Consider the following 121,820-nt stretch of genomic DNA (forward strand, 5'->3'; position numbering starts at 1 on the left):
GTTTGGGGACTGATGGATCCACAGTATATCTCCAGAGGGGCCGACCAGGAGAACCCGAGGGAAGGAAGGAGAAGCAGCTTGTTATTAATGATGAGGGCTGTTGGTGCCATCCTCCCTCGCCCTTCCATCCTGCAAAGTAATTTGTGTTGTGCACGCCGACACAACCCTCATCGCGTCAAGGATGCGTTTGATTAATACAGGGATTTCGGCTGAATGGTTCGTGTCTTCTGCTCTATTGCAGAGCCTCTTATTTATATGACGAGTTTGAGATATTTATGTCTGAAAACCTTTTCCTCTCCGGCTGCCTTTCTTTTGCAGAGCTCTTGCTTGAACAGATCTCTGACATCTGGCCCACAATACATTGGATCTGTAGTGGATACCTTGCCTTCAACACCTACTTCTATTTAAGCTCGCTGCCTGCCTTAAGGGGAGAGGTTTGAAGCCAGGGTGGTTTTTGACTGAAGCTGGCAGGCAATGAAATTCGCTGCAGCCCTAAGTGGTTTCATCAGGATATCAAGGGGCCGAGCTCTTTTTAAAATCCAGATTCCCCGGGCTTAATGATTCAGGCACTTAAAGTCCTACTGGGCTGAAACTAGACACACACGCACAAAGCCCACGGCGAGGGCAAACACATGTATTTTTAAATGTAACATCCATGCCTGTGTCTGAAGCACTGGGATTGATGCAACTGAAAAGGAGAGTCGATGCATGTGGCCGAGCTTCATAAACCAGGATAAACCGAGATAATTCCAATTGAGGTGAACCCACCCGATGGAACAAGGGTGCAGGGGAACCATCAGACTAGGAAGAGTGGGTGCCCTGAATGGCACTGACATCCCTCGTGGCTGGGGCTGAGGACTATGAAAGACGGAGTTAGCCCATGTGCCCCACAGTGGGGCAAACCCCAGGCATCTCCCAGGAGGAAGCATAGCAGCTGTGAGACCCTGGACATGGCGATTTTTGAGAGATTCATTAGAGGAGAAAGAAAAAGCACATGGATACTCCCACCCACAGGAAGGGGACCTGTGCAATGCAATGTGCTTGGCATAGAGACATCCTCTTCCAGGAGCATGGTGGCTCGTGTGCTGCTTTTAAAGGGTTTTGCAAAGCTTTCTCCATCCTCCAAACCCCTGCCCAGCCTTATGGCAGTGGCCCTTCTGACCACTGTCAAGGCAGGAGGATGCAGCCAGTGAGGATGCCCAGTGTGACAACTAAAATTTTGGCTACACCAATCCAGGAACAACGATGGGAGTAGGCTGGGGATCATTGTAAGGACAGAGGCAGCGTGCTGGTGTCATGCATGCGTCTGGGAAAAGATCCTCTCCTTACCGCAGTGAGTTGCGGGCGGTGCAGAGGTGCAGCGGGGCCAGCCCCTCGTCGCTCCGGAGGTTGGGGTCAGCCTGGTGCTCCAGCAGTAGGTCGACACATGCAGCGTGCCCCCTGCAGCAGGCCTCATGCAGGGGGGCCCAGCCCCCCGGCGCCAGGTTGGGGTCAGCCTGGCGGTGCAGGAGGTGCCGCAGGCAGGCCAAGTGGCCCCGGCTGGCAACGATGCACAGTGGTGTGCTCAGCTCCTGCTTGTACTCCAGCGACCACAGCCCTGCAGGGATGAGGGAGATGAATGAGAATGGCCCAGGGAAGTGGAGGAGCCCCCAGCCTTGGGGGGTATTTAGGAGACATGTGGTTGTGGCACTAAGGGGCATAGCTTAATGGTGGGACTCAGTAAATCAAGTTTAATGGTTGGGTTTGGTTATCCTGAAGTTTTTATTCCAACCCAGATAATGCTATGATTTTGTGATAGGACAGGACCTCGCTGCAGGCTCTGCTCCTTTCCCTCTCCTGTGGACAGCTGCTGAAAGGCAGCCCACGGGTTCCTGCTTGCAGCAGGGAAGGAGGAGCTGTTCTTGCTGGTACAAAGCCAGCCCAGCATCTCATTCCTGCCAGACAGGAACGAGGTGACCTCTCCGAGCATCCACCATGGAATTTGGGCTGCAAGCCCTCTTGCAAGAATGCCTAAACCACAGGGTGCCCCATCCCAGCCTGGAAAATGATGTGAGCACAAACTTTTTGCACTTTCCTGCCCCTCTGTGTTAGTGTGTGCAGAACAGAAGAAAGCAACCAAAATTGCCAAGTGTTTCTGGCTAAGGCAGCAGGTTTCAATCCTTTAGCCAGAAAGGAGGCATCTCAGGAACAGGTTACAATGAAGGTAGTGCCAGGCAGTTCAGTGCACTGTGCGTCTCCCATTTGGTTAGGTTAGTAAGTCTCTGGTGTTGATCTGGGCTGGTTTTTAAAGAAGAAGTACCTGAGAGTCCATAAGATGCTTGGCTTTTCACCTGCCACTCCATCTCATTTTTACTGATCTCAAAAACCAGGTTGACATCTTCATAGTATCTGTCCGTCAGCACCTGCAGGCTCCGCAGGTTCCCTGTGACCAGGGCTCGGTAGTACTTCTCTGCAGGAGATGTCGGTGGATGCTCTGAATCCAGTTTGGGAGAAATCTGCAGCCTCTCTGTCGCAGGTCCTGGTAACTTGTCCATGCCAGTGCTTCCCCTGCAGCCGGGAGGGCAGAGGGGCTTTTATAGGTCATTGTTTCCATTGTCCTGTCCTCATTGTCTAATTATAATCCAGTTAAGGCTCTATTGTTGTTGTATTTATAACTCCAGAGGGGTCAGACGATAATGGATACCTGATACAAAGAGAGTCAGGTGGTCTCTGGGCTGTGTGTGTTAGCACCTCTTTGATTCAATGGCTGTTCTAATTGCAGGTGGCAGATTGATTGGAACACGCTTGTTTGAGACTGGGAAATGTAACCAGCTCCCATCTGTCCAACCCCACATAAACATTCGTGAGCTCTGTCTAAGAGTACCCAAATGAGAAAGTGTTTTTCTCTATGACACTTTTCCATACCTGGTGGCAATCTCACCGTCTCTACACAGAAAGATCTGTGCATTGCATCAGGGGACAACACTGTGCAGCTGGCATGCCGGCAAGTCTTCTCAAGGATGCAAAGCACTTGGCAAAGCCCACTGAGGTAAAACCCTCCAGGCCCTTTGGCAGGGGGGGCCGCTTCTCCTGCAATGCCTTGTATAGGAGAGAAAGGGCCCAGCCTGCTGCCATTTAAGCAAGCTCCAAGGAGGGGGCTCGTGGCCACCCGCTCCCCCAAGGTCATGGGATAAGTCTGTGGTGGGGCCGAGAATAGAGCCTGAGTGTCTCGTGACTCATGTTGCATGGCTCTCAGTTACACAAAGCCCTGCGTCTTCGCCTGCCAGCCCTCCCTCCCTCTGTGGGAATGCTGATGGCAAGCAGCGTGCTCAGGGTGCGGAGAGGCTGCTGGTATTCTCCATGTCAAGAAATGCTGGGATGTGGTTGGGGCCTTCCTGCACCCCTCTGGGGCTGCTGCTTAGAGACCCTGTGCGTGCCCTGGCTCAGCACACCCACACTGTTAGCTTTGCTCAGCGAGGCTGAGGTAACACCTGGCTGTTTGGCCCTGGAGACTGCAAGGGAAGAGCAGGGTGCTGAGGAGGCCCTGGCTGTGCGTGCCCTATTGTCACCACCTGCCTGACAGCAGAGCATCACCTTCCCCAGACCATGTCTGGTTTCCATGCCCTCTGTGTGTGGTGGGAAGCCCAGATTTTCTTGGTCAGACTTGGGCTAATTTTGCAAGGGGTGTGTGTGTTTGCATCTCAGGCATTAAACTGTCACTACGAACACGCTGAAATGCTCCATGACCCCTTCTTGGAAGCCTTGTAAGCAGCATCTATTTGCATGTAGCACTCACTTCTTGGGTCATGCTAATGACAGGTTCAACAGCAGCCCTTGCAGGGAGTTAAAAATAGTCAGGAGTGGTGAGAGCAAAAGAAAAAATCCTTTTGTATCTGAGTGGCATGAGCACACGAGCCTTTCTCAGTTACCTCATGCACAAGCCAGCTAAGCCAGGCTCTTTTTCCACTGATGTAGGTAGAGAGTGCAGTCAGGACGAAACTGTATTTGCATGTTTTTAAGGGTAATGTTACCATACATACAAGAATAATTTACTGGAGAGAGGATTCAGCAGGCAGAACACCTGCGGTGCGCCTTGAGACTGACTTGGAAGTGGGAAAGTCATCCCTGGTTGGATGTCTAAGGTAAATAATAAAACCACAACATGGCTTGGGCTGGCAGGAGCCCCAGAGTCAACCAGCCCCAACCCCTGCCATGGGCAGGGACAACTCCTACAGACCAGGCTGCCCAGAGCCCCATCCAGCCTGGCCTTGAGCACTGGGATGGGACAGCTAAAGCTTCTCTGGGCAGCCTGTGTCAGGACCTCGCCACCCTTAGGGTGAGGAATTTCTTCCTAATGTCTAATAAAAATCTAGCACCTGTGACCCACACTGTGCCCTGATGTGTCATGGGCAAGCCTCTGTTTTTCCACTGGGCAAGCCTCCATTTTGGGTGGTGGAGGGCTCGGACCCCAGGGTCTGCATGGTGTGCCATGCAGCTTTGGCTTGTGCCATCCGTCCTTCCTGCTATCAAGGCCTTTGTGCATCATGGCACCAAGGGCCTGTCCCTGCCCCAAATTTAACCCAGGATTACTTTATGTGTATGGGGTGGCTTACAGGGATATCCATAGCTATTCCAAAAGCTGGTGAGAAAAGGGTGATCACTCCATTAGTAATAGCCTTGCAAGCATTAATCTCTAATGTGGGGTAGCATCTTAACCGTCTCCTCAAATAGGAGTGTTTGCAGAGTACACCTCATTTAACAAAACATTAAGCATTTTACTTCCTCAGATCAAGTATATCTATTAATAATGACTTAAATTGTCTGCGCCAGCTTCGCATTACAAGGAAAACTCATCGCTGTCACATGAAAAAGCACAATATGCAAAATCAAAATGACTAAAGCAAGAGCTTGTTCCCTAAGCCATTGCTGCAAGCTGCCGCATAGCAACCTAGCCGTAGCACTGCCAAGGCTTCAGACCGCTGTCGCTTCTTCTGCCAGCCCCAAAGGTTCAACACACAGGCGCTGGTCGGTGTAAAAACCATCAGGGTCCAGATGTGCACATGTGATTTAAAGCTGCCCTCCGGGAGTGGAAAATCGCATTATTATACCTTTTTTCCAATGAAATTTCAACTGTATGTGCACGCAGGAGCCCCTGACGTGAGGGCAGGTGGCCAGCTGCTCCCGGCTTCAGACAGAACCCATGACGGATTTAAGGTTTGCACCCTCCCAACCCCCATGAAACTGAGAAAATTAAGCCAGGTGGAGGTGTCCCACTGTGCTGTGTGGCAACCCGCCCGCCGTCCCACCTACCTCAGGGGGCTGGTGGTGCAAGGCTGGCTCTGCCAGGCTGGGCTCTACTGGTCCCTGCAAGGCTGCCCTGGGCATGGGCATCCCCTGCTCCTCCCACTTCCAAGTCAGGGCTGTGTGCTCCTGGAGATGGGACAGTCTGCCAGGCACATGTCACCACATTTATATTGCCTGTGCTGCTCAGCCCCATGTGACAGCACCGGCTCGTGCCCCCAGCTGAGCCTCTGTGGCTGAGCCACTGGGCAGGAGGACAAAGCACAGCAGGGATGCAGCAGGGAGGTGGGCATCATGCCAGCAGCCCCCATAAAAGTCCCGTGGGTGGGAGGCCAGGTCTGGCCTCCTGCTGAAATACGCACCCGTCAGGAGGCTGCATTGATTTTCTCTGGGTTTTATCTGGAATTAAATAATATTTAAAGAGTGCTGAAACATTTCCCTTTAACAGCTCTATATGATATGTGAAGATATTCTGTGTGACTCCGTGCTATTGTAGTCCTTCTTTCTCAAAGGTAAATAATTTGATTCCATTAAAAAAATCCCTTTCCAGTTCTCCTAACCACACAGTGCTTTCCACTGCAGCTTTTTTTCCTTTAAAAGATTGTCAATTAACACGTAGACAGGAATAAAAACCCTAGAGCTATTAGCTGCACTAAAAATACAAAGTGCAGGCTTCCCCTGCCCCCTCCCTGCTGAAGCAGCGCACGGTGTTAATTACCGTGTGTGAATTCAGCCTGGGTGTGCATCCTGTTTTAGGGGGAATCACATTTCCAAAGGCTGGGGGCTGCCTGGCGCAGCACTACCGATTATTTAACCTCTCAGCAATGTTGTCGTGAAATGTCATGTGCAGCGATAACAGGGAAAGCTGTCTCCAACTGACCTTGTGTCACGTGGCCACGGATCAGTGCGGCACTGCTAATGGCATTTGCTAATTAGCAGTCACGCAGCGGTCCCATTTCTCTCCCCAGCAGTGCTGTCTCCTGCTACTGAGGCTCGCTTCATGTTAGATATCACCCTTGGGGTTGCTGGCCTGACCATGGGAAAGGCAGTGGATTTTCCTGTTACCCACCTAAGTAGAATCAGTCACAGAATGTCTTGGGTTGGAAGGGACCTCAAAGGTCACCTAGTTCCAAACTTCCTGCTGTGAGGATTTTCCTCCTTTCCTCTCCCAAATAAAATCATAGATTCATGGCATGGCTTGGGTTGGAAAGGACCTTAAAGCCCACCCATTTCCAATCCCCTGCAATGGACAGGGCTGTCACCCAGCAGATCAGGCTGCCCAGGGCTCCATCCGAAGTGGCCTTAAACACCTCCAGGGATGGAGCATCTGCAGCTTCTGGGCAGCAGTGCCAGGGCCTCACCACCCTCTGGGTAAAAAAATTCCTCCTAGTATCTAACCTAAATCTCCCTTCTTTTTGTTTAAAGCCATTCCCCCTTGTCCTATCACTATCTGCCTGTGTGAAAAGTCAGCCCATCTCCAGTTTATAACCTCTCTTCAAGTACTGGACTGCAATGAGGTCTCCCTAGAGCCTTCTCTTCTCCAGGCTGAATAAGCTCAGCTCCCTCAGGCTCTATTTGTAGCAGAGATGCTCCAGCCCTCTGAACATCTTCATGACCTTCCTCTGGACTCAATCCCAACAGCTCCACATCCCTCCTGTACTGGGGGCCATGAATGACAGTCCCCACCCTTGCCCTGCTGCCACCCCTCTGCTGATGAAGCCCAGAATGCTGTTGGCCTTTCAGGTTGCAAGCACATGATGGCTTGCTTGTGCCCACCAGGACCCCTGAGTCCTTCTCTGCAGAGCTGTTCTCAGTGAGCCCTTCTCTCTCTGTACTTGTATCTGGGATTGCCTCAACCCAAGTGCAACACCTTGCACCTGACCTTGTTGAACCCCATTAGGTTCATATGGGCCCACTTTTCAAGCCTGTCCAGGTCCCTCTGGATGGCATCTCATCCTTCTATTGTATCAAAACATGAGGCCAGATGGAAGGCATTGAGGGTCGGCACTAGATGAATTTCTGGGTGGTGCTGTTTTGAGGGCTGCCTGGTGTCACATGGGACCTGCCATGGCATCACTGGGGAGCAGGAGAAGTGCTGGTTTTACTCCAGGGCTAGGTTAGCTTTCAGCACCTGGAAGCATCATGAATTTGGGAAGGACAGGTATTTACAGGTTGGAAAGAGTTTTCCAAGTGCTTCCTAATGAGAAAGTTAAGGGGATAATTACTTGCCCTCTGGGACTCAGAGGAACAAACTCAACTATCCCTTTCTGGATGTATGCAGTACTGAAGGATTGATTTATTCCTTAGCAGTGGACACCTCTGAACTTCACCTGACAGCATTAATTAGTGAGAACCAGGCCCAGTTCATTACCGGTATGACCTCTCCTTAGCACAGCTGTGGCTTGCCAAGGTGGCCATCTGGTTTGCATGCTAGTTCACTTTCATCAGGCTGTGCTCCTGCAATGGGTGAGGAGCTCCCTTCCATTCCTTGCTCACTTGGGAAATTACAGGTTGGGGAAGCGTTGCAATGGAGAGGCTTATCCTTGGGGATGGCTGGCACCTGGCCCATCTGTCATACTGGGTGAGCTGTCAGCAGGTACCTGTGCAGAGGTACGTGAGTCCATTGGAGTGCTTCTGGCCTCAGTCAGGAGCTGATTTGGGTTAAAAGTAGCAGTTTTACTTGCAGGAACGCGTTAGTCTGGGTAAAGGAGATAAGGGGCTGGCTATTCCTCTACTCAGGCAACGACAAGGTTAGTTTGGGGGACCAGCGTGCCATGCAGAAGTGCACTGATATGCTGGCACACCTGTGTGTGGAGTGGAAAAAAGAGAAGCTACTGGTTGCAGTAGGGCTGAGCCCGAGGCTGTGGGAACCCACAGGATGGCTGCCCTGGGGTGGCAGGGAGGGTCTGTTCTGTTGATGACTGATAAGAGTGTGCTCAGCATCCTGCCCACCTGATTGAGGGGCAGGAGGAATTCCCCCTGGGCAAGGTGCTGTCAGAACAGGAGGCACATTGCTCTTGCTTCCCCTCCAGAGTTAATTATACCCAATTAAGCCCTTGCTGCTTCCCCAGTACATCAGCCCCCAGCACCATGGCATGGTTTCAGACAGGCTGGGCAGCGGAAGAGGATGGCAGCTCCTTGCCTCATGCCTTTGGGACACTCTGGGGCCAGCTGTGGTCTTGTGGGCTTGGATCGGTCTTTCTGCCAATTAGATGGTGACTTTCAGTCCATGTGGTATTTTGGCTTTCTGATAGGTGAATGAACAGTGGTACTTTCGATGGAGAGGACAGGATTGTACCCAGACCTTCCTTTTACTTAGGAAGCAATTGTCCCGCTCCACTATATAGACCCTAGGTGGCTTCTCCTCTCTTCCCAGTGTGAATCAGGACACCGGGAGCTGGGATAAATGATGATGTACCTGGGACTGAAAAAACAGTCCCGATTACTCCTGGGGCCTGGTTCTCTTGCTAATGATGCTTTTATGCAATTTAAAGGATCAGTATTTTTAGGGAGAAATGTCTCACCTATGGGAAATCACACAGGGCTGGTGTTGCAGGGAGCTGTGCAGATATCAGGAATGCTTTGACCTCTTTCGAGACAAGGAAGGGGAAGGTGTAATAAGGCAGATGTGGGCACCTCTGAGGTGAGAGGGTGTCTGCAGGAGGAGAATGTGGGTGCCCCATCCCTGGAGGCACTCAAGGCCAGGTTGGATGGGGCCCTGGGCAGTGCGATCTGGTGGGGGGCAACCAGCCCATGTTTAGTTGGAGCTGTATGATCTTCAAGGTTCCTTTAGACCCAAGTCATTCTGTGTTCTGTGCTTCCTCCCCATCCTATCACTATCCATGTATAAGGTCAGTAGATGCAATGGGTCATCCAGCCAGAGTAAGCAGCTCCTCTGCTTGGAGGAGCATGGATGCTGAGAGCGTGCAAAGCTCAACAAGAGTCCTAAATGATGTGGGGATCTTGTGCAGCTTGTTATCTTTGGTGTTTTATTACTTTTTTTTTTTTTCAAATCCCAGCAAGAAGTAATACTCTTTTTCTGATCAGAATAGAAATTGCTTGATGCCATGAGGAAAAATAAAAGGAAGCTCTACCTGGTGGTGTGATGATTTGCAAGGCTAGTGAGAGACTACATAAGGCGTTTTCAAATAGACTCTGATATTTTCAGTGCTTAAAGAGGACCAACTATGTGACACCCTTTTTGAAGTCCTGATTTACAATGGGCCCAGGCTGAGTGCATTATAATTTGCTGCAAGAAGTTCCAAAGTCGCAGTACTTTCAATAATGAGGAGAGAAACCCTAATATGATGAGACTTTTTGTATTGTGTTTAATGAAAAGCTAAAAATGTGCTAATTTGTAAGTCCTGTTGTGGTAGTGGCATCAGAAGCTTTTGAAATGCATTACTGACTTAGGAAGTATTAAGAAAAAATGACATTTTGCTACTAGCAGAAAAGTCAATTATAACATTTCCACTCTTTAGAAAATTGCTGATGCAGGATGGGAGTTAATAGAACAGTCAGATTCACTTTGTATTACAGGATTTGGGGGGTTTTGCTGAGAAATGTCTTTTTTTTTTATTTTTTAAAAAAAGAAACCTAACAGCAACTTAAACAATAAATTCCCACCATGTTGGTAGGTCGCTGGTGGATGCATTCCCTTGTGATGAGCACCAAAATGTGGTGCTGCTCCCCTTGGGGTGAGTTGGGTAAATCACCACCAATATGGCCCTGAGCAGTGCTTTGTGCTTGGGCTTATTTCTCCCCCAGTGGTGGAGGAGCATGTGCCAAAGCACCAAGCCCTCTGCAACCTATTCTTTGCAAAAGAGTTTATTTACAAGCAATTAAAGGCTAGCAAGGAAAAACAGCGATGTGAAAATGGCAGGGATCACCAACAAGTGTTGGCACAGCTTTTAACGTGCCCTGTAGTGCCTGATTAAAGGGCTTTGGCCGCAGCCGCATAACTTGAGCTCTTGACATGAGCCAGGGGGCTAATAATACCCGAGCACATTGTGAAAGCATGACCTTACGGGCGCTGGCTGCCTCTGCTCCCAGCAAGGGCCGTCTGGGAGATTTATGGGGCAGGGACGGTACCTAGGGTCTGCACCCTGCACCTGTGTGCTCCAGGCTGCTTAGGGTTTGCCCAGGGTGTTGATGGGTTTCCATCCCTAGAGGTGTTCAAGGGACATGGCACTGGTGTACATGGCTTGGTGCTGGTGCCCACTGGGCCAGTTTGGTGGTCTGTTCCAGCTTAGATGATGTTGTGATTCTGTGACCGTTTACAGTTTATTTCTTTAACTACACTTTGGCTTTCATGAGGTTTTTGATGAGAACAAGGATTTCTTAGGAACATTCCTCCTTTAGGATCAGTGTTTCAGAGGGGGAGGGTCCTACTTGCTGCAGTTACAGCAGAAAGGCAGGGAGTGAGCATGAACACTTTTTAAAAGTCACGTCATATGTAGTTCTCCTGGGTTTGGAGGAAGCAATTAAGCCAATTAATTTATTGGTAAATTATCTGATGATGAAGTACAAAATAACTGCAATGAAATGCTGACATTCACATTAATACCAAATTAGTTACTGTATTATGACTATTCTTACAATGAATGCCCAGTAATTTAATAGTAATGGGATATTTAAATAATTCAGTTGATAATTCTCTAGATCACTTACATATATAAATGGGCATGACAGATTCTTTGCTCAACTTTGCTGTGGATTGCCTCCCACAAAGCAGCCTGATGCTCTTTCTGCTTGAGGTGCCGGCCCCAGCAAATCCCAGGCTCTTGCTGGGGGCTGTGCAGAGGATGGGGTGTGCTTCACCACCCAGGGAGCGGTGGGGTCACTGTCTCTGGAGATGTTCAAGAGCTGTGGAGATGTGGCGCTGAGGGACATGGTCAGTGGGCATGGTGGTGTGGACTGGGGTTGGAGTTGGGGATCTTAGTGGTCTTTTCCAATTGGAAATATTCTATGAAAGGGCATTTTTCTTTCTCACCAGGTGTTAGGGCTGCTGAGCATGGAGGCTGCACCTGCAACGTGCTGTCCAGTGCCTGCAGTGGGCTTTGTGTAGTTGCGATGCTTTTCTCTGCAGCACCTTGTCAGCACTACGAGCGGGAGCATGGTTAAGCCTCACAGTGGGCTGGGTGCTGCAGATCCAGCCAGGGCCACTTAATTGAACAGTTCAGCCATTGACACTGAAATTACTGTGGGTTGGCTCTGCTTGATGCGATGGCTTCATTTTCAAGTAGCTGCACTTTCTGTAATAATAATTATAAACAGAATTACAATTGCTCCTCAGCCCCCCGAGAGGACTAAAGGAGAGTTTGAGCTCGACTAAAGGCAGCGAAATGTGGCATTTTCCTGCTCTCTGCTGGCTTTGCCCTGGGAGCCAACCTGCTGCCTGCTTTGTCCCCTCCTCATCACACCCTGCACACATCAGCGTGCTGTGAGCTACCAGGAAGAAGGTTGCAAAGAGAGAGCCTGCAAAGAAGGAGTAAAGAAAGGAAAGCCAAATGTTGCAGCTGCTCTGTCGGACATAATTAAATACAGAGCCTGGCAGCTCGTACTTGAGGGTCCCTCATGTGGGTCAAGATGAGGCTTCAGCAGCTGGATTGCTGCTGGATGACTGGAGGCTGCTGGAAGTCTCACACAGCCCCACAAAACCCTTGGGTTTTGGACAGGGATCTGGCAAACATTTCCTCTCTTGTAATGTGGGTCGCCCAGGCAGGTCTGAGGATGCAGCCTTGAGGCTGGAGGGCTGAAGTCCAGGGGAGCCCTGCACCAGTTAGCTGAAGGGGCTGGCCAATGAGGAGCACAAGAAAATGGAGTTGGGTCAGCTCTGTCCCACATGCTGTGTTAGCACAGCAGCCTGCTCCTCCCTTGGGGAGAAAACTCACTTTATTAACCAGAGCCAGCCAGCCTCCTCTGCTGTGCTCAATGATATGATTACCTGAATTGTTTTCTGTACAGTTAGTGCCTACGGGAATCTTTCCAGGCTTTTGTTCTGCCCACCTTTTCCAGGAGCATCTTTTTCCATTTGATTTCTCACTATGAGCAGGAAAGGCTCAGTTCCACCCCCCTTCCCGGCATGCAGTGTGAGAGCAGGTTTCTGGGTGGACTTTTGCCTTTCGGCAGAATTTGTCCCCAAACACCCTGGGTGCTGACCGTCCAGGTAAGCACATTCTCTGCAAGACACTTGCCAGTGTATTTTTAATGAAATAACGGTTCCAGCAGGGAACTGAGGGGGCGAGAGGTTGGGGTGCACACTACAAAGATACAGAAAGCTTTGCCAAAGCAATGCAGCCCACATTGCATCTCCCAGCTTGGATAGAACAAAGGCATAGAGAGGTTCTCTGCAGTGCCTCAAAGCTTTAGGGCTCTTCCAGCTGCTGGTTAGGAATACCTACCCAAAGGCTGTTATGGATTACTTGGTTTCTGAGCAGGCCTAGCTTCCCAGCCTTACTATTTATTATATTTGGATATCATCACCAGGAAATCTGTCCCTCCAAGCATTTTGGGTCCTCCTGTGAAGATGACATTCCTGTCCCAAAGCTTCATATTTGGTTGCTCAAGCACACAGAACTAGTTGGCAGGATCCCCTGTGGCTTCATGTGCAAGGTCTAAAAGTGATGGACTGGGCTTTACCGATGGATCTCTTCCACAGACAGAGCTTGCAGGACTGGGGTTAGAAGAAGATGCTGAAGCAGGTTGAGGAGGATTGGGTGAAACACAGCATGAAACAACCTTTCAGAAAGCGGAGACCCCATGAGCACATTCCAGAACTCCCCTGCTCTGATCCTCATTGTTTTTTTAAAGCAAAAAATATATTGCAGTTTGTGCAAACAAGACCATTGGACAGTGTTTTATATTGCAAAATAGATTCTCAGGGCATCCACCAAACTGAACATCGCCCTTTGCTTTTGCTCTGCTCTTTCATGTTGTTTTCTGTGAACACATACGTTAATCCATCCACAATGATGCATCAAAATGTGAAGAAGTGCTGGTCCTCATGTGGCTATGTAAATATATGGCATTAAGTGTCTTATAATCCATCCCAATTAAAAAGCAGTCTTTACGGCCGTAATAGTTTTATTGAGAACTGTAACACATTAGACTTACAGATATAGAAAGCAGTTAGTTTTATAAAGCATATAGGATATTAAAGTAATGAAAGACATTAACGTGACATCAATTTTTAAGGAGAGTTACTTGCTGAAATAAATGAGGGTAGCCTAAAAGTTGATGGCATGTTACAGTTCTGAGTAATGAACCCCTCTGCCCCCTAAAACCTCTTAGAATAAATAATGCTTGAGCAAGTTGATGGTCATTAACTCTTTATCCTCTGAGAGCTACTTGTCACATTGACGTCTCATCCTATTCTTTAACATTTAAAGATACATTCAGAAATGAGCTCTCTATCCCGGGATAGCTGTAACTTGTGATGCTTTATTCCAAAGTGTCTGCTTTCCTAACATCTCCCCTCTGGTCAGGGATTGGCATTGCTGTACACAAAATTAATGGAGGAAGTTGGTGTTTCTCTTTTCCTTCAATTTCTTATTTCTTTTTCCCTTTTCCTTTTCCTGCTTTCTCACTCATTGCCAGTGCTTTGCTTCGCGCTCGACCCAGTGGTGTCTTGGCATACCAAGCCTGCAGAACCAGAAAGCATAGGTATGTTTTAATAATATTAAAAAAATCATGATTGAACAGTTGAGAGACCTTTTACTGCTACAATGGAGTGTTCCTTACAAAAATCTTAAAATCCTGGCCGGATTGTGGAGCAGCAGAAAGAAAAACCTTAGATCTCTCAAGAACATTATTATAACAAGAAGTATGGCAATTGCCTGCCTGAAGTGTGTCTCATTAACAGGAATACTTAGCTGGGCCATTTGTGTTGCTATAGTTATGGAAATGTTAGAACTTCTCCGATCAACCCTATTTCCAAGGCATATAGCTCTTGTCAAAACCTTTTCTGGTCTGAAACTTGGCAACAGAAAAAGCATATGCTTCTCATGGTTCTGCAAATCAACCCAGACAGTTTTTAATTCAATGAGAGAGCTTAAGAAACAAAACAAACCCCAAACATTAAAAACCTGTTTATTGCTTTCAGATGCCTGTTCACAGTCCTGTGACTTGTAAATGATTTGGTATAGTCACTCTGCACACTTGCCAAGCTCCTGGTCTGTAATGTCAACAAGGCCATGTTGATATAATGTAAAATGAAAGAGAGGGTAGTGCTTTAAAATTAGTACTGTGTGGGAATTAGTCAATCCCCATATGTACACACAGAACCTTTATCAGCAAGTCCTGCCCACACCGGAGATTAACATGCCACTAGGTGTTGACATGATTGATAAAAAACATTCGTTCCCATTTGGCCACACTCATCCATACGATGCTGCAGAAATGGAAGCCTTTCCACTGGCCACAAGCCACTATTTAATGCCACCACTCTGTCTCCTCTGTTGCATGCTGGATATTAGGAACAGTTCATTCTCAGAAAGAGTGGTGATGCACTGGCACAGGCAGTGGTGGGGTCACCATCCCTGGAGGTGTTCATGAACCATGGAGATGTGGCACTGAGGGATGTGGTCAGTGGGCATGGTGGGGTGGGTTGGGGTTGGACTTGGGGATCTTAGGGGTCTTTTCCAACCTAAACGATTCTGTGATTCTATGAATCTGTGTTTTTGAATGCAGTAAACTACCTGCTAATTGGCATGCAAGCTATCTGCTTTTGACTCTTTGGTTAGCAGGACAGCTACCTGGGCTTAATGAAGCCAGCTCCTCACGTATGGCTAAAGTAAAAGGTTTATCACTAACCCACCAGCACCTGAGCTGGGGATGTAAGTGACGGACAGAATGTGACAGATCAGAGTTTAAAAAAATGACATCCACAGCTCTTTGGTATGGGTTTTCCTATGTATTTCATATCAGCCACTGACAGACAGAACTGGAGTGCTGGCTGAGCACCCGTTGCCCTGTAGGACTCCCGTTATTTCTGTGTGAGGATTAGTATCACACTGGTGCAATAATTTTTAATTTCAAAAATGTGGCGGATGGATAATTGGGTCAGAAATTTGAGTAAATTGGACAAAGAAATCACATTATCACAAAATTTTGCATTATTTATATTCATTTTGGAACGCTGGCAGAATATAAATGTCAAACAGGGAGATTCATGTTTCCAGTGAATAGAAATCAAAGATTCATCACAGCGCTAATCTTCACTTTGAATGCCGCTTTAAGTTTTAGCCACCCCACTTCAAAAAGGACAAAGCAAAGCAACAGAAGAGGTCCAGCAATGGCAATGATTAGAGGCTCAGGAAAAGGTCCTTCTGTGTGTGGAGAGATGAAGATACTGAGTTAATTGATGCACGAAGCCATTTTGACAGTCCTCTTCCCCTGTGCCATATTGCAGGCGCTGAGGCCAGGTTCCGTGACATTTCAAGGGAAACAAATTTAACACAGATAAAAGGAAACACTTTCTTAAGGGCTGTAATTAACGCAAGGAAACGATGGCCATGGGATGCTGAGGATGATAGTAGCAGCGTTCAAAATGAAGTGCTGCCTGAATGCTCCTTGCTGTACAAAACAGGCACGTTTGTGGGGAGTGGAACAGCATTTGTGAGTTAAACTTGTGCTAAATGCTAGCTCTCATCTCAGGGCACAAATGGATTACGACTCGGAGCTGGGAATGATATGAGGTTTTTTCTGTGCTGCAACACTGAACCATTAGCCTCTCCCCGAGGAAAGATATTGGTTTAGATAGGAAGCACGAGGAAAAAAAGAGTAATTTGCCAAATATCACAAATGCTGCCTATGCTGAGTGAGCCAAATGGCTCGAAGTGGAAATTGGAGAGTGTTCAGCAGGGCTGGGAGAAATATCTGCTATCATTAGGTTAGTGGTGGAAGATGGTTTGGACCAGGCTGCTGGGAACTGCATCCTGTTTGTTTGCAAGGTGCTGCGGGGATGCAGAGCCAAGGGATGTACACAGAGCAGAATGGAAAGGAAACCTTTTGGTGGGAGACTTCAATGGTCTGTAAGTATGTCTGGGGAATCATTGAGTCATGGAGTCATTAAGGTTGGAAAAGACCTTTTGGATCATCTGCAGTCCCACCCCAGCCCATTCCTGCCATGCCCACTGACCACCTCTTTGCAGGATGATCCTTGTGTATTCGAGATGCACGCAGCGCACTGGTGTTTGCCTTAAATATTTTACAGCCCGTGGTGGAATTTGGGGTGGAAACTCATTTTTTGAATCCCCCAGACAAAAACTTGTGTGAGAAAATTCTCATTTGAGAACACTTAAAGAAAAGGACTTAGAACTTGATCCCTATGTGAAACACCCTTAGGATCCCAGATGTCCAAGCTCTCTGACTCCTGAAGAAAATACAGTTGGGCTTGCCAAACGTGGCAGCTCCCAGCAAGAAAAGGATGGATGCACTGCACTAATGGCACACGCCTCATTTATCCATGCATGCGAGGGCATCAGCAAAATTAGCAGGTCTGTAGGTCAAATGTGCCCAGACAAGGACACAGTGGGGGATAAGAAGAGACAGCCACTTAGAACAGCTCCTAACATCACCTTAAACATTTCCTCCTCCTCATTGTACACCGGGTCCTGGCTGGCCAGCAGGGTGAGGAACTCGGCAGTATGCAGGGGCTTCCTGGACATCTGCAGGAGGCGCAGCTCGCTCAGCACTGCCTGCACAGTCTGCACAATGCGGCCCTGGGTGAAGCCATCCGACAGCTTGGCCAGGCAGCTGATGCTCAGCAGCTTGGTGATCTCTCCACCGTGCTGTGTGATGGTGTGTTTCCATAACACTGCTCAGCAGAGTCCAAAAAAAAAAAAAAGAGACAGAGAGAATGCCAAAGACACGCGTTAAGGAAAGCAGGAGAAATAGTTCTGCATTTTGAAAATGAAACAGGAAACTAAGGGGTATCAGTCAGCAGGGCCAAGATGTGATTTTTTTCTCATTTGCTGTTTCTTTCATCTGCAGGTTTGCAGCATAGAGGCCTTTAGGCACAGCTGTTCTTAAAACATTAATGGTCCACTGCTAGCTACCAGTCAATACTTTCAGAAAGTCATCATGGGCACGTAACATGCAACAGACATGTGCGTAAAAATGGAAAGAACTACTTCAATAAGCCTGCGCACATACGTGGAAGGAAACTTGTCCAATATTTTCCCATTTGGGTGTGCGGAGTTAAGCACCTCCATTAACAGCCTGGCTTTATTTGGGTGACCTGATGGGTCACCCTAAGGTTAGGGTTAGCATTGGGGTTGGGGTTCCTCCCTGAGCAGAGGGCTGCCATGCGGACTTGGAGTCTGGTTTTGAAGCCCAATGCCTCCAGCTATGCAAATGCCAGGTGTAAACATCTCTGTGGTTGGCATTTTGCTTCTTGAATAATGGTGAACCGGCTTGTTTCCTGTAGCTGCAAACTGCTCAGACAAGAAGCTTTTTGTATCTGAAGTGCCTGAGATTTTTCTTACAAAAATAAAGTAATCAGAGCAATAATTTGTTGTCGTTGCTGTTGATATACAATTTATAATCAAATGGACTATCTCAGAGCGTATGAAAAGACTGGGTGGAAAGTCAGTGTTACCGGCCTAATGGTTTCCACTGCATGTTTGCCATTTCCACCATGCACAGATTGGAGTTTTCTGGTTTGTAGCAAAAGGAGGGTTGTAGTGAATGGGTAAAATCTGTGCACTGTGGCAATGCATGGCTGTTATGTCAGCTTTTCCACCAAAAAGGGTTTCTTTAGTTCTCAAATTGGCCGTCAGGCACTGGAAATTACCATGATGGGAAGATGAGTGCTCTGTGCTGTCACAACCTTGTTTCCATTGAACATTAGGGAAGCTGCGAGCTAAAGAACAAGCCAGGCACCACCTTAAAAGGGACAATGTCGAAGAATTAAAACTAGAAATTTAATCTCCTTTAAAATGTCAATAGTTAACTTTTTTGGGCATTCTGAGGTTTGTAAGCTGAAATCCCTTTGGCTGGCCCTTCTGACTCCAAATTAGTGGTGAGAATCCCAGAATGTGACAGGTTCAATCCCCAGGAGTGAACATAGCTAAATTCAACTGCTATCACCTCTTTCTCTAAGTCTTACTCAAGTCCCTTATCTGTTAGCAATTAATCAGAGCTGTAACCTAACATGAAACACATGTTAGCTTGCTTAAGGACCATTTCCCATCCACAATGAAAATTACTGAATGTGGGAGAGATTTACAACGCGCTAGGCAGTCGAAATCTGTCTTGAGCTTGCCCAAACATGCATCATCTCAGTACCTTGGCTGCCCCCTTGAAAGGCAGCACAGAAATGGACTTCAAAATACAGTTGCATCATTTTGTAACAAGATGAAGATGTGGAGCGATATTGTCTGGTTTACTCGGAGCACAATTGTGTAGCGAAACTGAATGTGGTTTCTTTTCTTTCTGTATTCTGTCGGGATATGATCCACCAGAGATCAGTGGCATGAAAGGATTCTGTTCTCCTTGATGTGGTGATCAATAGGGATATTCATGCTAGGAGCTTCTGGTAGGAGAAATGCACCATTGAGAGTGCTGGCTTAGAAGTGTTTAGTATCACTGTGAATAGTCCTAAATCTTTCTTCCACATCATCTTTAGACTGAACCTCAACAGCCCTTCTGCTTATGAGTCACCACATCCAGACTACATAGTACCCAGAAAAGTGTATTAAACCACATGATACAATCAGGAGAAAATGATACCCCTGGGAACAAAGCCTGTCTACGAGCCACTTCAGAAGGATGTGAACAAACTATCATTTATCTTGCAGTAATTCACATTATTAAGCTCAGTATGGAACCAGGCATGGTTCTGTTCACAGAGGGGCCCAAAACTGTATTGTTTAGAATGTGGAAATGAGATACAAGTGACAGAAGTTCATATTCCCCATGTAAAATAAAAGCTTAACATAGAAAATGTGCCTTGAAACGGAATCTTATCATTCACACAGTGAAATAACAGCTTGGGTTGTGTTCAGTGTGCTCCTAAGAAACTTGTGAAGAAATGTGAGCCATTGGAGAAGACTATTTCAAACTATTCCCCCAGCTTCCTCTCTCATTATCTGATCTTTCAGGTGGTGTCTTTCGGTATGACATAAATTTTCAGGAATTGAGGCAGATTTGGGATACAAATAGAGTTTAAAAACAGAGGACGACCAGAAAATAAGCACGGATGCTGAGCAGTAGCAGTTGTCAGAATGGCTTGAGATACTTGCCAAATCGTGAAGCATAGTCAGGCCGAGGGATCAGGATGATTTTTTGGTAAACTTTGCAGAAAGGTTTAATCTTAGCATCAAAGGGCCGGTTGGAGGTCCCCACTAGCAGCACTCTGTCCTCTGCTTTCAAAGCCTTCAGGAATTTGGGGAGAATCTTTTCCAGACGTTTCGGATTCATCTTCAGAGCGCACATGTAAATGCAAGAGGAAAGAGCTGTTATCGATACTGACAATTCAGAGTTAATGAGGTGCAGTAACAGCTGTAGATATGTCATGTCGGCATGTGTGTTGTACATAGACATGCTATATGCAATGGGATTTGGGGCTTTTTTCACTATTTCCTTTGCATTTAGTATAAACAAACTAGATGCTCAACCTAACTAGAAAGCCTTTGTCTTCTGCAATCTGATTTCTGCCCAGGGATTTGTGGATTTGAGTGCTAGGGTCTTTTATTAGTGCATTTGCTGGCTCTCTCCTGGAAAGCAGGAAGGAAGCAACAACTCGTTTAGGAGTTGGAGAAGGAAATCCTCATTTTTTAGTTCAAGAAACATTGCTTGGACCTGTGCACTTGGTGATCCCTAGTGGATAGAAAGAACGCCTGGGTATGTAACCTTGCCTGGAGTCCTGGAGTTCGTGGAGGTTCTGATCTACCAACCCCTACTGGTGTTTTAAATACGAAAAACACACTCACTGATTTCTTCTTTGATTTTACCTTGTTGAGAATCTAACCTCTCAGCTCTTTGAACTCAGGACTCAGATCTTTGTGACAATTGCTATTTGACCTTATTATAAATATTCAATTATCATCTACAGAACAGATGATAGTTGAGCAAAACTTTTCACTGGGTATTTAAGTTTGATAAGGATCAAATGAAAATTGGTTGGAAGAAACTTCAAATTGCTGCTTTGTTACTCTATTGTTAATAAAGCTACAAATGAATAACTGGGTTAGGGTGCTGCATTTTATTCAGAAGTCTGATGGCTTAGAAGCCTCTCCAAAAATAACTGAGACTTAACACCCCAGTCAATCACTGGTGTGTTTCACTCAATGAAAAAAACCTTACTCTCGGTCAACTTGTGTTTTTTACTATACAGTCGGCAGCTACCTTACTTCAATTTCGGAGCAGCCTCCCTTATATTAATAAAGTGTCTTCTGCTGGGAAAACACACTCTGTCAGAAGATGCAGAGAATTTTTAAAACAATTATTTGACTCACCCCTTACTGGCAAAAATAAGTCCCAATTTATCCCCCATGTTTAGAGCACCAATTTTTTGGGTGATGTGGTATTTGTGGATTCCCACTAATCCTTAGTTTGCTATGGGTGCTCATTGCTTAGCCTTTAGGAATCTTAATTTTCAAATTATAGATCCCTGTACTGGTGCTAGAGACAAGGGAAAGATTGCACTCTTGTGTTAAGCCTACCAAGATTGACTGGCATTTGTGTGCCAGCAGCTCCTGCTACACTTCTGAAGGTAATGTGTGTCCAGAGTGCACGCATTTAATGGATATGTACTGAGAGCTAATATTATCTCCTCCACCTTGAAAGAAATATATCAGTAGCAAGAGAACCTGTCAAAGAGGCAAGCTAGGATCTCAGCCATCATGTGCACCTGAGCTGGAGAAAAGTGGGGTCAATGGTGAAGGTGACCCCTATGTGTTTAAATATGAGTGGCTTAACTGCTTGCACGTCATCCGTGGCAACTGGGTTACCGTAACTTATTTGATATCTGACTGCTTTGCACCCTTTACAGAGGATTGGACATTTGAATACTTTGAATCCTCTTTTTACCAGGTTCTCAGCCACAGTACCAGAGATGTCACGCTTAGTGAGTGACTTGCATTTGCCCTGGCTTCCTCTGAGTGCTGGGTTTAGCTCACCTGTTCCAAAACCCACCTCTCCTGAAGTACTCCTAAGGAGGGCTTCCCGGTCCGCCCTCACCACAGCCTGTCCCTCCTCCTTCATGCTCTCTGGCTCTGAATATTGGTTCAGTATTGTGAGCTACATGGGACACGAGTGATCTCAAGCCTGGAGCCACACTCTCCCACCAAGGACACAAGAGGTATCTCATTAAAGACCTGAAGCTCTAGTGGTGCAATAGCAGGGAGAGGCGATACCCTTGACTCTGAGGAGGGCACAGGAAGAAATTTTTCCTTTCAAAACAGATAAAGGTCATGAGTACTCCAGGCAACCTTTGGCCGCTAGTCTTAATTTTAATCTCCATCTGCGCTTCGTATCCAAGAGAATGTTCGCTCTCAATGTAACAACCACTAGAGGGCATCAATCCCTGCACACCAATGAGCACACGCAGCCCTCGCAGCAGTCAATGGCCTCATCCAAGGTGATACCATCTTCCAAATCACCAGGCTTGTGTCCATCACATAGCCTAAACACCGGAGAAAAGGTTAATTTTTCACACGGAGCTCTGGATGCAAAATATTTGGCAAACAGCATGAATCTAATCAGGACTTCAGGTGAATCGCTCTCTGCTGCGGTGGCTGAGTTGCTGCGCCTATTGGGCAGTGTTTTAATTTTCTTTCTGCTGGGAAAGCTACACAAGACAGGAAGGAATGGAAGCAGTGGAAACAGGACTCTGGGGAGCCCAAAGAAAATAATCTGTAAACATAACTACTTAATATATGCTCTTTGCTTTCACAGTGGAAATTTATCCTTGTTACTTTATTGTTCACTTTGGCTCCATCCAATTTCTCAAATTAATAGACCTGAACAATTTAAGCTCATCTGAACTTTTAGTTTCTTGCCTTGAGTTTTGAAATTCTCCATTATTCTCTCCTGATTCTCAGTGCACTGATGAGCAGTGACTGGAGTATTTTTAAATAAAGCAAGTAGGGCTGGGTAGGAGAGAAATGTGACTTCTTAAGAGCCCCTGAGAGGTCACAAGACTCTCTTAAAAGCAAAAATGTTAGTGAGACAAGCGATGATCAAGCAACCTTTGGCAGGTCTGGTCATACTGGTATGTGGTGAGCTGAGAAATACACCTGCTCCTTTGTGTCGGCCAAAACGCAACAGGAGAAATTATCAGCACCGAAATAAGAAAGGAGCACCACACCTGTTCTTCAGCCTTTGGCACTGTTTTATAGAATGTTTTCTCCGTGTCTCCAATCCACACGACTGAAGGCTGCAGCTGCTTGGCCACCTAAGAGAAAATGGGAGAGGGAATGTGAGAAGTTGATTAAAATGGCTACAATTTCATACCTGGGTGCCTATAATTATGCTTCTGAACCCATATTTCAGCAGTTACAATTAGATGAGTTTATTTTTTTTTCCCCAGAAATGAGCAGCACTCGTGAACAGTGTTGGCTCTGCTCAGTAGTCTTGGCACATCAAACGTACTCTGTTTAGGAAGCTAACAGTGAGAACTCATCCCAAATTGGATCATTCTGACTGCTATGCGTATGCTGCATTTCCCAGTCCAAACCCGGCTGTGGTTCTGCAAAAGGAAGCCTGGACGTGGTGGACAGCAGCAGACATCAGACCACCAGCAGCTTCACTCTGGCTGCCCATAGGATCCCTCCCCAGTTTTCTGAGGGCAAAACACAAGGGAGATGGGCAACATGTGGCTATTGAATGAGCAATGACAGTACTAACCCTTAAGCAAAACAGGCTGATAGACAATCTTCTGGCTTACAACATTTAATCTGCAGTCAGCCCAAGAATTAAAATGGAGCCTGTTAAATTGGAAGGGGAGTCTATAGAAATGGGCTTTCCAGCTCCAAAGTCAGAGCACTATACCTCTGGTTCACAGCAGGATGGCAGCAATGCTACAGGCTTCTTCACATCTTGCGCTCTCCCTATTGCTATAGAAACGCCAGTGGTTTAGACATTCTGCTGCCAAATTTTAATCAGTTTCCAGTGGCTCTCAGAGCTGAGCTAGTTTGCTCAGCAACAAAAGTGATGGCTTGAGGAGTCAATGGGTAACGAGAAAGCATTCTTCTGTCCTGCTTTTTTTTTTTTCCTTCCTTCCAGGAAGGAAGCTTACAAAATCTCTAAGTTGTACACATCATAAGCTCAGTGCCTGACTGACAGCCAGCGTGGGAAGAACTAAGGCATGAACATCTTCCTTCAAAGCACCACAGTTCATTTTTATAGTCAAGAGCGTGGCTGCATCCGTGCAGTAAAAATGCATTGAAGAGAGGGGGAAAGAATGGCAGATGAAAGCTGTGAGACTAGTTTGCTCTGCTGTGCTGCTGATGGGTGAAGTGGAAGCAATGCCATCTTTGGCACGTGACACGTTATTAGAAGTAATATTTTAGCCCTAGAGTATGACAAGTGCTACCTCCAAGTTCATTGAGGAAAACAGAGCTTTCTCCTTTGTTGGAAGACAGAACTATTCAGCATTAATAATGAGGATTAAAGAAACCAATAGATCACATCATGACAATATGAAAATCCTGCAGAAATGGATACATGGGCCTTGGCAGCTATGCAAATGTTTATATGTACAAATAAGGGGCAACTTCTCAGCCCAGCAGCGTAGTGAGCAAGCAAGCTGGAGCAAAATGACAGATTGAAATAGCACAGCAATAATAGCCTCCCATCTAAGGTCAGACACTTCTTATCTATCTTCTATTTATCTATTTTCAGAGCTGTGTTTTTCATATTCCTACACCTGCACACACTCTGCAAGGCACATTGGAAGGGACAGGCTTGTTGTTTCACTGAGCAGAGCTGTGCTGCAGCACTCCTAGGCTCAGGGCTTTCTGCTGAGCATCCTGTTAGTCCAGAGCTCACACATCTGCAGGAAATGCAAGCAGCCCTGCTGATTTGCACTTGCAGGTGAATTCAATTAGCTCCTAGCTGCTTATAGGCAGTCTCAAAGGCAGGTGGAAGAGTGCTATGGCAGTGATCCTGTGCTGGAGATGGTGAAATAGGAAGATTCTCTGTGTGATTCAGATTTGCAAAGAGCAGAAAGTTGGGTTTTGGTGTTGTTATTAAAAGTAATGCATGCCTTCTTGGAGGACAATATTTGCATTTTATGTGCTATGGAGTCTGTTTTGACACGTGAAAGCTCTGAGTCAGAGATCTTCCCCAAATAGTACTGCTAAGGGGAGCTTTCTAACAGTGGCTGACCCACAAGGTGGTGTGGGCTGCTTCTCTGCTAAAGCTGATGCAAAGTGGTGCTGCATGTTTCCTTCCTCTAGAGAACAGTCCTGTCCTGGTGTTTTTGCACTGCGTGGTGCTGCAGCTGCGTGAAACAAGGGAACAATGCAGCTCTCCTGTAGTATTTCTTCTATACCTGCATGTCTGATGCTGCAGCATGATCTGACATAGGGAATGAGGCTGGGGGAGGTTGTGGAGACTATTGAGCTGTTGGCAATGGCTGAGCTCTGCTTATGTGCTTCAAAGAGAGCTGTGATATATCCTCAGCAGGGCTGCTGCAGCCTGGAGGTATCTTCCCCATTTGGCTCAGAGGTGGTTCTGTGGTTAGCAGCTCTCTCAAACAGCCTGAAGGCTTTAACCACCCGAGAGTTTCATCTTAACTCATAAGGAAGAACGCTTACCATTTTCACACTTGTGCTCTTATTTTTTGTCTCCAGTTAAATGGAGATACCACAAATGTACTTAATGCTAGCTGTCTCTTAAATAGGTGCTTCCCTGTGTGTTCTGTTTTGAGGCAATGACTTGGATGAAGGTTGCTTCATACCTTTTATCTTTCTAGTGTTGGTAGGCACTGATCTAGCAGCCCAAATGCAGTGCATTGAATTCTGTTGTCTTCTCCAGATGACAGATCAGACTGCCAGGAGCAGCTCATTTACATTGTTGGCAGATATGCATCAGGCTGTGTGTCCCCGTGAAAGCGCTTCATCTGAATTATCCACGGACAGTTTGAATCCATGGATAATTAAATGCGCTGTACATAATTAATTTGTAATTGAAATGTTATTAGCTTTGCTGCATTCCCTGGTTTGGAGGAGCTGCCAGCAGATGGCTCCTTCACCCTTCTAATCCTGGCCAGTGTCAGCAGCTGGGAGCTGCTCTGATGCTCTTGGAGGCTTCCTCTGCTGCTCCGCAAAATCATTACGAACAAAAGCCCCCTTTTTCTGCTGCCTATCAACATTCATCAAAGATCAGTTTGTGTTTTCGCAAGCTTTTCCAACCTGAGGGTCAGTTTCACAGCTAAACCAATGTACACTGAAACACAGAAACCTGCCTCACTGAAGGGATGTGTGCGTGTGACTCCTCCCAAGCTGGAGGTTTTGATGGGATTTCATTAAAAATTGCAAGACTGAAGGTCAATTTATTGCTGAAAACTGCTTGATCTGTAGTTTATACTCATGGAAATGCTCTGTAACAGCTGCTGGTCAGACTGAGTGAATTTTCTCTGATTAGAGCAAACATCTCAGTGCTACAGTGATGATTCCAAGGTACTCTGGCTTGCCAGAAAGAAAATAACTATAAATACTGCTCTCCAACAGGATGTATTTCATTTGTCAGTGTTAGAGAGTGACATGGTGTGAAGCTGCTGTGTCACAGAAATAGTGCTGTCTGAGCACTGGTGGGATTCATCACCTTAAGGTTTGGATTTCTAGCAGGCTGTGCTGCAGCAAGATAAGAATTGCTCCTGGACAACCAGAGGAAAGGCTGATAGTGCTGTTCCCACATCACCGTTGTAAAGGAAGTCCCTCTTGACAATGAAATGCTCAGTGTGCTAAGGTAAACTGTACCTGGTTCTTCAGATTGTCCCAAAAATGAACCGGCCAGAGGGACAGTGCTGCAGTGGTTACAAACGAATGAACCTGATTCAGTGCAAAAAATACCGACAAAATGATGTTGCCTCTAAATGTGAGGATTATACCATTTAATCTTGAGTAAACTCAATCATCTCACTTTTTTTTTGTATAAGATATTTGCCTCTGATGTGTTAAATAGCATAACCAAAGAGCCTGATAATGCAGTCTCCTGATAGTGATGGTGATGAAATACCTGCAGCCTGCTTGCACTGCAGAACCGGTCAGTGGGACATCTGCACAGAGCTGCTAATTCCCTCAAGTGCCTTCTGTGCTGGTATTTTCTCCTGACCACCTTTCCCAACATTTACACCTGATCAGTGCTAATTCTGGTAGTGATTAATCTGATGGCTGCTAATGGGAGACCAGTGCTGGCTGCATGTATTGCCTTGGAGTTGAGCTATGAATGATCTGCATTTTACACCATGTCCCAGTTGTGTTTTCTGCCTCTTTTTTTCCTCCACAAACCTTTGTGGATTTGCTTTTGTTTCTGTGCTTCCTTCCATATTTTTCTTCACATCTTATATACGAGCTATAGCACTGCTGCAGCGCTTTGTGCCTTGATGGGAGAGCTGACCCTTGGTTGGTACAAGCTGGCAGAGAGCTCCATTTGAGTTCAAGTTGGCTCAATGCATGAAAAATGTGGCTTAGCTGAAATGTTCCAGAACGCTCTGGTTTGCACTTGAAGGCCATTGAGAACTGCTGGGAAGCATTGTATGCTACAGAGCTGACCAGGTAGGTTTTGTGTCTTTATGGAGAATGCAATTGCTGGGGCTTGGTGTTCCCAGCTTCTTTCAATGGCTTTCCCATTTGATATTATTCATCCTTACGTTTCTTTTGAATAGGCAGATTGAAATGTTGGTGTTTTCCTGCTCTGGCATGAGAAGTCATTTCCCTCATGTGACATTTAAAATGCATGCTTTGAGCAACACACACGCTTCTCTTTTGAATCAGGGCTGGTATGTCTCTTATAGTCTCCTCCCAGAAATAACGGAGGCAAAAAGAAATAGATTTGGCTCTTGCATCTGAAATGAATGAGATCTTCATTTTTTCCAGTGCTATTCACTTGCTTAGGGCGTCTCTGTGAAATAGCTGCCAGCAACCAATGCTTGGTTACAGATAGAAAGGTTCTTAATGGTCATTTTGTGCTTCTCAGAGTTTCCTTTCATTACAGAAACTCTGTTTGCACACGTGGTAGGTAAGAGAAGACGTGAAGTTACTTCACCTTTATCGCAGAGCACCATCAACTCATTTAGTAAATCTGGTGTTTAACAATGTTTACATGGCTTGTATGATAACAGAAAGGTTGCCACCATGTTTCCTGCCATTTACAAGTGGAAGGTCTATGTTATGTTTGACTGAGTCCCTGTAAGGCCCCTCTGAAAGGCTGGAGCAGAAAGCTTGCTTGTCAGTATTCTACAGTTCCTGTTTGCAAAACCAAAAACAGGACCACAAGTGTCTGGTTATAGAGATCTGGTGAATCTTTCAGTGATCATCTGCTTGCAGAGCACTTCAACACAGTGCACTACAGTGGGCCAGACAGTGGCATTTCCTATTTACAGCTCTGTCTGCATGTCAGCTGCATTTGCTTTCATGGCTTGTATGCTATGCACACCAACCTGTATTGTAGTCTTGCTCAAATACGTACCTGTCATTTTCACTGCAGTGAAAATAAACTTTTTTTGGCAGGAAAAATATGTTCACGTTTCTAATGTCAAGGAACTTGTTTGCAATGTGTATTTCCTTTAGCTTGGGTAACAGTGGACTCGTGCAGATCAGAATAAGAAAGATTCCTTATCTTTTACATTCTTGCTTGATACTCTGTTAATCAAAACCAGTTTAAGAAATGTCTAAGAATATGGTATAACCTAATGTAAGAGTGCAGGCTGGAGTGCAGGACTTGATTGTGCTAGCTGCTGTGCTAGGTGGATTCTGAGCGCTAACAGAAAGAGAATCTATGTCTACGGACCAGTAGAATAGGGATTGTTATGACAGTGCTCTGAGCGATGGCAGACTGCTGCTTTGTCAGTGCTCTAACTGTTGCCAGATAACTTTTAGCCATCACTGCAAAGACAAAACTTGAAGGAAAGGTTAGGGTTCCAAGTTGTCAAGGACAACCTACTCAGCCCCCAGTGATGGCAGCTGGTATCGTAGATCAGATCAAATGTGGGAGCTGACCTGGTAGTACTGACCAAGCTGGCTTCCAGCCAGGCTCTGAGAACCTATGCAATGTAAATCAAAATAATGAGTGGATTAGATAAATTAGAGACCCAGCCATGGAGATAGAAGGTGGCGGGGAGAGGTCAAGCAACCAAAGGAATTAGATATGGAAATTAAATGTAGTGACTTGAACGATGCTAAGACAGTTGTTATGTCAGTATGAATTGGTAGAGGAATTAACACGCAGATAAAGTATCCTTTGGGAAGAGAGAGTGTGCTGTACTACATTCTGTTATTAGAGGAGTGGAATTCGGAACAGTGCTGGAACAAGATATCTTTTGGTAAGCAAGTGCCTGGGCACTTATTCCATGTGACTGATTGTGAGCAACTTGTATGCTGGTGCTCCATGGAGGTGCACCAAAGTATCATCCCTACTTCTGTAGGGGCTGCAGTAGAGAAGTGAATTTGGATTGCTTCTCCCTCATTTTAGAGAAGGTGTTGGATAATGCTACCATTTGATTTTGTATAATCTGAAAAAACTAAGTTTTTTATAGAAAAACATGGATGCATACTTATATATGCCCACATATACACATGTATGCATATTGTTCCAACTAGTATATACATACATATTAAAAAACTCACCTTATACATTCAGCTGGAACATTCTATAGGAGCAAGAACGCTGCCCTCCTTTCTCCTGTGTTTAAAGGCCCTGTGCTCTAGCGGGAACTGGATGATGGAAAGGATGGTGTGTGTGCTGTGCCTGCAGTCAGACATATGCTTTGCTATTGATGAGGGCACAGAAAGTCAGCAGAGAAGGGTGAAATGTGCAGAGGAGAGACAGTACTAGCTCTGTCTGGGGGCACTAACTTGTGACAGGGAATGCTAGACCCAGTGTTAGTGTTACAGCATCAAACGGCTGTGATTGCAGCTCTTCTTAGGCACTGCTCTGACCAGCAAGAAAAGGAGTCCTTGGGGATTGCAGTACTTTTAATTGTGAAACCTGTCTCTTCTGGGGATGGAGACACCTGCTGTAATACTGGCTTTCATAAAATACATCTGATTGAGTCCCGGGGAAAGTCAATTTGAATTCAGTTTTTTAGCAGGCCTCTGGCAGGGGAAAAATACTGCATTGGGCTATTCCTTGTGTATGTGCTGTGTTTTTTCTTTCTAAGTGCATTTCTTCTGGAAATGTTTACCAGCTTCCTTCCTTAGCAGAAATGCTGAGGACTTAAAAGCAGAAGAAATCGTGCCAGGATAGTATCTCTCCTTACAATGAGGATTTGGGATACGTTCTTCACAGCTCATACGCCTTCTTTCATTTCCAGACTTTTTGTGCACTTCTGTTAATGTAATCCTGAACTTAGATCCTCTCTTTTTCAAAAGCTCGCTGACAGGTAACTAGAGAGCAGTACAGAGGAGAGCTGCTTTGCAGCAACAGTCCCAGGGAGGAAATCTGTGACCACCCCCAGTCTGGTATTTGATTAAATGCTATGTGGAAAGCATTCCCAACTGACGTGCACATAAACAGAAAACAATTATTTTATCTGATGCTTTTCATATTTGAAGTAACATAAAGCTTGTAGAAATGTTAATGTGAAAAATGTGGCTACTACAAGTGATTTCTCAAGGGGCATTACATCCTTGGCTGTCAGCAAGTGGTTTGGGAGGCATGAAAACAAGAATGGAATTTCAAATCTGGATTGGCAGTCTTTTGGACCTGGTGTGACTGGTGTACATGCTGAAACAAAGTTCAGGACCAGGGACCACAGGGTGATTCTCTGCTTGTTTCTGATTGCAGCATCTTCTGTAGAATAACTCTGTAGAGTAGTACACAAAGCACAGTACCTTGAGAACCATGTGGAGCATCATTTGCAGGCCGTTCTTGCCTGGATACTTCCCAGCGATGTTGGAAGGGGATAAGTTGAAGAGGTTGGCTCCTGTTTCTGTGCAGATGGCATGGACCAGCATTTTCTTCCCAACACCGGTGGGGCCAGCTAGTAACAAGGCTTTCACCAAAGGAGCCTTCTCATGGACTGTTTGGGAACCTGTGAAAAGTCATACGGCTCTGTTATTGCTTTCATTTAAGTCTGCCATAAAGGTAATGAAATGATTCTACCTTTTCTCTTCACGTTAAATATTTTATAATGTGAATTCATTGTTTCATTAATATAGCACAAGAGCTCTGGAGTTAAATTCTGTATAACCAGAGCTGTGGCAATAGCACACTTGAGCACCCAGTTGCCAAGTAATGTCAAGTAGAGGTCTATTTAGAGGTATACCTGTGGCTTTAAGCTTAGCATTTGTCAGAACAAGTCTTTCTACGCTTGGACAAAAGTGTAGATTCGTGCTGCACACAGAACTCCTTCCTGCTGCTGTCTGAAATGATGCTTTCCAGCTTCACCAGCTTTAGAGAAAACAAGCTAATGGGACTGTCTATTACTGCTGCATTTGTCAGTGATTTTGAAACCAGATGTTACCATGTATTTCACTTTCTCTTGTTTACTTTCTGTCTGCACCTTCATTTTTAGGGTATTTTTCCTCTCCACTGAAAACTAGTAACGTTTCAGACTGACCACTTAGGCTACCCCTGCTCCAAAATCTTTCACTGCCTACATCCCTCCCGTGCACTGCTGCTGGGCAGTGTCAGCTCATCTGCAGAGCAGCAAGTGTCATCCTCCAGCCTGGAATGTGGCAGCTGCATGCTGCAGAGCAATTGAAATGCCTACTTGGAGAGAGTGGATCCCTTCTGTTCCCTTCATTTCATTTGGGTGAGCAAATACTGGGGTTGCTACGCTTTGCTTGCAATAAGTGCTCAGCACTTCCAAATCTGCCTCGGCGCCCGCTCTGGGTAATTTCACTCTCGGCTGTAAGATATCTGCTCCATCACCTGGGAAAGCCTGGCAGAAATGCTTGTGCTGGCAAAACAGAGCCACAGTTTAGGTGCTTGATGTTGATAGAAAGTCCAAGTTTTAAGAAATTCCTTTCAAATAAGGGTTTAGGATAAGGCAGACAGGTAGGCAAGAGTGGTATTAGCCAACAAATCCAGCAAGGCTGCTTATCTGTGTCCTGAAGGTTGAACATTCCACATAGATGACAACCAACCAAGTCCTAAGATAAATGCCATTATTTCAGCACTGTGCAGGATGTATTTAAGTTGTCAGCCACCCAGCCTTTATTAATACTTGGTCATTTTGTACTAATCTATTACTATTATACACAGATGTATTATGAGTGTAGCAGTGAACTCCTCTGTGGTTAAAGATGAAGTACATCTTCTACCATTCTCTCTCCTCCTTATTTCAGCTGCTTATGTTCTCAGTGCTGTTTCAGCTGGAACTTTCCTTGCTATCAGGTGAAAACCTCAAGAATAAACTGCACATACACAACGATGTAATGATTAACTAGTTCTGAGACCAATTAAGTGAAATGTTATCCATAACATATGAACCAAAAGGTGAAACCGTTCCTGAGACTTTCTTGGCTTGGGAAATCTTTTTTTTACTCAAAGCATTTTTCAAACTGCTATTGCAAATACACTGTTTGTTTAACTAGTCCTGGGTATCTTCTTCTTAGATATTTTTGCTAATTTCATAAATGGTAGAAAATTTACAGTCTCTCTTCCCCCGCTTTGGGAGTGCCTTGGGGCTTGATTTCACTTGATTAGATGGTGTTAAAACATAACCTTGGAGGACTTATCTGGTATGTGAAAAACCACATGGAGTCAGAGCAGAGAGGGATAACTGTTGAAGCCTCCCAGCTGACTGCGGTCATGCCTGTGGCCAACCCCTGAGCATTACCCCAAACCAGATAGGAAGACTTGGGCTAGGAAGAACAGTGTTGGTGCTGACAGCAGGGTGCTGGTAGCATTGTGTTCCGTTAACTTGACTCTTCAGAGGGAGCTGAAAAGCAGAATGAGCACTCTTCTCTTGGGGGGAAAGATGTTTCTTCTCCAAATCCCAGATGAAGGAGGGTTGTTGCACTGGACTCTGAGGCATGTTGACCTCCTTTGGGGGGTGGTGGGTCCCTCCTGCATGTGCATCCCAAACAGCCCAAGTGCTTGCCTTTCTGGAAGGCACAGAGCAGGGAGAAGCAGAAGGCTGTGTCATCTTTGCTCCAGTTGCCAGAATGGGAGGCACTGAGATGTTATTTTGCCCGTATTAAGGAGATGAGCAGACAATGACACGGCCTGGGGGTGGATACACCCAGTTAAAATCTTCCCCAAAATCAAATCACAAATCGAAAATGATGCAAGTGAAGAATAAGAGGCCGTTGAGACAGGCGCTTCTTGCAATCAGTGGAGCTTGGCTTCACGCCATTCCCAAGCAAAATATGAACCAGATTTTACATTAAAAACAAACAACCTAACCCAGCAAAACTTTGCTAGACACTGCTTAAGTCTGGCATTAAAACTGCAGGGGCATATTTAAGTGCTCTCTCTGATGTCCAAAGTAGACTAATTCCTTAAATGATTGCATTGTTTGGTACTGAGTAACATTAGCCAGCTTGTAAAAGGTAAATTGCAACCTTGGCCCTTCCCTTAACTTGATTAATTTTGATCACTGGAGCTTGTTTTAGCTATTATCTTTCCCAAGTGATTTCCTTTTATGCACTGCCATTCACAAACTGTTAACATGAGAACAGAGATGGTATGGAAACGCAATACCTGACAATAGCATGTGCAAGCTCCTCGATGCACTATTAAAATGATACGGTCTTCACTCAGAACACTTAATTGAAAAACAATTATACTGCAAAATGCTTTAGATTACAATTAATCAAGCCCTGTCAAAGCTACTAAAAGTGCATGTTAGCGACAGGAAGCAAAGCCATTGTAGCCTGCCCTGCAGTGATTGCTGCAGTGCTCTTACCTAATGGCAGTATTCCATACAGTGTTACTAGCTGTCTGATATCGGCGAGAGAGGGCATGGGTTCTACATCCACCTGACGTAGCGTGGTCCCCAGATAGCTGTACTCACCTGTAGGGAGGAAGCGTGGGCTTAATCAATGTGACACTGCATTGTTATAAAATGCATAACTCCAGGAATGCAAACTGCCATACGATAACAATATAGCGCTCTCAGCAAATGCTGAGCTGTCGTGGGACGGGGGCTCAGATGGGGCAATATTGTGGAATGTGACCCCAAGACATTGGAAAGGGGAATGGAATGTGGAAAATGGCACTGAACACACCATGGGCTCTCTCTGCTAACCAAGCTGTGGAAGGTGGTCAGTCTTGAGTAACCTTTTAAAGAAACTTTGTGGAGAAGAATAATTAGTAGTGCTGCAAATCACACTGCTGGCAAGGGGCTTCCAGACTTGGGGTTCTGTAGGGCTGGGATGCCAGTGAACTACACTCTATCAGAAGGATTTTGGAAAGGGGGAAAAGAGACTAACAAGCTTTTTCCCCTGACTGCGGTACATCTCAGCTTTGTGCCATGTGAGACATTTAAGTGCTTCACCTCATTTGGTGGGGATTTCACTTTGCAGTTCACCTTTTTCTTCAGAAACAACTCCAAGGAAGTGAAAAATCACTGACATTTACTGAAGTGATCTCATCTTGCCTCAGCTCTTGTTACAGAGCCGTAATCACATTGCTTGACCTGTCAAAGTCCATCTAGAAGATGCGTTAGAAACCAAAGAGCCAAAAGGACAGGCCACAAGCAGGAATACTTGTGATAACAGAGTTGATTATTTTGTAGTGTAAGTTGCATGTAATCATGGTGAATATTAGTAAAAATGACAGTATTTGTGTTCTGTTAGAGATAAAAAGGGAGAGCACCAGGGCTCTTAGAACAGGTAGGTCAGTGTTGGCCAAGTGAGAAAAGTGGAGTTGTGATTTGGGGCAAAAAGGAGGATGAGCTGTGGTGCAACTGCCCCTCCCCTCTGAAGCATAAAATTCATTTCAGGTTTTATCTTTTATTTAAGGAGAAATCAAAAGAACTGGATAGGAATTAATCTTCACAGATTTAATTAGAAGGCATCAAAGGGTTTAATTGCAACTGAACATAAATCACAGAGGATATTCTCTGACTAATTTAGATAAGGTCACCAAGAAAATTAGTTCAGCGATGTCGGTTTGTCATAGAGAGGGACATTTTGGTGTCTTTACTTGCTGTATAGCACAATTCCAACCTTTGTCCTTTTCCCAGGAGCTGGGAGTGAATGACCTTCCTTGGGCTGCAGTCCTGTAGGAGCGGAGCAGATGAGGACTGATTTTTTTTTTTTTTTACACAGGCTTTGTGCCCTAGGATACCTAAAGGGTGAATTGTAGTATTAAAAAACAAAAAATTACTTTAAAGTCCAAAACCTAGGCTGATTTCAAATACCTTCTGTGTCTTGCTCTGGCAGCCTAATCAGCATGACTGATTGCTGTGTGGAATAGCTACGCTGGCAGCCTTGGCCGCCTTGGTACTATGATGTGCTGGGGACCTGTCACAGGTGTGGGCAACCAGATGGGCACTGCTATACTCTGCATTTTTGTGCCCAGGATCTTCTGCTTATGGGGAGTGTTGCTGACATGACTTGGAGTAGCCTTTGTGTTGCAGAGAAGCCAAGGTTCAAACCTCAGGGTCAAGGGAAGATGGCCCAAATACACCCCAGCCCACTCCCCAGTTTGCTGTTGTCTGCTGTTAATCATTATCTGTTGGCCAAGATATGCTCTCAGAACAAGTGCACATGGAATGCCTGCTGGACAGAACTGATCTTGGGAAGGACAGACAGTACTGGTTGGGCAAGAGGATTCTGAAATGCAGAACTAGGCAGAGCCCTTCCATTTAAACCAAGGTCCAGACACATCTCAAACAGGGGCGGTCAGGGAGGTGGAGAGAAGGGTTGAATTTTCTCTGCCTGCCCAGTGCTCCTCAAAGGATGTCCTAGTTACACCTCAGATGGCTTGTGCCATTCCAACCACCCAAGACAGCCTCCAGGTGCTTGGAGAGGAGCGCCAGCTCTACAAGTAAGCCCAGGCTTCAGGAGAAGTGAAAGGCATGAGATACCCCTAAGAAACAGATGTGATTTGCGTGCATCATCTTTAAGGTATTCAAGTAGGAAAGTCCTGAAATTGCAATTACTCTTGAACTCATTCTTCACAGGAAACGGGGGTTGGTGAACCTTGAATGGCTGAGATTTGGTCAGATTAAACACCATATTAGCTGTGAAATGTGTACCTTACCAACATAATTGGAGAGATTCACCGGCTTGGCTTTTATTAGTACTCCTTTTTCCACCAGTTCCCTGTACAGAGAATCAATGGTCCTGCAGACAAGAGACATCACTCAGAAGTTCTGGGGCACTGTAAATAAAACCTCAGTCCTTCAGAAACTGAGCTACCTTCAGAGTTATTTATGCTTCTCCTGCTTCATAAACGTACCCTAGAGCACAGAGGTTGAGGTGATTAGCTCTGTCAATATGAAATCAATAAGCATTGCTTCCTGTGTTACGACAAGGAGTACTTTACTACCTCTTGCACACTCCTCCACCGCTTCTATTAACCATTGCCAGGTGATGCAAGATCAGTTATGACTCATGTAATAGACTCATTCATTAATATCAATTACTGGGAAATTATTTTTAAATTATACAATAATAGCAATCCTAACACTACTGTACCTATTCACTTAGCTCTCCAATTAGTAGTAATTCATTAATTCTTCCTGGAATTTATTCTGTTTGCAATAGAGTCACCTCATCAGGAATGTACTGGCAATGACTCAACTCGAGCAACCAGTGGTCTGTCTACTGCAGTGTTTGGGTGATGATGGCCAGAGGGCTGGGGGAAGCCATACAGTAGAAACTGTAACATAAGTTGTGCAGGCAAAGGTTTCTTCCTGTCTCTACCAGCGGTTGGAAATAGCTCCCAGTAACTGAAGATTTAACATGCTTATATTTATGTTCACTTTCCTCCTTAGTCTCTCTTTTGGGTATCTATCTAAATAACAACTTCACTGACATTTTTTGGTGTTAGTTTATGCAGATTGATATTGATGCAAGGACTTTACAAAATGAATGTAGCTGCCTGAAGTTCCTGTTATACTGTTGGCATAAACAATACAGATTTGAGCCTTTCTAGGTCTTTTACCATTCATGCACTTTTCATGTTCTCTTGTTTCAATATCTAAGCTTTTTTTCCTGTTACTTATCTCATTGGGATGTCTTGGTATTGCTATGATAAAAATATTGAATAGAAGCTCTCAGCTGGATAATAAAACCCTATATGCATTTGAAGTCTGTAGTCTTTTTTCATTTCAGCTGGGAAGCGTTATGTTTATGCAGTGCTAGTAGCTCAATTAATACGAGAGTAATAATAAGCAAACACAAAATTTAGCATATCTTCTGCATCGGCCACTTTGCCACTCTGACTCTTGCTTTCGTTCTCAGTGATTTTATGTTGAGTGTGCACCATAAAACAAGCAGAAGGTAGAATGGGGCTAACCTGTTGCTGCTGTTGGGAGCATGACTTCTACTTTTCCAGTCATTACTTTTGCTGTGCAAGCTACTAAAAAGCATGTGTTCTTAAATGGCTGTATGTTGTATTGACATATAAGAAGTAGATACATGCAAGAGTAATTTTAAAAGCATAGACTGTATGTGTTCTTGTTAGACTTTAGCACTCTTTTTGTATGATAGGCTGTGCTTTATTATTGTCTATGAAACATTAATTTTAAATATTTGCTTGGAGAGGTTTTTCATTTTAAAGCAGGTAAAGAGACCATTGATTGTATAGTGCCAGCACCCGAAAGATGGAGTACAGGTCTGGCTGTGTGTGTCTTGCACAGATGGATTTGTGGGGTCGATCTCATGTTCTTCCAGCTGCACTGACAGAAGGTTTCATGCTGTTCTCCAGCACTGCTCCTTCAGGAGCTCATGCTGTCGCTGGGTCAGCAGGTGCAGCAGTGACAGCTCTGCAGAAGTCTCTGTATTACAGCTGGGCTATCAGCAAGCGCATCGTGAGATGACTGAAAATGTAATGCCAAAAGGAGAAGTCCTCTCAGATCCTCCTAGTAAAACAAGGTGGCTTAAAAGAGCAAGGATGTCCACTAGAACTATTATTGATAAGACTGATTTATACAACGTGTGTTTTACCTCTGATGTATGATTTACAGAGTAGAAGGCTGTTTGCAGCTTCCCTTGTCAGACTTCAGCTGCGATGGAAAATCTGCCAACCAGGTGCTTCTGCACCTGCAGACCCGATTGCAAATAGGCCTGGAGGGCCATACTCTTTGTGTTATATGCCTATGCTCTACAAACTGGAAATAGCCTCACTGCAGTTAACAGAGACTACCTGAAGTTGCAGAATGCACTTAATTTGTGTGTGGTCCCGGAGATGGGCTGTGTTCCCTTAAAGCAGATTTCTTTGCCCTGTTATTTGGGGTACTGTCCTTTCTGGAGGGCAGTGGGGAGGTGGTGGTGGTCTCAGGTGAAAAGGTCCTATCTTTATTTACCTGTCAGGAGTTAGATCTTCCTCCAGCTCGGGTATTTTCTTCTTCCCTGTCTTTTTTTTCTGAAGACCAAAGAAACAGGCAGGAATTAATGTCACTACTACCGATATATGTGAACCTACTGAAGCAACGTTAGGACCACATTCAGTATTTTGATGTGGCCCTCATTACTGAAGAACCCAACAGGAATAAACATATCCTTGAATGCCCTTAGGTGAGGAAGTCATACTCCTATTTATAAAAGTACAAGATGTTCTCATTTGGAAGTGTCTCGCTCATGAGAGAGGTGAAGCAGCTCTGGCTTTGTCCATGAGAACTTCTCTCCCTTCTTCCTGGAATGGGCATAGCCCTTGCCTACAGAAGGAAAAGAGTGTGGGGTCCCATCTGCTCCTCCGGAGAGTGCTCAAGTTTTTCAGGTTGTGTTAAAACACATGAATAATAAAATATGGTAGCATCCCTAGGGTCATCCAAGCTGCCCTCTGCTGGAGCAGGACCTGAAGCCAACCCTCCTGCCCTCCCAGCTGGCTTCCCAACCAGTAGACATCCCTTCTGCCCTCGCCTTCCAAATCTCTTGGGAAAGAAGCTTGAGAAAGTCAGAAAAATATGACCTCCTCTTCTCTTAATATTTTCAACACGTTTTCACTAAAGGAAGATGTTATGTCTTAGGTAGCTGTTTTCTTTATATACTGATGGGGGGGTGGGGGAAGAAAAGCATAGTAAAATGTGAATCTGTAACATCAGGCCCCTCCATTAATTACAGCTCATGGGATATAAAATATAGTTAGGGTAATTAGTAGAGGAGAGCATCATTAATCCTTGCACCATACAGTAGTGCCCAGCACTGGTGTCCATGCAAAGTGCTTCAGTGGCACTACACATACAGTCCTGTTTAGGCACCATGGGACTTCTTCAGCAACTTAAATTTAGGCATGTACTTAAATGCATAGTAGATCAAGACATCTTATTTCTTCCAAAAGTTTATGCTCAGCTTTCAGACATTCTTATTTTATTTATTCTTATTCTTACAGTCATTCTTATTTTTTTCTTAATAATGAATATGTCTGCAGAGCTCTAGAGACAATGATGACTGAAAACTCCTTTCCACTCACCTAAAGAAATCTGTTTTCTTTTTTTTTTTCTTTCCTAGAATGGGTCAGCAATGCTCAGAAATACATGAACTGTAGCTTTTCAAGGACGTTTGCCATCTACATAACCTATGGCTCAATCACCTGTAACTACTTACAATGTGACAAAGATAATCTGAATTAAAATTCAAATTAGCCCCAGAGGTGTATGGATGAGCTAATTGGGGAAAAAATGATCCTTTTAAGTCGCAGATTAGAGTAATGCAAACAATTCGATTTCTGCAGAACAGCACCTTAGGTTTCTTTGCATAAGTAAGCTTGATAGCAAATGTTCCTTAGAATGTGTAAATGGGGTTTTCTTCCAAAGAAAAGGAGCAGGAAAAAACGAGACATGTGCCACGCTGCTTTAATAACTGAGGAAATACTGAGATGCCAGCAGTTTCTTTCTGTGTTCCTCCAGCTTTGCCTCTTTAACCTTTCTTCCAACAAGTCAGAAATTGCTTATCATGGGGTCTGACTGGGAAGAAAAGCTAATTTCTACCTATGTAAGGACACTAAGCATATGCTGAATTTATTGGCCAACTGGTGTTGTCCTCAAGGCAGCTTCACCAATAAAGTACTCAAACGCAAGACAAAAATGTACTGCGTGGGGGGAAAATGTGTTTTCCTAATCACATCGGCATTTATGGGAAATTTGGCAAACACTGAGATGCGATAAGGGGAAATATGAATCGTAGACAATGGCTTCCCTCCAAAATGTCTTGCTGGGATCTGCTTTTATTTAGAAAATGATAATGTTTAATGAATGTGAACACACTCATCGTTTATAATGGAAATCTCCTTGTTCCTATCTCTGAAATGTCAGTCTAGTTTCTGTTTAGCCATCCGTTCACTTGGTTATTTTCTGCTTTGACACATCACTGTGTAGTGAACTGCATTCGTTATTACTTGGCAGATGACAGAAGACTCTTCTGTGCTCAGTGTGGCGTCTTGTCTTACTGTGTGGGCTCAGGAGAATGTTTTCGGTAGCTCAGAAGCTGCCAGGAGCAAACATGGCCCTGATTTGAGACTGCTGCCAGCTGGGGGGGGAAGGTAAAGAGAAGAAAGTACTCTTGTTTTTTACAGGAAATGAGTGTCCCAGTCTGTGAAGTGTTGGGAATGGATTCCTTGGATCATGTGTGATGCTGCGATGGGAGGCTACAAAAAAATCCGGTGGGGATTGTGAATCAATGTTCTCAAATCCATCCTGTCTTCAATTCTGGCCTTACTCACTGCAGTTTTGCCCTTATCAAGTCTTCAGAGCGATGTCAAACTCCTTCTGTAGCAGCTGCTATAGTCAGTCTCTTCTGGACTGCTTTGTTTATGGCTGGCTGCGTCACAAGTGGGCATCCAAAGCTCTGCTGGGATGCTAGCAAGGCCTATTTCAAAAGCAACCTAGGTTCCCATGTTCCCTCTCCCTGGCATTTTTTCACTCTGCTTTACCAGCAGTTGTATCCAAAGCCAGTCTTTAAATCCCCTGGGGGACCAGAGCAGGAAAAGCAATGCAATAGCTGAGATAAAGGGCACTTCCATGTCAGTGACTGCAGAAAGCTGATCTGTTATCTTCTACACTGACTGCAAAGGCAACGTGAAGACAGCAGGTCTGCAGTGGTGGATTAAGCTTACACCCCCAGCCCGCTGATCCATGGCCTGGCAGACACTGAGCTGCCACTGTGTGTCATGGAGAAAAATGCAGTGTGCAGCAGAGATGAACCACTTTGTTTCTGTTACATATTCATTCCCTCTCCTGGGAGCGTCTGAGGATCAGGAGCCACCTGGAGGCACATCCTGCTCAGTCACAGTGCCTCTCTGAAGGAGGACATTTTTGCTCTGGGCCATAATGACAGTTAACAGCAGAACTGTCAGTAGGGTGGGATGCTTCCAGCATGGGAAGAAGGACGTGGGCTCTGCCTCAAATGTCAGCGGCCGGTCTGTTGCAAGTCAGGTGCAGTCTAGTTAGTTTGGGTGTTTCCAGACCAGCCTAATGATCTGGAGATTCATTCACCATGAGCACAGCAATCTGCCTTTCCACACAAGCTTATCGTTCCAGAGGTGGCAAATAGGCTTTTTATCTTTAGGGGCAGTAAGAGTAACTCTCAATAGCGTGAAGTGTCTGCTTTTAAAGTTAAGTGGAGTTTGATGGTTTGGGAGTTCGTAAATCAAAGATTTTCAAACAGATTCACACAGGGAAAACATGTTTTGAACTGGATACCTCCTAACAATCCCCACCACTCCTTTTTAAACTATCTGAACTGGTATTTTTCAGAGAAAATCTTTTGGGAACTTGTATTATTTAATTAGTATTGCTTTTTCCTTCTTCCCCTCCCCCCTTCTCTCTGGCTACTGGCACAACACAGAAAAACAGAAGTTAAATAAACTCTCACCACTCAAAACCATCCCAATGCCATTGAAGAAAAAACTGACTTAATGCTTTAAAATCATGATGTGATGTTTTGAAGCAGGGTTTTGTTCAGCTAATCTGAAGCAGCCCAATGTGTCTGCCCAGAACAGTTTTCAGAATGCAGCAAAATGATGTCTGCGCATCTTAAGCCTCACTATTTTTGAAACTGATCTAGAAACCCAGTCAGTATCAGCTTTCAGAGTCGCTCCACTCTTTCATTATTGAATTGCCCTTGTGCCTTCATCAGGTGAAAGAGTGCTTCTCAAGATAATTCGAGTAAAAGTAGTGCAAAATCAAATATTTGCACACTAAAAGGATTACAGAAATGGAACGCACCATGAGATTAGGGTTGGTATTTGCCCTGCGCCTTTTAAGTGGAACTGCTGATTGAAAGGTAGGGTCTGTAAGCTCCCAGTTATTTTGTACTGACATGATCTACGGTTTAAATGCTTGGGTAAGGAATTTTGGGAACCGCGGGCTATGGGATTTTGCATATGGCAATGTGAGATGCGAACACGACAGGTGGGTAACACATTAAAATAATGTATGTCTTTAACCTATGTGATATGTTTAAATAAACTTGGCTCAGTCACACATTCCCAAATCCTTCAGTAGTAAGTAGCAATGTAGTTAAATAAGGTGCACCTGGCTGGATGTCAGCTGTACGTTATTATAGATAAGTGAAAGGTTTCAACAAGACATTCAAAGTGGTTGTTTGATGTACAGTTTTGAGACAAATCAATGCATCCTCATGTAGAAGGAAAGCAGTCAGCATCTGGGCTGACTGGCACCCTGATCCATGCCTTCCTTGGAAGGTTCTACTAGCCCAAGCCAGTCACCTTAACAAGGCGTTGTTGGGACCTTTCTGTCATTTTCATGGGCAAAAGAATTTCAAGAGGGTTGTGTATTCCTCTCAAAAATGTGATCTAACCCGTGATAGTGCATTTTCAGACAAACTTGTCCTGAGCAATGGTTCTAAGGGTTAAACGATAAAAACGGTAAAGAGACACGGCCCTGAAAAAAACACAGGAGAATAGATTTTTAAATGCTTCTGACTTTAGGTTCAGTAAAGGTTTAGAGAAGGCATCTTCCAATTGGTATCCATGAGACTAGGGCTTGCACTCAACACCACCGTATCTGGGCAGAAAGTTGATGTTTACCCTGAACTCTCATGATTTGCTGCTCTTACCTTTTCACTTTTTCTTCCCTTTTTCTTTTTGCTGCTCTTCTCTCCATCCACGGCTAGCTTGAGATTCTCCAGCTTTTGTTGCATCAGTTCATCCACCTGTCCAGACACACACAGTTGAATCTTTCTAAGTCTTCTGTTCTGCCACTATCTTGCAGACAGGTGTTCGGCCAAACGAGCATTAAAGCTAAGAACAAATAGTGGGCACTCTGGAAGGAGGTAAGGTCTATGCCAGGACCGGTTCTTACATTTTCAGAGAAATACACACAAGAAATGCACGTTATTAGGGTCCTCTTACCATTGTCAGCTCACCTGCACTCTGATCTCTTCCTCCACTTCTTCCCGTTTTTCTGCTTTGATCAGCTCTGGGTCGTGATCCTGGAGGAAATCCCTTCCCTCGTCTCTGTTCTGCCAAACTGCTATTATCCAAAAGAGAGAAAAAAGGGGAGAAAACTTACAGAAATCATTGATTTCTCCAACTGCTTCTTGAGGCTGGAAAAAAAACCATAGTTGTAGGCAGCTTGTATTAAATTATTAGTTGTATGAAAGAAGCAGACTCGAGGGAGCCTTACCAAGTTCAGAGCCCTGTTGTGCTAGGATCTGCAAATCTTGAGGTTAACTTTTTTTGTTGTTGTTGTTTTGCCTTGGGCTGTAAATTGGTATTGGGTATCAGGAGGATAATAATGGGACATTGAGGCTGTCATTTGCTGGTTGTAAAGCTGAATGCCTGGAATGCTGCTCACTGTCCAGAGCAGGTAATGCAGTATTGTTTAATCATACCATACCTGATCTTGGCATTTTTTTTTCTCTGCTTACCAGCATTGTGCGTAAGTCTTTACCAAAAAACAGTTGCAAAGACAGCTCCCATCCTGAGGAGTGTGCTTGCTACATAGCTCTTGGCTGGCACAAATCAGGGGACCAAAGGAAGGTGTCACTTATTCCAGAAAGTTTTCCTTGTTCTCTCCTGGTCAATTATTTAATGCTTAGTTAAAGAGAAATTTTAGCTGTTGCAAACCTTTGTAGTAATTCATGTGGAACTGGAATATGGGCCAGAAGCACTGGAATATGCATTGAGAGATACACATATGTGAGTGAGAGAGGACAGCAAGTCTGACAAAGCAATATACTGCTTCCATCCATGAATGACATAGAGTGCATAGAGTGCATGCTAGTAAGAACTGAAATGTAATTATAGCAATTGACTTGTGTGTTCTGTACTTTTAGAAATCTTAAAGAGCAACAAAAGGTAACAGAAATACTCTGGCCAGAAGGGTTTTGTCCAGATATCTATCTGTATTTACAAAGAGTCTAAGATGCCTGGCAATAACAAGCTATTTGTGTTTATTTTTAAATAGACTTCATGGACTAACCGAAAGGTGGCTGAAGTCCTTCTCCAAAAGACACAAGACCCATCTGATAAGGCACCTTCATCTCCTAGTGTTCTGCAACGCAGAAGTAGTAAGGAGACAAAACTCCAGGATCAAAGCAAGCTGATGCAGGTTGACGATTCAAAAAAACCTTATTTATAATAAAGTAGTTAACGATGAGGAGGTATGCTTCTTTATTTTTGTTGATGCAAACTGTAAGTTGCTCTTCAGAAAGAAAACTAAATGAAATCTGGCAAGCTCTGTGCGTGTCTGAATTCTTTGCTATTAGCAGAAAGTACCTTTTTAATGGAAACGCCTCTCCTCTTTCTACATTTTTTTTTGAGCTAATTTAAAGGAGGACAATTCATAACTTTCATTTCCTTGCATTTCAAGCCTTGGCAGTGTCTCTAAAGATGACAGCTAATCTCCAGCAGTATGTGCTAATTCAATTTCCAGATGATTTAAAATGACAGCTTTCTACTTTAAGACATAGGCTCCTTTATGAATCTGTTTTGTAGAGAGAACTCTTTCCTGTACCTACTGCCATTTCTAAGGCACTATAAATTCAGAAAGGTTTTCACAGTACCCATAGGAGATCATCCTGGTTTTTGCCCCTTTAATATAATACTGGCTGCTATTTCCATCCTCGACGAATTTTCAGAGCCCAATTACGTGCAGAGTATTTGCAACTTTACACATGGGGAATAGTTTTTGCTGGTGAGTAGTCTTAGTTCCATCACAAAAAACGGTTGAGATGGTGAAGGATTTTGGGGAACAAGGAAAGAAACTCAAAGGTATAGACATTAATTTCTTTAAATTACTCATGGGTCATCAGGCGGCATGACAGATGTCACATAATATTTCAAGAAGGAGAGTTGACTTGCCCTCGTTACAGGGTACCTCCTCCAGGGTTACCAGTTTGGAATTTCAGCCTTGGGGAAAGGGAATATTACATGGGAGTGATGTGAATTTTTAAACACTTTCTCACTTGGGTCAGCAGGTTGCAAGTGCTATGTTTTCACAGGAGTGCTAAGGTTTAGGTATTTATTTTTCATGGAGGGATCCACAGATTTTTATTCTGTTCTTTCCATAATTGTTTGTTGTCATTTTGTAAATTGATTAGCAGTTAATATCCACAGCAGACAAAGCAGTGATGCTCTTTGGAGCTGCCTTTGCTATTACCTGGCGCTGAGTTCTCTCAGCGCTATATTAGCTGCTAGGTGAGAGGTCTCCGATTTTATGAAGGAGATCGCTAACTCATAGGTGTTAGATGCTACATTGTTCTTTCACAAAACACCACAAAGTTATTTTTAAGGCGAGGTCAGAAATCTAAAGATGTTGTTTGCAGTGGTCAGTCAGACGAGCCTGGTGTTTTGTTACAGATGATCATGCAGCTGTGGAGCTATTTTTGTGAGTACGTGCAGTGCAATTTAATCACCCCTTCTAAAACAGTGCAAGCTTATCTTTGGATAGCTTTAAATGCCTACCTCTCCAGGCCAGCCAAAAGACAGCCAGTGCACTAGTGGGGCTGCTGACGTCACCTCTTCAGCAGCATTAGTTTTCCCTCTGCAGACCAGCAGGTAAACCAAATGAATTTCAGAGCAGCTTGCAATTGAAGTACTTTTACTTGAAGTGTGATGCTTTTCTTCTTAACATGACTTCTTTCAACCTCCTGGCAAAAGGGTTCAAATCTTTTGACACGAGGCAAAACCCCACAGTGTCACCCTGCCTTAAAGTCGGGGTCATAGGGTGCTTGGGTAGAACTCCAGTTCCAACACTGAGCAAGCTGAGGACCAACTGGCTGCTGTAAAATGGGGGAAATAGCACTTTGGTGTCTTACAGCACAAGGAGTTGAAAAAAGGAAACCCAAGAAGACTGAGGTAGTCAGGCTATTTACATTTGTTCCACGTATGATTTTGCTATTCCACTGTAAAAGCAGATGTTGCCTGCAGAGAAATTGGCTGTTTTCAGCAGCACTGTATAAAGTAAGTGTTTGAGATAGGGCTTGGCAAATGTAGCTTAGCAACTAGTAAAACTGACAAATACAGTTTTGGGAGAACAAAAGTGTTCTCGAGTTCCAACAAGGTTTGTTTAATAGTTTTAGCTTGGTAGAGTAGGGGGGGAAATGGAATGGAAATGGGGTAAATGAAATGCTTAGGACTTTGAGAAAACTGTTCTGCATCTATTTAAATGCTTAAGCAACCTAAGAACAACACATCGACCAGTTTCAGGGGTTAGGAAAACTTTCTTAATTTGAAGAGCTGGGGGAAAGGTGACAAAACAAAAACGTTCACTGTTTGGACAGCTATCATTTCAGCAGGCTGCAACCACATCCACAATGGTCTTGAAATAAATTGATTGCAGGCACCTGGTATAAATCTTGCTTAACTCAGATTCCTTACTTCAGTGATGCTTTCAAGATTTATGAAGTAATAAACTTGAACTTCTGTGAAGATTGCGACAGTAACTGAGCTATTTTGACAAAGCAATAGAAAAAAGCCCCAGTGTAGAAAGACCACACTCAAGCTGCTTTTTCAAAAGAATTCTGTTGTGGAAATGAAAGCAGGCTGAAATTAAAAATACAATAAATGGTTTGTACTGCCCTTGTCAGATGTTGTAACAGATTTCCTTCTAGGGGCCTTGAAAACCTGAACCTCATCCATGACCAAATGAACATTTTGTTGAACAGCCAGCAGTAGCATTGCAATGAAGGGTGTGATAGCTGTGTGATCAGGCACAACACAAGCATGAAGTGCTGGTGAATGAGGCAGGGGATGGCTGCATGGAGGAATTAATAGCTGTTTACTGAGAATAAATATGGTATTGAATAGCTTAACTGGATGGCTATAGGCTGTTACTGTGCCTTCGACAAAACTGCAGCTGTTCTTTGAAGCTTATACGAGGACTCTTTCTGTGAGCCCCAAAAGGATGCTGCCTGTGCCTGAGCACAAGACGTGGTGTGCCTGCAAGTGCTGTCAGTACCTAATGCGGTGACAGAGTTATTCACACTGACTGGCTCTAGGGACTCAGTCCAGGTGCCTGAATAGGAACGTAGGCTCCCCAGACTGTTAATATACTGCTGTGTAGTCCTTGGGAGGCTTTGTGAGATGTAACACCTCCAGAACAGCCCTCTTCCTCATGCAAAAAGTTAGTGTGAGTAACCCCAACATGTGTTATATCCCCACTGAGCTCAAAGCATGTATCTTGATAGAGATGACAGTACATGAACTAGGATTCAGTTACAGTTTGGGTGACAAACACATCCCTCTCCTCTAATAAGCCCCTGACTTGTTACTTGAGATAGCTGTGGAGTATCAATCCTATCACAGAAGCACCACGGAGGCTAATAAGTTCCTGTTCCTAACACTCACATCCAATGCCATGTCTCTGTGTAAAGCCCCTGTGAGTTTTCCCACAACCTGCAGGAGAGTGATCTGGACAAACACAAGGATTTTGTGAGTTCACAGCTCAGAACTAGATGCTGCAAAGCCTCAGTGGGGGAGCCAAGAAGCACTGTGGAGCCCTGGGAAGCAGAGCTGCTATGGAATCATGGAATCATTAAGGTTGGAAAAGACCTCTAAGATCACCAAGTCCAACCATCAACACACCCCCACCATGCTTGAAAAGATTAAAACATGCTATCAAAAATAATTTGACTAGACTACATAGGTGTGAATGCATCTATGGGTACTTTCCATGAATGAGAGGAAGACGGGATAAAGGCAGGAGCAGGAAAACATTGATGCTAAAGCCTGATCTGTAGTGTAGGTTGGGTATTAGGAAAAAATTATTCTCAAAAAGAATGGAAATGCATTGGAACAGGAGTCACCATCCCTGGAGGTGTTCAATAACTGTGGAGATGTGGCACTGAGGGACACAGTTTCGTGGGCATGGTGGAGGGGGGTTGATGGTTGGATTATAAATGATCTTTCACTCTCTACAGCTCCCTGAAAGGAGATTGTGGTGAAGTAGGGGTTTGCCTCTTCTCCCAGGACAAGATGGAATGGCCTCAAGTTGCTCCAGAGGAGGGCAGGTTGGATATTAGGAATAATTTCTTCTAGAAGGAGTGGTGAGGCACTGGCACAGGCTGCCCGGGGAGTGGTGGAGTCACTGTCAATGGAGGTGTTTAAGGAAAGGGTAGCTGTGCTTAGGGATGTGGTTTGGTGAGTAATATTTGTTGTAGGTGGACAGTTGGACTAAGTGATCTTAGAGGTCTTTTCCAACCTTAATGATTCTCTGATTCTCTGATAGTGCTTTTAAATTACTTGCTATTGAGTTGTCACTTTTGTTGCCCTCAGAAAATCTAAGAGAGGCTCTGTATTTGCATTAAATCTCTTTGGTTCTAGTTTGGTCACTTTCATTCAGAAATGTACCATCTAGCATGATTAGCACAATGATTTTGAAAGACCCCTAGGAAGACTTGAAGTATTGAGGGACTCCCTTCCTAAATACCATTTAATCTAATGTCCCCATTTCTATAATGTTTCACAGTTTGGGCAGCTGCACAGTTTGACCTTATAGGAATGACATTCAGATTAAGCTGAATTAGAAGAACATTCCAACTGTAATTGTTATCTTTTTGTACTGACCTCTGTATTGACTGTTTCCTTCTTCCAATATTGGAAGGAAATTACTCGGAGCCATTTTCCAGCCCTCATCCTCTTCCTAGATTTGTGGAGGGTGAAACGAAAAACAGAATATTAATATGTAGAAACTTTGATTATGACTTTTTTCATATTTTTCATTGGATTTTTAAAGAATTGATGCAGTTTGAGGAATAAGACACATTGTTTTTATCACACTGTCATGAAATGTTTCAACTACAATTCTCCTAGCAGGCTCTAAAGAAATCCTCTTCAAAAGAAGAGGATGGTGGAGTGTTAGTTTATCAGCTGATCTACTGAGGTTGCAAGAATTAAATTTAGGTTTGTTGGATGCTTGCAACATGTACATTAAATTACCTTGCTATTTTTTCATTTACTCTTGGGTTGCTTCCCTCCCCTCCCCAAGGAATTCCCAACCTGGGGTTAACTCCAAATGGTTGAAACCTCATTTTAATCCATAATTAGAAAAATATTGAACTTGGTGTATTTTGAAAAACAAAATATTTTGTTTCAGCTTCATCAAAACATATGGATGTTTTCCAGTCTAAAGTAAAAGATGTTGATGTGTTCCTCTAATATTTGGTCCTTAGGTATACTTGAAAGAGATTCAGGAGTTTCTTAACAATTTGAGTTAAGTATAAGCAAGTATTTGAGGATTTTACACTTGGAACTCAAATTCCCAGTTGCTCTCATTTATTCCCAGCTTTTGCAGGGTGGCATTTGCAGATTCAGCCTTGGATCTTTTGCAGTAGGCATATTCCAACTCCGCTGTCTTCTTTAAACCTTTTTATGACATCTTTTAGAAAATCATTAAAATCAGTCTGGAGAAGAGGAGGCTCAGGGGAGACCTTATCGCTCTCTATAACTACCTGAAGGGAGGTTGTAGTGAGCTGGGGTTCAGCCTCTTCTCTCTTGTAACTGGTGACAGAACGAGGGGGAATGGCCTCAAGTTGCGCCAGGGGAGATTTAGGCTGGACATTAGGAAATACTACTTTTCTGAAAGAGTGGTCAGGTGCTGGAACGGGCTGCCCAGAGAGGTGGTGGAGTCACCGTCCCTGGAGGTGTTCAAGAAATGTTTACATATAGCGTTGAGAGACATGGTTTAGTGGGGTTATTGGTGGTAGGTGGACGGTTGGACTAGGTGATCTTGTAGGTCTTTTCCAACCTAGATAATTCTATGATTCTATGAAAACTGTTCTAAAAGAAATACTTCTAACTGCTAACTGCTAAAAATAATCAAAAAACAATGCAACAGCCTAAAAATGAGACTGTTATTCATTTTTAACTTCAGTAAGAAAGGACACATTAACTTACTTTTTGGTGCTGAAAATAAGACAATAAGTCATTTTGATTATTAGTTTCACTGATTTTAAACACTAATGTAAATAATATTCTTGTGTCAGTTCCACTGATTTTAATCAAAACAATTGTATGTCCAACAACACTTGCAAAATGCTGCTCTGAATTCCCTATTCCTATATTAGCATCATTGGAGTCCATGTAATACAAAGAACTTCCCTTCCTTTGAAGTCTGTTGACATATTTTTCTGTGTTTAGTGATGATGGGTGGATGGTTGGATGGGATAATCTTGGAGGTCTTTCCCCACCTTGGTGATTCTTTGATTGAATCCATGCTTATTCTGTGTCATGTGCTAAAGCACCTCGAGCCAACAATACACATTTTGATTTAAGCTCTCTTAAGTTTAGCCAGCGTCAGATGGCTTTGTGGCTTTATATTCTCATTCACGATGGTGAACTGACTGCGTGCTGAACTTCTGCTATGGAGATTTTGCTAATAGATTTCACTAAGGACAAAATGTGGATGAAATCTAGGGATTGTTCAGCTGCGCTCACATTTGATAAGAGAGACAAGGTGCAGTGCATTACTGGGTGAAGCAGCTCAGACTGGTCTGGCATGTGTTCTGCTGCTGGAAAGAGGGATCATACGGTGCTGAAGTTGCTTTTGTTCTTAGGTGCCCCACGGGAAATCAGATCAACACCTTACAGGAAAGAAAATGAAGTTGCTTTGATATCAAATACGCTTCTTTAGAGATTGCTATCAGGCTTCAGAAATATTTAAATTTCCTTCTGGGATCAAACTTTTGTTTTCTTAAAGAACTGAAGTTATGAGCAAGGCTTTTTTCTGACTGCCCCACTATGACTTATAGCCTACACTTATTTTAATAAGAGTCCTGCTGTTAGAACTTTTCCACATACTTCCCAACTGTTCTTAATATCTATTTTTCCCTGTCAGTACTATAACCTTGGAGAGAATGTTCCCTTTGTTCTTTCTCAACGAACCATAGAGAACCTGATCTAATGGCTCGGAATTTTACTTGACAGGACTTGTGATGGCTGAAGAGATGAGAAAGACATCGAGTTGTAATAACGCTGTTATTTCACCCTGTTTCAAAACAACCTTGTAGGGGCTACGAGAAGAACAGAGATTCATTTCTGGTACTATGTTGGTTCTTATCTAGTAAAAGGTGAAAGAAACACAACAAAGAATCGAATGTATCCTGTGGAAGTCATGGTTTTAAGCAGACGACTTAGCTGACATCCAGCTTCAGAAGCTTGGGTTGGTATGGTATTTTTTAGCATGTCTGAGCATGAACACCTCACTGACTTGAACTGTAAGGGCCTGGAACATCCTTCTCCATTGCCTTTGCAAGACCAGATGCTTTGTTCTGGGCCAGCCAAGCTGGGAGGACAGAGGACAAGGAGAAAGCCATGGAAAGCCATTAGAGGACACTCTTGTGGAAGCATCTCCTTTCCGTGTAGCTGTGAAAGACAATGCTCTTGCAAGGCTGTAATTTCAAAAGCTTTTCGAAGCAATAGCTTTCCCTGCAAGTACTTTTATTTGATCTTTCCCACAGAGCTCTGCAATGCCTGTACCGATTTAAGCGGTCACAGTAGAAAGTGATCCAGCAGAACCAAACTTAGTACTAGTGTAAGTCCCTCGAAATCTTATGGATAACTTGGTGTCAGTATGATCTGGCTTAGGTCTGCAGGCATTATGCTCCTCTTCCTTCACTTTCTCTCCTTGGGGCTGGCTCAGCTCTGCCAGTTAAGATACAACAATGTGATGACAGTAGTCCACTTTCCACTCCCTGGAGTTTGGTGCCTTCACTAATGCTGTCACCCTGTCATCTAGTGTCACCCTGATGGATGACAGTTCTCCACGCACTGTACAGGATTGGCCACTGCCTCTTCTAGCTGGCAAAGCAACATCAGGCTCAGAGCTTGGAAAACATATTTATGTATGCCTCTCCTTCAGCCTGCTGTACATCTTCATTTGTGAAGAAATAAAATCTCATATTCTCCGTTTCAATTGACCCAAACAGCATCTTTCCAGGCTGAAAATGCTAACTAAGCTGCAAGTTAAGACTTTTGATATCCTCATCCAAATTAGTTTGATGCTTTCTAAGTTAATGTTGTTTAGTTTCCTGGCTAGCTGTTTTGAGAGCTCTGGCCAGATTGATGGTTGATGATTTTTTTTTTTTTTTTTTGTCACATGGTTGTTCCAGGGTTAGGACTTGATAAATCAAGTTGTGTAAAATTTGCAGAGAGGAGTAAGCTTTGTGCCAGAACATTCTGGTGTCTTCTCCACATACTCAATAAGAGATTAATGACCTGTATTAAAACAATATATATACATATATATATATCATTTCCACTTTGTTTATGCTATAAATAATGAGCAAAAGTAGTTGCTTTAGTAAAAGCCTACAATTCTTGTTGTGTAGCTTACTTATGAAGATGCCCCCTAGTCACTGCACTGTTGTATCACAGATTCCTTCCTCAGTACAGCTGTTCCTGAAATAACTTGGAAGTGCAGCTTCGGGGTAACCAGAACCTGAGTGTAACGAAGACTTCAGGGAATGTATCATACATTAAGTGGTGTCCACTGTGACTTGAAGCAGAAAAGAATTCATACCCCAAGAATGTAAACTGAAAATGCATGACTGCAATTTACAAGCGTACAAAATATTGGATTGCAGTACAAAAGGCACAGCTGGCCATTAGCAAATTGTACTTAAAATTTAAGCTGGAAGACCAAGCAAGCTTGGAAATCGGTGTCTGAAAGAGACTAAGGTTCTCATTTCCTTAGTTCCTGTGTAAAGGGGTAGCGATAACCAACTTTTGCATACTCCAAAATTGAGAGTGTAAATGCTTCGTTATAAAACTGGCCACCACTGAATATACACAAAAGGAAACAATACCAAAGCCATAAAGTGTATTTTTCCTCTCATCCGTGTCTCTGGCAGTCTGTCCACCTACGTCAGCTCTCCCCATTGAGCTGAGTTGTGGCCATGCAAACTCCTTTCCTAAAATAGGAGAAGTAAACTACAGTTCCCTGAGACCATCGTGGAGGTTGAAATTCGAAGGGGGACTGGCCTCAACCATTCCATGTGTCTCCTGAACCTGAAACCTCAGTGATCAGTCTGATACAAATACATATCCTCTCCCCCTGTACCCTCAGGGTCAGGGTCCCCCTAGTCCCTGAGTAGGGTCTACTTTATCTCATTTTCACAAACTGATTTTTCTGTGTGAAATCTTACTTTCTTTCCAGTTTTCTGTGTCTTCCTTCCTTTTTCTTTTTCCTTCCCTTTTTCTCCTTTTTCTTTTTTTTCCTTTTGGGATTTTTTCTGCAAAGCCATCTCTCTTTCAGCAGCCAGCTCTGCAGCAACCTGAAAGAGAAGGAAAGGAATGCCCAAATGTTCATGTGCAAGGTGTGTTAGACATGCTGCAAGAGTGTCATGGTTTTATGATTTTTGGTTACTGGTATTCCACATCATAACATCATGTAGTATATGTACCTGGTTCTCAAAAGAGAAGGACTACTACATTTCCCAGGGGACTTTGCTGCCCTGTTACCATTTTCCAGCCAGAGGGAAAGATAAAAACTCACAGATCACAAGACCTGTCTCTCTTCTCATCCTGTTTCTCGTCCCGGCAGCATCTCCCTCCCCAGCTGTCACACCGTCGGTATTAGAGTAAGGCCTACCTCAATTTTGGACACTCTCTCTCATTTTATTGGATTTATTAGCTTAAACTGTAATTATATTGTATTATAGTGTGTTATTTTGCATTCCAATATCTTATTTAGTAAATTAGTTTGTTTCTCCTCAGATCACTGCCGCAGTTTTGTTCTTAGGCCCATCTCCTTATCCTTTTTTCCCTTTTCCCTTTCCCGGGGCGTGGGTTCCCCCCCCCCCCCCAGTTCGTCACGGAACCAGGCCAAACAGCCCTTAAACCGTTGACATATGAACCAGCATATGCTTTTTTTCCCCTGGTTTCAGGTTTCCAACACTGAGGAAATCCAGTATCCAATACATTGCTTGGTAGTCCTCTATTGCTATGTACCTACCAGATGCTTTTCCCCCCCTTGTCATTCAGATGGTGATGGCAACTCCAAATAGTCTCTCTGTATTGTGAAGGGTAATGGAATGGGCCAATGTGTAGCTATGCAACCACATTAGAGGTGAGAAAGGGAGGAAGGAAGGCCTTGAATTGTGCTCATAAGTCTACAGATCTGCATTTCAGCAGATCCTGGGCATGGCATGAAGAATTTTAGAGCAGCTGATCCATTACAGAGAGACCCCTTTCATTTGTGCCGACAGGCAAACCTCAGCATAAGTATGACTATCCTAATGCATCTTTCAGAAAGTGATAATTTTCATGTCCCAAGCCACCAGGGCTTTTATGCAGTATGAACAGTTCCTGAAACCACCCAGAAGTGCAATATCCTAATGATATACAACTTAGAGTTCCCTCTGGGTTTAGAGCTGGATTTTGAATTTGTCTTAGCATTTTTAAGGCAGATTGATTTTATGGAGGGAGATTTTGAGAGATTGCCTCAAGGCATGTCTACTTTCAATATTTGGCTAAAGACTGAAATTGTTCTAGTGGATGAGAGAGATTGGATAGAGATATTGTGATGAGCTCTGACAGATACGCAGATAGCCCAGCATCTTTATCCCTGCAAGCTATCAGTATCTGATAACTGGGCAGAGCTGTATCAGCTTACTTCTTGGTCATTTCTGCATTACTACTATTTGCTTTTTCTACCATTTTCTTCTTCCCAGATGCCTCTGATTGCATTATCTTGTGCCAGAGATGAAATGTAACATCATGTACTGATGACTGTAGAACAGAAAATCTGTGGTCGATGAAACTTATTAATGGATCATTAATATTGGCAGTACTGTGAAAGCGTAGAAAATAGATTTCCAAGTTTAAGACAAATGTTTCCTCTAACTGTAGAAATATTTGTTTTCTATGAAATGCCTTTTAATGCATTAAAGATTGGACAGTGGAAGTAGGGGACAACAAGGGCTATACTTTGCAGTCAGTGAAATTTCATTACTGGATCTCCCCAAGCATTTCAGTATCATACATTTAATTAAATATGGTAATTTAAACCCCAAGCACCATTCCAACATATCTTGCGGTGATAAGCAGCGAAGCATTTCATTCTCTTGGATAGATTAATAGATTGACTAGAGTTCAAAATGGGTTTTTAGCATCCCAGCAGGCCTGCTGTATCCAAAACCAACAGAGCTACCCAGAGTGCATCCTTTGCTGTAGCACTGATACCCAGCTAGAAATCCAACCTGTTCCCCTCCACCTCCAACCTCTTCTCTGCCTGTCTAGGAAAGGGCAGCTGCAACTACTTCCAGCATCTCAGCAGTGGGCTTATCCAGCAGGATTCCTGTAAGCACGCATGTGATCAGCAAATGGTTTTAATTTTAGGCAGCGCTACCAAGTTTTACTGGCAATGCTTTAAGTGCACGCAGACTCTGATTGCAACGATTTGTTTCATGTTTTTATACAGATGAATAAAATGACACTGAAGGGGTTAGATGTAGTTTCCGTGCTTATGAATCTGCTCTAATGGGATGGAACTGTTGATCTGCCCTTATCCTTCTGTCTTGCAGTGCATATGCAGGTCTGAGATGCTGAGCCACATAGCTGGCAGCATGGCCAGCATGTAAAGCCTGACTTCTCTGAAGTCTCTGCTTCCCAAAAGAGAATGACAGGACAAGTATAATTTTTCCTTTTCTGTATCAGATCATCAGATACACCTTTTCCCCTATGTTCCTTCAGTACAGATTCTCCAGCTCTGCTTGCACCTCTGCTCTAAGCAGCTTTGTAATTGCAGAGGACTGAGAGCTGGGGTGAAACCAGCTGTGTATCTAACCTTGAATGGTTTGTACTCTTCTATACAGAACAATTTCCCCTCCAGCTACAAGAAAATGCCTGAAGAATCTGACAAAAGAAGAGAAATGAAAGGAAAGGACAAGCAGAGGTTAGTCTGAGATACTAAGCAATTCACCTGCATTATAATACCTTTTTTTTCCACTGAAGCAAACTTCATAGTGGAAATAAAAGCAGATGACTTCCTAAATTATTTTAGACTTCTCTTTCTTTGCTAGGTTGCTTCTTTTTGAAATGATGCTGAAAGCGCTATGAGAACTCTTAATGTTGGGGAAGAGAACGCACATCAGTAAGGGTGGATGAATTTTGGCCTCTGTTTTTCCTAGTCTTGCTGTAGGAGCCCTGCAGACCTCGTGATTACTTCTATCCAGTAACTTTTTCTTTCAAGGATAAAAAGGCATTTTTCTCTAAACCGATCTTCCACAAAAGCCAAATAGACTCTCATACATAAGCTTAAGCATTCCCAAACTTTTTTCAGTGCAAATTCTCTTTATCAGGAAAGAAAGTGGCAATGAAACTGAGTGCCACCTATGGATGGAAATGCCTGATGCTGGAGTATGAGCCAAGTATCTGAAACTCCCTAGCTGCCAGCAGGACTCACTTATGTTCTCAGTTCCTCAATCACAGAGAGTTTGGCGTTGGCTCAGACGAGCAGATACTTGGGGTAAATGTTCTTCCTCAAGAATAAGCCCCTCCTTCATCCCTTGAAAGAATTCCTTTGTTGAGCTTTTTGCCTTTATGAGCATTGTAGACATAAATAAATAGAGCTTGGGAATTTTGGATCTCCAGCTATAGTGGGTGTGAGACAGCCTCGGAGCCTTGCAGTTCTGGCTCTAAGACCATTTTGAACAAAAACACTTAACTGGCACGTAGCTTACAGTCCCTGGAGAGAAAATTTGCTCTCTTTGAGAACTGTAGAGGAAGAAGCTATTTCGATGTCTAAGACAAAAAAACATTTCTTCTCCCAGGAAACAAGACCATTTGAGATTGGGAAGAAATGCCATCCCCATGTCCCAGAGTAGCATACCAAACAGCAGCCTGTACACTTACATTGCCTGTGCATGACATGCAGCATGCTGTACATCTCTCTTTCCCCAACTTGAGGACACTCAAGGGGTTGTTGATGCTGTCTGGCTTTGGGCACACAACCTAGACTGTTGACTAGCCAGCAGAGAAAAGTTCACCACACCCAAGAGGCAATGGAGAACCTGCCTGGATCTGGCACTGACATTCACAATCCCATGGATTACTGGGATTCATGAGGAACTTTAGCTGTAGGCAGTAATGAACAGTAATTAGTGTAACTAATAGCTCACAGACTGCCAAGTGAGGATCAGGATCAGCAGCTAATGCCTGCTTTTTCTCACCCCTTCTCTAGATGTTCCTGGATTAAATACTGAGATTATGGTAATGTGGAAATTGTGCTCCAAGCAGCAATTTGAATGTGTAACTAAAATCTCAGTCTTATTCTGATTAGCTACTTAATGTTGGAAATGAAGGGGGTTTGGGAGTGCGGGAATGACTGCTAAACGACAGCTCTCTTGGCTTACTTTCATGGTGATGAGGCTTAATGAACTACAGGAAGAGATTATCACTTTGTTGGCAGCAGCATGAGGGCAAAGCCAAAAATTGTCACATATATCATGATTATCTCTGGAGCAACACGTAAAAAACCACTAGGGATAGACGTCTGGAACAGATGTAGGGAGATTACGCTCCTTCAGGAGACTGCACTCCTGAGAAGTGCATAGGAAGTAGAGAAGAGCTCGTGTTCAATTGAGACAGTACTTTTTTCTGACTAAATTGCCAAGTATTTTGGATTGGGATCTCTCTGGCTTACCTTTTTGAAAAGCATTCGTAAAATGCCTTGAAAGCAGTTTGTGCAGAAGGCATTACAAAGTCAAGTAAGGTCAGAGTTGTCAAAAGATAAAGAAATATAGAATGTATAATAATGCAGCAATGGTTCGTTAAGTGATTAATTTGTATTTTATTTTCCCCAAAGTGTCTTTATCTAAGCCTTATAAAATGGTCACTTTTTAAATACAGTTCTGCCCTGATTTTTCATGGAGTTTAACTTGGGAGTAACCAACCCATCCAGGGAAAGTAATATACACAAGAGGTGAAATCTTTTGTCTCCCCTGAATTCAAGGACAAAACTCCCATTACCTTCAGTGGGGCCAGGATTTCATATATAATGCTTCCCAAATATTTTACTTTTCTGACGTTCAGGTAAAAGCACAAACCAACCAAACTTTCTTTTGCCAACTGCATTCTGGATGCCCGTTAAAGGTAGGTGAAATACATTCTGATCTCAGCTGTGCTCACTAGAAAGGGAAGAAAAAGTGGTTCTGGGGATTTCTTCAAAATCAGACAATTGCTAGTGAAAATTTGCCGGGTAAGTGACTTTTTTTTTTCCCTTGCAAATATTTTCCTTTTTTGCGGGGAAAACAGGCAGCAAAACAATCTCTCCAGGCTTTTGGCTTCCTTTATTTTTTATGCAAAGAGAAAGCAGATGCGCAGGAACCACAGCAAAATCGCTGAAGGTGGGAGTTCAAAGCTGGGAATGGGATGGGAAAAATATATTTTTATATATATATTTATATAACCAGTACTTATTACCATACCCAGTTTTGCTCAGTGTAATTCCTTGCAGTGTTGTGTGTTTTTTTCTGAATTGTGTCTATCCTTGTTGCTAGCACCTCTAATTATCATCATGTCCCCCAGAGCCTTCTCCAGCAACAAGCCACGCTTTCTGGGTGGCTTCTCTGCTGCTTAGAGCAGCCAACAATGCCTTCTTGACTCTGGCATGTGTTTCTACTTTAGAAGCTGAAAACTTAATGGACTGGTCTCTTTCACTCTGGGACTGAACAACAGAGCGACTGAGATACAGAGGCCTGCGGGGTTGACCTTAGCGTACTCTGAACTTGATGAAAACAGGAGCATATTCTGGGCTCGGTTTTAGCAAGGCACAGAGAACTGTTTGTTGCAGTTTTCTTGTGTATTTTTGTAAGCAAAGTAACTAATGGTTAGAGTACAGTGCTTTATGCTGGGTTAGCATGTATTTACATCTCCCCGCACCACGTGGATGCTGCTAGCATGCCCCAGGCTTTTCCCAATGATTCCAAGGACTGAATCCAAAATATTGTTTTACTATAGTTGTGTGAGATCATTGGTGGCAGGTGGCAAATGAATGCAACAGCCTGTCTCAATAGGGGAAATTTTAAGTACCGGAGAGGTCAATCTGTGCCTGTTTAGTTTTCCTAGTCCATTGGTAGCCACCACAACTGGTTCACTCAGGGGCCAAATCCTGCTCCCATGTGCAGGGTTTCCTGTTTATAATCTCCCTCAGCAAACTCATTGTCCTGCAAAGATCACTGTGGAGAGTGGAAGAGGTTCAAAGTACCAACTGCTGCCTTCCTTTCTTCAACTGGTCTCAAGCACCTTGTCTGCATGACTGACAAAGATTATCAGCCACTTCCATTAGCAGAGAAACCAGAAGAGTTTTCTGCTTGTTTAACTAGGAAAAGCAACTGAGATCATTACAAGAATGTATAAGATAAGCCAAGATAAATTCTTCACAACAAGGTGCCCCTTGTTCAAATCGAACTTGGCAGCAAATCAAGGCCTAGGCTTGCCTAAATAAGAAACTCTTCTCTGCTTTAATTATTGCTAGACTATGCTGACACTGAATGCAGACACAGTAGAACCAATTTCAAAAAGTATTTTTCTAAATGTGATAGCTCTGGATGCTGATTTAAATCAAAGCTCTTTAGATTAGGATTAAACTCTTTGATATATGCTTCCACTAGTACCAGTATGTGTACCATATAAATCCCAGCCAGCACCAGTTGAACCACATGGGTTTTGCAATAGAAGAGTGATTGTTTGTAGCTGAGCCCATTGATCCTGGCTCCCTCAGACATCTATCTGTGTAATTTGTATGGCTGGGTGCCTTCCACCATGACTAAGTGGGTACATAGTCTAAAAGGGAACTAATTTTAGTACTTAAGCTTTGTGGTTTACTCTAGAAGAAAACAATCATTTCATTTTCACTACAAAGCCCTTTAACCACAAGATTCCTGAAGAACTAGAGGACTTTGTTAAAAAAAACCCTGCAATCTAAGAAACGTTTTCTGGAGATTCCTTCCCCCATCCCATTAGCCTTTTGCATTAGAGGAGTGACAGTACCTGCTCTGGAGTTTTTTGAGAAAAAATAGCCATTGATCCTCCTGCTTCTTTTGCTGGATAATCAGGAAATCTGCCTATGATATGCCTGCATGAGAAACAAAAGAGGGAAAATGAATTAAAATCCATATTTCTTCATCTGGAATTGCCTCCTGGAATAGTGGCATTGTGTCCCATCATGTGGCCCATCAAGCACTGAAACTTCTTACGGAATTTGTTAGGACTCACTTCATAGCCAAGAGATGCAGTTTAAAGTGTTTACACTTCTGTGCTGTGTTTTCAACATTCAGCTTTATAAAAAGGATCATTTTGTTTAAATAGCTTTTTGATCTGCAAGTTCCAGATCGTATTTCTACATGATGATCTCCACCCCCAAAAGTACCCAATGGACATGCACTGTTGGGTAGTGAAGGGGAAAATGAGAGGCTTTGTGGTTGGGTTTGGTGGATGGTAAAGAGAGCACTGGTGTGCCCAGATCTTTTGGAAGGATTAAAATAAATAATTACAGACCAAGGCTGTTCACATTGATAAGAATCTGTTACTTATGAATAGCTTTTTGGATTACATCACTAAGATTTTTTGTTTGGTAATATCAGGACAATTTTCTGTTCCAAAGAAAATTCTGTCACTTCAGAAAACTACCTGTGCTGCTTTCAAATCAAATAGTAATGTTTCCTCTAAATGAAATGAAATTTCCCTTGAGAATAGAGTAATTCAGAAAGGTTGACATGATTCATAAAAACTGCTTTCATTCTTTTAAAACAACTGGTACCTTAAGGGACTTTCCTGGCCTACTGTTGAGCAGTAGACTCAATTTTGAATTAAGACCAATGTGTATGGTTTGGATCTCTAGCTAGTATTAATGTAATGCCAATTAGAGAAGAATAAACATACATTCATTTGTGATTGTGAGCTCTGACTTGCATGTTCTACAATTATTAGTTCTATAGGCAAACAGATTTAAAACTTTGTTCATTGTATTCCCAGAAACCACTCTGCATCAATGAAAGGGTGCCCTTGTTAGTGTGGGTCTTTTTTTTTTTTAATAATGGGCTTTTGGCCTCAAAAAAACTGCATCAAGTTTACTGAAAGGTGGATTGTGCTTTTTTTTTTTTTTTAAAGCAGCCAGAAAATTGCTCAATTTTATATTAAATGCAATGTTCTTTTAAAAGTTGCTACAAATCTGGCTCACAGCAACAAGAAATCTCAAAATCTGATATTAAGACTGTTGCTACTTTACTAGTACCAGCTGGGAGGAAGGAAAGGCAATACGCACTGCGGGTGAAGAATCATTTTGGAGTCTACCACCCACCGGATGTAGTATCAGTGCCAGATTTCGGTATTTATTAGTGCTACATTTGGTATTTGTACTAGCTCTTCATTTTTAAAATATTTACAACCCTTGCAGACAGAAATATTTACCTTTTGGATATGTACGATGAGTGTATATCTGAGTCCTGATGGAATTCTGTCAAGTTCTCCAATTTGGGAGTAGGATCCGGTTTGTTTATAACCTGTACTTTTGTGCAGTCTTTCTGCTCACAGTTAGTGTAGCTCTTTGGGATGACATGACTCATCTTTTTGCAGCAGCTACTTTGCAAGAGCTTACATTGCAAAATAAGCTGATGTTAATAGAAGCTAATGACAATCTTTTGAAGCAATAGGAAAAAAAGCATCAGCCACTTACTATCCAGTCAGCTGTTTGGGAGCTGGGTCTTCAGTTGAGGATAATGCAGACCGCAAGTTCCCATGATCATCAGTGACCTGAGAGCAGGCAGCTACTGTACATTTCAGTCATGCTAATTCTTTAGGGACATCTGTTTGTTCTTTCTGAACTTCATCTTTTCATACGTACTGTTGGCTCACATATCAACTGCTGGCCAACAGACATGGAGCATTATTCTCATCTCACTTCCCTGTCTGACCTCCTGTGTGTTTTACTCTTTCTTCTCTAGGTTTAAACGCCTACAACTTCAATCTTGTAATGCCTGGAAAGTGTGCAAATGCATGACCCTTACAACCAAATTCCTTTCCTTATGAAACCCTCTGAGTTCAGAGGTTAAGCCAGGGATTCATTTGGCCTGTAAATCTGTACAGAAAAAATCAATGACTGATTTTCCTCGTCAGAAGTCCTTTCAAAATGTAATAAATCACAATTTTCTTCCCCATTTTCTTTTTGGCAGCAAACTACTGAAAATGCCACCACAATAGTTTGTCTCATGCATTTCTTGTAAGGTGCTATTTTGGATTCAGCTGGACCTGAAGCTGTATTTTGTGTAAGCTTGTTTTATGGTTGCTGATAATGACAAAACATCAGGACAAAATAAGCGACCAGTAGGCACTTTGCAAACAGCAAGGACATTCCTATATTCCTGCTCCATTAGATGCGGTACATGTTGCCCAAGAAGATTCCACCAGGCATGTTCCACATCAAAGAGGGAACTCTCCTTAAACCGGGAGGATCTTCCGAACATGTGGACTGATTTTTGAGGTTGCTTTACAGTGACAATTGTTGTCAGCAGTTTACAGGCATTTGGCCCGGTTCCGTGACGATTGGGACGGGGGACCAACGGGTCCACAGCCCGGGAAAAGAGAAAAAGGGTAAGGAGATGGCCCTGAGAGCAAAGAACAGCAGCAACAATCTGAGGAGAAACAAACTAATTTACTAAATAAGATATCAGATGCAAAACAACACACTATAATACAATATAATTACAATTTAAGCTGATAAATCCAATACAGAGAATGTCCCAAAATCAAGGTAGGCCTTACTCTACTACCGACGATAAGATGGCTGGAGAGCGAGGAGCTGCCAGGACGAGAGACGGGCGGAAAAAGGGACGAGGTCTCGTGATCTGCAAGTTTTTATCTTTTCCCTCTGGCCAGAAATGGTAGCAGAGGAGCAAAATCCCCTGGGGAATGTAGTAGTCCTTCTCTTCTGAGAACCAGGTACATACAGTACATGATGTTATGGTGTGGAATACCAATAAGCGAAAATCACAAAACCATGACAATTGTTCAAATACTTTTAAACTGCTCTCCCTTTTAGAAATATCCTACAACCAATGAAGTTTTCATGATCAGAGCCAGTTCTCAGGCAGTAACACTGAAAGAAAACAAAACCAGATGATGTAGGAACTTCTCCAAACTCAAGCCTAGAATGCTGTTCTGTTTTATGGAGCCAGGATGGTGTGGTGTAGGAGGATGTCTTGACAGCTGAAACCCTTCCTGATTCCAACTATGAGGCACCAGTGGAACAACCATACACAAAACCCAAACTTGCAGAAGGTGGAACTGCCTGTGTTCCCATAGTCAGCAGCAAGCCTGAAAATCAAACTGGGGGCTGGGGGAGCATCATATGTGTACCTGCATCGTCTGGGTTTTGCTATTTAGATTGCTCTCTTTGTTGAGTGAAAAAAGAAAACCACTTCGGCTGCTTTTCCTCCAATCTGCTCAGCAATGATTTTTGGTATTCAAAGTAGCTTGAGGATTCCTTTGCATGTCAGTCACTATACCTAGCTGACAGAGTACACACAAAGTCAATAGACCCTGATGCTTTCTCTGCATATACTGTAAAGAGAATAATATACAAAAACTAAACTGTCGATCAAAGAAGTCTGAAAGTTTGGTTGCATGCTGACAGGCAGTGGAGAATATAGAAAGTTTAAGCTCTTGGTAAGAAGAGTATTGGAGCATGTAACATATGAGAGAGAGGGCTTTTGTCAGAAACACCTGGTTCCAAGGTAAGTCAAAACTCAGTGAATGTGTTATTTATTATTGTCTCAAGACTTTCAGGAAAATAATCTAATTGTGCTTTTCCATTGTCGCATAAAAATGTGCAAATGCCAGAACTGGAAGATGCAACTCTTATTTTCAACACATTTGCTTCACTGGGAATGCTGACAATGTGTTTAGGACAAGAAGCAAAAGTAGGAACAAATTCTCCTGTAACCATCAAACTTCATACAGAGGATACAGTTCTAAAATAACAAATTAAATATGTGCAGAATCTGCTGAGTCAGTCAGAAGTGGCTGCACAGGAGCAAACAAGGCGAGTATAAAGGGTAGGGCTGGGAAGGAAATTCCAGTCTGGGAGACAAATTTGTACAGTAGCAGTAGTGCAGGGAGGCCTGCAGGCAAGGAGTTGAGGATGGCTCCTGTGGGTGACTTGCTCCCTGCTGTTCATTCACAGGACACTGAGCAGAAACTTGTTTTGGAACCTTGCCTTTGCTGCTGCAAATCAGACCAATAAGTGCCAAACAAAGTTAATGGTAGGCAAAATATCTTTCTTTGGGTCAGAGCCACCAGCTTACCAGAACTACTTCATGTGTCTGCTGCAGAGAGCATTGCTGGAAAACTGTGGAGAAGGGACATTTTGAAACTGTGGAATGTGAGAAATCCATTACTTCTCAGGAAAGCAGTGAAATCCTTTCAAAGGGAGCATAGTATGGGTTTGGTAAGCAGCTTTACAGAAAAGCCATCTAATTGGAGTGAATGGGAGCCTTAAATCTAAATCAAAACAACTCAACTGGAAGAATAAGGGGATGAACAAAGATGGAGGAGTGAAAAGAAACACTCTTCTATGCCCAGCTAAGTAAGAAAGGGTCTAATGAGATTCTTGCGTTTCTACTCTAGCTACATCCTGCTCTCCTCTCTGGTTCAGTTACTGCTCTCCCCATTTCCAAAGTTATTCCTCTTATGATAACTTAGATCTGTCAACTGTAATTGAAAAAGAATGATCTTTTATGGTCTGCAATGTAAACTCATTTTGTCTCTGATCATAGCAGAGAGTTCTGGCACTTCTGGGCTCAATCTTGTTTTAGCGCACAGCCCAGGTTTTAATGAGGTTTGAATGGTTCTTTAACATCCCCAAACCACCACCAGATTTGGTATGAGTCAGTGTGATTAGCAGTCCCCTGCTGAAATCTCTGCTAGGCACTGAATGCCATGGTACCCCAATTCCAACCTGTAAAATAAATTCCTTGTCTGGACAATGGCCATGCGTTGTGCTCATCACATCTGGTGCTTTTTTCTGCTTCTCATTTCAGGAACATCACTGTTTTTCCTTGCATCTTTTTTCTCTATTCCACATTGCTCAGGAGTGGTTATAGTTAAGGCTAAATATGGCTGTTGATTTAAGAGAACATACTGTTGATTTAAACATTTTGTCTGGTAATAGACTCAACAAGTTACTACCTACTCTATTCTCTGGCGTGATTTTACATGTGTTATTCTTTCTTTTTGGCCACCACTTCTCTAGCTAATTGCATGAAAGGCCCTGTCACGAAAATAAAAAATGGTTCTTTGGAAAAAAGAAGAGCATTTAACTCTTTTCAGGTTAAGAAAGGATGTGGGCTGTGTACAGAAGAGAAGGTGTGAATGATGGCAGAGGGACACCAGAGTGTTCTGCACAGTAAAGGAACAAAAACAAAGGGTGAGCCCTGTAAAGAAATAAACCCCTCTTTATTTTCTAATTCTTGTCTGTTCCTGTAATCCAACTCGATATGGGTTCTCTTAAACTACTTAAATGGAAATGCTGATTTATTTTAGGTATCTTTGCTGCACTATTTTCTTTCCTTTTGTGTGTTTGCTTTTGTTAGTTCTTCAAGAAAAAATAACCTACATAAATATAGAATTACTTATATAGCAAGATTAATTTCCACAGGCTCCTCGTCATCTTTAGTGGGTTTGGACAGACATATTACAACTGATGTTTTATCTATGGTCCTGATCCTCCGAGCATTTGCTTGAGGATTATGTAGAGAAGTAATTCAGTGGGGTGACCTGCAGGGAGAAGTGTTTGGAGGATTGGAACCTTTATTGTTCTGGCTAACTATTTGGCTTTAAGTTTAAGATCAAGTGTTGTGAGGCCAACAATTTGCGAGAAGAAACATTCCCATGGAGGACTAAGTGTGGGAAAGGTGATATCCTTTATTACAGTAACTATCATAATGAGAAACAATAGATAGTCTTTTGGGTACCCAGTGACTTTCTTAGATCTGAAATGGCAGAACTGAGCTTCAAAGGCGAGTAAGAGTTGGGAACAGTTGTTGGGGGATACGGCTCTAAATGTGGAATGTGGTAATTCTTTGTGATAGTTTTATTACACATAGTTTTTATTGGCCAGGAAAGGTAGACCTTTGGCTGACCCAGTACAGCTGTTCTCAAGCTTCTTGAGTTCCCAAAAAACAGTTCTTACAGTGAAATAAATAGGCTCTTCTGCTTTGTCATGAAGTTATTTTACCTTTTCTAGAATCCCCCTGGTCTTTTAAGGATAGCAATAGGTAATTAGTGTACTGGGAAAAAAGGGGAATTTCTGTTCCCATTCAGATGGGCCTCATCATAAGTTTTCTGCACTATGACTTCTGTCTATCCTGCCTCCTGCCGTAAAAGGAATTTTTGACCTATTGGTAACTTCAGAGTTCTGACCAAAATATTCCTGGTTCAGGTTTTCTCTTTGAAATTTATCAGAAACATGGGAAGGTAGCTCTGCAAGTACCACTGGGGTTTTTGAATGAGAATAAAAGGCAACATGGCTGTGAATATTACTAAGGGGAAACAAAAAGTTTTGTTTAACACTTTCAATATTTCAGCTTAAATTTTAAAAAAAATCAGATTAAAAAAATTGGCAATATCAACACTTAACAGAATGTCTTGGTGCTGATTTTGCATGTCTTTTCCTGCACCCCCAGAAAAGACTGCCAATAATTTTCTTGGAGCTCAAATCTGAATTTATTCAGGACTGGGAGTCAGTCACACCCTGACCTAAGTAAATGAACTTGTTTGCAAGAGTTAATAATAACATCCAATCCATACTGAATGCTTAGAAAAGCCTAGAGAAGTTGAATATTAAATTTACCCACCATGGCACAGAAATGGAAATAAAATTAAAGTGACTGGAAAGTAGATTCTTATGATTTTATATCGTTTCTCCGACTTGACTCCTGCAAGGCAAAACAGTCTTGGGCAGGGTTGCTATGAGCCTGTGTGAGGCTCCCTGCAGTGAAAGCATCTCCAGATGGACCCAAGGAAATTTGGACCCATCACTGCCCTTGAAGGGAATGGGTTCTGACTGAAGAGCATGGCATGTCATGGTTCTCACAGGGTAGTCTAGCCCTCAGTATTTCCACTGCAATTGGCCCTACCAGGTGTGTCAGTAGCTGCCTCTTTAGTTAGGAATTCATCAAGCTGATTATACACAACTGGGGTAAAATCTTGATGATCAGAAACAGGCCCTAGAGAACCAGAAGTCCTCTGGTTTTACTTCTCTGGAAAACTACAGAAGAAAGTATTATGGAATCTGTATTACTGATGGGATACTAAGAACAGACCAGCCTGGTCTAAAAGCAAAATACAAACTTGATCAATCTGACTTAACCTGATTAATAACTCTAGAAACAGAGTATGGTGCATCACATCTGTTGGAACAACCTGCAGGTACAGACATCCAACGTTGTACCCATGTTTTGTGTCCTATGTTTACACTTTTTTTGGTTCCTCTCATTCTATTCTGGGCATTTTAATGACCCAGTATTTACTGGAGCCGGGAAGTAGCCTATCTTCCTCAGTGGTCTGTCTCGTGAGGTGAAGGGTTCCACAGATAGATGTACCTAGGCTTATTTCCAGTGTCATCTTCCTGATGACAGCCTACAGCCTTTTGAAGAACATGATTCTGTCAGCTATGCTGTAATGAGACTGCATTGTGCAACCCGTACAAGGAAAAGAGAAAGGCCCCTCAGGGCCTAGCACCACGTTTGGGGAACTTGGCTGCTGGAGTAATGAGTACACTGGAGCTCAAAAGTCTCATTAAACTCTCATCTGTTTTGATTTTTTGTACATCTTCCCATCCTTTTCAGAGTGAGGTCAAAAATACAGAAGCTGACTCAAAGAAATGCTGGGTCAAATTCCCTGTGCATTTACTGAATTCCTTACCTTTGGTCAGCTTATCCTGCCTTCAGAGAATGTCAAATCCTGACTCAAATTGGCAGTATTTCCTGTGCTTAGTATCAAACTTAAGAGACTGAAACAATTATGGCCAGTTTTAAGCAAGATTATTTTAACTCAGACTAGAAGCTTTGCAAGAACAGCTTTCCTGCGGAGTCAGCCAGAGGGAGTCCACACTACTTTATTAACACAGTATGGAATCTGCAAAGAGGAAAATAAAGCGTGCAATTTTGTAGCAAGGCCAGCCAAAAGAAATAACCTGCCCTCCAACATCACCAAGTCACTAGGGAAGTGGAGTGAAATGGAGTGCACTAAACATTCTGTCTTATCAGATTTGTTGGTGAAATATCTGAGCAATCACTTTTGCTTCTAGAAGCCAAGGTGCCAGGGAAGGAAAATGTACCTTTTTTGGAGAAGAATTAAGGTGCAAACTGGGTAGCTTTGAGTTGTTTTGTCATGGCCCATCACTAACCTGCACTTTAACCTGAAGCTATTGCTTAGCTGAGGGCTGAGCTTCTGGAAAGGTGTTGTTCATACACGAGTGTTGAGTTGGCTCTCTCTGGACTTTGCAATGCTTTTGCATGTGCTGTATTTCTTCTGCCACCACTTGATTGTGAAAGGTACTTGAAGTATTTCAAGGGCGTTAGAGGTGTTAGCTGATTAAAAACTCTCTGAGATAATTGTATTCTCCATGAACGTATTATTCATATGCTGGATGGATAGTTGTATGCGTGCATAATAAATTCAACACACCTGGGGCACATCAAACTCCCTGCACGCACTGTGTAGCACATCTGTCCTGGGAAACTGAGGATCAATAGCTTGATAACAAACAGACAATATTTGTGCTTCCATCTACCCTGATTTAAACACTTGAAGAAATACAGCACAGCATACAAGAGTAATAGGTATCCTTGTGTGTCAGTGGATCGCCGTGCCTCTGACCGGCTGTGTAGCCACGACTTGTCTTTAAGCATTTGTAAAGGGCAATGTGCAATCAGCATCTGTCAGGCATCATGTTACTACTTGGGAAAATGGCTTGCTGCTTCACTTCAGACCAAGAGCGTAGTGTTGTGCGAATGGGGCTACTTGTAACTAATTGTCAACAGTTTATGGGCGTTAGGCCCGATTCCGTGACAAAGGGGACGGGAGACCCACAGGCCCACGCCCCGGGAAAAGGGAAAAGGGGAAAGGGTAAGGAGATGGCCCTGAGAGCAAAAAAATAGCAGCAACAATCTGAGGAGAAACAAACTAATTTACTAAATAAAATATCGGAATGCAAAACAACACACTATAATACAATATAATTACAATTTAAGCTGATAAATCCAATACAGAGAGAGAGAATGTCCCAAAATCAAGGTAGGCCTTACTCTACTACCGACGATAAGACGGCTGGAGAGCGAGGAGCTGCCAAGACGAGAGACGGGCGGAAAAAAGGGACGAGGTCTCGTGATCTGCAAGTTTTTATACTGCGAGCTTTTATCTTTTCCCTCCGGCTGGAAATGGTAACAGAGGAGCAAAGTACCGTGGGGACTGTAGTAGTCCTTCTCTTCTGAGAACCAGGTATATCCACTACATCGTACAAAACCATGACACTAATACAGTGCTTTCTTTAAAAGTGCTTCTGATGTGGAAGCACTTCAGTGGGGAGTGAGAAGCTAAAAATGTGACATGGTATATTCTGAAGTTAGGAAAGCAACCAAATATGATGGCGTCTATTTTACTTCCGTTAATGCTGTTGTCCACTTCAAGAGATCCAGCTCTCTGGTTTCCGTGAGTGCATAAATGATTTTTGTCATGGATATGAAAGCAGTCCCAGTACACGATTTTCAATGTTCAACCCAATTGCCTTGTGCAGCCTTATTTGAATAAGGTATACAGGGAGTATAAAAATGGGAGAAACCTGAAACAAGTCTTGATAACATCACAGAGAATTCCTATACAAAGTTACAGATGTTTCAGCACTCCTCCTGCTCCATAATGCTCCTGGTAACACTAATAACCAAATAGCTTAATAGTACCAAAAATCATTTAGAACCTCTGCTTTGGCAATTCAAAAGCAGGTGAAAAAAAGACAAGGAGAAACATAGGATCATAGAATGGTGTGGGAGGGAAAGGACTTCAAAGATCATCTACTTCCAACCCTCCTGCTTCGGGCAGGGTTGCCAACCACCAGATCAAGCACTAAAGATGCTTGCTATGAGCAGATGAGCTCAATTACAAGCTACTCTCAGGCTGGTAGTAACAGCATCCATTTGTCAACACTGTGAACTGAACAACTTTGTCATCTTTGCTGCCAAGGAACATATTGCAATGCCTTGAGATGCCAAGTTCATTAACCCAGAGCTTTAAGTTTTGTGAAAGTTTTTCTACCTGTTTGGTGCACCTCTCTGGTGCATATTCTATCATCTCCTGAAATTGGCACCCAAACATTATTAACTCCCTTTTCCCCAAATGGTGTATCAAGTATGTCGATGTTGGAAGTGCAATTTGAGAAGAAAGGCTGAGACTTAAAGGGCAAATTGCTTACTCACTTTTTAACCCTAGAGGGCTTTTTTTTCTTTCTTTATCTCTCTCTTTTTTTTTTTTTAATACTGGAAATCAAACTGCATTGCTTTATGGGCCTATAGACTGGATCAGTTCTTTGGAATGACCTTGTTATAGGAAAGCAGAGCTCCCCGGGGGGAGGAATGTAAAGATTAGGTTAGAACAGGAAAGAAATATAGGCAGTATGTGGGAGAGGCTACAGTCAGCTTCTCCCACCTTGGCTCCCATGAGTTCCCAGGCCTCCCACAACTGCAGACCTTGTAATCCATAAAGAATAAAGCCTATGTTATATAGGATTTCCCAGCAGAGGATGAAGGTGAAATGATACGTTGGGCACAGTGCTGCCCTGTCTGCGGCAGCTCTCAGGGCTGAGCCAATGATGGGAAGCACATGGACTCAATGTGAAAGATGGCAGAGCTCCGGCTCTGGAATTTGCTCCCTTGGAGCAATTGTGTTTTGACTTGGAATACTTTGAGGACTCCTGCAGCTACACAGACTGCAGGCTTTAACTTACAGCCACACTTTAAACCAATATCTTCAAAATTACTTGCTGGATTACATGCTTTCCAGAAAAATCTGCAGGAAAGACCCAGCCTCCCCGTGTGATGGGCAGTACAAAACAAGAAAGTAAATTTCCTTTCCAAGCCACCTAAGGATTAGTGCATCCAGTAAGGCACTCTAAGAGGAGAGTGGGGAGTATGTGAGCAGTTAGGAATGATGCAGTTTCCTGGTATTATATAAATATCTCAGTAAGTACTGAACTCTTTTGTGTAATACTGAGCACATCTTTTATGCAAGTATTGGGCTCTTTTATGGTTCTACACTTTTTGCTCAAGTGAAGCCATGCTGTATTTGGTAAGGTATCATACTAAATGGGACTGTGTTGAAATAATTAATTTGTGCAAGCCTGACAAGAGTGAGCAAGCCCCTTGTAGGCACCACAAAATCTCCCTCACTCAGCCTGGGATAGTAACTCTTAATATTGCAGTTGCATAAGTCCTAAGGATGCCTGACACAGCAGACAAAACATAATTTGCGATGCTAATAGCTGGGCGTGCTTAGAGAAAATTACTATAAATAATTAGATTTTCTGTTGTAACTGTACCGGGCTGAAACGCAGCATGACTTTAAAGCCCTGGGCTCTGACCTGAATAATAAAAACAACCTGCTTGGTGCAGTCTGACCGATCACCCCTACATTGAAATGCTCAGTAAAACTGAAACATATTGATTCTGGAAGGAATGGATGAGACTCAGGTTTCAGGCAAGTTCTCATCCCACCCACAGAAATACTATCTCAAAACCTTCTCAGTGTTGAGGTTCAAGAGGAATATAGGTTTAGATGAACCAACTTTTGTGCTGACTTTGCACAGGGAAGAGTCTACCTACATGCTTGCCATGCTTGCACAAGCTGTGGGCTTACTACATGCTCATATAGCAAATGTGCAGCTTGGTGCTCTGAAGGGAAATAGCCAGAGGTGCTCAGAGGAATAGAGTCATAGAATCATTAAGGTTGGAAAAGACCTGTGAGCTGAGCACAGAGGGAAGGAGCATCACCTGCCCTGGGCATACCTACCAACCCTGGGATTGCAGTCAGTGCAGCTGTCACCCGGAGCCTCTGCTGGCTCTTTCACTACCGGGACCTGGAGGTAGATGGATGCAATCACCTGCTGCTTGCATCTCTGTCCCTCCTTCCTCTGTCCACACCTCCCTCTGCTTAACCCTACCGGAACTTGGCTTATGCCCCAAATGGCAGGGCATAAACTCATTTTAACTAAATGCATCTGGGTATTTTACTAACTGCCTAAGAACCTGCTTTCACTGAAGTTGTGCTCTCCGCTCTAGTGGTTCCTCGTGGAAGCCGAGTTTGAGTCTAATTGAGTCTACTTTGATATTTGGCTTGAGAAAGAGATGAGCCAAGGTACAGGTGAAGAAGAAATTAGAGCGGAATGGAAGTGGACTCAGCAATGCAGTAGATATTACACTGATTTCCAGTGGAAGCCTGGATTTTCTGTGCTGGATGATGCAAATCCCCTGTGTGCAGAATTCATTTAAAATTCAGCACTTAAGTAACTTGTCAGCAGCTTGTTAAATAAACATGCTGGCATATTGAAACCGCATTGGCCACATTCAGCCTTATGTTCCATCAGACATTCTGCCGCTATAGTCCCCAGTATGTAAACTCCAAAAAACCCACTCTCAGTGAAAAGGGCGAAACAACCGCCTTTCTGAACTAAATATATCCCTCTTCTCCTGTGAGAAAGAATAACAGGCTGTCATTCACAGCTCCATTCCCAACCATAACTTGCATGCCTTCATCCTCTCCATACTCAAAATCAGACTTCCTGGCTGGAGACAATCCACTCTTTTTTCATGTACCTACCTGATCTCGCTTGCTGACATACAGATTTGGAGACTGTTTTTTTGTCTCTGCATTGGACGTGCTTCGTATTTTCCATCAGTCTTTGGTTCTAGCTATGCCCGTTTTTCAGATTGGTACCTTATGTTTTTTTTTCCCCCAGTTATATGCCTCTTTCATCCCTCCTTTTCTGATTCTGCTTCTCTAGCTCCTTGTGACTCTTTCTGCTCCCTTTTTCCTCTGCTTCTTGTTACAGTCCATGCCATGTTTCTTTTTTCCCCACTTGCCTCCTTTCTTCTTTGCATTCTACAGAGCTAAGGCTGAAAATGTCTTTTCTACCTCCTTTGCTTGCTTTTCCAAAGAGATCTTTCTGTGGAGCAAGTTTGGGAACCACTGCTCTGTGCTTCCTGTTCATTATTCTCCTGACTTCTAAGCTCTTCCTTAGTCTTTATTTTCCCAGAATATCTTCTAAACACCTCTCCTCTGCCAGACACTGACTCCCTCGTACCTGTCTGCCCTTCCATCAGGCACCAGTGGGACTCCTGATTCTTTTTTCTCCACCTGTTTCTTGTTCCTGTATCCCAGCACATCTTCACTCTGCTGCTGGAAAGGGGGAGTGGGAAAATTGGTTCCTTCACCTGCACTGCATTAACTTGCTGGAGAAGATACCTCTCTCCACTATGGAGTGAAGTGAAAAATTTGCTGAGCCGGGTCCCTTCCTCTTCCTGCTGGGATTCATTCCCTTCCTCCTTTCTCATGGATAAGGACTGTGCTGGTCAAACCAAGAACAGGTCAGGCAGCAGAGCAGACCCCTCTGGGGCACGCACAGTAGGTATCAAGTTGGGTTGTTGAATTGGAAACCAGCTCTGAGGTGGAAATCTGGCCCCAGCTATCAATGCCAAACACCCCATTTGTTTGTTCCTGCCTTCAGAAATCCCGTCTGCTGTGTGGGGACTCTGCTTGAGAAAGGAATAAAGAAATGGCAGTGTGGGAGAACTGCGACCTAATATACACAGAAAAAGGCAAATTTCCCAGAAAAAGCCTAATCCAACCTTTAAAACATGGAGAGCAGCATTATAATAAACTGCTGGCAAGTGTGAGCCCTGAATCTTACTGAAGTTTGTGTCTGCACGAGTATCTATGACAACAAATAAATCTACTGTTTGGGAAGTGTCCTTGAGAATATTGGTGGGGGGGCTGTGCATTATGTTGGTATCACTTAGCATTTCCAAGCTGTTAATTCCTAAGTATTACTGTAGATGGGTATGACTATATTAGGAAAATGAACTCATTAGTTACAAGATTTTTCTTCTTGCTTGCAAATGGGGCCAGCTCAGAGTAATGCTATTTACTTTAGCTGATTCCAGACTTTTTAGACATATAAAGGAATGAATATTTTTAGGAGCTTTAATACTAAGCAGGAGGTTTAAACTCAGTGTCAGTGGACTTTGTGAGTCCCTTTCAGCTGTTTAAGGAAGGTAGGAAAGTGAATCTAACCTTAATTTGCTGTAATGGTCAGTTTTCACTCTGCAATGCTGCAAATCCAAAAGCAGAAAGCAAATGAAGCTAGGAATTCAGCCTACAGAATTGTGTTTGGATGGGTATGTCTGAAAGAACTGGGCTGGAAGCAACAGCAGGACAGGGCAAAGAGCAGCTTGCCCTTGTACTAAGACTGTGCTTTTGGTCCCTTAATTTATCCTTGATGAGCAGCAGCTGTAACTCCAAATACATGCACTGAGGCTTACTGATTTGGTCATACTCACTGCAGCCATTTTACTCCTGTGTCACACTGTGTTGTTAGGAATGAGAGCAAGAATACAGGACACACTCTGTACAAGCAGAACGGTACCCCTGGCTGAAACCGGGCCTGTAATTTGGAGGCTGTGGTCTTCTACAAAATATGTGGAAGAATTAGGGTTAAAAAATGTGATTCTGAAAGCCCAATCATAGGGAACACTGGAGAGAAGAATGTGCTCTAAAACTTGCTTCCTCTCTCATCTGTTGGTGTCTTATCTGGGTCTCCTGGTGGGTGTTTATTGTGGCACTGTCAGGCTTGGAGCACTTTGAGATTGAGTACCTGCTGCCCTTGTCTTCCCTGGTGTCATTGCCCAATACTATCCATTACAAAGATCTGTTTCTCAGGGATTTCTCAATCTTTTAACCATTTGGCCTGAAAGTTTAGATGCTGAACGTTCAATTTGCAATGAACAGGTCTGAAAATACCGATCCAACTGATTCAGGTTTTTCCAATAAGGAGACAAGTTGAAGACATCATTTTGCCTGTGCAAAACAAACGTCCAACTGGACCTATCCTTTTGATCCCAAGACACAGGACAAGGAGCTGCAACATGGTAGTGATGGGTCACTACCATGGGTCCTTTGGAACACGGTGGTGATGGGTCCACAGTTGGACTAGATGATCTTGCTGGTCTTTTCTAACTTTTATGATTCTATGGTTCTATATATCTGTGCTATTCCTGTAAAAATCCTACCTCTACAGGCTGAGCCAGTAGGCTCTGGACAATTTTGCCTGTAGTCTACAGTTGCTCAAGTGTTTAGAGCTTTACAATTGAAAAGGCAGAAACTGGGGTTGTGAAATGGAGTGGGGAAAAGGTTAAGTCTGTTTGAATAAAGTGTTTTAGAAGCAAGCAAGTTGAGAAGAAAAGTGGAGGAGAGACTAGTCTGAAGAAGAACCACGCTCATTACTGGCTTTGTAATGTGTGACTGTTAAATCTGAATGAGCGTTTAATGACGCTAATGAGTAATTTATATGCAAGCATAGCAAGAGGTGTGCAGTGCAAATCATGCCCAGTGAAAAGATGAATACGTGTCTGCAGATGCTAGAAGCCTGGGATGCTCCTTGCAAGATGCTGAGCCCTCCATGGCACAGAAAAAGTTTCCCCTGATCTGGTGGTGAACTGCTTGGAGAGCAAGTCCTTATGGTGCAAGGGTGTGCACCTCTGCCTGGCACACCCTCCAAGCAGCTCTGATTCTGACAAATTGCTCATAAAGTACATGGACCCCTCTCTAGAAGCTAATGGGTAGCTTAGAATAATGACTAAGCTGTGTTAAATACTATCAGGATCTGACCCCATTTTGGTAACAAGAAGTCAGTCAGCAAACTCTCAGTCCAAGGAGAGGTCATCCAGGGAAGGCTGCTAACAATGTAGTGATTTAAGATATCTGAATGCCTATCTGGAAGGGAATAGCAGAGTTTGGAAAGCTGGTGCAGATATGTTTATGTGCAGCATTGGCTCATTTGGTGAGTAAATCATAGGCCACAAGGATGATTTGTTATACTAAGACTGGGAAACTTGACTTGTACCTGAGATGTTTTAAGAATCTTATTTTTGTTCCTCGATCAATTCAAACTTTTGATAGTTCACTGAATGAAATGAGAAATTATGGAACAGCAGCGGAGTCCTTTGCATATGTTTTTAATCACTGTGTAGAGCTGGTAATCATTATAAATTTAAGTGCAGATTCAAGGAGCCTTACAAGAAAGGGAAGGCAACACATTTCAGTTTGTGATGATTTAGAAAGCAGAGCTGGTGATACTATCAAGGCCTCTCTGGAGGCCTGACACCAGGGTTCAACTGGTCTTACTGTTTCAGATACCCGCCACCAAGATTTATCTGTGTTTCACCAAGTATGAGAAATATATGAACACAGAGGCTTCCGGCTGCTCCCCCCAGAAGCCATCAAGCCGCCTCCATTAATGTCAGTGCACTCGTAAATTGTTTGCATGCACCAAAGTAGGCAACTTCTGCCACTGCACAGAAGCTCCCAGAGGTGTCCCCCCCCTTCTGTAAATCCACAGGCATCCAATAAAGTAGATTAACTGCAGACGGACTTAATCAGTTGCCCCTCCTTTGGAATTAGGTTCACACTTTTAAAAGTGGACAATGCGGAGTTCTCACAAGCAAGAAGGAATGAGGGTTTTTTTTTTAATGGCTATCAGATCAGGATAGTTGATTCCAGTCAAAGGGAACACAGGTTGCAGAACTGTGGGCTGCGGTTCTGGCCTCTTCGACATCCTGTTACTCAGCTAATCTTGATATTTAATCCTCAGCACGCACTCTCTGCTCTCCCCCTCATACACAAACAATCCTCTTGTTTATGATAACTTATTTTCCCTCTGTGCAAAGAAACCTGGTGGGTTATTTGTTCTGGTACTCCTCCGGTAAGCCAGTGATGCATTTGCATTCCATTCCCTTGCTCCCTCCAGCCCTGGTGATGTCTGCCAAAATTAGTCAATAGATAACTACACAGTGGAAGCTTTACGAACGTGTTAGGGAAGGCTTGAATATTGCCCATTAATGTTTACAGCTCCTAATTATGTTAATTAATCACTCCTAGAGGTTGCCTCACCCTGGAGCCCAAAGGCAGGATTTTAGTTCTCACAGATATGCACTCAGACTTGGATAGCAGAGTGGCTGCTCGCAGCAAGAAGCTCAGTAAGGATGAGCTGCCAGATTATTTATGTGGGGTGAACAGGTTCTGCTGTCAGAGCGATGTGCTGTCGTGGCTGTGTTGCTCCTGTTGGATCTTGAAGCTTGACTGTCTACGCAAGGTACAACCAAGCATCTGGGTGCAGGCTGAGCCATGGCCAAAAAGATTGATGTTAAATTCAAGCTGTTGCTGAAGAATAGCCTTTTGGCTCTGGAGAAGGGCATGCAGAGAGCACTTTGTACTAGCACTAATTGTTACAATGCAGAGGTTACTGCCTTTGCAAAATCTGAAGTTGTTACCTCTGTCAGAAAACAGAAGTGAAGTTATTGATGGAAAAAACAGGTGTCTCTTCTATCTCTTGCCTGAAGGTTTTGTTAAAGATTGGTCTTGTCCCAACATGAAATATGCCAGCAATTCTGTATTGGTTGATTTAAAGATAGTAAGACTATCTCCTTCCTGGAGGAGAGATTTAGGTCTTTTTTTTTTTTGGGGGGGGGGGGGGGGAGTATTTTTCAGCTTTTCCTGAGGCGTCTCTCCTGTTTTTGTTTGAAAACCGTTTGGATGTGGTGCTCAGGGACATGATTTAGCGATGGGTTGTTAGAGTTAGGGTAATACGGTTGTGTTGCGGTTGGACTTGATGATCTCGAAGGTCTTTTCCAACCTGAGCAATTCTATGTTCTGAACTCACTTTGCGCAGGCTTTTGGTTCACAAATACAGTTTAGTGGTGGTAGGTAGACTGTTGAACTTGGGTGATCTTGGAGGTCTTGGTGATTCTATGGTAGGTTTCTCCAGGAGAAATGCCTTTGCATGGGTGGCAGACAAGAAGGAAATGCATTTCCAAGAGCAACAGGGCATAGTAATGGCAGAAGACTGTGATTAAGGGTCTGGTAATATCTCTGGTTGGTTGCGTTCCAAGGATTTCTAAACTGGAGCTTGCTCTTTGAAAGAACTGTCTGCCTGTGTGGCTCACTGCACAAAACCTAGTTATGAAGCAATTTTCCTATCAGCTGCTTGTGAACTGCTGCCATATTGTGTTGAGACTGCGCTCCATATTCCTTGGTTACTTGGAAAGCGCTGCTGGCAGGCCGAGGGCACGCATGTACCATAAGACAGATGGGACTGATGGATGCAACGTCAGCTCCTGCGACCCAGAGCTGAGGGAGAGCGGTGGTGAGGTCGGCACTTGGCATGGCTGAGGTGCGATCTGTCACAGTCCTGTTGGCAGGACTTCAGTGCTGATGGATTGCCTGGCAGCTTTCACACACGTCAGTATTAACTTCATGAAGAGCAGTGCTTACAGAGTGTGAAATGCGATACGAGTGGGGCCTGACACAAACGAATACTTTCCCTATTATGCGGGGTTTCAGAGCAAAACCGCTCTCTCCATTCATCTTCCTCCTGCCTCCCCATCACTCACCCCTATGGCCCAGGGAGCCCCGTGAACAGACCCATTGGCAGTACGCTCAGCTCAACAAAACAGCCTTGTGAAAAGGGGAAACATAACACGATCACTTCCTATTTCTTTCTCCTTTCCTCCGCATCAAAGGCCGGGCTGGCTGTCAGGAATGTTCAAAATGAATAAATAAAGCACAGGAACCCCCTGCTTCAGACCGAGTCTCATTCACTCACCGTGAAGCCTGGCCAATTCCTTCACTGACAGTGCTCAAGTCAGCAGGCAGAGCAAGAAGATCATTCAAAGCTAATCAGTAAAGTGTAAACCTATTATGAAAGCGCATTTACCCCTTGCCTCCTCCTTCCTCTAGAAAACCAATCCCCAAATCTGTGGGAATAGCACGCCACGTACATAAAAGTTGCTATTACTTAGATCCCCTGTTATTAGGTCAGTGATGCCACTGATGAAATGCTCCCCAGAGCCCTGAGCGGAGGCACATAAATCCTGCAAGAAATTCACAGCGTAATTTGTTACAGCTAGAGGGCATAAGATACATTACAGCAAAGCCTGTGTATTAGGCTCTCCCCTGTGATTCTCGAGGCTATCTCTGGTAATAAGAACCTCATCTTGATTTCTGATCCTTCAGATTGATTTCCGTCAAAGGCTTTTCTTAAAGAAAGACACTACGGCATTTTTCTATGTAATAAGGGGATCCTTCTCTGCTCTTCTCTCTGCCCCCTTTTTTTAATTTAGAGATGGATCCAAGAAAGATTCGTTATCTGGGGATGGTGGGTATATGCAGTGGAGAAGACAGTGAGGACAGCTTTTGCATATGCAGTGCAACACCCTGAATGTGAAATTAGAGAGAAATGTTTCTGGTCTGCAATACCACAGGAAATTGAAACTAAAGCCCCAGCTATGCAATTGCTATATTTTAATATAAAACCCTGTTATTAATATAACAGATAGAGTCTGTGGGAGTCCTTTGATTAAAATCCAGACTCAGAGGTATATAATCACAGCAACTATTAATTTTTGGAGCGTTTGCACTCCTGCTCTACCTTGAAAAACAGGCAGGCATTTAGGAACATTGCATGATGCTTCTTTTTCAGTAATCTCAAGCTTACAAACAATCTTTCTTTCTCTAGTATCATCCACAGAAGCGAGCAAAGCAGAAATCTAGAAGGCAGTATGCAAATAATCTGCCAGACACACAGGGAGAGCCCCATAGAAGTCAATGCAGGTAAACAGGATGATGGACAGCAGGGCTAGTAAATGCAGGACTGCATCAACTGTATTTTGTGTTCTTTGCAGCAGGACTGCTGTAAGCAACTAGCATTTTTTCATTCAACCTGTTCCTCTGGGTTTTGCTTTATTTTGCTTTTTTAGAACCTATCTTCATAAGAAACCATCTTGGGTTTTGAAATGACTGACACTGTGCAAAGCAAGTGGTAAATATTTATAGCAGTAATTCTTACAAGTGGAGAAACTTAATATGTACTCATTGCTTTTGTAACTTGATAGCAGTTGTGTTGAAAGACAGCACCTGCTAATTGTATTTCCCATCACATCCTTTTCCTATTGAAGGATAAAATATGGAAGTTTGGGTTTATTTTTCTAGCACATACAGAAAAATTCACTCAAAAGTATCTTTGTTCCCTTTTAGCTGTCTGTTTATTTAATAGACTATGGAAAATGTTAAGCTCTGTCAAAAAGCCTAGTTAAAGAATAATTTATAAGCTACATTTAGATGTTGATCTTGTTGGCTAGCTTAATGGAGAGCCAAAATACATCCTGGCAGGTAATAATTAATGTAAACCTCAACACTTCAGATCTGCCTTTTCCATTCAGTGGGCCAGGCAGGAGCAAGCCACAGCCACTTCTGCTAGTTCTGCAGTGTCTCTGCCATGCACCATGCTGAAAGCTTGGCTGTGTGTGACACATGTGCTTCCCATGTGCAGAAACCTACCGATCTTTTACCTATTTTGGATGCAAGCGAATGTGTCTGCTGGGAGAACTGTTTTGATCACCTCAATGGAGGCCTCCCATGAAGAGCTTCATAGCAGGCAGCTCTCTGCCTCCTCTCTGTGTCATAAAGCCCTCATCACTCAGCCAGATTCAAATGAACTGAAATATTGGGTGATGTCCAGCCTTTGCTGAAGCTGATGGCAGCTATCCCACTGGCTTCAGTAGGTGCAGGATTCTATCTGCCGTGTTGCTAAGTCATTGGAGTAGATTTTATCAGTCTTGGCTGAAATATGCCTTACTGATTTTTAGAGAAGATGACGGACAGCTCATTTAAAAGAAGAGAGTAACAGGGATTACGATAAAACATGCCATTCTGACTGCCACAGGTCTGTCACTGTCCCTGTGCCATCAGAGGTGACCCCACGTGCAGGCACACATCACTGCCATAATTGCTTCTCTTTAACTCTGCTCCATCAAAATGATCTGATTTGGTTAATTTTTACAATCAGATTGCTTTGGAGAGGTGGGCAGAGGAGCAGTTCTTCCCGTGGTTATAACACAGGACTGAAGGGGAGCTGTTTTCTCAGCCTTTCCCAGCTGCAGTAAAACAACATGCCTGTCTAAAGGCTTGTGTATAAGCAGCATTGTCACTAATTAACTCTGTGTGCAGGTGTATCTTAATCCCATTTAATACAATCACTTGCTTTGGAAAAGCATACCCATAAAGCTATACAAGAACAGTTAATGTGGTGCTTATATTTAAACACTGGCTTTAATCCTCGTTAATTTTCAAGTCTAGATGAGATTCAGGACTACTGAACCTGACTAGATCAGACCAGACAACCTACAGGGTAGTTAAAGAACTCCTTTAATCACGTATTTATATGCTGGGATACTGCCTATGTCTGCCTACAGCCTTGAAGCCTCATCCGAAGTTGGGCCCCTGGGCGCATCTGGGATATAAATTTAACAACAGGGTCCCATTTCGCCTGTAAGACTTATTGAATAAGAAGGATCAGCATGTAAACTCCACCTTACATCTTGGGAATATTTCACATACACACGAGCCTCTGGTTGCCTACGAATTAGGCAGCGAGGGTTTTGATGAACTGCTCTTTCAGTCACTCCTCACTGCCTCCCTCCATCAAGCATTAGCTTCAGCTTGCTCCAAACGACCGTCTGGATTGGTTAGGCTCTCTGGTATCGTAGCTCCAGTATCGAGCTAATCGGACACAACTGACCTATGCTAGAGAATTACTATTGGATGAGTAGTATTAAGGAAAGGAAATAAGATGGTTCTGTACCTCAGAACATGGGAGCTGTGGGAAGAGAGACTGTAACATCACCAAGCACCTCAAGACACAACAACACTTGTAAGCGATCATGCTCAGAGCAGCTGAAGCACTGCTGATAAATCCTGGAACTTTGGGGCCCTGCTTCTCAGTTTGCTTGTACACAGTAACCCATTGGATGGTATAAATCCTAGAGAAAATTACTTGCATCTTAGAAACAGTCTATATTCCTTAGCACAAGGCCTTACAATACTGCCCTATTAAAGCTGCTCTTCTCCAACTTCAGGTAAAGTAAACTTCCTGAGAAACCATAGGTGTCAGCACTCAGTTTAAAAAGGTGTAAGTATGTGCTTAACTCTACTGAGACGTGAAGTTTCACTGAGATCAGCAGCACTGCTAAATAAAGCTGCATCTAGGGGAGTGTCTTCGAGGTCAGGCCTCAATTACAAAGGCCCTTCAGATTGGCACAGGCTGCTTGATAACACTGACAGCAGGCACCTGGGCTGCAGTACCTGATACATGATTTGCTATAGAAAAAATTGTATTTCTATTTTGTGGAAGACTGCATTGTCTGTTAAACCTTATGTATTCAGACATGTAAAAATCCTAAACTGTGCCTAAACTGTACACTTGTTTCTTAGAATTACAAAGCTAGAATGTATAAGGAGTAACATACCGCTCTGGTTTCCCCACTTGTGAGCCCTGCTGCTCAGGAACTCAGTTCTGCAGGTGCTGCTTGCAGCAGAATGAAGACCACTGCCATAAAATGTATTGTGCAGTTCATAAGGATGATAAAACCACATTCCCTGAGGCAAATGGTCTTCCTAAGGGGCAAGTGTTTATCTCTGCTCACCGACACTCGATGAAGCACTGGCCAATCTGATCCTGGAGAGTTTCCCTGATGTCAAGCCCCTCTGTTTCTCGCAGCTTGTCCTTGATGAATTCCTCCTCCTGTCTCTCCTGGACCTCACCTCGAAGGGCATCTTCTTGCCTAGCGTGCATTTCTGAGGGACTGTGAAGGGCCCTGAAGTGAGGAGGGAGGCTCTGAAAATGACAAGAGGAAAAAAGAAAAGGTACAATGAAAAGAAACTTCATACATGCCAGAATGCCAGGTTGACAGCAATTCTGAGCTTAAGACTTAATTTATTTGCGGGAAGGCAGGAAAAAACCCTGCTCTCATAAGAAGTGCCTGGATGCACACAATGGCCTATTGTTAGTGTTTCAGCATTAATTAACAACGTTGCAATGTACAAAAACAACCCTTTCAGCGTGGGATCCTGGGATCTCAATGAGACAGGTGAGAATGCTGCTGCTCTGCAAATGCCAACTTTATCCGTGTCAGAAGGGTGCCAGAGATTTCTAATTGAGTTTTCAAATGTTTGGACTTCCCAGTGGTACTTTTTAATTAGCTAGTATTGTTTTTAATTTGTTCACTTAAATTTTTATATGCATGGCTTGGTCACCGGTTTCCTGGTATTTTGTTGCAGCTGGTAATATTCCTTTAGGAAATCAACTTCCCCTGAGGAACAAACAAACGGAAAAAGAATAAACAGCCTCCCAAACACTGCAATAAAAATCCTAGCTCCCCAAGTTTCCCATGATTTGATAACCTTGGCGAGAAGGACGTCTAAACCAGCCTTACAATAATAATTTCTGCTTCATGATTGATTTTACATGTGCGCTTTAAGAGAGATAAAAATGAAAGTCTCTCTGGTATGCAAATACAGAAGCATGAAAAATACCATCTGTGTGGGTGGCCTGAAACTTTGCATTTTTCAGTTTGCAATGGTTGATAAAGTTAATATGTTCCCAGCATTTTATGAGCCATTCTCACCTTGGAAGGTAGAGAAAAGTACAAATATTTTAAAAATGTAGATTAGCTTTGAGTTTTTCAGTGATTCCAGAAGAAAATAATTTCCACATACCTGGGAAGGACTTATATTATATGACAGTGTATGCCAAATTGAAGAATGGAGAAGAGGAGAAAATATGATGAACTGTTTTTGTGATGCTGTGTGTTTTCCTCTTCAAAGGCAGTGGCTCATGTATAGGTGGCAGGATGAGCGAACTAAAGCCCAGGACTGCATTTCTGCCCTGGTTACCCACCTTCAGAACGTACAGCATTTGTCTTTAACTCAACAGATCTCAGTCTAATTTAGTAACATGTTCTCCTCACTCTGACTGGTAATGTGTTTTTTAGTGTGCTGCAAGTCCTAATTCCAGAGGACTCCGGCAAAGACAAGAAAGCTTCTATCAAAGGTTTGGCCAGCTTACACTGAAGATCCGTTATTCGGTGTTTTTCCATGCTGCAACCAGCTTCCAAAAATCACTAACGAATGCCAAGCAAATTTGGTTTCAGAATGCATACAGTGGGTTTCCACACTTTCCAAAGTAAGCGTTAGAGGCCCCGTTCAGGAAAGCAATTTACTGCCTTCCCTGCATCTGCAGTGTGTGGAAAAGGAATTGGTCAAGGCCACCACTGAGAAAATATTCAGATGGAAACAAGAAGAGCAGCATGCTTTAGAACGGCAGCTGCACTTGCTCTGTGTCTGAATATATGACCCGAAGATGTTTACCCTATGATGTTATCTTCACTCATTTGTCACTTTCCATAGTCATCAAGTGTTTCCAATTCTTCACTTTCAACAGCAACTGTTTTAAAGGACAGTGCAGCTACTGTTAGCAAATACTTCTTTGTATTTTACCTGCAACATTAAATGAGCTTCTGAATAGCCAGCTCTAGCACAAGGGACCCATGGGGCTTGCTTTCCACATTGCTATCTAGAAGCAAGATTCACTTCCCCACTCAACTTCTAGCTTCACTGGTGTAATGCTTAAGGGACTGTGTGTCTTAGAAGTTCCCAGCAGAGTACTATGGCCCAGAGGTACAGGTACCAATGCTGTTATGAAGAGATGAGCCAGCTAGAGCCAACACCACTCTTCCATGTCCTTGTACACTGCTATAGCACAGTCTGAACAGACACTATGTTATGCTCAGAAAACCTACTAGTTTTTCTAACTTGCTGCTCACCAGCGAAAGTAGAGGGAAGGGCTGTTTTATTTAGAAATATGTTTTCCAGCATTTCCTGCAGCAGACATGTGAGAAGAATGGGGATGAGGGAAAGAAATCTGAGAACAGAAGAAAGGGGCTCAAAGAGTATTTCCACGAGCAAAGGTAGCTGTGGTGAATGCTGGAGAGGTTCTGCTGGGTGATCTTGTCCTGTCCTACCTCCTCTGGGAGTGAGGCAGGATGAAACAGAACCAATGTTCAGGCCAAGGCAACTCAGTGCAAAAGGCACAAAGGTATCCCCAGCTTTAGGCTGACTTACAGTTGGTGGAGAAAGACAGTTGGTGAAAGAAAGAGCATGAGTTAGCTGAACTCTTAAGGGTGAATTTTCATGAGATGGCTCACTGGATGAACAGCTGATTGGCACTGGAAAGGGCCAGTTCCCTCCTCCCCCTATCCAGTGTCTGTGTGGTCCCTGCCTTCTCCTTTTTGGGCTCTGGAACTCACCTGACCTTGCAGTGAACCAGACCAGCTCTCTAAGAAACGGGAAATAATCTCCTTTATCTTTTCTCTCCCCCAGGTTAATTCCCTCTCATTATAATGAGGTGAATCAGTCAACCAAGGAGGCAGCTGAGAGCCAAAGCCATCGCAAGGGAAGCAGTGGGCAAGCATGGAACAATGTGCGGAGCAGGACCGTCATGCAGCAGCACAGACAGCAGAGCATCCACCTCTGAGCCTCTCCTTCGCTTGGCTCCTCTTCTCAGCTGCTCTCCAGCCAGCCCAGAGGGAGCCTTTGATGGCTAGCTGCTCATCACTGAGACTTTACTGCCTGCATGTCTTTCATCAGTGCCAAAGTCAGATGAGGTAAGAGCTATTTGAACTGGGAAGAACATGCCCACGTGAACAACACCAGAAGCAGGGTCTTCTTACCTCCCAGTGAACTAATACAGACCACACATACACTAGAGTCCAAAGTCAAGAACCTGGTGTGGACACAGACTAGCTAGCTCTAAACTAGCTGATTCAGATGCTGATAGCAACAGAGCAACAGTACATGTTCTGGTCTCCAAAATCCATGCAAGGCAGCTGTCTGTCTTGTCTCCGTACAGCTATCAATGTATCTGCTGGTATTAGTCTATCAGCTGCAGTCAAAGCCCTAAGGCTGAAGTACAGACATATCCTTCCAGAACAGCTTACGAATTACAAAGAGAAGTTCTGTTGCATTTGCCCTTCGTCTGTTTCTTTTCTTTGTTCTGTTTTACTATCATAAGACAAAATTAACAGGAGCCACTTGTATCAATGAGAGTCCAACAACCCATCTTCAATAACTCATTAAAGAACAGGAAGGTTGATAAGGCCTTATTCTCATTCAACCATCTTTTCTTCCAGTTCTATTCCTTCCTTGTTGTTACTATTTTCTAAATTAGGGTATGCTCATTGCTCACATGTAAAAGAGTTTATTTGCATGGACAAAAAGGATGCTGCTGATGTGAAATGTGCTGCTGCTTGATTGCTTCTGCTGCGGGAGAGTGGAGCCGGCTCAGACCTAGGCAGCCAGATAAGTGGATTAATGGGGAGGAGGCGAGGGGCTGGAAAGGAGCCAACAAGATAGTATGACACGGCAGGTACAAAAAGACACTTGATCTGAGTGGGAGTCAGTTCTGGCAGGCAAACTGTTCTGAGGAGTGACAGAGAGAGACATTCATAACGAATGACACCCTTTGAAGTAGGCCTAGCAATGGACATCCAGTTGCCAAATGGGGGTCCTCCTGTAGTGCAAAGCTCTGGAAACAGCACACTCTGAGTCAGATGGAAGAAGAGCAGGGCTGCCCATGATAAACGAGTCCTGAAGGATTCATGGCAGTCTAATGGAGAACATATGCAATGCACTGTGTTTATGAACAGAGACCAGGAGGCCTACACATGTCAAGAACCAAGAGCTGGCTTCTGTTCTAGGGGAGGAGGAGGAAAGCGCTGAACAGCTGTGAGGAAATCATGCCACAGATATCTGATTTTAAGGGAAATTTTACAGGTGAACATACAACTGGCCTGACTCTTCCTTCAGCTGCTTTGAAATCAATGCAGTTATGTCAACAAAAACTGAAGGGAACTTGGTGTCTCTCCAGATCTTCCCAAGCAAACTCCAGCTGGCAGGACATGAAAACTGACTGAACAACTGACAGAAAAAATGGGAACAGGAAAAGTATCAATTTCATTTAGTAACAGGAGGAAAAAGGTGTTGACACCTGAGGAAACGTCAAAAGAACTTACATACATGTGGGCTAAGAAGTAAAATCGATATTATCTTAAAAACTGCTTCCTTCTCTTGATCCAAGAGTACGTAAGGAGGTGAAAGACCATGAAACTGAATCAGCGTTAGAGTATTACCTACATTCTAACAAGAAGATGAAATAGATACAATTTGAGTGTAGAAGTGAATTTAACGATATCACCTAAAAATAGACACTCCAGCTGCAGGAGCTGCTGAAGAGATACAACAAGATGTCCAGATGATATTAGTTTAAAAATGATGTAATTTTACCATTGTTTTAGCTGTCAGTTCTCCGCCATCTGTTGTGCATTTGTGATGCATTTTCGTAGAAAAGCTTTTTTTCTTTTGTTAGATAGACTCAAACCAAGGAAAGAAAACCAAGTCCATCCAAGAGCCTGTGTATTAGAGAACATGGTTTCCATTTTCTCGCTTTGCAATTAAAGAAACAAAATGTGCTAAACTTGCTTTCCTTTGACCACAGTGTTCTTGTCCTAATCACAAAAGTATACATCGCCCTAAACCTCTCCAGTTTCAGAGTTCAAGCCATCCCTAATCCTGCCCCAACTGTGAGGAGGCAACTGCAAAAAGTGGGAACTTAAGTTCATCTTTCAGACGCTTTTGGGTCTTCAGAGGGAGACAACACCAGTGGAGTTTGTGTTCTCTCATCAAGGAGCAGACTTCAGAAGAAAGCATGTCCGAAAAATATTTGTCCGTCCAATTATGGAGGACATAGGTACTGAAAGGGCAGAAACTGTGCTAAGACAGAAGGTCAGTGCGAGAGGGAGGCTTCAGACAGCTCCATCAGGAGCGTCTTCCTGCTGGCCGGTCTCTGCCCTGTGCCTCGCAGCATTGCAGATCCACTTTCCATGTGCCTACATACTTGTTCTGGAATTCTAAAGTGTTGTACTGAGACAGTATGATGAAGGCAACTTTGCAGCTCTCTATACTTAATGTGCACGTTAAGGAAGACAAAAGGCAATTTGTTTCTAACATCACTTCTCTCAGGGCCTCTAATGTTTCTGCTTCTGTATCAAAGGGAGGCATTCTATAGTAAGACACTAATAAATAGCTTTTCCTTGGGGGAAGAAGTATTTTCCCATCTTTAAGAAATTTCTTTGGCCATGTGAAATTCAAATTTGTTAACTTGCCCTACAAACAGCAACTCATTTAGAAACAAATTACAAATATTAGATGGAGACAGTGAACTTGATAATGCAATGCTGCCACATCAGTTGTAGAATAATGCATCTTAATGAAGGCTTCCCATGTGAATAAACCATTATATTTACAAGCTTTTCACAGTTAATGACCCAGAACTGGATAACGAAACTCACATATTTAGTGTGGTCCTCTGTCAGCAAAAGTATACATATTAATAATTGATGTTGCTGTGAAAATAGGGCATAATAGGAAGATTCTTGAGTTTCTGGGAAAATAGGACTACATGGTCCATTAACTTAAAATGCTTATCTAATGTTTGATGGGCTTTGTCTTTAAAATCCTTGTTTAAATTAATAAGGCAAAATGGACATTTGTCCAAAAGAGAATTTTATTCCAACTCATCAGTCACAAGTACGCTGACGAGAGAGCTGTTTGATCTTCTGCTCTTTATTCCCTCTCCCCTTCTCCTCCACAAAGAGAATGTAGGTTGTACCAAAGTGAAAGACCACCAACAGAAGGAAGGAGCAGTTCCCTATGCTTTCCAGGTAAGCCAATGTGATGAAAGCCTCTGTACACACTCTCTTTCACTTAGGAACTCAACTACGTAGATCATTCTTTCCCAGCTTGAAATGTCTGCCTTTCTGCTTAGTCAGCTCAACAACTTTTCCTAACACAGACTGCTTTATTGTTCATTATAAAACACTTAGAGGTGTGCAGGCTGGCTGAACATGCTTAAGGCTAGAGTTCTACATCTAGGAGGCCCCATACTGTGGAACTAACTGCTCTTCAATTGTTCCATTACAACTGCACTTACAAGGAAAAATAGTCAGTGAAATAAATACATTTCATTCTATTTCACGTTTCAAGGCTAACACTCATATGATGCCTGAAAGGTGGATTTACTGCAGCTTTTATTACTGGGTACTTAATTTAGGATGGTTTCTTTTCTTAGATCTGAAACAACGCAGCTGAAAGATACACTGCATGGTTTTAAGGGGCTTTTTCACTAATTGTTTTGCTACAGACAGCATTGTCCAAAACTGTAATCTTTCAATAGATGTAGTAATTGAGTAGCATTTTGTTGCTTCAGAAGTAGCAGAGCTTGTTTCTCCAGAGGACTTCATTTTCCAAGCAAAGCAAATATTTTTAATGGTCATTTATTTTCACGAGCAGTGAAAGTGAGATTTTTACATTTGAAATACACAGACAAGCAACTCCTTACTAGCAGAAGAAAGGAATTTTCTACCTAAGCAGACAGGGTCTTGCTCTTTTACTAATTTATCCTGCCGAATTTTAAGCTGTGATCCAAATTCTCTGTGGAAGTTTAATAGATGAGTTAGCTATGTTCTTGCTTTCTTGTTTTCTTGTTTTGTCTGGCTGCAGGAAGAATGTGTTTTGAAGAGGTCTCTTGTCTGGTGAAGACTGTGTTTGTATAGGTTCCATGCTACACAAATGGTGATAGCCACATCAATTATATGGCTGAATTCCTAAATTAGGCACAAAAGAGGAACAACTAAACAAAATATATTGCATTCATTAAAGCTTCCCTACTATACGATTCACTTCAGTGGCTTTCCCAATTAAAGTAATTGTCATATGCATTCAAACAAAGCATTTGTAGTAAGAGGTCTTGTTAGAAAAATATTGAAAAAGGCTGCTTTGTAGATTTATACAATATATAAATAAATATTGACATGTGACACATTTCCATAAGCTCAAAGAGAACCAGAAGTGGAAAAAGCCATTTATATTCATGACCATATAAGTTTACGTAATTATGGCTATGTTTATTTAGATAATATACTTGGGCACCCTGTCAGACTTCTACTAGAACTGGCAAGAGTGTTTTGGACTCTGAAAGGCAGTGTGACTCCAGTCCATGAAAGCCAAATTATTTAGTGGGATCCTTGCTTGCCTGCACTGTTAGACAGATTAGTTATCACTGTTCAGATAGATCTGCATGCCTGGCAAAATAACAAAAGCTTTTGCTGATATCTAAGCAAGGCTGCAAGTATAACAAAAATCATTGTAATCTTAAGCCTGACAAAAACAGGCCTGGTGTGTAACACTACTCTGTTTGCCTACTTCCAGGAACTGACGAAATATTTCAAATTTTAGGTATTTATGGAGTTTGCAGTTTGTTCATCTCTATATAATATTTATTGAGCCATAGGCTTGAATGTTTACGCTGAAGGCTATTTCGGGAAATGCTGATTTTTTTTCTAACTGGATGAAATGAATTATATTTATCAGGAATTTAAAGAACAAGAAACGTTTGGGAGACTCTTTTCTCAGATATAAATAAAAGCATTAGCCAAGACAACATGCCTAAATTAGGGTATGCTTAAAAACAGGTAAGCAGGAGAAAACAGTGATTTAAGACCACATTGATCAAGGATACAGAAGGAGGAAGAGCAGTGGAAATGTTATGTGAGAAAATCACAGATAAGCATACAGTGTGCCACTATCTCTTTGGTAAGGGCTGAAATGATGGAACAGAACAGTGTGAGAGCCGTGTAACTGTGTCAGCCAGTAGGTATGTCTCTGAGATGAGAAGGAGCTTATGTGAGTGCATGTCCAAAGCACCTAGGGCTCAATCCTATAACTGCCTAGGCATCTGGAGCACTTGGCTCCAGTGGGATTGATCACTTGTGCTCACATGAGCACTGTACAAAATGGAACAATCACACATCCCTTAACAGCAGTGCTTAGCGACACAGAATTCATGAGCCAAAAACAGACAAGTGGAAGTATACGTGGAAGTATACGCTGGTTTAAAAGCCACGAAAATGGCACATTGAATTGGCCTGCAATGGTAAAGTAGAGCAAGACAATACAGGTTGGTTTGGAGATCACATGAACGTTTTCGAGACAATTTAATGCCTTGCAACTTCTGTGTAGTCAGCGTGGCTTAAGTACTTAGTTTGCAGCTTTGGTTATGGTGGTGGTGCTGGGGCTGGTGGTAAACAGCAGCGTGGCAGCAACGTCAAGAAGATCAGGAAATAGGTCAGGATACAGTTATCAAGATATATGTGCTCTTAGTGAGGCTTGCTTCTCTTTCCAAATAAAACTAGTATTGCAAATTGTGATTTATCGGAGATTTAGAAAAACATGTGCTGAGGGAATCATGCTGTTTCTGCAATTAAGCTTTAATAAATAATAATAATAATGAGGCCTTACTTGTGAGCCAAGAAAAATCTCTGGAACACAGACTTCTACTCTGTCAACGAGCAAAAGAAATAAAATTGAATTCCAGAAAACAAACATAAATTTTTCTGAAGGAGACAGTAAAGAAAATAATACTGAATTAAGCAAAAGATTAAACTATCTTTGTTGCATGTATTTCCATACTTTTGAGATGAACATGATTGTATTTTTCCAAAGTCATTATTCAGAACTTCAAATGGTCTAGCTGTTTTTGTAAAGCACTCTTTACATGAAAGCAACACCCACATTTTAAAAATAACTATAATTACAAGAGAAATTATATTTATTGTAGTAAAAAAGTCAGGTTTCCTTTGGGATGGACTTGGAGTAATGGATGGCTAGATCTTCTAATTTATCTGTGTCATGCAGCATTAGAAAATCAAATTCAACATATTTACACATGAAGACCTGTGGTCATTTTTTAGAGGGCTGACATGATCATACATCAAAGAGACTTGACCTTTGGAGCTCACTGCCTATCTATCAGTGTGAACCCATGCTTTCTTGCCATTCACTTCCTTTCAAGAGCATGGACGGGAATGTGGCATGAGAAGTAAAAGTGAAACACAACGGGGAAATATAAAAATATCAGAAATATGAACAGATTATTTTTATTCAGGGGAATTCCCCCCCTCCCCCCCCACCATATACTTTGATTGTATACTTGATAAAGAGTAATGAGTCTGAGTGAAGAACTGAAAACATCAATTCTCTTGCTCCTCACTGGAGGTCAGGAAATGAATTCAGCCCATGTGTTTGGTTTGAATTCCCTTCATCCCTATGATCAAATAGATCTTCCCATAAAATACAGTAGGTGGCTATTTATACCCTGGTGATCTGTTACTCCTTCCATTGGCCACCATGAAAGTGTGCTTGGCTGTGAATCCTCTAATAACGGATATCAACCTCAGACTTGCTCCCTAAGTTTTAGGACTTGCAAGAAACTGCCGCGGGATTTGATGGGAAACGATCCCTTGTTTTGCAAAAGGTACATTGTCTAATTTATTTTCAGTACATTCCAAATATTCCTTATTTCAGTCTACGCCACTGAAAATCTTTGTCTTAAAGAGAGGCAGAATCAGCAGACAAACTCTGGTTACCTATGCAGGCCATGTTTACTGTTAATGACTAGCAGATAAGAAAGGCAATAATCCATAACGTTTTATCTGCATTAAACTTGATAAAACTTGGATAAATGTACATGCTGCTTCCTACAGATAAGATTTTGTGGTCATTCTGAAATGATGGCATGTGTTTGGCAGATGCCAGACATGCCTGCATCAAATTCCTGGGACAAACTCTAAACTGTCCCCTTCTGCCATACACATTGCACTATGTACATATAGCACAAGAGCTTGCAGTTTAAGACAAATTGAGCTACTTCTGTGCCATCTATCATTTCTGTTTAGTTCCATATTCCACAGAGACTCCTTTTAAAAAGGGAAGAATCTTAGAAATTAATTTCTTGTCTTCTGTTAAATTACAAAAGTCTGAAGAACAAACAGGCTATGGTATTTTATATTCTCTAGACAGCACCACTTACCATCCCCAGAAATATCATTTCTTCTTCTCTCATTTTCTCTGTTTTCTTGCGCTGGATATATCCTCGCCAAACCTGAATTGTAAACAAAACTCTAATGAGATAAATGGGCCTTGTTACAGCTTCCTTTACTGTGGCAGACAGAGGAAAAAACAAATAGAGGAAGGAAAAGCACAATATGCAATTGAAACTATTGCTCTTTAACAGGTTAGCAGCTGCTATATTTTTTATAAAAGAAATTCCTAAGTTTGTTATCCCCTTGCATTGGCATATCTATCTTTTAGCACAACAGCATCAGGATTCATAAAGCGCTTAAAGATTTAAAGTGAAATCCTGTTCTCATCAGGCTGAATTATCTGAATTAATCATGCATAAGGAATTTTTCAGGAATTTAGCAGTGATATCCCATTCTCATTTTCTCAAGATATGGAATGAACTCTTTCCCCAGAGACCATAGGAAAAGGCACCGGATTTCAACGTGATGCCAGAAAGAGCAATTGAGGTCATAAAAATCAGAACAGAAAAACAACATGTAGGTTATAGAGTCATCCTGCACTGCCAGTGCAGGACTGTTTCCATTGATCTCACCTCTAGGGTTCTGTCTCATTTTTTTAAGTGCCTTAAATGATCTATTTCACCTTGCTAAACACCCTGAGAGCAATCCATTCAGAATGTTTCCCACCCTATGAGCTGTGTTGCTCTCTACTGCTGTTCTTCTGAATAAAACATATTGTCCCTTGCTCTCACCAGAACTCATGTTACATCAAAGGTCTCACCTTTTGAATGCAACTGGCAGCGTCATCTGGATTTGGACCAGTCTGTTCCTGAAGCTTAGTCTGTCTTTTTCTCTTCTCTTGAGAGTAGATTTGCTTCATGAATAATGCTCGACGCCGGCCTTGGCGAGCCCGCTCTGCGACCTGGATCATTTTAATGGCTTCTTCAAGTGTCATAGCCTTGACAGGTTTCTTCAGCAGCATAGCCAAAGAGGAAAGGACAAAGCAGAGTGTTTTGGTTAACCGCCTACCTCAGTTAGCAAATGAGACAATGAATTAACCTTTGGTGGAAACCTTCTAAGACAAAACATCTCTGCCACAAACAGCAGAGACTCCTCTCTTAGGGCCATCATACAATATTTTTGAAATCTGCTGTCTCGAGAGACATAATTTTTAAGGGGACTTTAAGGAGAAAGTGAACCTGATACGTTGCTGTCGTTTCTACAGCACCCCAGGTAGGTAGGTGGCAAGGCTGGACATAGCAGAACAAATGGATGGAAGATAGAGAGAAAACAGATGGTACAGCTGGGGGGCACACCCTTGAGCAGCAAGGAACTGCTGATGCTATAGTGGGAGACATGAAAGGCTCTATATGCTTTATGCAACCTGCTAAACTTTATCCATTTGGGAAAAAAGGCATGAAGAACCAAGGAGCTTTCTCCCATTAAAAGAAAGCTCCTTGGGCTATGGAATGTCTTCTTTTTATTTTTCCTGATTTCTGTAGGGATGGGTTTCTGGATGTGCTGCTGGGTCCCCAGCTCTTTTGCTGAATGAAAGGACAGGCTGATTTGAGCCAGGTAAACCTGGTCAGCCCAGCCCAGGTCTGGGCTTAAGAAAAAAGCATGTCAGAACGGGGCAGCTGGAGAGAACTCCTCCTTGCTCCTGAGAACTTGTTCATGCCTCATGCTCCCCATGGAAAGGCTGAATTATTGTCCTTTCCTGACATTAATCCCCCTATTGGAGACAGTTCACATTCGATGCTTCTATATATATTGTGTGGAACTCACTACACAACATTTTCAGCAGGGTTTTCTACAATGGAAATACACAGGAGGACAAATGATCTGCGGAGCAGATTCCTCTGATAAACCTGACTCCTGATAAAACTCCACAGTTTTGTGTGTACTCTTGGCTGCTTGTAACAGGGCTGCTTGTAACATAGGGCTACTATGGACACTCAGCAGCACAGTGCTCTGCTACGCAGCTGTCAGAATTTCCTGAGTGTACATGGCTTGCTGTGATGTGTACAGAGGTGCTGACAACCCTCTAGCAATTGCGGCAGTGATGGAACTGGAGTATAGCACAAGGCATGGGATTCACACTGTGTTTGTATGAGATTGTTTTCATCATGCTTATTGAATCCTGTGTGTCTGTTGTGGCATCCTGGCAAAGGAGACGTGGACCCTGCCAGAGCCTGGCGCTTCCAAGTGAGCTGGCTGCATGCTGGAAAGACTCGTCTGTTAATGGCTGCCACGCTGAAAAGGGATGAGAACAGAACTGTGGGAAACAGTCTGAGAAGTAATGTGCTGGAACAGAGGAGCTCCACAGACCAACATCAGACTATTAGAAAGCGCAGAGAATTTACCCAGAAATTTAGTGCAGAGGCCAACAGGGTTGCGGCTACCCATTAAAATAATCTAGCAGACAGCCCGTGTTCTGTCTCTGCAGATTGCCTCTTTCTGTCTCTGGGAACCTTCCCTCAGTCGCTCTGTGGGATCAGTGCTACCACATACCCAGCAGGGAAGCAGACTTCCCCCAGCAGCACAATTACCACGGAGGATTCAGTGGCTGGGGTAGCAGCATGTTTTGATTGAGTGGTCTGATCAGGACCGTCTCTTATGGCTGCAACATCTAGGAAGCTCAGTCTGCAGACACATCAGCACAGTTGTTTCTTTCAGGAGGTGAGCGGGCTGCTTGCAGGCAGCGTGCCATTTCCAAGAGGTCGAAAGTATATCAAATCCAGAACAGTCTTCACTGGAGCACTCATGTACTTCTCCGTAATGACTTTTGCTCTGCCAAACCCCAATTTTCTACTCCTCCTAGCAGCTGCAGCTCAATGGCTGTACAGAAGAGACTGCAGTCACTGTTCAGAGGTTATAAACAAGTGAATACTAACAGTCGTGATGACCTGAGCTCTGAGTTTTGCCCATTCCATCCAGAAATCCTGGCTCAGTAAAACTTAAGCCCACCACGATTTCAGTAGGACTGATTATGTGATGAGAATTAGCTAGGTAAATAAAGCACCTACTAAACTTGGCCCAAGAGCTGCCCTTTCTCTGACACTTGCACACACAAAGCAGAGTCAATTCATTTTTTAAGTCTTAGTCAGACTCAAGATGTGAATGGATATTGTTAGGCAGGAAAATTTAATGCTACTTTCTGTTTGAGCCTCATCTGTAAATAGACTTACTTCCTAACTACTATGAAATTACTTCTTACTTCAGTAGCTCACGCTCAGACATGCATGGCTATAAGCTGCAAAAGTTAAGCACGTTATTGTGTAGGTATATGGCATGCCTACCTGTGTTTCCAATCCAGCATTCAGTAAAATCTCATCCAGGGTTTTCTCCCTCTGCTGCAAGACTTCCAGATTCTCTTTAACAAAATACTTTGGGATAGGTACTTCTGTGTCTTCCTGTAGAAAGAAATAGTCATGAGATGGTTTTTAAAACTGTATGAAGATCATATTATTTATTAACTGAACACCTTTACAAAGCAATTAAATTGGACTGAGATTATTGAATTTTTTTGGAGTGTTAAGGAACATGACCTCAGTACCAGCTGCCGAGCTGTTACTTTGCAATTACTTTAGGCCTAATTCAACAACAACAAATAAATCAACCCAGTTTCTGAACCATAGCAGACCAGAAATCTTTCTTTTCTATAATGGCTCAATTATATTATGAAACTGTTAAAACATTTGGCAGGACTGCCAGTAATTTAAACACGATTTCCGTGGAATTGAATACCTCTGGCTGTGTGATCATCCCACTTCTTTTTTTAATCAGCATGAAAAATAGATCAGTTCTCCTGCATTTTTTGGAACCATTACAAGGAACCAAAGCATATAATTCAGTTTGCCTTCAGGTATTTTTACATTGCCAGTGACTGGGATATCTCATTTACTACTCACAATCAGGCCTGATTGGAAGTGGTTGTCTTTATTCATTTCCATCATTAAAATAACGTAACCAATGCACATTTCTACCAACTCTTCACCCGCAGAATGTCACACTTGAGATTTGAAAGAAGAGATGAACAGGCAACAAAAACACCCCAAAAGTTAAGATGCTGCAGTGGCATAACCCATTCTTTGTATTGCACTGAATCATTGAATCATAGAATGGCCTGGGTTGAAAAGGGCCATAACGATCATCTAGTTTCAACCCCCCTGCTGTGTGCAGGTTTCCCAACCACTAGACCAGGCTGCCCAGAGCCACATCCAGCCTGGCCTTGAATGCCTCCAGGGATGGAGCATCCACAACCTCTCTGGGCAACACGTTCCATCGAAGACTGGAAACAGTTCTTCAAAAACATTTACAAGCAAGTGTATTTCTTTGGGGCCAGAGGGAAGGGCTGTTCATAGCTCTGGGTCATACTGGTGCCACATTCCCCGTACACTGCGTTAGGAACTTGCAAACTACCTCCTCAAGCAAATAACCACTACTGCACACTGGACTGGGAAGCATATCCCAATTATGGCAGCACAAGAAAGCTTCCAAGCAGGATTGTGTTTATCCTTATTGATTTTATCAATGCGGAGGTCAGGGGCGCTAAACTTTCTAAACATTTGTCTTATTAAGCTCCCTGTTTGCACTTTCCAGTATCTTGATTGCTGATGGAAATGGTTATACATTGCATTTTAAGAGAGCAAATTGCTCTAGGAAGGATTGAAAATCTGAGTGTCTTTAGGTATAAAAAATCAAGTGGTTTGTCTGGATGCCCTTACACAGGATGAGTCAGTACAGGGATGGGAAGCTGCTCTGGTAGCTAACCTGACCTTTAATTACCAGTAATTCTGGGCAGTGACTTCTACTGAATGCAAAGATGAAATCCAAGCCATAATACTGTCAGGGGTGGGGAGTACAGAGACGGCTTCTCTTCATAATCTCTTTTTGGGGCCCAACACTGAAAGACCAGACTTGTGATGTTTATCCTCATGTCAAATTTGCAGCCTTTTAGCCAACACCCAGCTCCATATGGGATGTGTGTATCCAAATACCTTTATAATTACCTTAGTAAATGGAGTCACTGAGCGCTGGAAGGCAACCATACAAAAACTAGAGAATGAAACTTGGCCCTGCCTGTCCTTGGCAATACAGCAAAAAGAAGAGGAAATATGGTACAACATTTCTTCAGTGCTTTTTATTTTCTTTTTATTTTTGTAGTAGGTAGGCACTTCATGCCTCCCTAAAATGAAGGTGTGGCACGGGGATTTGAATTCGTGCTTGTCCTTTACTATACGTCTAACACTGCTTTTCAGTCTTGCCAACTTTCCCCTGCAGGTGGATTTACTGATAAGTAAGTCATGAAAACAGCAATCCTTAACGATTTCAGAATATGACTTGAAGGATCAGTTCACCCACAGGTGTGCTTTTACTCTCCAGTATGTCTTCTCATAGCTTAAAATAATGTTCTGCTATGACTAAAAGTGAAGGGATGGTTGACATTATTGGCTATGACTATCCTAAATTTGCAGCATGAAATACGCACGCAATTTAAAATTTAAAGTAATACGGCTGCAGATCTCAGAATAATGCTATATCATAGGCAATTCATCTCAAGTTATAGCTGAGATCCAGAAAGCAGCCGTACTTGAAGTTTTAACTCCTTTAGAAAGCTGTTACCAGTGGTACCTAAATGTGACAATAGGTGGAGCTGTCTGCGAGAGAAGTAGGTATCTATCTGTTAACAGCTCATTTTTCACACTGCTTTTAAAGCACAACCTCAAGATTTTGCCTTACTTTATAACCGAGGTAGACGTACCGGGAGAAGCTTTAGATCTTCAATGATATTATCAATGAAATGAAACTCTGAGTTCTCCATCTCCACCATCTCTTTCTTCACCTCCAGGACCCGGCCAATCACGCCATCTAGAACTTGCTGAATCGCAGCCCGTTTTTGCTGATGAATGAGATGGTCGTGGGCATCCTCCAAGCGATGGAAGATCTGCAGGTACCTGATGTAGGAAGCAGCCAGCATCCTGAATGCTTTCACACGGTCCTTCTCCAGTTGGAGGGACTGCTCTCTCTCAGTCTGGAGTTGGGTGTCAAGGTCTTTCTGGGCCTTTGTCCATATCGTATTGTATGTGCTGATAGAAAAGAGGAGACTGTCTTAATGAGACATAACAGCTAGCGCACAATGATGTCAGGACTCTACACACATGGGTTTCTCAAGCCTGGTAATGCAAACCATTATATTTCCAAAGAGATTTTAGCTGCATTCGTTTTTAAAATCAGTAGGAAAAGGTTTCTCTTTTGGTCGTTCTACAAATAGGACTCTTAAAATGCTACTGTACTTATGAAACATCAAATGTTAAGAACTTTTTTTGACTTCATCCTTAGCATAGACTCAAAGCTGCAGCCCTGGCAAGGCAGTGAGTTTCATTCAAGCGTGTTCATTGAGAAGATGGTTTAACAGAGAAGGTGTACTCCCGCACAGCGCTGCGGATAGGGGAAAGTCCATCCTAGGTCTCTCTGTGTTTGGGATGAGGACTACTTTATAGTTCTGAAGAGTGTGCTTTCCAAAGGCTCTCTGCCTTTCTGAAATGGTTGCTCTGAGCTAATTTTAGGGTAAGGGCTGTGTTGGTGCCAATGCAAGAGCATATCTGCATGTGCAATTTCAGATGTGAAGTTTTTATTTTTTTCTATGGAAACAATTGTTGCACTCCAAGCAACTGCCAAACATCTGGTGTGGTGGCTAGGGAGTGATGTGACATGGAAGATGTCACCTAATGGCAGCTTCATTTGCAGAAGTGGTAGGACCATTTACCCAAGCACTTCTGCACTTCTGGTAGGAATAGGCTGAGCTCTGATGGGCTGACTGTCAGTGGCTTTTCATACTAAAAGCAGATCAGTGCTGAATAAAGAAACAAACCAAAGGAATTACTTATGTTCAGACACAAGCCCAAACAGCAAGTTTGTCACTTGAAGGTGGTAACATCCATGGTAACGAAAGATCCTTTTAGCTGCTCCTATTCCACTTCGCAAACTCTCTTCTAACAGAGAAAGCTGACTTGTTTCTTAGACCTAGACATAAGGCTGTTGAGCTCAGTAGTTAAATCTAGACCTGTTAATGCGCTCAACCTGGCATTGCTTGCTCCTCCGAGAACCTCACAGAGAAGCCTGAAGACAATAAGACACTGCCTTCATTAAATGAGCTTTCAGAGCAGGCCTCTTGCTGTTCTGAGCAGCACTTGTGTATTAATTCTGACAAGAAAGCTGGGCAGCTGTTCACTTTGCTTGTGCTTGATAATAAATGCCTAAGTTGGAGCTCTGTCAGCTGATCTTATCATTCCTGACCTTTGAGTACAGAATGACCCACTTCCACTGCAAGAGAGACCAAGGGGTGACAGGACAATGCTCCAGCTCACAGGCCCGTGCCCTGGCTCACGTGCCTAGAACACAGGCATGCTGCGTGGCCAGGATGCTGACAGGGCTGCCAGGACTCACCAGAGCAGTCAGCAAAAACATCAGCAATCCCACCTCTGCTATTGAATTTGCTCCATTAACTTGTTAAAGTGCATACTATACTTTTCAGCTGACCTGAGTTTCTGCAGGATGCAGCTGGTCCTGCTTTTCCTACTGCCTCTGCAGCCCACCCATGTCTTTGCCCTTCCTTTTTTCCTGCTTCATTTACATCCTATAGCAGCAAGTGAATCACTCAATTGCAGCAATTAACCCAGGTGTGGGAGATAATCAAAATAAAACCAGCAGAGGGGTCAAGCTGGCCACAAGCAAGACCACTGTTAGGTTTGACCTCATGGCTTGGCTAGTTGATCAATGGGAGTTTTGTGTACTTTTTCTGAAGCCAGGACATGGAAGGATGTATAGTGATGAGATTCATCAGCACGGAAGGAAACAATGAGGTATTGTACTTGCTTAGCTTTGGCCTACCCACAAACAACTTGACAGTGGAAAGGTTATAAATCTTTGAAGAAGATTGGCTCTGTAGGCTGTCTACATAGCTATATGGATAATCTATGAATGGGGGTTATCTTCAAGCTGGAGCATTTCTAATGCAGCTTATTGCATAGGGACAACAAGTTTGTCCTGAAACAAGAACTGAATCTGCAATTGTCCACTCCAAATTACAATAATCTCTCCTTCTCCCTTCTCTAAGTGAAGAATGTTGAGTAGTTCCCCCTGCTGAGCCAGCTAATATCCAGTTTCTTTTTTTAGTTTGAATGACTTATTGATGGAGGTGAGGGAAAGAGAGTTGTAGCCCTTCAGAGTATGTTAATGTAAGGCAATACAAATAGAATGCAATTGTTTCCATAAAGTATTTGCTGAACACTTAAGTATTATGATGATTGCAAGCATGTTGCTATGAGCCTAATAGCAAAACAATGTAAGTTATGTTTGTAGCTTTTATCAGTGCTGATATTCTGAGAAAATGTGGGCAAAAGAGGAGCCAGACTCCAAAATGAAGCACCGAAGGACAGATGTAGAACTGCTTAATCTTCCACTGCTGTAAGTGGACAGTTCCTGTGAACCTGTTGCTGTCAGGGTGGCCTACACCCCTGGAGGGTCTGGCCCTGGAGCCCCTGAGTGGTTAGCCAAGTGACTGGGAACAGCAGATACTCCATAGCCGGGTGCTGCCAGCAGAAATGTGGCTTGGGTGTCTCTTTAGATTGCCCTGGTTAGAAACGAGAGGGCACATGTACAGCCCTTTGTTTTCCCTCCCCAAAGCAGGATTAAAATTACTTCAAGTTTTACTAGTGACTGAATGGAAGCTTTTCTGGGCTAGCTTGAAGGATCAGATGTGCATGGTGCTTATAGCCCTTTTTTGGAGGACTTGGCTCTTGAGGAGCAGTTTAATTTTGGAGGAAGAGGGACTGAAGAGTGTGTGCGTGTGCACTACCCCTGAATACTCACGCTTTGCTTAGTGACAAATGTGTTCAAGAGTACATAAAGTAGTCATGCTTGTCCTCAAGATTATGCATTAAAAGCAAAGGACAGGACTGACTTTTTGCCTCTTAATCAGACAGCATGTGATCCCGAAATTCCTATTTGAATTTTTCCCTCTTTGCTCAGTCTCTTTCTGCATTAAGTTGTAAACTCCCCTCAAATTGCTTCCACATGCTGAAGGGGGAATACAACACAACCTCGAGTGCACTGGCTTTTTATTTACTGTTACTGGTTCATCTTCTAGGTTTGCTAGGTTGTGAGCTATATATGTGCATCAAAGATGGATTAGAGCATCTAACTAGCCCACTAGTACAGGTAATCAGCAGGACTGAATGTAATTTTCCTACTCAAGGCATAAGTTTATTAAAATCCAGAAAAGAAGTCTGTCTCTTGATCTCTGCATATAGTCTGCGTGTAGCAGAGTAAGTAATGCTGTAAATTGTCATAGCAACTACAAAATAGGAGTGCTGTGGGGGAAATAAGCAATGCTGTAATGGGATGAGGAAAAAGCACATTAAATGTCCTAACTCCAGAGCCCCCAGAGCACTTTCTGGCAGCTTGCAGCATGGGGGAAAGGTCAGGCCTTTCTTCCCAGCCAGTGTCCCTTCTCTTTGCTCTCACAAAGTAGAAGTAGGGCGTAACACATGTACATAAGAACACTCCTTTGCCATAGCATGACTTCTAGCATGAATCCCACTTCTACTGCTCCAAATAAAGCCTGATCTGCATATCAACTGAAGCTTAGGAATAAGACGTTTTTGTTTAAGTTAAGAAACGTTTAAAATCTTGCCAAATTATGCATTGCCTCATTTTAATATTCTGGTGCCCTGTAACTTTACATGTTTGTTTGACCCATCTCTTATTTATAAGAAAAATCTGCTGGTGCTTAGTACAGTTAAGATTAGCCTGTCTGCTTGCCTTAAACTGGTTTTGAGACTTTAAGTATGGCCTCCTGGAAGGATTTGTGCTGAGCATGCAGACTGTCTTCAGACCACTCTTGAGCCAGGACTGGAATCTGGCATCAGTGGGGTTGCTTTTGTGAGGTTGTTTTTCCCCCCTGCCTCCCCCTTAAGTTGTCCTGTTCTTATTCAGCAGCCAAAGGGAACACTGTCCATTACTCCAGGACATGGTACAGTTTGTGCTCCAAGCTGTGTCAGCCTATGGATTCATGTATGGGCTGCACCCAGGCTTCCTCGATGTCTGGCTTTTCTGGGCTGTCCTCTGAGGGCAGAAATAGCTCTAGCTCCAACCATGGAAATGCACAGTATAGTATTGCGTGAGCCCTGCTGTATTTTTCTGATAGATGGCCAAATGTAAAGAGATGGAAAGGAAATGTGACTCTGAACTGGTGTCTCTCTCTTCACCTAATATAGATGCTTCCTTATTTGATTATACTGTGTCATTGTGGCATTTTAGAAGATATTTTTGAAACATCTATGCTGTTGTTGAAAACAACTTGAATGTCAGCTCTCCTGATGGTGAGACTGCCCTGTATAAAAGGGAACAGAGGAAGCACCAGCAGACCTTTTGAGACTGAGTGAATATGGCACAGGGATCTGTGTGCTGGAGCAGGGCTCCTCTGGGCACCAACATGTGCTCACCACAGAATGGATCAAGCCAGCAAGATGTTTAACTGCATCAGTGGACAAGGGAAAAGTTTCTGATGTCATCTGTGTGGACTTCAGTAAGGCCTTTGACACTGTCCCCCATAACATGTCCAAAGGATGGGATGCCATCCAGAGAGACCTAGACAGGCTGAGCAGTGGGCCCAGGTGAACCTCATGAGGTTCAGCAAACCCAAATGAAAAGCCCTGCACCTGGGTTGTGGCAGCTCCTGCTACCAGTGCAAGCTGGGGGATGTAAGGATGGAGCACAGCCCTGCTGAAAAGGACTTGGGGGTTCTGGTGGATGGCAGCTGGACATGAGACAGCAGTGTGCCTTTGCTGCCCAAAGCCAACCGTGTCCTGGGCTGCATCAAAACAAGTGTGTCTAGCAGGGTGAGGGAGGGGATCTGCCCCTCTGCTCTGTGCTGTGAGACCTTGCCTGGAGTATCCAGTTCAGATGTGGAGTCCTCGGTACAGAAGAGACATGGACCTGTTGGAGCATGTCCAGAGGAGGGCTACAAAAACGATCCCAGGGCTGAAACACCTCCCCTACAAGGTCAGGCTGAGAGAGCTGGAGCTGTGCAGCCAGAAGAGAAGGCTCTGAGGAGACATGAGAGCAGCCTTCCAGTATCTACATGAGGGCTACAGGAAGGAAGGGGACAGACTCCTTAGCAGGGTCTGCTGTGGTAGGACAAGGGGAAATAGTTTCAAACTAAAAGAGGGGAGGATACAATGAAGTTTTTTACAATAAGGGTGGTGAGGCACTGGCACAGGCTGCCCGGAGAGGTGGTGGTTGCCCTGGAGACATTCAAGTCAGGCTGGATGGGGCTTTGAGCACCTGATGGAGCTGTAGGTATCTTTGTTCACTGTGGGGGAGTTGGACTAGATGGCCTTTAAAAGTCCCTTCCAACTCAAATGAATCTAGGTATGCAGCGTCACAGTGTTCGTGCAGGGCTGCAGGTGACTGAGATGTGGGCCAAGTGACAAGGAAGTGTGTGCAGGGGCCAGCCCTCAGGTCTCCTATAGATGCTTGAGGCTTGACAGTCCAGCCATTGTGCTAAGCCCTGGGCAAACAGGAGGCAGGGAAACCCTGCCCTGCAGTGTTTTTAAAAATAAAGAAACAGGGAGACAAAGGTTGGAGGGGAAAGTGAGGCCCCGAGAGGAAGAGGGGCTCGCAAAAATGCAGCTGCTTTGCTTTTCTCTATCTAAAAACTACCAGACTTGAGCTGACTGCTGGTCTATTCCAGCAGTGCCTCTTTCCCCATGACAACCTGCTCCGGCATTGCGTGGTGACTGCTGGGCTCAATATATTATGTAGGACAGAAGCAGAGCTCAGCATGGCCTGTAAGAATGAAGGAATAGGTTTAAACATTATTTGAATCAATTCCTGCTTTAAAAGCATTTAGCTTGTGGTCTGGAGCGGTGCTGACTCACGGAATAGAACTTGGTCAGGCCTTGCTCCTAATATGACAACAGCCCAATAATTGTGCCAAAATTCTTAGCTGGTGGTAAGGATAACGCTGCTAGACAACTTCCCTTAAGCTTGCTTGCCCTAGCCAGGATGTCTTAACAAGAACCAAGTATTTGGGGAACTAAAGCACAGGCCTACTGAAGCTCAAGGCAGCTTATGCCCATACCATGGCATACTGGTGTGGCAATGAAGTTTATTTCTGTACTAATGATACTTTTACATTTTCCTTTCTTTTCTTTCCTTAGAAAAGGAAAGGGCCATCCAGCTGCCTGCGGTTGCATGCATAAAGCACAAATGCTCTGTCTGGGTGCTGCTCTACCTCTGCTAGGCTCTATGCTCATTTAAAGTTAACGCTGTCTCCTTGGTTTCTTGAAAATTGTGGCCTCTTCTTTCAACTGTTTTCTAGCACAAGTGCTGCTGGGATATTTCCACTGACAATACTTTTTCCTAAAGGAGGAAATGTCTGAGTAACGCATGAGATCTTTCCCTGCCTGCTCATTATAGATGAAGGGAAGCATGGGAAGGAGTTGCAGCTTTGAGTCTTAGTTATGATTGTTTTGATTCTCTCTCTTTTTCTCCTGCTTTAATATAAGGGGGATGACACACTGATGCTCACCAGGGGTGGAAGAAGGGGTGAAGATGAATCCGTGAATGTTTGGGAGAGAACATGATAGGAATGCCCAGAGGAAGTTAATAATTGTGGTGTTTGAATGGAATTTGAAGAATATGGCCTGGGGGCCAAAGGGTGAATGAAGGGAAAAAAGAAATGTTCAACAACAGCCCTATCACTGAATGGGCCTTGGGCCCAGTGGGAACAAAATAGGATGTGATCACAGAATGAGAAGCAGCATCATAGTGCAACCACCTAAAGTGGAGAGGAAAAGGGGATAAAAAGTTGTTCTGACATTTTCCTACCTTTTTCATTTCTTGGTTTTGCAACCTTAATTTTCTTTAACCGAGCGTTGGGGGTGCAATATCAAACACGTAGCTCTCCTTTGGTTGCTCTTGTCAGAAGCAAAAGTGGTGGCTCTAAAAATCTTGTCTTGGATTAATATTTAACCATTGACTTTATGTAAATTTTATTTGTGATGTGAGATTAAATTTTTAAAGCTTTTTGATTGTCTAAAGCTCCTCAGTGGCAGTGGCCAATGTCTTACAGCTGATTAGAGCCTGGTACAAACGGTAGCAGTGTGCCAGGGCTCAGCTTTGAACATGTCTAGACTAGGGCTGTTAGGGCAAGTTAAGGTCAAGATCCTACAGGTCAAGTAAATGGTAAGCAAATTCATAACAGAGGAGGAAACACAGCAGGAAAACATAAAAGGAATAACATCTATGCAAATCTCCTGTTTAGTATCTGGAACAAAATGTACATCTGTATGCGAATGCCAGGGCTTGAGTACTTTAGGAAGTGGGATACACTGCTTCTTAATCAATCTTACAGCAAATGTAATGGGTGTGCTTTCTCGTGAGTGCTACCACTGTACTTAGAAAATGTCAAGTATGTCTGCATGCACCAACTTTTCTTTTAGCTGGCTGATGGAGCACACAGGCCCTAAGAGAATGCAGCTGAGTGCTTTGAGTGTCCTGTCTATAACTGGATATAAAGCTTACAAATGCAGGGGAACAGTGCGCTTCCATGAGCTGCAGACCACACCTCCATTTAAAAAAAAAATAAAATGACAGGGCCTTGAGAATGGCTAATGCTTCTCATAAAGGGACTGGAAATACTGAAATCCTTGCCATGAAAGTTGTGTGCAGTGTAATGCTGTGCTGCAAGTGTTGCCAATCTGTCCGCTTAGAGATGCAGTGCATGCAGGACAACTGCACTGCATACTTAGTAAATCCGGCACGTCCAACTGGCTGCACAAGATGTGCAATTCCTCACTCTATGTTGCAGCAGCTGTTTTTCCAGATGTCTGGAAAGCAGCTGTCTACCTCAAACTCAAGAAAAAGCGATGTGCTGTGTAGCACTTCTATACAGGACACAGGATGTGACTGTATAGCATTGAAATATCTGTATTACAGACTGGGCTGTGACTTACAGGTGTGCCCACCTCTCTGTTGGGTGGAGTCTGTCTTCTCTGTGACATGGCAGCCATTCCCACTTCCCACTGTTTAACAAATAATGGTTGATCTCCCCTGAAATATTTTTGCCCAAACTACCAAGGCTCTTTCCCATAACCCCCCGTGTTATTAGCTCTTTGCTCCGCTTGCTTCAAGTAAGGCAATCTGTTTTACGGCATTGTATTATGCTTTTTAAAATGCTTTTAATTTGATGCAGCTTATGGTACACAGCCAAGTTAGCCTCAGTACATACTCAGAACTAAGCACCAGCAGCCTCAGTACGCTACTGAGAATGAACTTAGCTGCACCTTCCAAAATAAGATAGACTAGGACGATATGCAAGCATGCTCCTACTCCTTAACACTGATTATTATTCAGCTTTGTGCTGGGAAGGAACGCACTAAGCTGTGAACAGCAGACATTTAATGCTTTTGAATGTACCAGCGCTATCAGCCTCAACTATTTAAAAGCCATAAAATTAAATCTTTGAGGCTATGTGTATTCAGGTACGAACTTTGTACTTTTTATCTGAGCGTTTCTGATTCACATTTTTCTTTTTTTTTTTTTCCAAAGGAATGCTGTGATTCGGAGATGATAACCACAACCCAGTAGCTGGCATAATGAAAGGCATGAGCTACCCAGAGAACTCTGACCAGTGATACAGGAAAAATACTATCCAGCCCATTGTTTAAATTGAGGTCTGGCGATGCAGTGGCTGACAAACTGCTGTAAACCCGAATATGCAGGAGAGGAGGAGCAGCGGGCAGCACGTCCCGCCCCAGGCTTTCTGTGTTTCCCCTGCCTAGCGTACTCCACTCCATGTGAGCTTAGGAAAGCCGCATCTGGGGGAAACTGGGAGCAAGGGCCCGGCCCTGCGTCCCCCCCCCGCGTCCCCGCGCTACTCACGCCTGCGACATGCCGGCCGCTCCTAGGGCGCGGGGCTGCGCTGCTCCACCGCGGCCGCGCCGTTGCCATAGGGACGGGGCGGGACGCGGCCGGGCCGAGGCGTGGGGCGGCCCTGGGGACGGGGCAGTTGTACTCTCCTCCCTTTCCTTTCTTCTCTTTTCCCGTTCCGCCTTCTCTTGTTTTCCTTCTCTCCTCATTTTCTCTCTTTTTCCCCTTTATATCCATCTCTTTTCCATGCCTTGCTCTTCCCCAGACTGCCCCCAAGGATTTTTTCCAGTTGCATTCACATTTTTTCCTATTTTCCCCCGAGGCAAGCTTCCCTAGTGGCTTTCTGTTGACTTATTACTTAAAAACAAACAAACAAGAAACTCAACAGCTTTTTGTCCTCTTTCTTTTTTTCCCCTCAGATGGAAAAAACAGCAGATGGAAGCCTGTCCAGTGTTCTTATTCCCTTCGGTTTCACACTCGCATTGCCTTCATGGAGCACATCTGCAGGCAGAGGGCTGTGAGGAAGTTCAGTATGTCTGCTCCCCTCCCAGTCACCCAGCATACACCTACTGGTGCTTGCTTGGTGGCTAGATCCCCCATCAGACATCCAGCACACACCTACTGTTGCTCATTCAGTGGCTGGATCCCCTCCCAGTCACCCAGCGCACACCTCCTGGTGCTCACTCAGTGGCTGGATGGGGCTCTGAGCACCTGATGGAGCTGTGGGTGTCCCTGCTCATGGCAGGGGACTTGGACCGGATGGCCTTTAAGAGCCCCTTCCAACTCCAGCAATTCCACGATTCAGTGACAAGGAGCAGTGGCACATTGCAATGCTGTGAAATCACAGTTTTGGAGCCCTGGTGTTGTAAGAAGCTGGTGGTGAGGGCTGTACAGCTGTTTCATTTCCTTGCAAACAATGCCTCAAGCTGCTTGCGCGGTGGTGAAGCTGGATACTTTAAAGAAAATAATTCTGTTTTAATTTATTGCATGTATATAGAATGAGGAGCATCCATTACAGAACATTAAAGGCTGCCTCCTTTGAAAGGGGAAAAAATAAAAGCTAGAAAGAGAGGATTACAGCACATCATTCTGAGGAAAACTGCACTCCTCTGTGGTGCGGGTGGGGAGTGACAAAAGAAAGAGTCTTGGGACAATGAGCAGTTGTCTGCGAGCGCATTTTTTGCCATAAATCTCTGCATGTCTGTGTTCCTTTACTTCTTTTTTTCATTTTTTCTTTTTTTCTTAAAGCCCTTGCTTGTATAATTAGGTGACAATCTTGGCTATAGGGTTTTTTGAAATAAAGTTCCTAGCCCTTATGGTTTCGGAGAAAAGATTGAAAATGTAAACATCAAAGAACAGAGATCATAATAAAAAGCCTCTAGAATGTATTGTTTTTCAGACTGTGATGGCTATGCCAGTCTCATGGTTTTGGTGTTCTGGTGGTTTGGTACCTGTTTCTTTCTTCTTTTTATTTTTTATTTTTTTTGCCAAGGGATTGTGTAAAATCAGTTTGTAATTAGCAGTGTTCATTTGAAAGCAATTCTTCACACTGGCGTGATTTCCATCAGAAATTTGTCTGGTTCCTCTCACTGTCTTTGATTCTCACCCACTTGTATGCTGGGAATTCTCCACAGCAATAACTTATTTGCGCTTTGCTCTCATTGAACGCCTCAATCAAAGTAACTCCACAGTCTGGATGGGAACCTTATGTTTTCATTTCCATTAATGTGGGCATTTAGACAGCACCTTTTTTGCTGAACTATTTTTTTTCAGCCAAGGGTTTTACCCCCAGAGTCCCTGCAGTACTGTCTCTGTAAGTGCATGTGGTTTTAAGGAGTGATTTGGCCATAACTCCTAAGCAATATACCTATTCCCATTGGCCTCAAAATACCTTCCAGTCTTTTGCTTGGTTCCCAGGTCTCCAAGAGAAAGTGAAAAGCACTCATGATTCAATAAATAAATTGAAGAACCGGAGACCTAATAGGAAATTGCTTTAGTTCTTGTACTCTACAATGTGTTGCTCAAAAATATCTTAAATTAATAGCTATGCAAACCATCGCATGTGCATGAGGCTAAAAGGTATGAAGCTTTCAGAATCAATTGAAACAAAGAAGCAAGACTGCTTGTAATGGTGTGGGTAGCAAAGAGGTGAGGAGGCCTACATATAGTTCATGATGCAGAAAAAGCCCCTTTCCTTCTTGTTCCTGCTGTGTTGATCACATGTTTCTCTAATATTAATGGCAGCCACTCTGGTATGAATACTATGTTAATGTGAATTCACTGCCCTCTGCTAGTACCTCAGTGCCACAGTGAGAGGATGCTCTTTATTCTGCAAAAAGTTGTATGAAAGATGAAATAATGCATATTACTCATTTTGGCCTTCCCTTTTTCACTCACCCCCAAGAAAAAAAAGATGGAGGAAACCAAATGTCTTCCTTCTTAAGAATGGGATGTTGAGCTCAAAAAGTGATGTGCTTGAGAAGCATGCAGGGACTCTGTGCAGAAGTTCATCAGCTGGTAGGGAACTTGAACAAAACGAATCACTTTACCGAGAACAGTCATATGATCAAATCAGTTCTGAAGTAAGCAGAGTTGATGTTTGTTTTTTTTTTTTTTCAAGGGAAGGGAACCTGCTTGGTAGCTGAAATGGGAGTAGCATTCAGCTGAGAATAAATAATTGATTTAGGGTAAGAAAATACACATCTATGGTGAGAGGGACTGAGGAGTGTGAGATACACTGTAGATTTCCTGTTGAATCCTTGAGCTTTCATGTGAGGATTTGAAGTGAAATGGCACAGGTTTGCCTGGGCTGTTCTGACCATGCTTTCCTCAAGTGATTGCCTCGAGGTGCATCTTCTGCTGTGGCTGCATCTCCACCCAGGGCTGTCTCAGCTGCTCCCCATCCCCTTCTCCAGCCTTCTTCTCCTTTTCCTTCCTTCATCTCCCATCTTGTCTCTTCCCCTGGAGCTGCTGCAGCCTGCTTTCATGTTCTGTGCCTCTTTCTGAGCTTCCTTCATGTCATGTGAGCTGGGAGCCTTCTGGGGCAGGGCAGGTCCTCCTCTCTGATCCACTTCTGCAGGAAAGATCTAAGCACATACCGAGTTGCCATTGAAGTCCAGCCGACCGTTGACAATCAGTTGATGCTGTGAAGTGTCTCAGTCTTTCCAGTTTGGGATCATGCATCTCCAACAATTCCTCCAGGCAGCTGGCTGATACCTCTGGTAACTACCAGAGATTAAAGGGATTTGTAGTTGTTATTCCGCGCACTGTGTGTTTTCATACAGCATCGATAGCAACTTGCTTGTCCTGATCACGCTGCATTAAAAAATAAAGCTGTGTTATTTAATCTACCCAGCAGGAATAGGTGATGGTTTTTCTACAGTGCATTCCTTTTGGCATCAGTAATTCCTTAGGCTCTTGCAAATACAAGCTTAAAAATTCTGCTGCCTTGGAAACTAGGTGCCATCATTTTTCAAAAAAGCCTTTTATTGCAAGCTTAATAGGCGACTAGTGAGCTTACGGGAGGGTAACTTAAAAAGTGGAGGGCCTTGTTCCTCTAAATTCAGGTCCCTGGCAAGGAGCTTAGTACACCTGTCTCTTATTGAGTAGGGGCTTAACGTGAAGCGAGGAACATAATAGAAAAAATGTTATGCCTTTGCAACTCCTATTTCAAAGCACTTCCAGAGCTCTGGATTGTGCCTCGGGGGGCAGTGCCAAGGGAGGAGGTTTTTTGTGTGTGTTGTTGCCCCAGGGAGCGTGCAGCATGGTGGGATATGGTCAAAAAGGCATTTCTGGACAATGTGAAGGGAGATGGAAGGGGTCTGGGTGAGGCTGGGGCTTTGAAAAAGTGCCAGGTGGATGCATTTTGCTGAATGCCTCAGCCACCTTCCCCTGGAGTCCTGCCCTAAGCACTGATGACTTCCCAATCCCAGAGAGCTCAGTAGGGGACCCCTCTTGCGAGAGGTGGTGGCTGTGACTACACATGCAGTGGGGCTGTGTGTCTGGTAGGGATTGTCCTCAAATGAGTACCTGGCTGTAATTCAGCTGCATGGTGTAGTTGTGAGTCTGCAAAATGGGAAGTAAATTCTCTTACAGTCAAGCCTGGGGAGCCGTTGGTCTCAGTTTCCTTGCCGATAGAGGTTTGGCTTCTCTTTTGTCTCAGATTTTGTGTGTAAAGGAGCTCTGGACAGCATTCAGCTGCAGCATGGAGGCTACACCTGCATTACAGCTTCAGGACTGACTTCTAGCTCGCATCAATGTACGCTCCGATATGTAGGAGAAATGCCACTGCCAGTAGGGCTGTGCTGGCCAGTTCATTTAGTTGTGCGACGAACCTCTGAGCTGTTTGCCAGTTAGCGTTAACCACCATCTATAGGAGGTTTGCTGCTTACTTCAAGGCTAAGTGAAGAGGTTTTGTCGGTAGTCAAGTCTATTAGACTTTGATATAGCACCAGCATGTTCATCAGGCCTGAGCACAGTGCATGGAGGAGGAGGACTGGAGCAGAATTAGAAGGTATAAAGTTCAATTCTAATTTGAAGACTTTTCCTCTACCGCTTAAATGTGGGAAATATTCCTGTGGTTTCAGGTATAAAATGTCATACTTCATAAGGAGTGTGCGTTTTAAATCTCAGCCAGATATTAAATGCCATGCCACACTCCACTTCTCTCTTTGTTAAAAAGTAAAATCCCAAATCATCTCTTGTGAAATGATGTTGTTCAATAAAATCAAAGCTTTCAAAAGAGCCAGTTCAAATAGTGTCAGCTCTCTCTCATTAGGAAACATCTGGTAGTGTACTGATTTTATTCTGTATTGACAACTGTTCATCGGCATTCAGCCTTTTAATTATCTATGATGTTGTTCTTAAAGTTGTCTACTAGAATGAATCTTGCAGTCAGTACAGACCAACAACTAACATCCACCAGATGTTATTTGGTGAGAAAGAAATAGAAAAAGGGATTGGGCTCGGGCTTCTGGTGATTATCCAAGTAATTTGTTAGCAGAGGTTTTAGGAAACTAGTTGGCTTTAACGTTTGGCTTCAGCTAGCAAATTTTTAATAAATTAATGCAAACTTTGTCAAGCTTTAATCATTTAGGAGGGTAAAGGTCACTTCTTTTCTGGAAAACAAATATTGGAAATAAGTAGAATTTCTTTTGGTTGTGTAATGTGAAGATGTATTCAGTATCAAATGTGAAATGGCACTTCTGGACAGACCCATTTTGGTTCTTTTAAGATACACAGTTCCTCTCACCATTTTACTCAATTTAGAGACTCTCCAGACAGCAGTTTTAAATATTATGTGCATATCTCTGTGATGGAAAAGTTAAATAAGAACCTACAAACTTCATACCTACCACTCTCATTTTGTTGGTCACCCTTCTCAAAATGAGGGGTGGTAAATGGGGCTGAACTTGCCTTTGGACAATGCTTTCTGATATAGCTGTCAGCCTAGCTTTGCCCACTCTATCCCAAACACTTACTATGTTTTTCCGTCGGATGGAAATTCTTCAGAACCTTTGTTCAGAGAGCTCAGAATATCTTACATGCTTGATTATTTTTAGAGTTTTTATTTAGTATATAATGTTTATTTTATTATGAGCCAAAGTATCTGTTGGATGTTGACCCTGTGCATCACCCTCTCTTAATTTTGCTTGTTGTTCTTGGATTTCAGAAATAATCATGGTGAATATCCATGACTTGTTTCTTGGGGTGGCCTCTGATCAAAATTTATGAGGCAAAATGGTGGTAGGTCTGTCTGCTGCTACAGGAAGGAAAGCTTTGCTTCTCATAGAGGGCTTCAGAAGAGCTGAAATGGGATTTGGGAGGTAATGACAGTTTGTACATGTCTCTTGGTCCCTGTGAATTACATAGGTGTAATTTTTAGCATCTGTCTCAGTGACTTTTTTGCAGCTGAAAGCCCAAATGTGGGTGGTTTTCAGGGAAAATACCATGAGCTCTTTAGAGACCTTGTGGCTAGGATGTTTTGGCAGTTTCAGAGGCTGTTCCAGTGATACTGGATTCCAGCAGCCTCATCCCATCCTTGGTCAAAAGGCTCACACAGAGAAAGCAGCAGAAAGTTGGTATTTTCTGGTGGCAGCAGTTATGGGGTCTCACATAGGGCAAGACATTGTGTATATGACTAATGTAGCTTTGCAGTTGAGCTGGTGTTTCATGGGATGACCAGGGTGGAAAAGACTGCGATAAAGGGGCAGAGAAGGCATCTCAACCTCTTCCAGACATGCCATCAGATTGAAGGGAAGTGTTTGGGCTCTGGGACTTGACGTCTTTAAAGCCAGCAACTGAAAGTGAGGTGAGTCTAAAGGAGAAGGGGCTATTAGCCATCTGCTTTAGCAGTTCCTCACCCAGAAGAGGAGTTCATCTGTAATTTGTGCATGTAGGCTGTTGTTTTTGTGTTTTGTTTTGTTTTCCATCCCACTCTCCAGTAAAGCACCTGTTGAGTTAATCCTCTTTGATTCATCTCAAAAGTAGGAAGTCAGACTCCGTGGGAGGCCGGGCAGCCCAGTTCTCATCAATTTTGGGTTTCTGTGGGGAGCTCTGGCTAGCATGGTTTGAAGACTTCCAGAAGTGAGACCCTGTTGAAGCAGGGAGGGTATAAGGAGAAAGGAGGCTATAAAGGGATGGAATACTTTCTAATTTTGTCAGATGAAAGCGTTACCTGTGCCATGAAACATTAGTCTGGAAAGGGAGAATGCCTTGGAGCTTCCAAAGTCATTGCTCCCCATCCTCGACAATGCCTTGTGCATTCCCATGTCCGATGCCAAAGGCTGGACAGTCAGTGCCACCTATGGAGGGAAGGAGGTTCCTCCAGGAGGCTCACTCTGTGCCCCCTCTAAGCAGAGGAAGAGCCTCTTTCACTCTGCCGGCCATAAGGATCCAAACACAAGTGCTGATGGCTAAGATGGATGAGCAGTTTCCATGATCTCTCCCCCATAATTGCCCATCTCTTTGTGTTTAACTCTAGGGACATTATAGTCAGGACGTGTTGGCTGACTTTCCAGCTGGAGTATCCCAGAGAGCAAAAGAGCTTCAACTTGATAGGCTGTATGAATGAAGCAAAAACAACTTATACCCAGCTAATTCATCAGTCACGGCAAGAGCTCAAGGGTTAATATCCTACCTAGGATGAAGGAACAATGCAAGCTGAGTGCATGGCAGCCAGTCCCTTTTGCACTGCACGTGCGTCACTTCTGCATGGAAATGAGTGTGAAACTTTTTTTCCCTTGTGCTATTAATAAAGCTGTACAGTGTGAGAGAAAAATGAATAACAAGCATCTGTAGTTTTTAGGTGCCTTGACAGGATGTTTTCTTGATTATCCTGTTTCTTGTAAACACTGGGATGGCTTTTGTAGCCCAGATGTAAAGGCAGCCTGGGTTCATTGTTCTAACACCTGCTGTCCTCTAAAATGCACCCAACACAGCCCATTGATAAAATTCAAACTCAGAAACCTGCAGCTCCAGACCGAGCTCCGGTAGATAGCTCAAAAAAACCTTTGAGAATCTGACATCCGCCCGATTTTTTTTCCCCCATTATATTTGATTTGGAGTGAGGAGGGGAAGGGAAGCTCAAGATTATTTTTTCCCTGCTCTTGTTCCCACAATAGCAATAAAAAACAATGCTTTCTGGCTATAAGGTGGTAAATTGTGAGAAATAACCACAATAGTTCTCTTTGCAGTGCAAGGGAGGGAGCCAGATTTATGAATGAAACTGGTGGCTGTGATTTTATTTCCAGGCCTGTCTCTGCTCTTGGTATGATGAGATGAAATAAAAAAGCCAGAGAGAACACATCTCCTAACTATCACAGTCAGGGGAAAGCACAGGGCAAGATTGTTTACTTGAATTGGAAAGGGGTAGCACAGTTTCTTTCTGCTGCTTGCATCAAGTTCAGAGTGCAAAAGAGGTGAATTTGCTCAGTTAAATCAAATCTTTGCAGTATTTTCTTTGTCTGAGACTAGTGCAAAGAGATGCAACACCTCAGATTTCTGTCTGCTGCTGCCACCATCCAGCTCTTCTCAGGCTGGTCCAATGGGCTGAATGAAGTCAGATTTGCAGATTTGATTCCTACTGAATCCTTCTGTTAAACCACAACCCTTGCTGGGGCTGCTTTACATGGTGCACGGCATAGATTCCAATGCTAACAGTCCTTGTAAGGGAGGGGTGAATGTTAGACTTCGGGTACCGTATACACTCTCCTTTTGACAGACAACTGTGTGGAGGAGGAGAGAGTTTATGTACCTTATGTTTATGCACCGGAATGTTTCTCTGGGTAGGACTCAAGCCTCATTTAAGGGTTGGTAGTGGAGGCAAGGGTATCTTGGTGGAGATCCTTGCCTATCTGAGATCTTCCAAAGGTAAGCAGCTTTTTTCCTTTGTGTCTATGGCTGCAGCATTCAGGCTTATCCTCACTTGCTGTAGCCTAGGACTTTGCTACCCTGCTATTATTGCTGTGCTTTCCATTGCATTATAGTGTTACACGGATATAACTCAAAATGTCACTAGGCCTTGACCTGGCAGCTCCTGTGGCAGGGTTGTGATGAGCAGGAGTGCCAAGTTGCTTCCTACAGCAGTGCTAGCTGCTGAGTGGGACTGGACACTTTCAGTATTGGAATTCATGGGCCCAAGCACAAGATTCATTTTGAGCATCTTCCATTAGTGCATGCCCTTTATTCACCTTGACTAGTGAGGTATTGTTTTTTGCATTGTGCCATGTACTATGGGGAGAGAAGACTCTCCCAGGCTTTGGAGCAAGACACTGAGGATTTGAGATGTTCAATTAGGACAAGTGAGTGGTTCAGCAGCATCTTCTCAAATAGGAGACCATTTTCTGCAATGATTTTCAGGGCAGAAGAGATCCTCCTTATGTTGAGGTCACTTGCATGCTCCTTTGCTCCTTGTGCACTGTCCACCCATGCCTCTGGCCTCACAAGCAGGGGAGGCACGCTGCTACTTATTTACTATTGCTATGAGCAGGAGGTTGGACCAGATGATCTCCAAAGTTCCCCTCCAACCTAAATGAATGCATATTTATAATGTTGAGAGGGTGAGATGCTAACACTTCTTCCTTTACAAAGACACTTGAAAGACTTTCTTCTCCCATCTCTGAAACCAACATCTGGGGCTGGGAAGGAAGAAGCCCAGCCATGCATAGGAAATACCGAGAGGCACAGTGATGCAGGTGAGGAGCAGGCATCTTCTGCCTTTGAATTGTAGAGCGAGCTGTGTGTCTGCTGCCTCTGAGTGCACTGAGAAAAATGCCCATTTGGGGATATCATCTCATATGGCAGAATTTCAGTGCTTTGCTGTGTCTGTTGCAAGAGCTGTATGAGCCACAGAAAATGAATCAATTTTTCTGGCTTGTAGGGAGAGGTGTGCTTGATAACTCTTCTCTGTGATTACAGCAGATGGGAGATGCTTGCCCCATGTACGGTAGGTGTGCTCCTCAGGTCTTTGTGAACTTTATTTTGAATTTCCCCTTCCATGTTATTCTGTGAAGTAGCATTGTGGCCACTGATATTTTCATTTTCATTTTCATTTTCCCCTAAAATCTATCAATTGCTCTCTGGAGGCAGCGAAAGCTGCTAGGTATTCTTACAAAGAATCCCAGTATGATTCTAAGGAAGCATCTATATTTCCTATAGGTGTTTTGCTTTTGGACTCTGGCTTCCAGAAACACTTTTTGCCCAAGAAAACACAAGAAAATCAGACTACTGTTTTCTAAATTGGGTAAGAGGTGGAGGATGAACATCCGTGACTGGCAAATTGCCTTTCAAGAGATTCTGAGCAAAACGGAAGCCTTTTTGAAGTGGTTTGCTGTAATTGCATTTTTTCTTGCTTCCTGCTTGTACTGTCTGCAGTTCATTTCTTGGGCACACCTACCAGCATTTTGTGTGTGGTTACAGGCAGCATAGGAAGTTAGAAGGCCAACAAGAGGCAAGGGGGTTTTAAAACCTTATTGCTTTGGCTGCTTAGGATGCTGCTAATGAGAAGTTGCCTTTATTCCTTCCTACCATCAAGGTGCGATATAGCCCCCCAAATCAGAGCTGGTTGAGGCAAGGAGGGATATGAAAGAAATGGGAATAAGAGATTTCATGCTGTATAACTCTCCAATTAGGGATCCAGACTGTGGGCAGCATGAAAACCTTTGTTTAGTCTGCAGTCAGTAGTTGGTGGCTGCTCCTCATTGTGCTCCAGGCGCTGAACTGGGAAGCTGGGTCTCCTTTACAGCGGATTTCAGCTGGTGCGATTTACAGCATCAGAATACAGCTGCAGTGCATTGGTGGGATAGGCAAAGCCCAAACTGAGGGAAATGTGTGCTGGAAGCTCCTCTCAGTGTCAGTGGAACAGAGCTGTGCTGATGGTTGCAGGGACACTTGTTTTGGTAGCTGGGTCTTACTGCCTGCTGCTGTTTCTGGAACATTGTTGGCCCCATGGCTGTGCTGGCAGGGCTGTTTGTGGAACCTTGGGATGAACTGGATGAGGATTAAGAAAGCTTAAAAATGGCTTTGCCCTGGAGGGGCCATCTCCATCTGTCACAAGGTGGAGGCCACAGGGCTGGTGGATGTGCGTGTTGGGTGCTCATGGGGATGGTAGGGCAGGCTGAGGCCATCCTGTCTCCTTCTTGATGTGTGCAGTGTGGCAGGTTGCTATCAGCTCCTCGGGTTTGGGCTCTTTGGAGCTATGGCTTGGTTAGATGTGGTTGTTTCTCTGCATTGCTTGTCCTGTGAGCCAGGCTCTGCTTTCAATTAGAGCCTAGAGTTTGTGAGTCTACTAGCATGGCAAAAAACACAAATCCATGAGTATAATTGTGGGGATTAAGTGGGAAAAGCAAGCAACAAATGTTGGGACTAATTTGAAAAATGTTCTGGTGTTTGCTTAACCTCATGCATTCTTGCTTTTTTACCCTCCAAATTTAACTTTGCACAGTTAACCTTTTTGGAGAGGCAACGTTGCTAGAATGGATTTCTGTCTTTCCACAGGCTGCTATGAAGTGGAGATGACAGTTCCTCATAACAGTGTGTTTCTGTACAGGTTGGGCAGGAAGAGTCCTGGGGCCGCAGCACAAACCATGTGGAAGATGTGTTTTGGTTGGGCAGGTCAACTGCTTCCTGGCTGACATGATGCTATGGGCTGATTTATTCTAATATTAAGTGTAGAGATCTTTGCACCTGGGATGCTTCCCTGCAAGGAGGGCAAGAGGAGGCAGAGCTGCACCAAAGGCAGCTTAATGGGAGCTTTAGGGTGTTCAGCCCCACTGCACTTCCACCAGCAAATACAGCAGCAATTAGTTCAGTTCTGAGCTGTTTAAAATGCACTGGTAAAGCATGTTCATCTTTCGGTCCAGGTCTTGGACTCCATCAGGTCCTGAATGACTTGGATAGTGTGACAAGTCCCATAGCTGGACATGAGGGGCTGGGGCTACCTTGCCCAGCCCTTCATCTCCCCCTGGTTCTGATAGGGGTTCAGCTAGGTAAGAATCATAGAGTCATTCAGGCTGAAAAAGACCACTGAGACCATCTAGTCCAACCATCAACCCATCACCTCACAGAACCATATCCCTCAGTGCTGCTAAGAAGAGAGCCCTGATCCAGAACTCCCCAAATACACTAATTTTCCTGTTGTCTTGGGTTTTTGCCCACTGTTTCCATTCAGACACTGCCTCTGGGCAATGCGAGGCACTGTGAAGTCTGAGCACAAAAAGACAGCTTGTGTCCTGAAGGACACCCCACGTCAAGCACATGGGCTTTGGCTCTGAACCCAGAGATTAGCGAGGAGCATATGGTCCCTAAGAGGTGCGGCTTGTATTGCTAAAAACGCCTGGAAAACTGGAAACTAAAGGCATTCTGCACTTTCCCCCTTCCCTTCCCTCCTGCAGAAATTCCTGTCAGTACAAGCCTTAATCAAAAATTTAGAGCAGCTCCACAGCTGACAAAAAGTGGGGAAAAAGGGAGTCCCTGTTTGGCCTCAGTTGTACAGGGAGTGTGCTTGTGTTTTCTGCCCTTAGCAGCCCTGTTCCAGGGACATTGTTACATTGTGGACTGCTGATCTGTTCCACATGATGGCTGTCGTGGGGCTGTTTTTTTTTACAGCCTTGTGTTTCCACATTCTTAAATTTCAGATGTGCTTGAGTCTTGTCCTAAACGGAGACCATCTCAAGCTTTTGCTGAAGTGCTTTCCTGAAGCAGGGCCAATGACTGTGTGGAAATTGTCTCTTGCCTTTCCTGCTCTGCTGTGCGTATGCTCATTGTGGCTGGCTGGGTATTTATTGCAAGAAAAAAAATCAGTTTATTTAGTTACAGCTGGCTAAATGACTGAGAGTAGGCAGGTTAGGAGAGCATGCATATCTGACCATGCCCTTTCTCTTGTTTCTATGATCCTAATTCTGCTCTAAATTAATTCTTTTGTTTAGCTGCTGGGTTTTGTTTTTCTTTTTTCCTTTTTGTTTTCGCGTGAATGCTTGTCTCTATATTTAGGTCTGCTGGGACGGGATGTTACAAATAAACGTTGATTGATATTATTAAACACTAACACGCTTGGCTGTGTTGCACTAATGACGGGGCTTTGGGGATATGCAAATCAATTAATTGCAGTAATTGCTGTAAGCTGTTTTGGAGGAGGCTGTTGAAGAGCCCTTGGGATGGCAGACAAAGAGGCATTTGGAAGTGCAAAGGAAAAGGGGTGCTTCAGAGTCACTGAAGGTTGCTACTTCAAGCTGCTGAATTGCCAAGTTGTGTTTGTGTTGTTCTCCAGAACTTGCTCAGGCCAAATCCTCCTTTGCTTTGTTCCAGCTTTACCCGTGTGGCTTTCCTGGTCTTCTTCTCGGGCCCCCCCTGTTGATGCAGAGCTTAAGAAGCTCAGAGATGAGGCAAAACCTTTTTCAGGTAACGTGTTGGCTTAAAAATTATGGGAAACACGCTGGAAAAACACCTGAGAGCGGAAAAAAAAATCCAGCTTGTTTCAGTGTTAGGCCTCTATGCTGCCTTGTACCAAATGGTTTTGATTCACCAGCTGATTCTCATTCATGACAAAACTTTTTGTCCGTTAGTTACAGCATCGTGAGGCTTAATGGTGGGGACAGAAGGGATGAGAAATGCATCAGGAAACACTGCAGGTGTGAGAAGAATAGGGTATGGGGTATGATGAGGATGGGGAGGAAAAGGTCTCTTCTGGCTTCTGCCCCACCTTCCAAGAGGCTCTTCTTGCCTTGGAACATTGTTGTACACTCTTTTGTCTCGGTTTCTATATGCATCGTGCTTTAATCTCTGCACTCTGGGGTGAGTGTTCAATGTGGTGCACAGATGGTGCTCCCAGAAATCCTGTTATTTGCTAATGGGATTTTGTGCGAAGCGCTTCCACTGTTCATTTTCTATAAAAAAGTGTGTGTTTGGGTCAATACATCCAGACCGCCATCCTGCTGAAACATGCCCTCCCACACAGCTGAGAACACAGCTTTATTTTTTATTTATCTGTTTATTAATCCCTGAGAACAATGTCAGAGCAGCTTCTGTGAGAGGCAGGGGCTGCAGGAGCAAGCACTGGGGGCTGTACTTGTGCATTGCACAGTGCAGGAGTGGCCCTGCCAGCTCTGCCAGATGTCACAGCCCTGCCAGGTGGCCTGGCCGCCGCTCTCCCGCCCTTCTTGCCTTGCATGTGGTCCTGCCCTTACGTTTTGCACTGACACGTGGCGGAGAGATACTTATCTATTCAGCAGCTTCCCCCTGCTTCAGCAGCATTTCTCTAATGCAAAGTTCAGCTATTAT

At 43.5% G+C, this 121,820-nt stretch overlaps 2 protein-coding genes and 1 long non-coding RNA gene across 5 annotated transcripts in view; 1 reads left to right on the top strand and 2 right to left on the bottom strand.

The window, feature by feature from the left end:
• Positions 1-5,476, bottom strand: part of ASB18 (ankyrin repeat and SOCS box containing 18) — a 13,136-nt gene extending 7,660 nt beyond the window's left edge. The window contains 3 exon segments of the mRNA XM_021397531.1: positions 1,330-1,597; positions 2,300-2,449; positions 5,290-5,476. Coding sequence (XP_021253206.1) covers positions 1,330-1,597; positions 2,300-2,449; positions 5,290-5,476 — 605 coding nt within the window.
• IQCA1 (IQ motif containing with AAA domain 1) lies at positions 13,348-108,422 on the bottom strand. Of its 2 annotated transcripts, none has more exons than XM_021398795.1 (19): positions 108,057-108,422; positions 98,869-99,193; positions 96,404-96,517; positions 93,886-94,074; positions 93,113-93,184; positions 82,776-82,966; positions 59,968-60,052; positions 53,121-53,249; positions 48,544-48,619; positions 42,900-43,003; positions 42,591-42,686; positions 37,880-37,938; positions 35,611-35,693; positions 33,308-33,415; positions 30,285-30,484; positions 22,595-22,681; positions 19,527-19,704; positions 16,860-17,098; positions 13,348-13,923 (listed from the first exon to the last, which is right to left on the bottom strand). In XM_021398795.1, exons 1-19 carry the CDS (start codon positions 108,251-108,253, stop codon positions 13,831-13,833), a joined length of 2,625 nt encoding a protein of 874 aa, XP_021254470.1. In that variant the 5' UTR covers positions 108,254-108,422; the 3' UTR covers positions 13,348-13,830. The 2 variants fall into 2 exon arrangements, with proteins under 2 accessions (XP_021254470.1, XP_021254469.1); XM_021398794.1 differs by having other exon boundaries at positions 42,900-43,006; positions 108,057-108,421.
• On the top strand, positions 100,808-115,310 carry LOC110399687. 2 transcript variants are annotated; one of them, XR_002439333.1, is made up of 4 exons: positions 100,808-100,969; positions 107,724-107,848; positions 108,464-108,574; positions 115,027-115,310. It is a non-coding gene; the product is annotated as an uncharacterized LOC110399687 (long non-coding RNA). The 2 variants fall into 2 exon arrangements; XR_002439332.1 differs by lacking the exon at positions 115,027-115,310 and having other exon boundaries at positions 100,819-100,969; positions 108,464-109,375.

Source organism: Numida meleagris, chromosome 5 (genome assembly GCF_002078875.1).
Source record: "Numida meleagris isolate 19003 breed g44 Domestic line chromosome 5, NumMel1.0, whole genome shotgun sequence".
Lineage (NCBI taxonomy): Eukaryota > Metazoa > Chordata > Aves > Galliformes > Numididae > Numida > Numida meleagris.

Bases quoted from the DNA above. Each gene is read 5' to 3' on its own strand.
- IQCA1 (XM_021398794.1), bottom strand. From the start codon at position 108,253: ATGAGGAGAGAAGGAAAACAAGAGAAGGCGGAACGGGAAAAGAGAAGA. The intron at 42,687-42,899 runs GTGAGCTGACAA...GTGTCTGGACAG, and splicing joins AGGAAGAGATCAGAGTGCAG to GTGGATGAACTGATGCAACA. The intron at 22,682-30,284 runs GTACTGTGCTTT...ATTTTCTCTTAG, and splicing joins TGCTCCACATGGTTCTCAAG to GTGGCCAAGCAGCTGCAGCC.